At 40.5% G+C, this 144,179-nt stretch overlaps 2 protein-coding genes and 1 long non-coding RNA gene across 3 annotated transcripts; 1 reads left to right on the forward strand and 2 right to left on the reverse strand.

Annotated features, from left to right (window-relative positions):
- Window positions 1–2,664: 2,664 nt before the first annotated feature.
- Window positions 2,665–86,562, forward strand: LOC121896936 (A disintegrin and metalloproteinase with thrombospondin motifs 20). Its single transcript, XM_042411050.1, has 39 exons — window positions 2,665–3,089; window positions 3,285–3,646; window positions 8,104–8,272; window positions 18,443–18,696; window positions 20,502–20,585; window positions 21,609–21,733; window positions 21,843–21,883; window positions 22,224–22,329; window positions 25,903–26,049; window positions 29,252–29,393; window positions 30,023–30,127; window positions 40,526–40,671; window positions 40,911–41,092; window positions 42,151–42,287; window positions 43,260–43,377; window positions 46,767–46,862; window positions 49,298–49,464; window positions 49,616–49,745; window positions 50,538–50,664; window positions 50,758–50,968; window positions 51,355–51,519; window positions 51,915–52,085; window positions 53,023–53,142; window positions 54,390–54,497; window positions 57,114–57,278; window positions 58,223–58,492; window positions 60,683–60,844; window positions 61,129–61,305; window positions 73,171–73,338; window positions 77,372–77,545; window positions 78,446–78,616; window positions 79,721–79,924; window positions 80,107–80,236; window positions 81,916–82,010; window positions 82,110–82,204; window positions 82,405–82,538; window positions 84,192–84,283; window positions 84,619–84,723; window positions 85,458–86,562. Exons 1-39 carry the CDS (start codon window positions 2,999–3,001, stop codon window positions 85,545–85,547), a joined length of 5,736 nt encoding a protein of 1,911 aa, XP_042266984.1. The 5' UTR covers window positions 2,665–2,998; the 3' UTR covers window positions 85,548–86,562.
- Window positions 64,096–71,396, reverse strand: LOC121896937. Its single transcript, XR_006096140.1, has 2 exons — window positions 71,118–71,396; window positions 64,096–70,197 (listed from the first exon to the last, which is right to left on the reverse strand). It is a non-coding gene; the product is annotated as an uncharacterized LOC121896937 (long non-coding RNA).
- An 18,899-nt stretch (window positions 86,563–105,461) lies between the features above and the next one.
- Window positions 105,462–107,483, reverse strand: LOC121897738. Its single transcript, XM_042412440.1, has one exon. It carries the CDS (start codon window positions 107,310–107,312, stop codon window positions 106,293–106,295), a length of 1,020 nt encoding a protein of 339 aa, XP_042268374.1. The 5' UTR covers window positions 107,313–107,483; the 3' UTR covers window positions 105,462–106,292.
- Between the last annotated feature and the right edge of the window lie 36,696 nt (window positions 107,484–144,179).

The following is a 144,179-nucleotide window of genomic DNA, read 5'->3' on the forward strand; positions in this document are numbered from 1 at the left end:
GAAATTCAGATGCAGCTTAGCAAGCCTTGAACGCTGGGCCTTGCGTTGCATTTGAATGGGCTCTATCCATTCTTTTATGACTGCTATCAACTAAGAAAATGGAATGTGTGAATCTTGTTTTTTTTATTAGTATGTTTGAATTGTTTCCACATGTGCTTTTCTTCATTTTATTTATTTTTTATTTCAGTGCAAGTTCAGTTCAAAGGGTTTTTTTTTAAGCAGATATTGATATATTTTGATAGAAAAACCTGCATCTGGATCACCACCTCATCTTTTCATATGAATTCTGATGTGCATTGATTTCTCTCCATAGGAAATAATACATGTGATCAAGTTACCAATGACCAGCATATTTGCAGTGGTGACAGGGCCATATCTGATCATGTTGAAGAAACATAGCATTGTTGTGGCAAACCAGTGTTTGGTCTACCACATCGTGATTTTGGCTGAAATGTGTCCAGTTCTTGTTTTTTTTCTCCTGTGAATCAGAAATGTTTGGAGAGAAACACAGGGGGATGGAGAGAGAGAGAGACTTTTAAAAAGTAATAGCCATGACTTGGAAACTAGATGTTTTGTCAAAGAAAGAGCTCACAGGATCCAGAAGTGTTTCCGGTGAGCCCACCGAGTCTAATTACTCACAATGCTGTGACATTAGTCTTCAAAGGACATGAAAAACAAGACTCCTTTCACACGTCCATCAACTTTGTGTTGGACTTTACGTGCCCAAATGATTAACGAGAAGCTGACCACATCATGGCCAAGAAAGTCTACTTCCTCCAATAGATGACAGTGAAGAATGGCTCATAATGCCCTCTGTGCTAATTATTTTGTGCTTTGATTGCCTAATATTTTCCCACGAGTTATATTACATACCACTGTGGATACACTAATAGTAACCAAAATGATGCATGAAATGTATAATATAGTCCACATAAACCTAAACATTAAGATGGAGTTAGAAATCTAATGATCTCATGAGCATCAGTGTGGATTACACAAACACTATTAAATTTAGGCCTACAGCCACATACTGGTGAGGTGTAACTAATCTTAAAACTGTTACTTTGATATAGATACCACTGGAGATCAGAGTATTTGAGTTATATCAGCTACACACTGAGTTCCCAGTTTAGGTACACTCTACGTAAGTACATGCAGTGAAGTCCAACACATCAACCCTCAAATAAACCTTTATGGTGCTCATTATATTAGGTGTTTATTCAACTCCTCTTGCTTCTTATTACCACATAACCAAACAGAAAGAACAATAACTTGACCCATATTACAATCTGAAAGGTGTTTGTAATATTTACTCACCCATATTGTGAACAGTTTGTTTCCTATTCTAATATTTTGCTCTGCCCATGGACGCAATGACCATCCCCTTGAATCAACACCTTTCTTTTGAGTTTGAATAATGGTAAATTATTCAAATATGATATAATATAATAATAAGATAATATGATAAAGTGTCATTATTAAAACAAAAAAAAAGTCTATTATATCCTGACTGATTCTGGATGTCTGAGGTTGATATCGATATCCATATTTGAGTTTAAAAAACAAGATCATTACACATCAGCAGATTTCTTTTTCTGTCTTTTTTTTAATATAAACAACATCCTCAAACATTTCCTTCCTTAAAATTTTCAATACTCTCTGGTGGACACACTACATAATGGTGATAGTGAGTGTGTTTACATGCATATTAGTGACCAGGTTACAATCAGCTTTCTCCAATGAGCTGATTTCTTGATTATCATATAAATGAGAGGTAACAGTAATTGAGTTAGGGGATTAGAGAGAACTCATTTCCTCAGGTACATTTCTCTTAGAGAATACCTATTTCTTGGCCATGTGTGCAAGTAACTGGGTTTCTAAATTCCATCTAAAGTCGATGTGCATGAGAAAAGCTTGTAGACATGGAAAGCGCAGAGGAGTGTTCTGGATGAAAGGAGAGATGTGCCCCCATATTTAAAATAACTCAAAGTTCAACTACAACTGAAACTAATGCAAAGCAGCCTGTAGAAGTCTAAACAAGTCAGTTTCCACTGCTGAACATCTGACTATTTGTTAAATTTAGACAGTGGTAATCAGCATGTACCACATTCCCTGATCACCGATTATTAATCTGGTTTCTCTGAGTAATCTGATTACTTAATTGCATGTAACACAATCACTGTTTATAGTTTTAGCTCTGCAATTTCTTAGTTATCAGCCACACGTACACTGATACTAATGTTATCAGTGATAATCTAATATTGGCCATTATTATCAGCTCGACCAATTTATCGATCAAGATCTATTCTCAGTATACATCACTCTCTATAAGAATATCCTGATACTGTAAAATGAAGTAAGCCAACTCTGGGTGGTATGGCAGCTTTAATAGTGTCATTCACCTTTTGCATTGGCTCTTTCTTTTCTTTCTTTCTTTCTTTTATTTATTTTTAGAAATCATTGCTGAGGACAAGGCTAAAACCCTGATCTCAAGATGATTGTCCTGTTTTGGTGGATTTTTATATATTGACTGGTATTCCAGCTTCCTTCCAGGGTTTTTCTACTGCAGCGCACAAGACTGCCCCATGTGTGGTGGTCGAGGCGCACTCACCATTGGCTCGGGAGCCTATAGGGGCGTAGCTTCGCAGTTGGTGAGTGCTTAGGGTGCACGGGGTGTTCTAGGGATGGCTAAGGGAAAGCGTACTTGGCACTGATCCCTCCTTTCAGTAAAGACTGTAGTTCACATCAGGCAGCAATTTTTGCAAGGGGGATGAATGTGTCATAAATAGTTCGCGTTTATAGATGGTAGTGGATGCATGTTTAGCAATGCGATGAGGCCAGTGCACTTTGCAAGACTTGCGCTGCAGAGAGCCTCCGCAGATCCCACGACCTGTTGCTGACAAGCCGGGGAAAAGGAGAGGGAGAGGGGGAGCCGCTCGGGAGAGACAGAGGGTACTGCCTTGGAGACGACAGTCCGGGTTTCTTCGCGGAGGAAATCATGCAGTTTGCAATCTGGCTGGTTGGACTAATGTGTCATCTGTCAGCACTTGTCCGGGACACTTTGCAATACCGATTGCATCCGAAACAAGGTAGCGTTTTGTTTTGATTTATGAGTACGGTTAAATGATACTGTTGAAGGTGTTTTAACAGTAGTCTGTGGTGTTTGAGAATGATGCCTGGTGTACAGTAGGGCTGCGTGTCTGCAGCTGCAGCTTATTACACTGCTGTTAATGCCGCTATTCTGTCTCTGGATCACAACTTTCTCCGACTTTTTTTTTTTGCAGAACGCTTCATCAAGCAGCTGTCATCGTATGAAATCATCACCCCGCTCCGTGTGAATGACTTCGGAGAATCATTCCCCCATAAATTGCACTACAGAAGGAGACGGAGAAGTTTAAATGATGACCTGTCGGGCTTACGGGTTCACTACAGGATTGATGCGTTTGGGGAACGCTTTCATCTCAATCTGACCGCAGACTCCGGCTTCATCGCCCCCTCTTACACAGTGACACACTTGGGAGCGGAACAGAGCAACGCCACGGACTCCCACTTCCATGACCCGAGCGATATGCGCCACTGCTTTTTCCGTGGACACGTCAACGCCAAGAGCGAGTACCCCGCCGTCTTCAGTCTGTGCACTGGCCTAGTAAGTATTGACTTTTAACTTTCCCTTTAAAGTTTTTTTAGACGTTTTAATCAAGCAATTCTGACAGGCCTTTCTCTCATTTCAACGGATTTCATCCATGCATGTACCCTGTAACCCGCAGTTTAAGTCAAGTGTGTAGGACTGTAACAAGAGCAAGTGTTGCTAGACTAATGTCACAAGGAGAGGAGAGCATGCAGCCCTGCATCTCAGTCCCTGTTGGGGTGATGCTGCAGTTGCTCAGTGTAGTCTGGGTATGGGGGTGGTGTAGTGGGGCTGATGTTACAGTAAGCATCCACTCTGCTGAAGTGCTCTTGCCCTGATCAGCTCCAGGTTTGCTGCTCTGTAGCTGCTGTCTGACATCTGAGGAGAGAGCATATGGAAAGACAAATGTTCCCTACATGGATCAATAAAGTATCTGTATGGGATGAAATATGTAGTGTCATACATGTGCTTTTCATTTCTTAACCTTTTTTGCTGCTGCAAGAAACCTCTAAATCTTTACAAAACAATAAAGTTTAACAACAGCAGAAGTGCCAAAACAAGTCAATGAACTGATTTGTGAATCAAGAGACACTTTTAAATAATTTATAAAATACCAAACATTCGCTGGTTTCAGCCTCTCATAATTGACAACCTGCTGCTTTGTCTGTTTTATATTATTGTAAATTGATTACATTTGTGCTTGGAACTAGTGGTCAGACAAAACAGGCTACTCTAAGACATTATGTTGGGTTTTGGGAACTTGTGATGGGTGTTTTTTCATAGTTTTTCACTTTTCATAGACTAAAAGTAATCAGATCAATCATTCATGACAGTGATCATTAGTCAAAGCCCCAAACAACAGATACTATCATTTAGTGGAAAGCAGTTGTTAGTTTTTTGATGGCCCTTTATCCTATCTTTTGGATCTTACAGGCTGTAATAGGGATTGTTGGGTAATAATGAGTTTACTGCCCCATTATTACGTATGGGGATCCTGATGCCCAAGTCATTTAGTTTGCTGACTCTTGTGTGAGAGAATCTGATAAGTGCTGAAGGGGATGACTTCATGGGTCACATAAGGTTACTGGTCCAGGGGCAGGGGGTTGACCTCAGTCGCGCCAGCCGGATTCTGGTGTGGACTGTGGTGGGGGTGTTTGGCTGGCCACAGCAACACAGACAGGCTTGTAGGACCACAGGCTTGGATTCTCCCTCCCCGTCATAACCCCTATCAGTGACATAATACTTATTTTAGATAGGTGCACTGTGTGCCGTACCAGGATAGCATGTTACAGAATAGGTATCAGCTGCACTTTGAGGCTTTTCTAAACAGTACATTCACAATGCATGTAGATATTGTTCTCCAGCTGAAACCTGGCACAATGATTAGAAATCATTGTTTTATCAATTAGTGGAGACTGACTCCTATTTAGTGTCGCTTTGGAGAAAAGAGACAGCCAAATAAAGAGTTTTTTCATGTTTGTATAGCAATTTAAGACACGAGGTATGCTGGAATTATCAGGGTAATAAGCCTTTAATTGCCCCTCTGCCCAACTTTGATGTATGACTCGCTTATCCAAACATGTTTGCATCCTTTTTCAAGAATCTTTGTTGGTTATCCGCATCATCACTCATTGAGAATGACAGGACAATAGAGACAGCACCAGAGGCTATTGGGTCATAAATGTGTCCGTATCTGATCACTGGGGCTTAATGGCCAGGCACATTTTGTTGGGATGAGGTCATTAAGGAATAATTAAGCCCTAAAACAAAGCGGTCATTCTAGAAAAAGCAGGTTCCCCTTTCGTCCAAAGTTGCTCAAAGCCATCCCCAGGGGGGAAGGAGGGGGGGTATTGGGGTTGAGGAGCTTTTGGCCTTTTCAAAGTGAGCTGTGACGAGCAGAAAAGAGGAGAAATGCTCTGAAGAGGAGACAACTGCCAATGAATGTTGTGAGGAACTTAAGGATTGATCACACCGTGGGAATGTTAGTTCCTGGAGGAGCTCTCTGTCTCAGTTCACTCACAGAATAGAAGTGTGTGGTGAGTCAGCCTGTTCTGAGAAATGATCTTTAGTCCAGCACCAAGTGATGTACCTCTGTGTAAAGATCAGGCTCATGACACTTTTATATCCTATTTAACTTTAGAGATTGTCTGCAACTGTACACCACTTCTGGATGACTCAGCACCCAAAAGAATTGAAAGTGTCTTTGTGGGATTTAAGGAAACAGATGTGTGCCAACAGTCATTCCTTCCATGTAATGAGTGTGACCTTGCTTCAAATAGGAGTCCCTCAGCTGTAAGGTCCAGTTCAGCACCCACTACTGAACAGCAACCATTGTGTCTGTCCAAACTTTTGCCCGATTTGCTGCTGAGCTAATGCTGGGAAACCCTGAAACTCTGCCCCCTACATTGACAAAAAACAGAGCATTTGTCTGTTCAGACTTTGGTTAACACCACACGAGAACTTAAGAAAGGCTCAACCGTAATCATCTAATTAAAGTTAACTCACCACGGATAGTGATTTACAAGATATGGATAAACATTCACCAGTTGCATAAATCTGCATAAATCATTTATTATTCTTAGATCACTACAACAGTAGTTGTAGTAAGGTTGCAACATTCTTATATTTAGAAATATTTGTGCAGGAATAATTAAATAAAAGTTTGAATTCTTACAACTGAATGTTTATAGCCAACTTTTAGGCTAATATGGACGAAAATTCCTCAAAGTTCTGCAAAAACAGGAAATTTGACTGGGCGAACTCCATCTGCTGATGAAGTTCATATGATATGATTGAAAGCTCCAGAGTAGTTAATAAAATAACCTTGTGGTGTTATTTCCAAGGAAACAGAATGTTGTCTTTACATAGAAGAACATAGATAGATGATTTTAGCTGCCAAGTTATTGTCAGTGATTGATTATTAAGGCACACAAGTAAATGCCCTTTAAATTTGGATGATGTTATTTATGCATCTAACATAGTGTTGAGAAACCCACAATCAAATTGGGAATGTCATCACATTTTGACTTGCTAAATTAATTTGTGGTCTCAGTTGGCCATAGGAGTGAATGTGAGTGTATATCAGTCAGACTTATAAGAGAATCTGTAAAGGCTCTTTCCCTTTTAGGATGGGCTCCTGAACAGGAAAATAAAGTAGTGAATGAATGAATGACTTTTATTTCGACTGCAGAGATAGTTTAGTGAGCCCTTTCATGTCCGTTTCAACTACTCCCGTAAAGCATTTGTTACAACATGCTTTGTCTTGGAACTGACAGTCTGCTACTTGGGCGGGGGAAGTACAACATTGTCCCTGCACCTACTGTAATGCGGCATTTGTCTTTGGTCGAAGATCATTCTCGATAGATTTGTACAAACCCTCTCAGCACTTGCTGCCATGCCACACAATTCCACTCTGGGTTCTGTCAATACTTTGGTCCATTCTTGCATAGCAGCAACAATTTCATTCATTCCCACTGGCTTGTCAGGTGTGAGGAGATGATAATACTCCAGGACAGCATTGTGTGCAACATTAAGACTCTGAGTGCTTATTTCCAGTGCTGAGGTTGTTTCTATTTTGTGTCATGTTTTCACAAGCTAGTCATTACACTACAGCGCTGAACACATGTTGCACTCAAGGCCTGTAGCACTTTTGAGGATGTATGGCGAATATGTGCAATCCTGCTAATCCTTCACCCTTTGAAAGACGCAGAGGAAAGGTAAACATAGAATTTGTACACGTTTTCCATATCCGATTCGTATGTTTTCCATTGACAAATGTCCATCACTTGTGTGGATGGTTATGGAATAATGCTGCCTTAAAGATAACATTCCAGTGTCCAATATCCTGTTTAAGTGTGCGCATGAAATTACCATACAAACACCATTGTGCCTCATGGCTGTGTGAGCTAAGAAGCTTTGTGAGGGACTGAGCTGCCAAATCAATATTAGCATTCCTCTGTCAGCAGCTCTGTCCATGTATAATGATGTCACTCCTCCCTGTGTCATGTTGTGAGGGGAAATGCATTTTCATAGTCAGAACAATCACACTAACTTAACAGCCTGCACATTAAGATGTGAAATGGTTCACTGAATCTTGATGACTTACAGTACATGTGCATTGATTAATGTATAGAAGGATAAAAAATGTCTTATGATTTGTTGTTCCTGATTCCCATGGTTACACTATCAACAATGACTGACAGCGTGCTGTAGGGATATTCTCTGACCTTTACAAGTCAGCATGTTCTTTCCATGTGCACCTGTCAAAAAAACAGAGCTTGTTCAAAAGCATGGAAATAATGAGCACAGTGGTGCCCAAGGGCAACACAGGATGACTGCAATTAGACCTCAACTACTTAAATGAAACTATGCCATAACCTGTAAACTAAACCTACACACATACTGTACAGTATGCACACATGTAAGTGCATGCTTCATACCAAAACCATCTATGACATCTCTTTTTTCTGCTCTAGATTGGAACTTTTACAACACAACGTGGCGAATACTTCTTGGAGCCTCTTTTGAATTCTGCGGGGGAGGAATATGATGACAAGCACAACAAACCTCACCTTATCTATCGGCATGAGAGGAAGAAGAACATCTCTAGTACCGACAGCAACACAGAACCCTGTGCTGCCTCAGGTAACAGACTACAGACTGCCTAACTATACTGCCTGTAACCACCGTCTGTCTGACTTTCTCCCGCAAACACTTACCTCCTGATGACCTGCATTCAATCTCTGAGCCACGGCAATAAAAACTGCCCTAAAATGTAAATTATACTCAATCACAATCTTTGGCTTGCAGATTACTCAAAAGATCTCAGCCTTGATTAAGGGGTGTTACTGAAAACTCCTTGACTTAATTAAGCAAAAACGCGCTCCAGTAATGCCTGGTGTTTTCACTCACATTCTGTTGAAGCATTCAATCCCATGTCTGTGGCGGAAACTCAAAGGGAAGGAATAATTACTTTTTAGTTTGCAGTTGTGATGAAAAGAACTGGAGAGGTTTTCTGCTTGGGAGGCTGCTTCGAAGTTCCCCCAAATTCATTTGAATTTTTATGGTTGAGGCCTTTAGGTGGTGTAGAGGCCCTCAAGATAAAGCGGGGTGACCAAGTGGAGTTCACCGTGATAGAGGGCCTTAGAGTCATCCTCGCAGGGATCTCTGTGGGCGGCCTTTGTTGTGCGATGCAATAAATCTTTTATGTGCAGACCGCTTGATTTGCTTGTTGTCTGAACCCACCCATTGTCGCTTGGTGGTGGCCATTGTGTGCGGTGGCGGTTTAAAGAACTGGGACTGACCTGATGGGCCAGGCCAATACCTCCTTAATATGCTTTGTCCTTTCACTCACTCAGCCTGTGTGTGGTAAACAGAGACTGAGAAATTTGGAGGGTCTCTCAGCCCCCACTCTGGGGCATTTTTAAATATACTCTCCTTGAAGAACTGTGAGTGAAAGCTTGGTGAATGACTTCTGACCACTCACTCCCAAGCAACATCCATTATCCATTCAGTTACTGTTTGTCTCTTAGCCACTTATCCCTTAATATCTACTAAACCCTGAGATACATCCTGACTTTTCATCTCATCACCTCATCTACAATATACTCCATGTAGAACATGATATTTAGTTTACAGCAGGAGATAGTAGGGAAGTAGATATGTATATGGATGAGACACCTGCAGAGCTCCATCAAAGGTTCAGCAGGTAAACAATGAGCAGGAGGATTAAAAGAACCAGTGGGGCTGGGTTAGGACTGTGAGGTGTCCCAAGCTGCGACTCCTCAGCCTTATCAGATAGGCCCCTCTCCAGATGTGGTGATAAATGGGCTCTTTGAAGGCCACACTGAGCCAAGACTAACAGGCCTCCTGTCTTTTTATGGGAAGGAGTGCAGTACACGCAGCTACTAGCAGGTTAGATATAAACACTGACTTGGCGCGTGTCGCTCTGCTTGCAAAACACTTGTAGTTGTTTTTCCTGGTCTTTGATTTGGACGTTTGCATCTGTTTGCTCATGACTGAAAACCTTGGACATTTTAATTGGATGAAATCTCAAAGATTAGGATAAGCAGCAGTGTTTTAGACTGTACCCTTAAAACTAAAATATGTACCTTTATGTATGTTACAGTAAAAGTGTGATAAAGCATCTAGTGTATAATTTGCACCCAAAGCTGAACATTTTTTCAGTAGCATATTATGTCTGTAACCCAGTAAATGCACTGTTTTTACAGATGAATATATGTATACTGATCTGTCAGTGAATTACTGTACTGTAATATTGTAATTTCATACAATTTCTGATTTATCTCATCATATAAATGATAGACCAAAGAACCAGTGGTGTTAGAGGGGGGCAGATTCCTTTCCCAGTATCTCCTCTTTTTGAGGACCTATAAAAGCACCCTTTGTCAGGGTCAGACCCTCACTCTTTTTCTCTTTCTTTCTTTCTTTCTTCACTTTATGTTTCTGTGAAGAGGACTCTTGTCTTAAATCAAATTGGGAGCTGGAGTTTGAATGCTGAAGGGTTTGGCAGGTTTGGGACTTTGAAGAGGTCTGGGGGTTAAGAGGGCTCCTGGGTCTGAAACATGCCAACTATCTCAGTTAGTCCATACAGATAAAAATGCAAGATGGCTAACAATTCCTCCAATCCGCTTGCCAGGCAGCCTGTCCCTCTGTAAAGGTATTGTTTCGTTAGGCCCATCTCCTCACTGTGATTATTCATCTTCATATACCTTTCTCTTTGCTGTATCCTAAAGGAAACATATTTTTGAATAAGACAAAGATGAAACAAGTTGCGTTTTATCAAGCCGACCTCCAGGGCACAAAATGTTTATCAGCAGAAAGATACGTCTGGTGAGATAAGCTTTTCCCTCAGATATGATGTCTCATAGTACTGCCTTCAGTGTGTTACAGACAGCGCCAGAACAACTGGGACTTCTGTATCTTAAGAGTGTAAGAATTTCCAAAGTTTGCATAGTCTCTACACACCTTTGTAAAAATGTGTTGAAAGGAAAGGAAGGCTACGTTTCCACATAGAGGAAGTTAACAAAGAATAAGTTTTGTTTTCAGCTCTGGGCTTGTCATCTCCGACACGTATGATTACTTGACTTTTTTGTACATATGCGGTCACTATCTATGAAGTGTCAAAAACAGAGGTGCAATGATAAGGGCTTTTAAAGTGTTACCTTGATGGAAAATGAAGGTTTGTTATTTCAGCAGTCATGACATTTCCATATGCCTGTCTTCAGCTGCTTTTCTTCTCTGTGTGTGTTCATGCGCTGTTGAGAAAGCATCACAGCATCATTCTATGTGCTGTTGAATGAATGTGAGTTGTGATATATTTTAAATGCAGAGTTTCCAAAGAATAACTACACCGGAAACCACAACAGCGTAACACTGCAGATCAGAAATGTAAAAGTAAATCAAGGTCTCATTGACTGACATTGTACCAACTGTACCAGTTTTCTGTCTGTATCAGCCAACCTGGGTGGCTTCCTTGCTGTTTAGAATACCTCCAGAGTATATAGCTGTTGAGTGGGTGATTAATGTTTTACAGTCACAGAGTGCTTTGTTGTGCCTGGTTCTGGCTTTTAAAAGCCTCTGGAGTAGAAGCTTACTAGGCTCAAATCACAACACAGCTCCGACCTTTAATGACATATTCTACGGGGTATGTGTCTCTGAGCTTGCATGTGAATCCCTGTGCCGTCCTTCGATGGAGATAGCCACAAGGATGAGGGTGGCTACAGATAGGGGCAGATTCTTCTCTCGTTCTCTTCTCTTTGCTCTCTAAAATCCATGTGAAGACAAGCAGGAGACAGAGGGAAGGGAAGTTGTACAGTATCTCTTTCTCACAGTTGTTGACTGCAAGTCTAAAGCTCTGCAGTGACATATATTGTATGAATTAGACACAGTGAATTGAATATGGACAGCTTGACAGCAAACATTACCAGCTGAAAACCCAAACACCAGTGTTCCAGTGTTGGCTCCGGGGTGCTTCATCCGATTTCTTGGTTTGATGGCTAACTGAGTGCAGCTGGGACAGCAAAGTGACTGGCTTTGATGCGGCAATACTTGGCACACATGGCATCTGTGCACCCTGACCCCCAACATAATCAGTGTATAGGATTCCCCCCTTGGTGCCCACTGTGTATACATGGTAGTTCAAATGCTAGCATCAGGTTTTTGGTCAATGGGTTCATTTACATGGAAAAATGCCCTCCCCCGCCTGGGGTTTGAACTAGCCGACTTGAATCGCTGCCCGCTCTCCCTTTGCGCTTTCATGTATGTGAATGGAAGCACTTGTTGATTGTGACCTCACTTCCCTCTTTGTTTGGAGTCACTCACTGGACGGGTGGATGTGACCTTGAGTTTTTTCCCCTCCTAGAGGTGCGTGGTTATTGGGCTTTCTGGCTTGTTTGCTGGGCCTCAGTCGTAACTATGTATGCATTAAGCTCTTTGTTTTCCTCTTACGCCGGCTCTTGACAGGGGTCAGGAAAGGTGGCTAGTCAGGGTGTGATGGACGGATGCTGAACACTCAGACAACCTCTCTCACCTTTAGGGTCCGGCTTTAGGTGGTGTGGAGCTTCTGAATATCGGATGGCTCCAAAAGGCTTAGGCGTGCTTTGTGCCCTCATGCCCCCTAGACGGACTGAACCTCCCCCATCCCAGGAAGCACCTATTGTTGCTGGGCAAAAACGTTTGTTTTGGGGCTTTTGTGTGCGTGTGTAGATGTGGTTTGCTTGTGAGTGTGTGTTTGTGAGAGCACAGGAATCTGTTAGGAGTGCATGTCATCTCCCTGGCCTGTCAGTGGACCAAGTATCCCGCGGAATATGGGGAATTGCTGACCGAGCAGTGCGAAGGAATGGAGAAAGGAGCTTCTTTCTCAGTCCTGGCCTGCGCTGCATGTGCCTGTCGGTCTTGCGCCAGAACTTGGCAGAGGCCCCAGCCTTTTCCCAAGCTCCCACTGAATGTCTTTCTTCTTTTACACCTGCTTCTCTAAAGTAGCTTTTCTCACCCATTGCCTTGCTATTAGCCTAGAAAAGAATCAGAATTTCTGACTTTTGAATATCCATTACAGTGGACACATTTGCCATGAAATAGCAGGTTTGACAGATAAGTTTATTTTGCCGTCATGCAGTGACTTCAAGTCTTCAGCCAAGGTGTTAGGTTCTTCCTCCGACATAACGCTCTGGTTCGTCATTGTCTCATTTTATAATGCTGTATGACAGATAGTGCAAGCAGCTAATAATATGGTCCATTACACTCATTGTCATCTGATTTTAAGATAACAGATACTCTGGACAGGTCCAAACAGGGCTGGGTAGCTATAGACAGTCTATAACTTTAATAGCTGCCATGTGTCTGCCTGCCCTGAGGCCTCAGCCCTATTGAACTCAGTGTGTTGTGTTGTCTCGGGAGTTCCCGTGACAGATTCCAGCTGGGGCTATTTTCTGCCACTGTCTACTGTCTGGGCATTCTTAGCAGATGGGGGCTGATTGGAATGGTTAGAGCAACTTGAGTGACAGTGACTGACTGTATGGTGGCATGGATGACAGTCAGAGGTTAGGGGGGGTGACAGGTGAGCAACAGTTTCCCACTGAGGTGGACTGGGGAGAGGCAGTGCTGAGAGCTGGCCAGTGAAACATCAATGTCATCGCCTGCGGCTCTGGTTGTTTATCATCTGAGAGGCCAGACATCACTCAGAACTGTGGACTTGCTTTGTTTATGTCAAGGCAAAATTATTCATTTCAGGATTTTAAATATGTTTAAAGATATGGGAGATGTAATCACTTCATCCATACTGACTGTATTGGAGAAGCATAATTTATTAATCCTTTAATTTAAAATAGTTTGTTATATTGAACTGTAGTCATAATAATTTTTTCCCTTTTGCTTATCTGGGATCATGACAACATTGCCATAAAAGTCAATTTGTCTGACTTCTTTTGGTTATGTCACTGTGTTCTCAGATCTCAGCAGTTAAATTGGTGGGTGCAATGTTATTCCTAACAACAGGAATGACGAATAGCCTTGTTAATCTGTTTATTACTGGGAAATGTCAAAAACTAGTGAAATGATTTAAATGAAACTTGATGAAAAGTGGGGCCATGAACCAAAAAGGTACTAATTAGTAGTGACTGGCACAGACCAAGAAATGTTTTAATTTTTCCATTACATCCTACAAATTTCATCCCATCCTCACGGAATTTAGTACATGAAATATTTAGATGTGCTTGTTTTTTGATTATCCATACCAATAATTGGTGACATTAACTGTCTTTGACATAAACTGCCATAAGTCTTAAGTGTGTAGATACAACCAAACTTCAGTGGCCCTTTCACCTTTCAAAACTCTGCCATCCTGTAAAATCCAGTAACATTTTGTCCTTGTACAGTAGATATTCTCCATCCTCCAATCATGGTTGCCATCAGCCAGTTAAAATGATTGTCTAATATTATATGTGATTTGATGCAGATCCAGATTCAGGTGCAGATTTTTTAAACATTTTCTATTATTAAAACACAGATTAAGTTTGTGCACCTTGGGTTAGGTTGGTGGGAGTATACACTCTCGATGTGAGGATAGCATGGGTTAGGTTAGTATGTTTGGATGAATTTCTTAAATCTTTATGTCAGAGGACTCTCAGCTTGAATCTGAGAAAGGAAACGCTCTTGGGCCCCTGCCCATCATTAGGAGTCCAGATCCATAAGTATTAAGTATTTTGTCTCCTCAGAGGAGGTCTGCTACTCCAAACACATTCTTCAACAGACCACCATGCTGTTTTTAGCATGTCTCTGGACTGAAAATAACAACTGAACTCAGAGCACTGTAAGTGTACAAAGCCCAAAGTCTTCCAATGAGGTCAAAAGTCATGCCACTTCACTTTTAAAAGCCTTCTTCAGCAGCAACAATTGGCTGTCTCAGCTTCTCTTTGTCTTAATTGTGCCTCGGCCTGCAGGAGTTTCACCTTTTTTTCTCCCTCTTGAGTTCTACTGTTAGTTTTTTTTGAGGTTTTTATATCATTCTGTAGCTTCCCAGTGGTGTCCCATACGTATTAAAAACCGAACATTCAAATTTTGGTCAAAGTACGTATGTTTTACCATCAAAATGCTAGTTTCCCAAGCCCTTCTAAATACATTTCCCATGTGACCTGATGTAGGTTTCTGTATAATTTTTATGATGATGTTGCTACATATACACCCCCTAGTCTGCTCCGCTGTTGGAACAGCCCTAGCAACCTGATCAGCATTTACCATGGGCTCAAAAGAATATGGTTGAATAATAAAGCCCCCTGGCTCTGACTGTTGGTTTGGCGATGGAGGGGGAGAGTGGTCTTCCGCCTCCAAGTTCAAATCTTCCAAGCTAACACTTTAATCACTCTCCATGCTTACACTGTCAGCGAACAAGAAGTGGTCTGGGAGGGGCAGCGGCACTCTAACCTGCATCACTGCTTTTTGCTAATGGCTGAGTGGACGTTTCCAATTTGAACAACCCGGAAAAGAACACAGATGGCGTCACCCTTTAAACTGCAGTAACCAGAGTGTCTCATATACAACTAAGGCACCACCTATACTCAATGTAAGGTATGCTGTCTATTTAATTGGCACCTGGGGAATAGAGCGCTTCAACTCTCAGTGGGCCATTGTCAAAGAATGTTAATTAGTTCAACAATAAAATGTGTGTTCCCCATTGATGGGCTCTTGGCACTGATACTTTTGACTGAACTGAAGGAGAGTCAAAGAGCAACTCTTTGATCTAGAGTGAAATTGAATCTCAATGAGATCATTTTGGAAAGGCTGGATGTACATGGGTGTGCTCAATCAGAAAGTGCATAACCTTAAAGATTATATACAAGCATCAAAATGCTTCCATACGTTTGTTTAGGAATGAATGTAAATAAATGCTTAAGTGTAAGCATATGTACTGTATGTATTCAAAGCAAACTTTTTGGTTCCATACAAATCTTGAAATATGTATGAAACTGTTATAATGTGTGTGGAATATTTGTGCGTAATTGAACACGTGATAGAGTGAATAGATAAACATAGTTTGTAGTATTGGTTGTGTTTGATTATCTTTTGGCACAACGATGAAAAGATTTTTTGCACGTTTACAAGTCAAGTAGGCGTTAGAGCATGAAAGTGTGGGTCTGTTTTAGCTATGTGCATACTGGAGCCAACCAAATTACAACATTTATAAATGCTACACTCGTGCTGTGCAGGGCTCCTTTCATTATTCTCTATTATGAGAACTGCTGGAGATCGGTTTTATAGGCTCATGCTTGTGAAATCTTTGCTAGTGTAAAACAGAAATGGAATATATCACATTTTGATATTTGATCATGAATTTGGACAGAGATGCAGATGTGTAGGCGATGTAGCTGATTTGGTGCCCAGTGCCCAGTGGGTGATGTCATGTCTCTGTATGTCCGGTGAGTCAGGGCAGTCACCCCTGTCTTCTCATGGTGTAAGTAGCAGCTCACTACCTAGTGAGAGGGGGATTTGAACCTAAGGCGATTTGGAAAAGGTTGTGTGTGGCTAATCTGCACTGATTCAAAGGCTATTATAACAGAGACCATATTTTCACCTCCTCCTCTTCTCTTTTTTCATCTCACACTCGCTTGTTCTGAGACTTAACACAAATTTCTATAGATGTAGATACTCCTCTTTGCGTTGTTAATCCCTTTGATGTCAGACTGTCTGCAGTGATGAGTCTGTTTAAGGGATTTAGTGAAGGGTTTGGCCTCAGAGAGATTTTTTCCTGGAAAATACAAAGCTCTGTTCTGGCCCAGCTGCCCGGGCGGTGTGCAAGGGCACAGGCGGGCTTGGCGCTGACTTGGATGCTGGCGCTGGCATGGGGCTGGGCCTCACGGCGGCAAGAGCTGTGTGCCATTGTGCCAGGGAGTCACGCTCCACCTCGCGTGCCCGCTGGGGGCATCGCTTGAATAATCTCGGAGCGCTCAACAAGTTTAGTGGGTTTTTTTTTTTGCTTTTCTCTGACCTAACAGTTACACACAATCTCTCTCTGTCTGACTGTCTGGAAAGATTGAGTGTTGAGAAGACAATGGAGCACTTCACTATAATTGGGTTATCCAAAGTTGAGGAGGTTGTTTAGGATGACGGACTCCAAACTATGCTTGGCTCGTAAACAATGAAAATCATATAATGTTCACTGAATGTTATTTCATGTTTAGTTTATATTGCTTATTAAATTCTTTAATGTGTGCACGTGTCCTTAAAAGCTGCAGAAAACACTGCAGAAGGTTGATATAACTTGAGTTGGCATAAAAGAGGCATTTTGATAATAGAAATGATCTGTAACAGAAGTATTGAGACTGTACAGACTAAAAATATAAATTTTTACATGAATTGAGGATGTAAAAGATTTGCTTCTATTTTTAATTTTTGTGAACACTAGATCAAAATGCTTTTGAGTAATAATAGAATCTGCAATTGTCAAAGAAATCTCAGATTGTGTCTTTACAGCTTCTGTGTCAGATTGTATACATGCTTTGGTGGCTTGTGGCTGATCAAATCCATCTTCCCCCAGCTGAGAGATGGCAGAAACTACTGCAAGCAATCTTTCTTACTCAACATCACATGTGGTTATGCATCACTGCAGATCTGGACAACATAATGACCTGCATGCAGATACTTAGTCCTCAAGTAGGCTGTTTCAACACAAAAACCATCCGATGCTAATAAATTCTCCATCTTGACTGCAACATTTCGACAGACTATGCAGAGTATTTTCGATGTGTTCTTTATTAACTATTGATGATGCTGAAGGAGATGTTTCTCAACAAAGATCCACCAGTTAGTTTTGTGTATGGGGTGGTTTGCTGGTTAGTAACCACCATACTCTGCAACTGTCTCCTAAACAAAATCACCCTTTTATGTGGAGCTTTCCTGTGTGCTCCCTCCCTGGTTCCCCTGGTCTACCTGTGGATTTCCTAAACTCTGTTAGGCTACACTCTTAGGAAACATCTATGTGGACAGACATTATATGTACGTGTAGCTATAATGTCCGACCTTAACCTTTGTAGATTTCTCTTTTCCCTTTTCCCCAATGAAACAAGCCTCACACTTTCCTAGTCTCTCCCTATGTCTCCCTCTTTTAACTTTACTCTATCATGGTAAAGGAATCTATGGCTCATAGTCAGCTCAACACGTGCAGTTCAGCTGAGGGAATTCCAGTTGAGTATGTGCAGCATACTGTATGGCTGTCGTCCTAGTTCTTTTTTCCCCTGTCTAAAGCAGTTGTTGAAGGTGTTCACTTCTAGCCTATAAATGGGATCATTTCAATCTGGCATTAAATTTATTTGATTTGTTGCCTTTTGACAGGATTGTCCACATTTTATATAATTTTCAGATAATATACTAGCCAGGGTCACAGAGGTGGGATAATTTTAAGGAATTTTATATCCCCTTGTGGAGTACACATTGAGGCTAGTCCCTCTGTGAGTCTGTAAAATGTCGTCATGAGATTTTCTCTGTTTGTATGGCTTGCACTTAAGCATAGGGAGTGCAGATTGCCTTCTCTTAGTCTCAAAGCTCACCACTGACCTTCTGTTTCTTGGTACAACTGTTTTCCTGAACACTGGAATGACACAATAATTTATGGTTTTTTGCCATAGAAGTCCAGCTTGCTTCTGTTATGTCACTGGAATTCAGCTAAGCTAAAACCCTTGGCTCTTAACTGTTGATGTACCATGCTCTCTGATGGAATGCCTATGTAACATGAAGTGTAATGTAATGTAAATATCTATTCCTCTCCATATAATCACTTCTCATCACTTTCCTGTCTTAAAACAGAGGACTCCAAGAGGCCCGTCTCTTTTGAGAGCAGAGGGAATATGGGAGAAGAACTGGACACTCTCAGAGCCACAATAGACGATCAACATATTTATGACAACAACTCTACCGGCGCACACCCCAAATCCCAGCGCAGACGAAAGCGTTTCCTCTCCTACCCTCGCTACGTTGAGCTAATGGTGACAGCCGATGCCAAAATGGTGCGCCACCATGGACGCAACCTAGAGCACTACATCCTAACAATCATGTCAGTAGTAAGTAAAATAATGTTTCTAAAAATTACATTTTGTTTTAGTGTGGAAGATAAGTTTTGTGCAGTATTACTAGACGATTTGATGTGTGTTTGCAGTCGCTCTAGGTGGATATATACAAATGTATGCACACACACCTCCGTGTGATTCTTATACATGCACGTGCATACAGTTCATTGGTGCTTATTTTAAAGGATTGATTCACCCTCAGATTTTACTGTTCAACATTTTGGTTGTAAACCCCTTGTGAGCCTCTGCTGCATCAACCAAAGTGGCCCAAATTGGTAAAATCCTGACTCAGCACCTTGACCTCTTTCTGAGTTCCATATCTGACTGGGCTGGTAATCAAGCCAAGTAACACTGTGATTGACTGTCTGTGCATACGTTATAGTAAGAATGTAAGTCTCTGCTCTGTGTCAAAGCAGGATAGGTTATCAATTGAACTGAACTGTGTGTACCTTACACTGTCTCTCACCAGTATGACAGACTTAATGTTCACAACACTCCTTAACTTATAAAGAAGTAATGATTGTCAGTGGAGTGTTATCCTTAAAGAAGGATGATAGGGTACAGTGAATGTTATAAAGTCTGTCTGTAGACCAATGGTGCAGATACACATTTTTCCCCTTTTTACCTCTTTCACAGCCTCTGAGTTACTTTAGCCATGATTTAACCAAACTAGCAGACATATTATAGAGCCATTTTAAGCAGAACAGAGAAATCCACCAAGTCTGATACATACCATGGTGCTGATCCAATGAGATTTTTAGGTCTTTTCCATGCTGATGAAGTGCCTGTTAGGATTTTAGAAATACTGAGGTCATGAGGTTCCATTTACCTGATCGGGGACTGCAGATGGAAAGTAGCTAACTAAATCTGGTACAAAGCATCTCTTTTCTTCATACTGTATGTTTGAGATTTATGCTGTTGGTGCATGGTCCCTGCGAAATACATTTGATAAAATTTAAATTGAAATAATTCCAAATTCTCCCAGAAGAACACCACCCACCTAAAAAATTTGAAACTCACTAAAATCTTATGAGTATTTAAAAAAAACCAAGTTAAACTCCTCTTTATGTCATTAAACCCCAGAGATTCCCTGATTTATTACTACTATAGCTACAATGGTAGCTACAGCCCTGTTGACATTGTTGTCATCTTTGGATCATGCACTGATCATACAATAATATGAACTGGGGCGAGAGCACACACAGCAAGGTTCTGTGTCACAGTTGGACTAAGAGCATGCAAAGACCAACTCCCTTTGCCCACTCTGAACAGGCCTGGGCCATTTGCCTCCCCCCAGGCTAAGACAAGCTAAATGTTTATAGTGGACTAATGAGTTCCTGTCAGGAGGCTGCTCACGGCCTCAGGAGACCGCTGGCCGACCGTGACAGGGGTGCAGGAGAAAAGCAAGAGAGGGGAAAGCTACAGGGGGAATGTTTTGCTGTCTTCACAGAGGGGCTCTGAGGTCCAGCTTTGCTGACGTTTCACATTTGTTGCTGGGTCCAGGTTTTAGTTTATTTTTTCTTTGCTAAGGTCCATGCGGGAAATGTAATTGGTTTTAATACCCTGTTGATTAAACTTACCCTGAAGGAGACATTTTTTCTTTCTTTTGCCTTCACTGAACTGTTGCTATTTTGATTAAACCTCATGGAGATTAACCAAAAAAAGCAACAGCTGTATTTTCTCAGTCCAAGTATTGAGTTAAGTACAGTATACTAGCTTTTATACCATCCCTATCTGTGCTCTGGTTCAGGTTAGTGGAGGTTTGCATTTTTTGTCTGTGTGTTTTGTCTTTGTTACAGGTAGCAGCAGTGTACAGAGACCCCAGCGTAGGAAACCTCATCAACATCGTGATTGTCAAGCTAGTCGTCATCCACAATGAACAGGTGAGTGCGTGGTCTTGAATGCTACCTGTATCCAGGTCTCCAATACGGCTGACGTCAGTGCAGGTGTCCCTAGCCTGGCCTTTTCTCTGTGAGGCCTGTTTGAAAGGACACTGCCTGCCTTGTCAGTCTCAAGTCTCAGGAGAGGTCTCGACAGAAAACAAATGATGCTATAGTGAGGCCGCTAGCCACCTGCACAGGAGATGATGCTGAAGAGTCTCACTGTAGTTTGTTTGGTCACTGTAATTGATTCTTAAATAGTTAAATTAATTTCAGGAATATGCCAAACTGGGCATCAATCACATACTGCATTATGACAATGTTTTACTCACCACCTTGGTTATAGTGTGTTGATTTCTTGGTCAACAGACCATGTGTACTAATGCAAGGATGCCTATTTAGTTCAAAGTAATGTGAGGTTGTGGCTTGCTTTGTATTTAGCATCTGTGTATGCCAGACAAGTAGTAGTGTTTGAGAAGATGGTTTGTTTCCAAATGACTAAAATAAAATAACAAGGTACCCACCGTTCAGTTTTTATTGACTACCACCATAAGATAAAGAGGGACACAATTGTGGCTTATTGCGCTACAAATTGACCCACATATCAAGGATAACTGTCTGGCAGACTGTATTGTATTTAGCCAACATTTCAAAATTACTAACTACCTCACATCAAAAATACTAAAACACCTCCACTTGAAATCTACAGCTGTTCCTAGAGGCAGTGTAAGCGGGATATTTTCTGTGTTTACTTACGGTCTAACTGAAAGACAAGTGTTTGACGTGATTTTTGTTACTAGACTGAAGTTGTTTGGAAAGCTATAGGAGGCTTCTGATCTTCGCCCCAATCTACTGTATGTCATTTTTTTCCAACAACCACTTAGAGAATAAGATAGTTTGACAAATGCGAGATACTCCTTTAAAATGAGACTTAATGACCTACTCTCTACCATTACTACTTTCAACATTTCTATGTGTGCACACAGTTTCTTTGTCACATTTCCACTGGTATTTCACCCATAACAGGAAGGGCCCACAGTGAGTTTCAATGCTGCCACTACTCTCCACAACTTCTGCGTCTGGCAGCAGAGTCAAAATGTCCAGGATGATAGCCATCCCTCTCACCATGACACTGCACTCCTCATCACCAGGTACATACTCACCTCCTATCCTCATTTGAAAGTAAAACTAAGAGTTTCTCAAGCTAATTCCTCTCTACATAGAATGGTAACAGCATGGTATGTATTTTCTTTTTTTCAGGGAAGACATCTGCCGTGCGAAAGATAAATGCGACACATTAGGTAAACTTTTGCCTTTCTCTTTGCAAAAATATCTCCAACCCCAAGTCCTTTTCAATTAACTTTCCACTCCGTTAACCACAGCTCATAAACTGTGCAGTAATGAGTTTATGGCAAGCTGTCAGCTAATAATATTATAGTGACAGAACAGAGTGGTAGAAAGAGGAGGAGGGAGGATGGAGGGAGTTGGTGGCGGGGCTAATCTCTCTTACAGAACAGAAGTTTTGATGGTTTAATCGCCTTTAACACTCAAGCAGCATGCTTTTTTTTCAAATAACTTTGTGTCTGTATGTGTTTATGTGCATCTATGTGTTTGTCTCTGTTTGTGTACGTGACCCTGCAGGACTTGCAGAGCTGGGGACAATGTGTGACCAGTATCGGAGCTGCTCCATCAGTGAAGAAAATGGAATTAGTGCCTCTTTCACCATCGCTCATGAGCTGGGCCATGTGTAAGTTGCAGCACAGAACCTGTAGCAAACCCCTCCCCCACTCCTACCTCAACACACACACACACACACACACACACATCCCATCTCACCCCCCATAGCCAGTCCTGACCAACAAAAGCCCTCTTATCAAGAGACGTAGGGCGCAGCAGACACAGGTGCAAAACATAATAAAGTGAAAACTTGACCTTTAATAACATGCCAGTCTATAATGCCTCACTATACAGCTCAAGAAGTTAACCCTCTGTTCTCTAAATACAGTAAATACATCCAAAGATTTCTTTAAAGTGGCACAGTGAACTTTATCAGACAGTACAAGGTTAAATATTCTGTTTAGTATTCGGGAGCTGACTTGTTCCCGGCCCTCCTTCCCATATCACCCCCCCAAAGACTGATAAAACAACCTGAAGATGTCATAGTGCCGTCATTTTAACTTGGCTATTAGTGAGTAAAACACTGTTATCATAACACGCTTGTCTGCCGTAGAATGTTTTCACAACAAGCAAATATTGCCACATGTGTGAAGTGGAAAAAAGGCTTGTATGTATAATCTGTATCCAAATGGCCAAGTCAAAACACATGACTGTATCTTTCACATGAATCACTGTTATTACAAACATCCATCTGGGGCAAAATTACGGTAAATCACTCATTACCGCCTCTTTCTTGCAATTCAGTTCAGTTCATTTAAATTTGGTGAAAATTTGGAAGCACGTTTTATTTCTTCATCTTCTTTTCCATCTCAGTAAGATAGGAATGGTTTTTGAGGATGACAAAGCATCCCTCTTTTTGTGTCTGTTCTTTCTTGCTGCCCACCTCCTCTGCAGAGTAAAAATTTGAAAGTGAGTGAGGGTTTTCTTTCCGGTCTCCATGTCCGTGTGTGTAGGATAGTAAAAAGGATCTGTGTCAGAGAGAGGCCATGAACCATTTGGTAAGAATGAAAGATATTCTTCTTCCTCCTCATTGCCGCTCACACATTCTTCCAGAGAAGAGATTGTACCACAGCAGCCAGATGGACGAGTCTACAACCCCCCCCCCCCCACCTCCCCCCTTCTCTTCCCCGTACATCTCGTGTGGATCTGTTTATGCTAAAGTTCAAGCAGCTGGAGGGCCAGTTGGCTCTGCCTCTTGGTTAATCGCAGCGTTCACAGGCGTGAGTGTTTAGCACTCTGGGAAAGCCAGTGTCAGGTAGTGGGAGCCACTCAAGAGCATTGCAGATTAAAGAAAGATTTAGACTAATGGATAGGAGGCCTTTCTCAGATGACCGCAAGGACGTGTGATTGCTAATAGCCATCATGGGGATTTTCGGGCAAGGCTGCGTCACTTGATAGCCGTTTAAAGGTGACACATTTAAGGATTAATCAAGTTTGTCATTAGACGATACCAAGTCCTCAAATGTCTGAGATCACAAATAATTGGTCTATTAAAGTCTATAGCTGCAAACAGACTTTCTTTTTCAATGTCAAGGCTACACCACAAAACTTCACTGGCATTATCCTGATCACGCCTAACCTTAGCAAGCTGGCTAAGAAGATAAAATTACTCCACTGACAGTGCAGGAATCAATTTTCCAAGCTCTGTTTGTCTAGAAGTGCTGACAAAGGCTGTTTCTGCAGACTGCACTGCTGGCTGTGACTCTAATTCAAGTACAGCCGGTCTGTACAAAGTCCCAACCAAGTTGTCATTGCTCCAGTAGTACACCCTACTTATTTATGAGAATTTCAGCGCAGAAAATCATTTTGTCTTGGCAGCGTGGTATTAAGGGTGTAATGCACAAAGAGCAAAGCGGTTTAATCTGTTAAGAACTCAAACTAAAAGTGAGTGGACTTTAAAATTATGACATTCTGGTTGCTAATAACTCAGTGTTGGGATTGGTACTCTCCTGCTGGAATTGACTCTTGTATTGATCTGTCCCCTGAGGTTTCTGAACAGAGAGCCACAAAACTGCCTGATTTATAACCTAATTACAATAAAAGGCTCTAATCTTGGAACTTCAAGCCAGTATTCTCATTTGTGCTGTTTAAATATGAGTCAAATAAACACACACAAATCCCTAGATCATGATAATAACAAAGTCTAGTTAGTCGCAGCAACATATCCACTTGTTATATTTTATAAATACTTTTGTGATGTGAACTTTCCTCTCACTGTCTGTATCATTCCGATGCACCTGTGCACAAGCATATAGAGAGAAAGAACAGTTGCAAATACTATTTGAGCCAGATTCAGTGTTGTCAGTATCAGCCAAAAGCTCAGTTTGTGTGTGCAGAGCTCATTACTGTGCCAGAGGCTTAATTATTCCCTGGGTGTTTGTCTTCAGGCCCTCGGCCCCTGTAGGGTGGGCCTCATGCCAGCCATGCTAGGTCTTGTTTGTATGGTGGTATGGATTGACCCTCAGCCGCAGCCCAGAGCCCAGCACTGACCCACATCCTGTTGTAAACATCTGAGACATCATACAGCTGTGTGGGTTCCTGTGTGTATATATACGTGTGCATGCATGTGTTCATGCACTGTGCATATTTATGGGTATATGCCAAAACCGCAGCACAAAACAGGACATCCGTATTGGACTGCACTATTCTGGACATGATCAAGAAAACTTGCTTTATGAGCTTGCCAACCGCAGACAAGCTGGATGAATTCATTAATTTGCAGATGCCATGCTGCGTACTTCACTTTATACATCTGTTCTTCTGTGAAGACTCTTGTCTTGTTTGGTATGACTGCTGGAACAATTAGTCAATAAACTAATTAGAGGATCAACAGAAAATTAGTTACCAGCTATTTTGAGAATTGTTTAAGCCTTTAAGTAATTTATTAAGCAAAAATACCAACTTCCAACTTCTCAATTGTGAATATTTGTTCTCTGTTTTATATTTGTGTAAATTGAATATCTTTGGATTTTGTATTGTTGGTCAGACAATACAACAACACTATTTTATTACATAAAAAACTTGACTGATGAATCAATAATGAAAATAACCATTAGTTGCAGCTCTAATAACTACTCTGGTGAAACTATGACAATACCTGTTTACACTGGAGCAACATACACTTGTATGCTGATGTGCGTGGTATTACCTCCCCTACCTTTCCCTCAGCATTAAGCCCCTTGAGAATGTGAGATGGTGACCCTTCCCCTTTGAGGGGTGAGCTGGAGGTGATTCTCACTAGCATGTTGGCCGTGATGGTAGAGAGGACAGGTTAATAGATAGAGTAAGAGAGAGTAAAAGTAGGTAATGTACATGTTTTATTGAAGCCTTTTGGGGATTCTACAGTATAAACATTTGGGAGATAGCACAAATAGGAAGGTGTATGCATTTGGGAATGGAAATGAGAAACAGACAACTGTAGAGAAAGGTGAAAGTGGGTGGCATTACTCACACATCTGTCTGTTGCTGTGTGTGGCGGCCAACAGGGATGGTGCAGATTGATCCCCTGTTCAAAATGACTGAATGTAAATCTTGTGTCACTTATCCTCCTAAGCCATTAAGCAACTGATAATCACTTTGTGTGTGTTCCCTTATATCCCTTTTTCCATCTCTAACTCCCTTTCTTTTTCCCTCTCTCCACCAGGTTCAATATGCCTCACGATGACAACCCCAAATGTCGGGAGGCAGGCATGAAGCACCAGTATCATGTCATGGCTCCTACCCTCAACTATGATACCAATCCCTGGTCGTGGTCCAAGTGCAGCCGCAAGTACATCACAGAGTTTCTAGAGTAGGTACACCAGCTGTCTTTTTTGATAGTAGGGATGTAGGGATAGTAGGGGATGAAGGGAGTAGGGATGATGCCCTTTTCCCATGGAAGAGAAAGTAATGCTTCTCTATTTCCTTTCCAAACTGATATTATCACATCCACATTTTAAATGTGCTTTAACTTTTAGTTGTTGTGACGTGGCCAGCTAAATAAACAGCTTCCACGTCTCTTGCAGTGCTTTGTAGACAGGTCATTGCAATGTAAACTGTGTGGAGTTGTTATTGCCTGGTGTTGAAAGAGTATTTCCTGTTTGAATCCGGGGGTCTTCCTCGGCTGACCTGAGCGATGGATCTTCTGCAGCCCCTCCACGGTCTCTCCACTCAGTCAGAGCCCTGCTCTCAAGATCCTTGGCAAACAGTAATCTAGTCACTATTCCACTTTCCACACCAAAACCTGTAGCACAGGGCAACGGTTCATTCAGCAACTCCTAACGCGCACCATGGTCACCGATCTTGGTGAAGGACTTCCCTTCAAGATGGGAAATGTCAGTTATAATTGGATCTTCCCTGGACGTGACCCTTTAATCTTTGCCTCCTTTCCTCTGTTAATTGTGGAGGCCTAAACAAAGGACAGCCTTGTTGACCAGATGCATCTCGAGAACGCAGTATTAGTCGATTCCTCATATGCAGTTTTAAGGTTGTGTGTCCCGTAGTTTCCAGCCAGTGCTGACCTCAACACTGAGTGGTCGGAACATTCAGATGAGATGAGGAGAACCTTTATGAATCTCCTCATTATTTGGACTGGTCCTTGTCAGCTGTGTTGGGTTTCTGTGCGTGACTGGTTGCCACACAAAAACCAGTATGAGTATGATATGCATGTCAAATGCATTTAAACATTTAACACATAAACTTAACATTTGTTAAACATATGGGATAAATAACAAACACTACAAGTATGGAGAGAGTAAAGCAGCACTTCAGGTTTAGTGTGGGAGCCACAGTGGTGGGAAAGGTCCTTGAGGGGTGTAGTCCAAGTGCTTTTGAAGTCCGTCTCCAGCCAACAATGAGGAGCATTGATTCCTGCGAGCACTTCTACACTGGCACTCCTGCCCAGTGGGCTGACCTGGTCAAGTACGTCAGTGTTTTGACTGCCCATTCTCCCTGAAGAGCAAATTCAATCTGCACCACTCTCCTACCAGTTTAAAAAACGAAAGGCCGCGCCACCTCTCCAACATCCCTTTTCAAAAGGCAAAGGATTCCCCTCCTTCTCCCCCTTATCTCACTGTTGCTGTAATAATGTGCACTGAACTCCCCCACCTGAGAGCTGATGAAAAGCGTCCTGCTGTTGTGCAGTGTTATTATGTGTCAACCGCTATATAAAGAAACCATTCATTCCATCCCTGGCACTGTGCCGCTTGATTTAAGCCACAAAATCCAAATATAAAAGTAAAATGCAAATCTTTGACTGTTGCCACCCACTAATTGTTGTGTTCGCTGGGTGTTGAAACCACATAATCATTAGCAGTGGGCGAGCCCTATCATTTTCTATTAAACACTTCAAAAATTATGCTTACCACACTAACAGCAGCTACCTTTAAAAAAAACCCATGTCGAATCCTTTTTTTAATCTGTTTTTCTTTTCTTGAACAAATCAAGATGGCTCTTTATATGTGGCTCCAAATTCAACTAAACCTCTGTCCTAATTTTGTTTTATATCCCCATGTACAATAAGCGGTACATGCTGTCAGAGACAAACCTCTGAGCATTGCTACAGTTTACTTGGCGCTATTTGATCCAACACTGTGCAGTGATGCTCTGTGTCATTCAATCCTCTGCTAAAACCATCAATGTGACATATGAGTACCTTCTTGTGCTATCTGCTGAGGGATACCCAGTATGGTGTACATGGAAACTATTATTGTTTAGTCTCTTATGACATGCACACAACAGCCAAATATAAGTCATCTTATAAATAAACTCACTTTCATGTTTTCCAATGGCTGCCAGCTGTGGAATCTCTTCTGGTGCCAGAGAGAAATTGCCTCGCCGTCTCGAATTCACACAGCCGATACTCTTTAAAAAAGTTTCATTTAAAAAGTGACCACATTGACCCCTTCTCCCTCTGTCTGTCTGTCTGTCTTGGTCTTAATAATCATTCCATTAGGTTCCAGGACTCTGACTAGACAGATGACCAACTGCTGAAAGACACTGTAATATGGGACTGTCTGTATGATTCCTTGACAGGCACTGCTGGTTTATTCCTCTTACGTACTGTAGTCATTCCCCTACAAGCCAACACTGTTCACTGCAGTTTTTTACATTATGGGTGGAAATGAAAGGGGACAGAAACAAAGTGACGGTAATCCTGTGTAATTATTGGCCTGTCACATCAGCTGGTGCTTTGTGGAGCAGGTGTTTTAGCAGCTCAATCCAGGATGAAATTTGTCAGAGCGGTGCAGACATGTTGTGTAATTACACTTCTATACATGTCTCATGAGCCAGTTTCCTTTTTCAAAAGTAAACAACAAAAGAAGAGATCCTTTGAGCCTCAAGTCACTCTGCTAACATGTTTGACTAGGACCTTTTCACAACCGTGAAGGCTGATGATTTTATATGCAGGCTGCTGGTGCATACATTCAGTCCAGCTGTGTTTGTGGTCTCTTACTGTGTTGAGGTGTAGGGTGTGGCTGATATACATCACAATCTTTCATTATACTGCAATGCAAGGGACTTATGTAACTTTATCAAGGTGCTTTATGATTCCAAATTCCCTTGTTTGCTTCCAGCACAGAGAAATACGCCTTGGATAAAAATGTGGTCAGCGCGCAGATCCTTTTCAGTCTGTATCAAAATGCTGTTTTATTCAGTCTGTGGCGCCTGACTCCAGTTTCATAGTGACAGCATTTACTAACAGGCTATTGAGGGGAAGTGGTATCAGTCTCTCTGTTAGGTAACTTTACAGACCACCCACAGGGAAAACACATCTGAGAATGGTCACAGACAATGACACAGAGATGTTTATTTTGCTCTTATGAAAGAGATGTTACATGTTGAGTCTTTGTGGGGTCAGAAAATACTGGATTATCTTGAAAGTTTTCATACCAAGAAAGTTTGCCTTGTGCATGTGTGTGTGTGGACATGTGCATTTGTCTGTTTGTGCACACTTGTATGGTTTTATAATTTCCTTTTCATTTACTGTACACCAACTACTCTCTTTGACATAGCACCGGCTACGGAGAGTGCCTTCTTGATGAGCCTATAGGCAGGACGTATGAGCTGCCTACCCTACTCCCTGGTCAAATCTACAATGCCAACAGACAATGTGAACTGATGTTTGGACCTGGTTCCCAAATTTGCCCTTACATGGTAAGTTGGCTTGCATGCAAAGCAAGCAAAACCACACTGAAAAAGTAAAAAATAATTAGGTCTTCAGGTGGAAGTAGATCTGAGATGGTTATTTTCTACCTAGAGGTACAGGAAACCTTTTTTACATATGTACCCTCAAAATCTGAGCAGATGAGTTATCCATACAATATAAGCCAACAGATGTGAAACTGTATTCATTTTTGTGTGTGTACTTTTTATGGCACTTTATTATAATGTACAACGGAATCAATTCAACTGTTCTTCCCATACGTAATGTATAACATGCCTTTCAAGGATACAAAGGGACAGATTAACTAAGCCTATTGTTGAATGCATAGCGGCTAATTAGAACATGATGCTGGCACATTTAAATTGCATCTCACAGATGTCTGGAAAGCAATGAACCAAAAAAGAGAATGTCAGTTCCCAGCTACTAAGACTGAGATCTGAGAACTGCAATCACATACTCCTCCTCCCACAAGAATGAAGGGAAATATAGGAGGGAAACAGCAGTCACAGGTGAACTGTGTTGGAAACCTGTAGAATGTGCACTCATTATGGACAAACTATTTTTTTTTTTATTCTGCCACAATGATTAATTGCTAGTGCTCACTTTTTTTTTTACGCAGAAACAATGCAAACGGCTGTGGTGTACAAGTGCAGAGGGGGACCATAAAGGATGTCGCACGCAACACATGCCACTGGCTGATGGGACTGACTGTGGTCATGGAATGGTAAGTTTGAAAATGTATGCAATGGTCTTATCAACGTGTTGATCTGTGTTGCTCGATGAAACTTTCTTTCAGATGTTTCACTTGGTAGAGGGATGCTTATTGGGTGGAAGTTGATGTTCAAGGTTGATGTAGTTCCCAGTTGATACTATAATGATAATGAGGTGACATTTTTATGAATTTTTTGAATTCACTTTGATTGCATAGTGAAAAGTGCCACACAAACAAAGTGTGTCCTAACTGTATACTGTACAATGGAATTCCTAAACTCTGAGCTATATGGTGAAGTGTCTTCTTTACTTCTTGCATGTTGGGATGTAATGCATCTGTATCTCACATATTCAACATCTTATCCTCTTTCCATGGGGGAATGTGCCATTGAGTTGTTGCATTAAATTATCCTGATGCAAAAAAAACCCCACACCTCTGGTATCTGAAGCAGGGTAAGAACAATACGATCATTTACAGCTACCATGAAACCAGTTTGGGCTAGCTTTAACCCAAATGTGGGTTAGATTTAAATATTTGTTTTGAATTGCCATGTTGCAACACTGAATGTATTTCCTCTGTTTACTAGTCAGCAGTGTTGTTAAAGCTGGTCTCATTGCACCTTAGACAAAATACATTACTGATACAAGCCAAACCTCCCATGCAGTGCCACTTTGAATTCTGATTTCCTTCTAGTTCACTTTCTCCACCAAGAAAAAGGAATAATTTATCATGCATTACTCTCCTGCCTGCTTTCTGGTTGTAGAAGCCCATGTAAATGTGGTCAGGTGATGGCCCTAGTTAGAAACTTGAAGCTTTACCCTCAGTGTTGTTACGGGGCCCCAACCCCCATTAGCCTTCATGTTCTCCTCGCTCTGGGATGCTATGCTAATTAGGGCTGAGACGGCGGGTCAGTCACTGAGGATACATGGAAAGAAGGGCTGCAGGGGAGGGGGGCAGAGAGAGACAGAGAGAAAGAGGAAAGAAAAGAGAGACAGAGGGGGTGAAAAAGAAGGAGAGAGAGTCTTGAGAGGGAAAGGTGAAGACGTGGGTCCTTTGAAAGAGGATGCCGCCCGCCGTTCACAGTTGAGTCACCTTGTTGTGAACCCATGACCCTAAAACCTCTTTAAAAGGCGGGTGAGTGGGTCAGTGGTCAGGCCGTAACAGAGCCCAGGCTGAGGCCAGCCAGCGCTCTCACAAAAGATCTCACATCAGTGATTCTGCAGAGCAGGAGGCGGGAGGAGAAGAGGGAGGAGGAGAGCTAGGAGGAGGTACAGGGGGATGAGGATATGGTGGGCTGGTGTTTAGCATTCGGAACATGCATGAGAGAGAGAAGGAGGGTTCTCTTCTTTCCTTAACCTTCTGCCCTCCAGGAGTCTTTTGCAGTGTGGGCCCATGTAAGTCTTATATCCCTTATATCCTTTCATCTGGCTCCATCTCCCACCTCACCATGTTAGGTCCTGGATAAGGGCTGTCTAGCGAGAAGAGGTTAACAGGGTATAGCTAACATCTTAATCCAACTACAACAACCCCGACTAAACAGTAATGGTCCTGGGATCGCAGCTCCCATACTGGTGTCAGCCTTTATGTGGGAGTAACACTTCAGGATACATGGTGTTAGTTTAATTAAACCAAGTGGTTTGCTTTAATAAACTACACGCCCTTAAACCAACTTGAGCTGACTTAGCTAGATTACAATGGATGTTTGGGCTTGAAACCCCATAAACATTGATTTGGTGATTTGCAGATCAATAACACTAGGACATCTGGGTTCAAACCAGGTTCAATTAGTTTGAAAAGTGAACATTTTTTGGATGTGTAAGTTAAAGGAAAACCATTGTTTCAACTGCATTACAGTGTGTAGGGGGAGGACCTGATTCACACTGACGTATAGTAATTTAAATGCTGTTTATGTGTAACCTAAAAGTCTAAAAAAAATTACTTTTCAACCACATTTAGCCCCATTTTAAAGGACCAGTGTGTAGGTGTTAGTGGTGTCTAGCGGTGAGGTTGCAGATTGCAACAACTGATAACCCTTCCCCTCATCCTCCCCTTCCAAGCATGTAGGAGAACCTACAGTGGCTGCAAAACTCACAAAAAAACACGAAAATCTCCTCTCTAGAGCCAGTGTTTTGTTTGTCCATTCTGGGCTACTGTAGAAACATGGTGGTGCAATATGGTGGGCTCCATGTAATGGGACCCGCTCCCTATGTAGATATGAAGGGCTCATTCTAAGGTAACAAAAACACAACGATACTTATTTTCAGGTGATTATACACTAATTAAAACATACTTATGATATTATATTGCATTTCTGCTGAGTCCGTTCTGCTAGATGCCATCAAAGTCTACACACTGGACTTTTAACCTACCCACCTAGACATCTTTTGATCCCAAGATCACATAATTAATCACTCCCTCCGCATTTTCTAAACAAGAGTCTGCGAACAAATGTGGTGGCTGTTGAACTAAATGCCAGCATAACCATGCAAATGCATTCACAGTGACAATGCTAACATGCTGATGTTTAGCAGGTATAATGTTTACCATCTTAGTTATGTGTGTTAGCATGCTAATATTTTCTAAATAGCACTAAATTCAAAGTGAAGCTGAGGATGATGAGAATGCCATTAGTTCTGCAGGTATTTGGACATAAACTAAAGTACTGGACAAATAACAATTGACTTGGTAATGGCACTAGATGAAAGGTTAGTGGATTGCCAAAGTGATTACAATTTTATATTTATAATATATACAATATTATATATATATATACAATATTAATGTCTGGGCTAAATTTCATGGCAATCCACCTTATAAATGTTGAGACATTTCACTCAAAATCACAAATGTCAACCTGATGGTGGCATTAGAAGAAAAGTTGAAGAATAACCAAAGTCAGTAGCATTCATTCTCTGGGGACCATGAATGTCTGTACAAAATGTTATGGTAATCTATCCAATAGTTAATGAGATATTTCAGAATTTGACTGGTCAACAGGTCAGTTGACATAGAGCCCCACTGTTATTGTGGATAAAGTCATATCTGATCTTTAAATGGTGGATGTTTACTGTATTTTTTTGTTCATTACTTTGTGTGTGTGAGTGGTGGCACCACCTTTGTTTGCAGTGCCGAGGGCCCAGTCTCATCTTCATGCAGGGGGCTGTTTGAAGTAGCATGAGTTGAAAGCGAGGGGGTCCCTGCACCAACACTCACCTGCCCATACAAGAGTGCTTTTATGTGGTATTTCTGTGTGGTGTGTTTGTGTGCGCGAGTATGTTTGTGTTCATCAGTATGCTAGCCTCAAAAGTCTGATAATCCGCAAAAGCAGATAATTCTTCTTGATGATCTTGTATCTTTTTGTATTAGTCTTTCTTCGTATCTCTTTCATCCTATAGCTACTTGTCCTACTTATTTTTCCTTCTGCCCTGTATCTTTCTTCTTCTCTTTTCCGAGATATGCTCAGTGTACTTAAAATATTATACCTTCTCATCTCTTATCCTGCCCCCTCTTTATAACCAATTCTATCCTTTCTCTTTCTTCCTACAACTAGTCATGAGGTTCAGGTCTAAGGTTTACAGGGTCTTGGGTCGGGCTTTTGGCTCAGAGGTGTCTACAGGGCATTGAAGGGGAGTGTGTGGAGGTGGGGTGGGGGGTTGTCAGATCTGGAGGATTACAGCTATGGCCTCTATGGGGGAAAACTAGCAGCATGTATTGTCTTAGCAACCACAGCTCCCCTTTAAAGATCCCTTTCTTAGCCTATCATTAGACCAAAGCCTACCGTGTCATTCCAAATTATTACATGGGAAATGTCATCTCTCGTAAAAAAGACATTTTCTCAAAGGCTAGCTGTCACCTCTTGTGTGGGGAGATTTTTTTGTTCTGTCGGGTTACGAAACAAAGTTGTGAGCGCATCGGGTAATTGAGGTCAGTGCCCAAAAAGTAGGAGAGAGGCACGTCCCCAAAATGAAGAGTGAAAAAAAGTTTGTTTGTATACAGCTTAGTTGAAATAGGGCAACGGGCACTGTAGGGTTCATGGGTAGTTTTCTCCCCCTCTGTTCCCCTTCTTTTCTGACTCTCTGCTTCTCCTCCCTCCCTCGCTCCCTCTCTGTTGCTCAACAGGCCCTCTCACAGGGCGCCGGAGTGAGTAATGCGGTCACATGACCCCTTGGCGGCGCGTCTGTCATCTGGCTCAGTGGGCCGTGCACTAACGAGGGCATCCCATCACTTGTTGTCTATAAATACCGCCACCACCCTCCCACCCTCCCTCCATCCTCTCTTCTCCTTCTCTTTCTCTCTCCCCCCTTTTCGGTCCCTCTCACTCTTCAAAAGGATCCTGCCTGTGTGCCTGTGTGTGTGCGTTTTGATTTTTTGTGCAAGTACATGCATGGTTTCACTTGTGTGTGTTGCGTTTATATGCTTGCAGAATTATCTACATTTAATATAAGTGTGAGCACACGGTCTGCACACACGTCTGCATGAGTGTGTGTAGATTAGGGGCCAGCCAGCATGGTCAATAAGGGCCTGTCAAGCCAAAGCTGGGGAACGCTTGGCCCTGTATCCACATCCCCGCCCTTTGAAGGTCCTTGTGCTGCTTCTCACCACGTTGTCGCTCAGTGGGTGGCAGAGGAAGAAAGTGGCAACTGAGCTTAAATAAACTGTGATGTTTTGTTGTCAAAGTTCTCATTGTTCTCAGTTTTGTGCAGTTCATTGAATAGCTTAAGTGTGGTCTTGACTGAAAGCACCCTTGAAAGATGTTTTTTGCAATTTGTTGCAAAATGAAATACAAAACATTCAAGTGTTTTTGATTTCATTCATTATCATGACTCCTTACTAAGCTTTTCTTTAGGTGTGTAAAAAGCAAAAAGCTTTCCCAGATACTCTTAACAGGGGCTTAATTGAGTGGTTAGTGTAAGTGAATAAACGGGAAGTTGTTTTTGATTTCCAGAACATTCCTCGGGAAAAGAATGACAACCTGCTTTGGTTTCAGCCAATTAGAGTGAGATAGTGAGGTCTTGAAAAGTGAAGCCAGGGCAGAATGGAGTCTGTTGGCGGAGGCGGTGAGTGTTGGCTGGAGCCTCCTGGCAGCCTGACAGACTTGTCGTACGATGCTGGGACGGGGTGTGTGTTTGTGTGTATGTGTGTGTTTGTGTGTCTGTGCGTGTGCCTGTACTGTAACTTGGGATTGTGAGACTGGTATCAGTGTCACTCTCAGCTAATCTCTGGATATTTGCAGGATGTTGCCACTTTGATTTGCCATCATCACAGACATATCTGTGGATTTGGGCTAACAAGAGGATTGTTGTTTTAGCATTCACGTACTTTGCTGATGGAATTACTGTGTCCGGTAGGCAGTGAGTGGAGCTTTCATTACTGGCTCTCTAGATTGTTGGAGAGGGGCAGATGATGTATTTGGTTAGGTGTTGAATTATGACAAAAATGTATGTCCTAACACTCAGTTATCAAAATCAAATTATTGTTTAAAAAGTGTATTCATTGTAAAGAGGTAGATGATGTAAATAAATACAAAATGACAGAAACTTTTCGGGAACCTGGAAACACAACATCCAACATATACAGTGATGACACAAATGACAAATGTAAGCCTGTATGTGTAAGCCCAAAATTTCCACCAACTTTTGAGAAATATAGCTGTGTCTTTAGCTTGTCATATGTTCAAATTTCTTCTCCAGCTAGTTGCTAACTTTTGTTTGTCTCCCGCTTATGTAGCATACAGTAAGTTCACCAGAGCTTATTGGTGAAAACAGCTACCAGCTGCTGCTGAAAACCAGTTTGATGTGAGCAGAATTTGCTGGCAAGCTGCTATTATCTAAATATTTCTATTATAAATGGATAATTTGATCACATGACTACCACAGAGAATTATTACCTGACTCTACAGTTAGCCTCAGCTCTGCGGAGTGTTTTAGCCTCTTTTACTTAACTCGTTTGGGTTTTACAGCCAAAAACGTATCTGTTTTGGTTCACTCTCACCACCTCCATGAGCATTTTTGTTCAGCTAAATAGTCAGATATTTCCCTCAGGAGTTGGTGACAACAAAAACAGAGCTAAAGGGAGAGTGATATTAGACTTACATTCATCACAGGGATAGAAATATCTCCAAATGAATGCTAATGTTGCTTTGTGTTTACTCAATTTGTAAATATGCAACTGTTTGCTATCACATGTCAACTTTATATGGTGACACTAGTTTATCAATGTTTTGTTTCCAAAAACAAAAATCTTCAGAGTACAAAGAAAATTATCTGTAGGTTTATCTCTTCGAGGGTCCCCTTTGACATACACATAATCATTTCATCCATTGATAATAATAAAAATATTGAATAGCTCAGCTATCTGCAGAGTTGTACAGAGATGATGATAAGTGAGAAAGACCTGGTAAAAGTGTCTCTGAAGCTCAGGTGAATGGAACAGCTGACAGGGCCAAACTAGTCATTGACTCTAATGACAACCTTTACATTTCTTGGAAAGATGTAGGGGGAGGAGAGAGCACAGAGGGTGGAAAAAAAAGATAGGAAACAAAGTAAGGAGATTCAGTGAGTAAGGAGAGGTTGGTTGGGGTCATGGTTGCATCATGTTGTCTCTTTTGCTCACCTTCCTCTCCCTCCCATCATTTCTCTTCCTCTTGTCTTAACACCCTTTTAACACAGGAGAAAGAGGAAATATGGAACTAACAGGGAAAAAAATGCATGTCATAGCTGAAAAATGAGTCAGTGTAAATCCAGTCTATAATAACAGCTGTCATTTGACTTATTTCCTTTCTTCTGCTTTCCCAAAGAGATCTTAACAGAGAATTCTTTACTTCTGTATGGCTTCATGGGCCCTTTATTGTGTCTCACCTCCAGGTCAAATTATTTGACGTGTGATAGTGACTGATGCCTTATTGAAAATCAACAATGGTGGTCCATCTTGTGCCATTTTGGCTCCAGATGTTTTCAGATTTTTTTAGGATTGAAGTCTGTTTTAATTGTGTATTGTAGAAAAGACAGGGGTTTCGCTGCAGGGCGTTAGAGACAAAGACACAAACCCCCAACAGGCTAAGGCCAAAGTGAACTCCGAACCCAGAGCCATGAGAAAGACACCGCAACATGAAAGGTGATGCCTTTTGGAAATGGCTGTGTTAAAATGAAAGAGCGGAGGGCTTTTTAAATCAGTCCTCTGCCTTCTCATTCCTGCAGTGATGTATGGCTTGGGTTCAGAAATGAGGTGCTCTCTGCAACAGTTTCCTGGCAATTACAGGGCGCTAACTTCCAAACCAGCCAGCTGAAGAGCTCAGAGCAGATGCTGCTGTCCTTAGATACTGTTCCCACTGGCGGGGTTAGCATGCTGGTAACTATTCTCTTGGCTGTATGGCTGAGTTGGTTCAACTTCATTTAGCAGGGTGTGTTTGTTGGTGTGTCATTGCAGAGCAAAGAGGTGAAAGTACTGCATATGTTTGCCTGCGTGCATTATATCTATGTACAGTATGTGGAAAATGCATGCATGTGATATATGTGTATGCACATATGCGCATGTCTTGGTATGAGTTGGTGAGTCAGCGTGTGTCTTTGTAAAATTCCTAATTTGAAACACATGCTAGTCACAGCTGGACAAGTTTCTCTCACAAGACCTTCAAATGTCTCAACACATTCCCAATTGAGGGCAAATTTTGACAATCTTTCTAGGAAAGGGTCCTTAATGCTTGTTTGAGATTTGCCAAGACTGCCTTTCACCTCAGCGTTTTCCAAGGGTGTGTTTGTGCACTTCGGAAAGAGAGGCTAATTGGAATTGAGCGTGGCACCCAGATGCCTTCAGACTCTGAGCAATCACTCTCACACTTAACACACATTCACACATGTGCACACACCCCCCCAAACACACAAACACACACACACACACACACACACACACACACACACACAGTCATGTGCATGCTCACATTGCAAACACACACACACACACACACACACACACATACATCACACAGATGTTTTTTTCCTTCCACTCCTCTCGTTCCTTCTTTCTTCTTTTCACCCACATCACCTTTTCAAGCCAAACAAAACGGTTGTAAACACAGGGTGCCAGCGGGGGGAGTGGAATGCCTCAGAGGCTTACACAGGCTTTGGTCCTCTCTGACAGACAGTCCGCCTTGTGTTTGACAGTTCCTTGGGTCCCGCCGCCGGGTTGCACTGTGGTGGTCCCAGCGTGGCCCTTGCAATTTCCCATAGGGGGATAAGGGGGATGGGTGGCTATGGAAAGGAGGTATAGAAGGGATGCTCAGGTTGGGGTTGACAGTCCCTAAGCTGAGGTGGAGGAAGGGGATATGAGAGCTGTAAAGAGAGGGAAACTCTTTGTTGTGACACTGGAAAACTCTGGATTTACTTCTCAAAATGTGTATCTTCGACAATTCCATGAACTCCAGGTCTTCAGCTCAGTTTTTTCTTGAGGAGATTGCTTAATCTGTAAGGACCAGCACCTGTTTGTCTTTTCATGGTGTGAAAACCATTTTCACTTGTGGATGTTTTATCGCATTCCCTTTTGTGCTTTTCATTTGAATTGTTCTCTGAATCCATTGTTAGTGCTCCAACAAAATTATCAATAGCTTCAGTTTGCATTTACAGTGGACTCAGAAGAAAGGCCCAGGCTATTACTCAGACCATGTATGGATTATAGAAATGTTTGTGTAGTCCATACCCTACGGCTGTTAACACCTGTCTGTCATTGTGCACCTACTTTACACTCCATCATTAGGCCCACAAGTGTGTAAAACACACATGCAAACTAAGCCTGGATAGTAGAGCCAGCAGTGCCAGATTCTGTATATGGCTACATGTGTTTCTGTGTATGTGTGTATGACTTTGCAGTTTTGCAGGTGTTCACTGAAGGTAATGACTGCAAGTTTTGAATTTATGTTGCCAGATTAGCTGTTGTCCAGGAGACAACTTTGATTGATATCCTCCCTGGTTTATTAGTGTAATTATGAAAATTCACTGAAGCAAATCTCACATGGTTCTGAACAGACGGTCTCAGTTTTTATCTGAAATCAGGGATTGAATGTCTTGTAGTGGAATGGGCGTGCAGCCAGTTGAAATGATAATGGTTGCATTTCTCATCTGGAAGGAGCTGGCAATGAAAGTAACAACTTGCACTAGCAGAGCAAACTCTGAAACACAGTGCAAATGAATACACTGCGGTGTCCACAAAGAACATCCTCTTGTTCAGATTACAGGTCTTAAGCGGTGTACCTACAGCTTTAAAACATAGGTGAACAGGACACGTAGCTGAACAGGAGAAGAGAGCTGCTGAAGTCAAGCCAGTAATGAACTTTGTTCCTCTTGTTATCACAACTCTAGAGTTTCCTTATCACGGTGCCACTGCTCCCCATGCCTGTGTGCCCGGACGGCGGGCTACGTACATAGACAGACGCCGTCTTGTCCTGCATTCTTTCAGTGAACAGGACCCTCCGATATCTAACACAGTGAGAGGGGGATTTAGTTACACACAAAGGGAAATGGGCCTGCCGTGCTTTGCTTATGAAAGCAGTGTTAGCACTTCTTGGCAAAGGTTGGTTAGTGGGTACGCACTGTTTCATAGCAGGCGCCTTATTTTCTGTCACATTGGGTCTACTGTATTAAAGATTTTTATTATGTAATTTTGTATTTACAATCCAAGCTACTCCACTGTCTATGGCATAGCTAATCGTTTTTGTTTTCAAATGTTTTCTTATTGTAACCAAACTGATTTCACGTTGAAGGTCTAACAACATTTTCTATAGATGGGTCACATCAGGCTTACGACACTGTGCAAAGAAAGAGGCTGTGTCCTATGTATCTCGTTGTTTGCATCAAATTGTCTCTACAACTCACCATAGATTTCCATATTGTTTATGAAAAGCGTTTTTCTCATCATCACATGAATGATTTGGAGTCCCAGCCTTCAGTCTGTGACTGAAAGTTGGGACATGTGAGAAGAGCCGAGCAGGAACCGGAGTCAGACTGGCCATCAGGAACACCGGGAGGTGGGCTGGTCGCTATGTGGGCCGCTTGAGCACTATGTGGGCCGCTTTAGCAGCCCGTTATACAAAAACAAGAGCAAAAGAGATGCATCGTTGGCCCAGTAGCAGCTGCAGCACCCCTATCTATCACTCCCTCACTCCTCCATCTCTCTTTGGACAGCTGGAGGAGTTGGATGCATTCCCCAAGGCTAATCACTGAATTAGGATTTCTTTTAAAATATAGCTTGATGTGTAAACAGAGGATTATGAAGGCAAAGAGGAACACCACTCCCAGCTGAGCATGCACTAAATCTGCACCAGAGCTGTGTTTGTCTTCAGGAATGATGAGATGCAGTCATGGCCAACATGATGCCACAGTCATAACAGGATCTCTGTGTGTTTGTGTGTGTTCACATCAGTATTGCAGACACGGGATGTGTGTAAACAAGGAGTTGGATCTGCAGCCAGTCCATGGGGAGTGGGGTCCCTGGGGGCCCTATAGTATTTGCTCCAGGTCCTGTGGTGGAGGAACTCGGAGCACCGTAAGAGACTGCAACAAGCCTGAGTAAGAAAGAATCAGACACTTAAAACAATTAACGCTGTTATACAATTAATATATGAGTGAGACTGTAAACCACTAAGAACAGTAATAAAAAAGAATAAGTGTTGTAAACAAGCTAAAGCGAGTAACAAGATTAAGTGAGCCTGAATTTAAATGGCATACTACACCAGTCAAACATGAACAAACGCGAGCAAATGCTTTAGATTGAAATTAACTGTAGTGTCTGTCTTCTTTTCCTCTAGGCCTAGGAATGGCGGTAAGTTCTGTGTAGGACGCAGGATGAAGTTCCGCTCTTGCAACACTGAGCCATGTCCACGAGGACGGAAAGATTTCCGCGAAGAGCAGTGCTCTCAGTTTGACGGCAAGCACTTCAACATCAACGGTCTACCTCCCACCGTCCGCTGGATCCCTAAGTACAGTGGTAGTGAGTACACCAATGTAATCCTACAGCGTGTAATTTGAATGTCTTGTTGTAAAATGAGCCGAAACATCAAAGATGGCTACTATTTACATCCAACTATACAGTGTAGTTTGAAGCCAATGATACAGAGTGTTTAACTTAAACACTGCAAATGGCCATGCAACCATTTTGAAATACGTTTTTGTCTGTACCCAGTTGTCACTATTCGTGTGCTTACTTGGGTTTGTGTAAACTTGTGGTACTATATTACAGTAAATCCACATTGTGTGTAGGAGGGATGTGGAGCCCAAGACATTCAAACTTTTGATAGATCTATATAGTTTAGTTCTAGCTTAGTTAATTTATTTGCCCAAATAACAAGAAACACACACACACACACACACACACACACACAAAAACATAACCCATTAAAAGAGTAAAAAAGGGCATCCCACCAAAAAGGAAGATAAATGCTTGTTGAAGAATGGGTGGATGTGTGAGGTAGTGTAAGGCGTACACGCCTCTGTGTGTGTGTCTCTTCTTTTTCATACTTTGCATGCCCATGATAAGAGATGCCCTGAGGTAAACCTGTAGCTGACACTAAACAACAGCAACATTAAAGCAGCTTGCAGCCCTTCCATATGATCTTCCTGGCAGCTCTCCCTGCTGTAGCAGTATCTCATTCCTTTGCCGAGATGGCTTGCTCAGCTACATGAGATTTCCATCTGGCAAAGACCACCATGTCTAAGTTACTGCAAGTGATTCATTCATTTAATTGATGCTATACAAGCAAACAGACCAAGCCATGGAGCCAGTATGCTGTCAGATACAAAGTGATTTTTTCAAACAAGGGGTAAGATTTTGGCAAATCTAGCAGAAGTCTGTTGAGCTTTGCAAAAAATGTAAATAGGTTTAAGATAAGAAATGTGAGCTGTTATGTTTTGTTTTATTTCATCAGCATGGCAAGTCATCTTAAAGCATTTCATCCTGTTATTGTTCAGGATTTTTGTTTTATTAAATCTCATTAACTCAGTGAGCAATGGCACAACTTTTCCCATAATTTGTATTCTTTCTCCATCCAGTACTAATGAAGGATCGGTGTAAACTCTTCTGCCGGGTTGCTGGGACTACGGCGTACTATCAGCTGAAGGACCGCGTCATTGATGGCACGCCATGTGGGCCAGACACTTACGACATCTGTGTTCAAGGCCTCTGCAGGGTATATCTGTCTGTGTCTTCTTCTGTTATAAACATGTACAAACACACACATACGATGCACAAGTTTCATCATCAATGTCAGCTTTCAGCCGTAGCTCCCTCTTACGATATCATGATAACCAAAAGAGTTATTACAGAAAAGGCTTTTATCCAGTTTCAAGCTTTCCGTTTTATATGTTTATGTGTGTTAAAGTGACATTTTGGTTGATGCTAAAATACAAACTGAACTCTCTCAACCTGCTCTAGCTTTCACTTGATTCATGTGTTGAAATTACTGGAAAGGATGCATTTGAGTTTTCAGTGAGAGGATGTGGGTCACAATCAGAAACACCTGCATTTTCCAAGTCCAGTTGCACAAGTCCAGGGGAAACACTGCTGACAAATGTGCAGTTAAAAGGATTCAAACAGACCCAGTTGAACAGACCCCTCCTGTAGGGGTGGGGGCTGTTCTAAAGGGGTTCTGACCAGCAACAGGCTACCTACCTCCTACAGGCCTGCTTTAGGTGGTGGTCTAAAGCAGAAAGGAAGGGAGAATAAATAAAAATAAATAAATACATAAAATTCTGCCCTGACCCAGCTGTCCTGACCTGACCCACCCCAGATCCACCCTGGTGCCTCTTTGTCCTTAGAGCCCCTTTCACACAGAAAACCCACTCACCCACACAAATACACACACACACACAAACACCCACCTACACACATGCGTACTACAATGAGAGAATCTAAGCCAAACATTATACTTTTTTTTGTTTGTTTGTTATATCGTTGTTCATGTTTTTTTTCCTCTTTTGTTTCGGTTTGTTTGAGTCTAGTTCTCCCTCTTGTTTTGTGCTGTGTCATATGGTCACATGTATTGCACTATGAACAAAAAAACCCCAAAAAACATTCAATCTAATCATTTTAAGAACAGCATGTCACAATACATGAGTCTAAATCACTCATATCTATTTTCTCTTCACCTATGCCTTTTCAGCAAGCAGGCTGTGATCACGTACTTAACTCAAAGGCCAGGAACGACAAGTGCGGAGTGTGTGGCGGGGACAACTCATCATGTAAAACCCTGGCAGGGACCTTCAACGATGCTCAATATGGTACGTCCTGCTCCTCAGATTACACGGAAGAAACACTAATAGCCGACTGTTCATAAAAAGGTGCTGCTACTAAACATACTGTATGTCAGCAGCTTCAGCAGATGAGCTGTGATATATCTGATACACAATAAACATAGATTTCACTTCCACATGGCTACAGCACTCACGTGCTGTATTCTCATATTAAACACTGATGTCATGTCTGGTTATGTTTAAACATAGTAAGCTTGATTTTCAGCAACAATACGTGCCTCAGCCAAATTAGGGGAGTGCAGAACACCAATCTTCTCTTTAAGCAGTCTCCACTCTGTCAGGTCTTTCGATAGCAAACACAAACCTGACATCACCCCTTTAAACTGTCCTGCTTAATGTGGTGCCTCAACGATGGCCAACTGCTGATCGCATCCAATCCTTTTTAAGTCTGGGCAGCAAAACAGCAGAAGTATTAGTATAAAAGCCCTGGGTGTGGCCTCCATCATGTTTACTCCGCATTAGTTTGGCGCTGAGCTTTTGCGTCTCTATCCATCTGCTTTCTTTCTTCACTCTGTTGTTTAGTGGGGGTATGGGGTTTGAGGACTGTATTGAACCAAACCAGGCATTGACCTCAGCCCTGGAAATCTTAAGAGAGAGAACATGAGTGGGAGTGCAGCCCAGGCAGGATATCCCTCTGCTCCTGGGTCTGGGCCTGCCTTTCTCTCTTTCACCCTTTGTCCTTTTCTGTTTGATGTCTCTTTGTTTGTTAGTGTCTACCTTTGTCTGTCCTTCACTTTCTCCATCTCAATCTTAGTTTTTATCTTGTTCTTTCCTTTCGCTACTGCACCAGACTAGACAAGCTGAATTTGCAGACAAAACCAGAGCGGACCACTGAAATGATACAGCATTCGAACATTTTTCTTCAGGGGTGTTCATATGTGTTAATGGAGTTTTTCTGAGATGTCTTACAATTTTTATTCTTCTTGGATTTGAACACTATCCAAGTCTTTAGCTGGTCCAGCCTTCAGTACAGCCAGGTCAGGTCTAATGATGAAGTCAGAGTACATGCTATCAGCGCGATAATGGCCAACAGACTTGGATAGTCAGGAATGAAAATCAGCATTAGCCACAACAATTGATTGTTTTATCCCAAGTAGTGTGTCTTAGTGGAACACTAACGATATAACATCTGGGAAGCCATGAATGACGGGAAGCTGTGATTGGTTGGTGTCCAATGTGTAGTCTGCTATGTCTCTCTGACACAGTTTAAATCAGACATACTGTAGTGCTTACTTCAAAAAAACAAAAACATTGTGTACTGGTTTTAATTCAAGTCTGACTCTAGTCCACAGTTCAAGTCTCTCTAGATAAAACCGGCCAGTTAACTACCCAAGTAATTTGGAAATGTTTACCATGACTTCAGTCCTCTGACAGTTCGCATCACGGTAAGCTTGTGACACAAATTTTCCTCAGCAGGCTATTAATACTACATCATCTTCTCTCTTCCTAGTGGCAGGGAGATGCATGTTTGAGGTAAACCCCAGCATTCTCTAAGTGCGGCATGGTTGTGTTTTTCCCCCCGGGTGGTGTGTTTACTGTTCATTCTCGGGTCACTCTGTGGTGGCGGAGGATTGTGTGTGGTCAGTTGTTAAGCTGGGGGATCTCAGAGGCCTCTGATGGCTTGTGGATACCATGTTTCCTCAGAAGGGGACTGTGTTGGCGGTTTCTAAAGTTCATACGCCCCTATTTTTTTTATGTGCTTATCCTGTCCCCGGTGGTTAGAGAGGGAATTTGACATGGCACTTAACCAGTAACAGTTAACACCAAGGGCATTTTTTTTTTTACTGTAGTTAATAGGTCTGGGTTTTATAGTGAAGGTTTATTTAAAGTAGTTTCTTTTTACAGTTGTGTTTAGGAATGACAAGTAATTATCAGGTACTGTGTGGCCTCAGTGGGAAGGGTTTTCAGTTATGTTTGACATGGCTTGTGATAACACTGGATGTGTGTGTGTGTGTGTGTGTGTGTGTGTGTGTGTGTGTGTGTGTGTGTGTGTGTGTGTGTGTGTGTGTGTGTGAGAAAGATGGCTGATGAGAGGAAGATATGCAAACCAAGTGCTGCCCCCGAGTGGCTCAGGGTGTGAGGCTAGCCATCGTATCACACCAACTCACACCTCCTCTCTCTCATTTCATTGATTTTTTTCTGTCATTCTGAAGGCAGGACTTTGTAGTTGGAAGGCTGACCACACGGTTATCGGATGAAATCCTCAAGCTGAACTAACATGAAAGAAATTAGTGAATGTTAATAATTTGCTACGTAGCACCCACCATTATCATACCCTCAATCAAGCCTTTGAACACCCTGTGGTTTTACCAGACTGACCTAGTAGTCCAAACAGCTGCTCATCATACAGTAAGGTATACCCTTTTCCACCCTACATACCTCAAAGTGTTGCTGTAAACAGGAATATGCTGTTAATCATCTGATCTTCCCTATTTTACCTGTAGAAAAAAATAGATTTATTACGTATTACGTTTACTTTGATGTGCAGAATCTGTAGCAACTACTCTCATAAGTAGAGCTAGCTATCGTTTGAATTTTTTTGATACTAATGTTGACATGATAACTGTATTTTGGTTAAAAAAAAAAAAACAATAGATAAACCACAGTCTACCAATAAATACAATATATCCTATAATTGGCAAAGTGATTATTTAAATCCAAAATTGGGCAATCAGAGAATAAGTAACATATTCAAATCTGAGCAAGCATTCAATATCAACTAGTTTTTGATACTTGCTGCTACGGACACATTTCAATTGGTAACAAAAAAGTATTAAGGTTTAATACCAAGCACTTCTCACAAGACCGTACAGATTCTTGCTTTAATCTGTCGTCTCTCCTCTAATTGACACAATCTTCTTTATATCTTGCTCATTTTGTACTTTGACCCCTGTTCAATTTCTGTCCTGACATTTTTTGTTGTCACCTCTTGGCTTTCACATGTTTCCCTGCTGCTTACTTTTGCTCTCTTTCTCTGTCATGCTCACTCGTTTTCTATGTTAGTTTATCATAGGACAACAGGCCCGGTGTAGTAATTACAGGCCAAAGGTAGGTCCAGGGAATAATTACATATCATTTCACGGTTGGGCCTCTGAGACTAAAACAAGGTCTCCTGCAGGTTATTTGAGAGGACTAGACCTTTTTTGTATTTTTCCAAGTGTGACATTTAAATCCCCAGTGGTTGGAACCGGACTTCCCTGACTGGAGTTTGGTGTAGCATAGTGAAGCTATTATGGAAATCAAGGTGGGACCGCTCACTGCTGTTATTGTGGCTACTTTGTCTCTTTTGAGGGTATAACTATTCATGCTTTTTGTCTCATTCTATTACTCTGCCTGTCTCTTTTTTCTTTCTTCAGGTTACAACATAGTGGTCCGGATCCCAGCAGGAGCCACCAACATTGATATCAAACAAGTCAGCTACTCTGGAAAGCCAGAGGATGACAACTACCTCGGTGAGTATACTCTGTGTGTATGTATCAGTGCAAGGATGTTGTTTTAAGCAACACAGTATCAAGTTGCAAATTTTCTTGGGAGAATCAATCCAAAATGGAAGCAGTCCAACCTAATAAGTTGTATATATTGCACTCCTTTAGTTCTCATCACATAGGTCAATGCCATTACCCCCTCACACGACCATAAACCACCCAGACTTGGTGACCCAGAGCTGTAAAGGCAGGCTTTTAGTGATGGAAGGTAAAGAGACATGGGCCAAACTGTTGTCAAACCGTATTCATAAAGGAAAGGAAGCTGTCATTTGTACTGAGTGTGTATGGAGGAAACATTATGGGGCGTTGGTCCATCTGGTCATGGCAAAGAGGGTTGGTTGGGAAAGCAAATGGAGTGTCAGCCCCTGAGAAAGATAAATGAGGCAGCAATAGGTGCTAATTAGAGGCATGTGGAGCCCAGGCTGCATGAAAGTGGATATAGGGGTGTAGGGTTAGATAGACCCACCGGGCTCAGGGTGTGTGTGTGTATGATTGCATGAGAGAGAGAGTCAGACAGAGAGAGAGAAAAAACTGGGGGCTCTGCCTATTTTGTCAGGGTGGATGCCCATTTTCAGATGGTTCAAGTCAGATTCAAGATGTTCTCAAGTCAAATTGTCAGAAAACACATCTGGAAGGCTCTCACTGTCATGCTGCTGTGAAAAGCTTGACTCACTATTGCGGTGCACTGCAACCGCACTTTGAGTGTGCACCGTCCGCATTAAACATGGTTAATATTTGCAACGCCCTGCCAATTTTGTCATTCTGGCTTCTACAGTATGTAGAACATTTTTTTAAGAAGGGCACCACACCCAGTCAAGTCAGAGACTCTGCAAACATAATTCAATGCAAGTATTTAATGATAAAGCCAAGGGCAATTGTTTGACAAAGGGGAATCCCTGAGCTTATAATCACATCAAGTCATGCAAGTACACACAGGAAATGCAGTTCACAATTGCAGTTAAACTCCACAAGTACAATATATTGCAAAAAGTGAGGCTGAATCAATGCAGAAAGCAAAAATAATGTAATAATATTTTAAATAATATTTTTGACCAAATACCTCAACATTGATATTGCAACAATATCGTAGGGGTGACTGTTAGTGCTTTCACAAAATATTTACACAATGAAATTTTTCATAAATAAGTCATCATCATCAGTAATGTGTATATAATAACTAAGTGGGCAAAGGCAAATAATCCTTTAAAACCAGGAAAAGACAACACTTATGCCATATCACGATATTGCGATATCCAAAATCTAAGACGATATCTAGTCTCATATCACGATACCAATATAATATCGATATATTGCCCAGCCCTATTACCAACATTAGAACACTAAATGAGGAAATTTTTTTTGGAAGAATGACGTTACTCCCTCCAGCAGAGACTTGTAGTGGCCCAACATCTTATTTTGATACTTCATGGTGTTTCTTTTCCCCTTTAATCTAACACCCATCTAAATCAAAATATATACTTTTTTAAACAGCTTTTGTACATCATGTTAATTGAACTTCCAGTGTCTCTGTTCAGGCATCAAGGTGTAAATTTTTCTGTGAAATACGCTTCAGAAGAAGCATCTCCTGGTCAGCACCAGGCATGAGAGAAGAGAGGGACTTTAAGATGTTCATATATGTTTAAGTTCAGCACTCTGTGTGTATACCCTTGTGTACATTTGCTAATGCATTTTTTTCCATTGCTGCAAAGTGTCACTGATGACAACCGGAGTCTGTAGATCATTGTCAAAATCCTGCAGACCCCCACAGTCGTCTTAAGGCTAAAGCTGACTAGCTGGGGTTCAACAACGTGCAGACTATAATGTAAACAAAGCTGCGTCTAGAGACTTAATCACATACATTGTTTCGGCATGCACTCTCAGATTGTAATTAACTGCATGTTTCTTGGAACCATAGTTTTTGAGGTAGAGAAAGAGGTGGTCGGTGTTCATTTTGCGTTCATGTGCTTAGTTGCCAAGTGTGAGCGTCTAACCATGTGTTCCTGTGTGTGCTATTTGTGTCTGTATGTTTATGTACTTGTTTGTATTTGCAGTCAACGGAGACCCTTTGTTTGCATTGCAATGTCAGTCACTAAGGAGAGTCACGCAGTCTAACTCCAAATGACTGCAATTTAGTGCCACTAGTGTTTCAGCATACCTCCCCTGCAACAATGGCTTTGCAGAACAATAGGTTGGCAACTCAAAGACTGTTTACTTAACATATTGCCTGAAATGACAAATGCCACATTTCGAAAACATTCCCAAAACCTCAATTCCGCAAGACACAAACTCATTCTAGGAACAAAACGTTCCTTCATTTATGCTGAATTCTTTCATGTTTCAAGTTCTGTTGTTTAGTTTTGTGGTCAATTTTGTTGTTTTTATCTGCCTGTTTCTTATCCCAGCATTATCTGATAGCCAGTCAAACTTCCTCCTCAATGGGAACTTTGTGGTGGCCATGTTCAAAAGGGAAATCACCTTCAAGGGAACTGTCATAGAGTACAGCGGCTCGGACACTAAAGTGGAACGCATCAACTGCACTGACCGTATCGAGGAGGAGCTCATTTTGCAGGTTATTAGGGGAAAGCTTTCTTCTTGTCTTTCTGTTGTCTTTTCTGTTGTCTTTCCTTCTCGTCTACCAACATATTGAGCGTGATTTCTGTCTACAAGGGTGATATCTCTGTGTGGAAAACCATTGTTAACTCCCATCATTGTTTCCAAAGGTCTTGTGTGTGGGAAACCTCTACAACCCAGATGTCCGTTACTCTTTCAACATACCCATCGAGGAACACAGGGAACAGTTTGTGTGGGATCCCTCAGGCTCCTGGCTTGAGTGCGACCGCATCTGTCAGGGTAAGATCTGCAGCCAAAGCGGCCAAATCTCCACACATGAAGAATATGGTCAATTTTCTTTGGTTTCAGTGAATCTTAAAAAGCTTTGCAATTGCACAAAATATCTGGGAGCTATTGTGCAGTTGTGATACAAGCATAAACACACTTTTTCAGGGTAATTGTTAGTTCGTAAATTGCAATATTCGTCATTGTGAAGAAAAGTTTATTGCTGCAGAGTCATGTGGCCTAACTGACTGTTGAATTTCACTGCCACTCTTAATGTAGAGCATAAAAATTCACCACTAATAATCTGTAAAAGTGTTAAGTTTATAGAAAGCAGCTCTTATTACAGAGAGTCTTATTACATGGGCATGGAGCTCAGTGTCGGTGTACATTAGGATCAGCATTTCTCTTGCATCACTTACACACACCTCTGGATTTAAAATCTTATTCACTCATCCCCTCCTTCCATAAATCCCCCTCCTGGCAACCCCAGTGTGACCCCGGCCAATCACATCGTCCAACACCTTCTCCTAAGCTTGGCCCTTAACCCAACTAAGCCCCTCAGATTTCCCTTTTAGAAGCAAGCTAGTCAGGCTCCCTGTGGGTCAGAGTGCACCCGGTAAAGAGATGTATTCATGGGGTCTGAGACTGACATGGACCCCTAAGGCTGTATGATGAAGGACAAGATGTCAGAGAGCTGGTCAGACTAGTTAAAGGTGAAGAAATATGATATTTTGTCAAGCGAACACTCTGCCAGATGTTGTCTGATTTAAAACTTGCTTATTTTCGCACGTGTCTGTCTCTGTATAGGTGTGCGGAGACGAAAGGCAGTGTGTGTGCGTAAGAGCGATCACCTTGAGGTATCGGACCAACGCTGTGAACACTTACCTCGTCCTGTTGCTGTTACTGAGCCCTGCAACAATGACTGTGAAGTCAGGTGCGCATTTAATGCACAAAGAAAGACACATAGAGCTGCAAAAACAAATTCCTACAGAACACAAACATTTTTTCTACATCTCCTCTCACACAGGTGGCATGTCGCTGGAAAGAGTGAATGTTCAGCTAAATGTGGCCCAGGTTACCGCAGTCTGGATGTCCAGTGTATGAAGTACAACCTGATGAAGAGACAGAGTGAGAGGGTGGAGGCCAGCACCTGCGGAGACGTCGCCAAACCTCAAACTAGAGAGCCCTGCCATGGGGACTGTCTGCTCAAGAGTTGGCAGTACAGCGCCTGGTCACAGGTATGGGGAATTATGTTACACAGTATGTTATGAGCAAACAAACTGAATACAGTTTGAAAGGAAACAAAAACAAGAGCCTTACCTATTTAAGGGACATTTTCTGGGCCTACACAGTGCTCAAATATAATCTTTGAATTTAATCAGTGCCACTTTTGGTATACTGATATTCCTTAGAAATAAATCTGAAATAATCTGACATTTCTGTCCAAAAAAAATGTATTAAAAGTACAACATCAATACAGCTTTTGGGTTAAATCTGTGCAATTTTTTTGCTTTGCTGCAGAAAAGTGTAATATGTTTTGTATGTAATAATGTAATGTATCTTTAAATATATGGATGAACATGATTGTGTGGGCTCAAAATGGTTCATATGTTCTTGTAAACAGTGCTCTAAGACATGTGGACGTGGAAGCCGTAGCCGAGAGTCTTATTGTATGAACAATCTGGGCCGGCGGCTGGTGGACAGGGACTGCAACGAATACCAGAGGGTGGTCACCGAAATCTGCAACGACCAGCCATGTCCAAAGTGGACTTTCAGCGAGTGGAGTGAGGTGGGAACCTGTCACAGGCACACAGCCACACTTAAAGTTCCAGCAAGGATAGGATAGCACAGCAAATCTCTCCAAGCTTCAGAAAAACCAAAACAAAACTGGCCCTTAGCAGAGTATAATTCTAATATTAACATTGACATTTATTGACACTGTGTCAGAAAGGTGTTGATGTTTCTTTATTGTCATTTTACAGGCTATAGTTATATTGCTGTTGAATTATATTGCTTAATATTGAAAGATGAGAAGAGAAGAAATGTGCATGGTACTATTTTGTAAGGAGATATGATGTGATTTTAGATGTCTGCCATCTCACATCGATTTCTTTTTCTCTCCCGCTTCCACCATTATCACACACCCTACCATTCCCACCTTCACCACCCACCTGCTCCTCTCAGTGCCTGGTGACTTGTGGGAAAGGGATGAGGCACAGGCAAGTGTCTTGCAGCATGGGAGCCGGCGAAGAAAAGCTGAGCGAGCACCTCTGCGACCTGTCCAGCAAACCCCCCGCCGTAGGGAACTGCGAGCTGCCTGAGTGTGCATCCTGGCAAGTTGGCGTCTGGGGAGCGGTGAGTCCTGCAGACACACACACACACACAAGACATAGACACACTGGGTGAGGTGACTTGATGCTGTGTTTGACTGAGGAAATGGGTTTCATGTGTGGCTTGCCGTCTAGGAGTTTGACTCCTATCGGTTACTCTGTGTATATGTGTGCGCATGTGTGTGTGGTCACAGAGATCACGGAGAGAGAATGTGGTGTGTAGGCGTGATAGTGTATATTTCAAGTGTGTGTGTGAGTGTGTAACCTGATATACCAGCGCGTTATGGAGGAGTGTGCTCTGACTCCAGCTGCCATTTCCTCTATGGTGCTTTCACTTTGCCCTCATATCCTGTCAGACTAAACCTGACCCACAGTGCACTGCACACACACATTCACACACAAACACACACACACTTTCCTATACATCCAAATTTCTTTGTTTCCATAGATTTGGCACTGTTAGGGTAAAGCACAAACTGAATGAAACATGTATGAATGAATGTCTTTGGCCATTCATAGTCTAGTTTATACATCTAATGCCCTCCCGCATGTGTTTGTATGAAGTCAGATAGTTGTATTTACAGAGCTGGAATATATCGGCTTGTTAATGCCTGTGTAATTATAATTTGCTGCTCAAATAAACCTATCCTATTGCACTTCCTCTGCTCTCATGTTGTACCTAAACGTGGTCGGATCACCTTGTATGTGAGTTTAGAATTGGGTAAAGGGTCGAGTTGAGAGTTTGGGTGTGTATGTGAATGCATGTGTCCGTGTGTGTGTGTGTGCATGTCAGGGTCTTAACCAAGCTCTGCTGAGCTGGACCTTGACTGAGGCCCTGTCTAAGATATCAACCTTGACATACTTAGATAGAGTTTGAGATAGCTTGCGGTTGACTGGGCTTCTCTCCTCTTGTGTTTGTGTGTGTATGTGTGTGTATGCATGTGTGTGATTTTGTCATTCAGTGTGCAGTGACCTGTGGCCATGGCTACCAGATGAGAGCTGTGAGGTGTGTGTCGGGAGACTACGGTGACACAGTAGATGACAGAGAGTGCAACGCTGCGGCGAGGCCCAGAGACAGTCAGGTAAAAAGAACAACACTCTCCACACTGCTCAAATAACCAAAAGGTCAACTCTTTAGGTTCACCCTTATTTGTCCCAGAGTCAGTGGTTTTCTCTTGGGGTAAAGAAATAAAAGGCACATCATGAAAGACCAACAGCAATAATGGTAGTGTATTAGTTTAAAGTTTTTCCAATAAATTTGAAAGTTTAGAATAAACAGGGTCCTCTTGTTGAGAGGGCCCTGTTTATTGTAAACTTCTTGAAAGTTCAGAATATACTTTCACTAACAGAGCTGCTAATTATTACTGCAGTTAGGTAAGCCAGACTAAGGTTAATATTCAGTCAAGAAATTTAGGCTACCTGGGTTATTATAACTTTTATATATAACTTAAATGATAGTCCCGCTATTAGCTAACTTAAAGCAATATTAAGTGATTTTTTTGGCGATGTGGGGAAAGTGGAACAAACTAACACTGACATCACCTTATAAAGTTGATGTGGCTAATGTGTTTGCAAACAATTGTCTACACATTTGGTAGACACAGAACTGCATTAGCATTCATTTGAAATCGTGCTTCTGGCCATGACTCCAAATTAATGCTAATACAAGTCCTGTAAGTCAGATATTCACTCTCATTCTCTTTTATTGAACCCGTCCAGCTCCTGAGAGAAATTTCTGCTACTTAAGCTGATAAATGCTCCATTATGTTCACCAGTTAGTTGCTAACGTTGTTTGGTGCTAGGCAGGTTGTTTACAGTGGATATAGCAAAGCATTTCCACTGAAAACATACCAAAACATGAGCTGAAAGACACTATAACTCTCCATAGCACCAGCTTAATTTTTGCTGTGAGATTTGAGCTGTGAAACATCTACAGAGGACCAAGTGAGCCAACAGCTGCAGCCAGACCAGTCAGCAAACTTGGTGGTTTAGATGATGAGGAAGACAAGCAGAGCTGAATCATTGCCACTCAACTCCTGATTCTTGTGAGCAACAAAAACTAGGCACTGTAGATCCAAAACCAAACATTATTCACCGAGTACATGACCCAATATTTAAACTCAGAGCCACTTACATTGTTATTACAGTGGATAATTCTGGTGAACTTTGACGACGTTTCCTACCAGACCAGCCTGTGACACATTCATTCAATGATGTTGATGTTTTAGCTCATGACAACTGTTGTCTACCATACTTGTGAATATTTATTTTACTCCCATCAATGTATGACTCATGTATGACTACAGTGTTTGCATGTTTGTGTTTGCAGGACTGCGAAATGCCAGCGTGTCCGTGGGCCTCTCCTGCACAAAGCACACCTCGTCCTGACAAGTCCACTCAGCTCCTGACTCAGTGGAGATATGGCTCCTGGACTGCGGTAAGGAAACAAAAAGCTATCAGAGCACATTACAGTCAGGCGTTTACCTTATACAGTCCAAATAAATATACAAAAGCAATGCAGTTTTTGTTAAATGGTAAACAAGTTCTTGCACTGTTTGGTTCATCTTTGTGGATGTGTAGGTTGAGAGAAAATAATCTGCTGACAAAGAAATATGAGAATATTGATGAAACAGTTTGTATATACTGTATACTGTATACTATATGTGTGTGTGTTTCTTTGTGTTTAATAGCAGAGAACCACACTCTAGTAATGATGGGTCTGCTGCATATATGTTTACAAATAATAGGTTGACATATAGAATTTTACTGTATATCCCAGCATTCCTTCAGATAGTACATACTGTACAGGACCATAATCCTCTTTGGCATTGTCTGTTTTACCCCCTGCTGCATCTACACACTCTCTCACACACACACACACCCACATATACAGACACACACACAGGCTTCACTGTCTGGGCAGAGAGGCCCCTCTGTCTGTCTGATGCTTTGCATTGTTACTCGTCACAAATGAAAACCAGATTTCATCTAAACACGAGTCTACGGTTTCTAAGATTGAACCCCGTCTGTCAATCTGAGAGTCAGTGTGAGCTCACATGTCAAAGAGGCCAGCGCCAGTGTGGTCTTACAGACACACACACACAATACACATATACACATGCATACATTCTCCCAAGCAGCGGAACTAGAGTGTCATAGATATGAGTAGGATATTAATGTGCCTATTTGAGCTGGAGCCATTTGATTGCATTAGGTATTCATCCACTCAGAAACGTTAACTATGATGTCCTGTTGAGATGGCATGGTTTCACCTATAGGTGAAAGATGATCAGGGAGTTATTTGAGGACACCAGCGACGGTAGAGAAATTCCTTAACACATATATTTATGACACCAGGTAAAGAATCCACAGTATATAATTTACATGAAAAGTTAAAGGTATACTATGCAAGATTTGTTAGTTTGGTGCATTCAAAGTTGGCCCTTCCTCCCTAACTCGACCAGGGCGAGCTGAGAGCAGAGAGAGAGAGAGAAAGAGAGAGAGAGAGAGAGAGAGAGAGAGCAGTAGTGTTTGAGCGAGCTAGAGAGTGAATTAAGAGAGCGAGCAGCACTGGCGAGAACAAAGACATGAATCAGATAAATAAAACCTTTTTTTTCTGATTGTTTCATGGCAGTTACATTCTAAAGCACAAATAAACACACCCTCGCCTCCGCACAGCCCTGCAGGACGGTGCTGCATTGCCGAATTTTTTGTGAATGCAGAGCCCCGCCCTTGGTCAAACAGACACACAGACCTGCAGCTCTTTATAGATCCATGACACAGAAACAGAGAGCGGAGCGGAGCAGAGGAGAGAGACGGAGACAGCAATGTAACCTGGTCGCTACGCTACAAGTCCCGACCTTACACCCTGAATGCTTTTATTGGCTGGGGACTACACACCCACTGCCAAAAGCTTGACACCCAGAAGGGAAGATCCTGCATAGTATACCTTTAAGACAGTTACTGTGAAACAAGTTTAATAATCTAATGCAATGGTGCTTGACACAATTGTTTATCCTGGATATGAAAAATGTATTACTTACTGATTCAGTCATCTTAAACCAAGATATTACTGTATGGTGGGAAATCTTCTAACCCACAGGAAGTGATTGAAAATTTTTACTTCACAAGAACTGATGAATCAAAGCATTGGAAACTCATGTTTTTGGACCATGCTAAAAATGTGTTTTACGTTTTGCATTCCTATTGTATCCTTTCATATGAAACAAGTGGTAAGGTTGGTAACTTCAAATTGAACATAATTGCAGCTTACCGATGACTCACTTGATATTATACAGTGTCTGCGTAATTACATGTCTACTAGAGGTACTATAGATACATGATATATACAGTATATAGTGTTCTCTCATTACCATTTGGGGCTAACAGTTTGCAGAAATTGTATGCACAGCTTTCTTGGCACAGAAAACCAGCCAATTTTTTAAAACATTCATTCAAATAACATAACATACTTAACATAGTTTTGAATAGAATTGGTTATAGTGGTTAAACTGGTTATGATTTTAAAGTGATGACATTTTTTTCAGAAGTCTGCTACAGAAAATTACACTTAAGACCATTATTTAAACATGTTTAAATACAATATTTTATCAAAGGCCCTACATCCGTGATTGGTGTTGATAGTACTCTCTGAATCCCCGTCTATTTGGATTTCTGTTGTTTGAGTTTTATAGCAGTTTGTTATAAGATGTCTAATTTCTAAATAAGGTCACCTTCATTTAATGTACAAGTCCAGTTTTGGTAAAGGGAAGGTTTATCTTCAGTACTAACAAAGCTACATGTTTGGCTTTAATGAGGTCAGAAAAAAAAAATGAGGAAAAAAATAATTGATTTTGCAATTACAGTACTGCTATTAGTTTTACACGCACAGTGGTGAGTCTGTGGGACTCCAAAAAATAAGGAAATAAGTCCAATTTCAACAAAACACAAGAGTTAATGGCATAACATTAAAAACCACATGATATAAACAATTTTAAATTCCATATGAGACAAATATTTATCTCAGCTCTGCTTGTATCTACATGCCCTTCAGTGCTCGGTGTCCTGTGGCAAGGGGAAGCGAGCACGTTATGTCAGCTGCAGAGATGCCCAGGGAGGAGTGGCCGACGAATCATACTGCGCCCACCTGCCCCGGCCCCCGGAGTCCTCCGCCTGCTTCAGCCCCTGTGGTCAATGGCGTGCCGGGGAGTGGTCTCCTGTAAGCAAAACATCTGACACTGTGTCCAATCAATACAGATGTTTTCCAGGAAAGAGACTTGCAGTAATCACTCGGCTCACTTTTCCAACAATGTTAAAATCACCCTGAAACAAAATGGGCATTTGGTACTGCTGTGATTTTGGAGTTAAGTTGTTTTTGTTTTTTTTTTGTGAATGTCAGCCAAAACTCTTCATGATCTTACTAAAAGACCAAGTGGAGTTATTTAACTGACAGTTCAGGAACCAGGGATGATTTACAGTACTATTTTCATGATCTTTTTAACCACATGTTCATGTGAAATGAAGTCCTTTTTAAGTATAAAAGCTCCAATGTAATTTTTCTCTGAGGACAAAGTCTTAAGTTCATTTAGGGCCAGTCAGCTTAAGCTGATATCTGTTCCCTTTGTACTCACAGTTACAGACTCAAGGGCTTCACATCACAGAGCTTCACATCATGAAGCAATACAATGAAAACAACACCCCCCAAATTTAGACCTTTAAAAATCACATTAGGGAAATTAATGGAAGAAACGTTGGGAAAGGAAGGAAGGGAGTCACAGTGAAAACAGATGGTCAGGTGAGGTCAGCCAGGCATGCAAACTGAAAAAGGGTCAAGATAAAAGATCAGGATAGTGTAAAATAGAATCAATAAGTTTTGCAGCCAGTGTACCATATTTCTGCAATACACTGGTCAATTCATCTCATCATTTCACATTAGTAAAGTTAGTTAGTAACCATTAGTAAATGGTCCTCAAAGCAATGCAGACTAGTCTATACTTTTATTAGAGTTTTGTGCTATGATAGAGATCAAACACTCTTAAGTGAATTATGAGAATTATAGGAAATAAATGAATTGAAATGAATATGAATAACATTTTTTGCTTTTGAAATTGATAGTCTGCCTCTACTCCCTTTTTAACCCAATGATTGGTTCTCTCTCCCCAGTGTTCAGTGACATGTGGTGTTGGAAGAACCACCAGACAAGTAGTCTGCTCTAACTACCACCAGCCAGTGGACCAGTCTTTCTGTGACGCAGATGAGAGACCTGCAACAGAACAGGAGTGTACTGCTGTACCCTGCTCCTCTGTTTACCACCGTCAGCGCATCAACGACCAGCCCTATGGATATCCTCAGGACCCAGGACACCATCCTGGGCACAACAGCTGGAATGTGCCCTCAGCAGACAACCAGTGGAGGACCGGACCCTGGGGTGCAGTACGTACAGCATGTGATTTTCACAATGCAGTATTTTGTCCAGTGTCAGAGTGATGTTAGAAATTCCATTCAGGATTTGCATCAGTCATCTTTCATTTACAGGAATAAATTTAATCCATTTAATCTGTGACCGATGGGATTAAATGAGTTAACGATGTCAGTTTGCAAAACCAGTGAAGGTCTTCTCATGGAGGCTTATTTACATTTTCTTTATGGTAACAAAATTTAAACTTTCATAAGATACTTCATAAGTATATGCACTCTACAGTCCTTAGCACTGTATGCCTTACAACCTGTGCCATAAGAAAGGGACAGGTTGTAAGGCAAACAGCGCTAAGGACTGCAGAGTGTATATATGTGCGTGAACATAGACATTCAGTACTCTATAGCTGCATAACCAAGAAAAGATCTAGTTTCCCTCAGGGTAGAGCCTTGATTCTAAAGCTGAAATCAACTGAGCACGAAGAAACCCAAATGGTTTGAGGCCATTCAGGCGCTTCATGCTCTTGGCTTTGAATCAGGTTGGCACAAATGCAAGAACAATGCTATTTTCGTCAAGCACAAGTTAATCTCTTTGTGTTGAACTCTGTCTAGTAGTTTAACCTCTGCATAGAATCAGCTTATGCTAAAGTAGGTGGATTGGTGCTGTGATGGCTGTTTTCTATATGTGGTTCTGTTGTGTTTCCCGACCAACCTTATCACAAACACAAGTGAAAAGAGCTTTTTTTGGGGGGAAGGGGCACAACAGACCTTAACAGCATTTTACAGTTGGTACATGAGTTAGAAAAACGTGTGATTCTTACCAGTACTGTCATCCACAACCACTCGTAGGATGCCTGAGGGTCTTCCTTTTCAGTTGATTAAGTCCCTAAAGTCCCTATAGCCTCTATATGTGCTCTCTCATCCTGAGTTTGTACTTGTGTTTGCCTTTGTGTTTTGTGTTTGTGCTTTCACTTGTGCGTATGCCCAGTTTCATTAAAATGGAGACCAATGTGTTGTGTTAAAGAGGGAATCTGCTCCCTGCTAACAGACAATTGAGTCCATTTTGAATGAAATGCCTTTTTTTTTACCTAATAAGCAGAAATAAGTGAACAGCTGGCTGTTACTTCAACAATAGAGGAGGAGTTTCCCAAAAGCATCTTCAGGCTAAGATGACCTAAGTCCCATTATAAGTTTATGCCTAAGATGCCTTTGGAAAAATGCCTAAGTTATAAAAACTCTATTTTTATGTTAGTAGCTTGGAGATAAATGTTTTAAGGTTTTTTACATCATCTGAAAGCCTCAAGAAGAACATTGCTCTATTCGTTTTATCCCCCCAGCAGAGGCATTCATCTCAGTACACTGTTAAGTCTCATATAATGAACTTGACTGAAGGCACTGCTGTTCAGGCTCACTTTGTGCTGTCCTCCCTCACATATATTGTAGAGCACTGAATGTACTCCCTCCCGTTGACAGTGAAGATGTGTTATTTTAATTGGATGCAGAGTGTACCTACCGCTCTGTTGAAGGCTGTGTTGTTCAGAGTTTGAAGTTGTCCTTTGTGGTCTGATGTTTTCCTTCTTAGGAAGATAATTTTGTGCAGTGCAGTTAAGGTTGGGCTTGGTTAAAGTCAGGTATGTTAATATAGTATAGTTGTGTATTGTTTACTTCTACATTCATTACCTTGGAAACACAACTATCTGTGGTAAAACGGTGAAAAAAATGTCCTACAGACTTTTCTCCAGAAGCTTTCAACAAGATCCCATGGACTTCCTCTGCAAATGGAACTTCCTCAGATGTCATCATGTCTCACGTGATGATACTTGGTCATATTTAACGGGTAGATTATTGTGTCTGTCTTTACCTGACACTAGCCTAAAAATTGAACATAGAAGTCTATTGTATATAGTCGAAAACTCCAAGAAAAGTTTATAAGTGAAGCTTGAGTTAATAATTTTTTATAATATAAAACAAAAAACATCTGTACATCCATACCACCTATCCCAATCATCAACTATGATATAAACTTATTTATACTAGGTTGTTTCACCTGAAATAGAATTGCATCTGTTATATGTTTTTCAAAAGCATCATTTAAATAAATTGATTTTCTGTTCAATTCCAACAAATAAAAATCATAACCAGTGAGTTATGCATGTTTGTGTGTGCATGTGTTGTAGTCCTCACTGACAAACTGTGTGTGCTCTCCAGTGTTCCAGTACCTGTGCAGGGGGCTTCCAGAGGCGAGTGGTAGTCTGTCAGGATGCTGACGGCCGCAGCAACAGCTACTGCGACGAGAGGGTCAAACCTGCCGAGTCTAAGAGCTGTGACTCTGGGCCCTGCCCTCTGTGGAACTACGGTGTCTGGGGAGAGGTGAGGTCAAATTAAAGCTTAGGAACACAGTTTTCATCATTATTTTACGCTTTATCATTGTTAACCTTGGTATATTTCCCACACTCCTCTTGTATTTCATCCTTATCATCTTTTATGTCTTCTCTGTCTGTATGTCTGTCTGTCTTATCACATACTTACACAAACAAGCATTGGTGTAAAAGAACTAGTATTTGGGCCTCAAGGTCAAAGGACTTTGGTCTTGTAATGCAGTCCTGAAGCATTTTAAAAGTATCCTGAAAATCTTTTTTGTTTGTTTGCCTCAGTGCACTCAGACCTGCGGTGGAGGAAGGAGGACTCGCCTGGTGGTGTGTCAAAGGCCCAACGGCCAGAGGCTCAGCGACTACAACTGTGACATCCTGGACAAGCCGCCGGACATGGAGCAGTGTAACCTGCAGCCCTGCCCAGGCTCTGCCTCCTGGCACCGCCGACCATGGAAGCCGGTACGATAGTACTACCTTGTTCTCCTCCAACACTTATCTTCCTCACTGAGGGTGCATCACTGTGAGTAGACATGGTGTGTGCTAAAATTACTTCAGACCTGTGTGCTGAGTGTGTTTTTAACCTAAAAATGTGGGAGATTCAACTGAGCGTTGGGTATCTCGCGCTGCTGTTGGTTATCCAGCTCCAGCCCACCCAGATGGGGCCTGCAGTGGCACGGTGCTGATTAGAATCAAGAAAAAAGGAAAAAAATACACAAAAACACAATGCTGCTCCACTTAGGGGATCATTAAAACCACATGGATCCCATTTTGAGCATAGGCTCCCAATTAAAACCTATAAATCAGGACAGAGTTGTCCAACAATGCCATATATCTGTAGAGGCATAACACTAGACAATATTTATTTCATATATGAGGCGTGAAGTAAATGTTCTATGTTGTTATTGCTGTCTTCACCCTGTATCCGAAGTACACAAGTGTATATTTGTGTATAAGAGTTAATATTATGACCTTTATTGAACAGCAACAAATGACTGTTACTGTATTTTGTATATGTATCTTTGTACAGTGTGATTTTATTTTTCAAGTAGCTAGTTTAAGTTACTGAATATTATATTTAATATTTTTGCTGGTGCTCTTGGTCAGACCTCTCGCATCTCTCTATGAGTAAATACAGTTTGTACAGAGGAAAATATTTTCAAATCATGTTTCATTGGTATTTTTTGATAATGTGTGTTTTTTTTGTTTTTTTTTACTTACGTTGATATGCAACTCAGAATGGCTTCATGTCTATTAGGTTAAAATATTTTAAATCATCTACATCACAGTCATGTCACAGGAGACACTTGTTCTACAAAAGATAAAAACCAATCTCAAAAACGATACTCAAAAACTACATTTAAAGTAAGTGGCTGAAAACGCGGAGTGACTGAAAAATAAACATTGTAGGAAAGCATATATTTTGAAATATTAATGGTTATTATTATCAATTTTCAGTAAAATATATTGTCTGGCTTATATATACAAATAGGAAAATGGGCATAAATGCTGAGAAAATTACACTGTAATTACCATTAGAGCATGTTACTCCCCCTGCTTGTAACTTTGTTGTGGAGATATGTCACAAAAACAATGGCTTTTAAAAATGGATCAACTTCTGTGTGGATCAAAACATTTGTTTAGACGTAATCCTAACTTCATATCTGTGAAGTCCATCTGAAATTTAATCCAGTTGCTCTGCAAACAGCCACATGAACAGAAACGGCAACTTTAACATTCAACTCATAGTGACATTGTGATATTTTACCTGTGATTATAATAAGGTGCTATAGAATTTTACATTATATAACGTTGCGTTGTCGGTATTGTGAGTTTTCCACGCTAATTTTATTTATTCTGTTAATGGTAGGCAGCATCAGTGCAGTTTACGGAACATAAAACTGTCAACGCAGTGAATCGAGGTTATCATTGAGTCGTTGTTTTTGAGCTTTCATCACCGTCTATAAAACAAACTAAAGCACACAGATACCTCCTCTTTATGAAATTATGGTCATTTGTTGCTGTGTCACTCTTTATTCCTTTGGCCAGTTTTTGTATTTCTGAAGGATTTTTTTTTTTTTTTCCAAATGAAATTTATTTATTTGTTTACAATAGATTTTAAATTGTTGCAGCTTTAATGTTTTGTTCCCGTTTAGATTGATGTAACACTTTACTTGAATTATTTGTCATTATCAACACATGTCACCTGAACAATCTCTTCTTCAAATTAGTCACATGTACATTTTCAGAATCTAGGTCAACATCTGTACTTAAAACATGCTTCTGTGCACACTATCAGGTAAAAACTATTAGGTCCTGGCAGTGAAGAGCATAACAGTATAATATACTAAAGCTGCAGCTCTATGGTGAATCAGCCAGTAGAAAGGGTAAAGAGCATATTTTAGCTCAACAATATTCCACTCTCTTATTGCATTTATCTAGTATAGCATTAAGTTCAAGTCAGATTTTTTGTGTGCGGTGACATCTTATCCAGATGAACTTCAAGCGTCCTTCAACATCCACAATACTTTTGCCATATACAGTCTGTGTTGGGCTCTAACACTCAGGCAAGCAGACACTCTCCAGTGATCGTGCAGCTTTGCAGATTCAGGCTCCTGCAAACAATTTGTGACCAGTTGTAAAATGTGACATGTAAGCACTCTGACTTAGATTTTGAATAAGGCAACATGAAATTATTGTGACACATATTTCATGTGAAGTGTTGCAGTTCGGGTCTGTATTTATGTCCTCCCCAGTGAGGATGTCTACAGTCTCCTTCTATTTTCCTTTGCTTCTCTCGCTGTGTGTGTCATTCTCAACCAAGACTTCCACTGCAACCGAAACTCTTCAGCCATGGCAGTTTCCCTCCCACTACTTCATTTGTTTTAACCCTGTGGTGCGCAGCTGCCAAACTCCAGAGGGCAACTTTGCCATATTTTGCATATTTTGGTTCGTTGTTCTTTTTGCTATTTATTTCATTCACATGCAAAAATACATAAAACATGTTGAATTGGCTTTTTTTCCCACTGTAAAGTTTATTAAAGAAACATAACTGTGAAATTTGTGTTGTTTCTCGATGCAATATTTTACTGGCAAACAAAATACAAGTCTGTACCTTTAACAACTTTAGTAATTGCTTTGTACTCTAAAAGAAAGGCACAATTCATGTTCAGGGTTTTAAGGACATACATAATTGTACATAATTGTACATATCCTACAATTAAAACAAAATAAGACACAGGACACTGCAAAATACTTAAAATATATAGTTTATTTCTTTAGACACAATAGTTATTATCTCATATACAGTAGCTTGATATCACACTAACGTGCACTGGTAAACCATGTGCATGTTTATGCACTGCAATATATAATGCATAGACGAAGTACTGTAAACAGCTTATAGAAAAGACTTGACTTGTAGGTCATTATGGGATATTTTGGTATTTGACCCTCAATTGACTTCATCCCATTTGGAAGTCTTTTTCAGTAATCCTTGTAATAATTCAGTCTTTGAGGGAATACTGGAAATCTTTTTATAATAGTATCTGTAGTACTTAACATACCTCTGCATAATTTGGTATAAAAACACTGCAGGCCTTTTTCTTTTATGAGTTTTAGCATTTCATTTTGTAATCTCCCCAAGAAAACTTACATGGTCCAAATCAAACTTTGATGGTGGGTGGCACATCTGTTTACCATTGTATTAATGGAGCTCTCTGTAATGCATTTGGCAGGAGACCGGCAGAGTATTACTTTTACTACAACAATAATTGGTATTAATTCATGCTGGCAAGGGTCGTTTAGCTGAGGAGATCCAAAAGCGAGCCGAGCAAAGCCAGTATTTACAGAATACTGCTGATTGAATTACATATGCGATATTGTCCTGGAGGGACTCATTCTTTTAGGAAAAACACATTAAAATATCTTTTTAGAAACACCTGCGTTAGAAGTAATATCAGGTGGTATCATAAAATAATATCTGTAGACCTTACCACGTGCCTCAGACACGTGCCTGTAGTTTGTATTTGTCTATAACCTTTTATTTACCAACGGCAGTGAAAAATGTACCTAATATAGCTCTATATAGTCATAACCTGCAGCGTCAAGTGTTTAGTTTATTAAACTTAATTATGAGGCCAAGTTCTGTGATTAAAAAATACCTTGTTCCATGTAATCTCAATAAATATGAGTAGAAATTACAAAGAACCTTCATACCATTTTTAAGTTTATCAATAAGAAGACAAGATTTTAGGAACTCTGTTAGAGGACAGAGGGGAATAGCATGGCCTGGTGGGGTTCTTGTATTACATAACACTGTCAAAATATTTCTCATGGCTTTAGAGGGTGTCTTACCTTATGTAATGGCCTCTTCATGTAGGTAGTATTCCCCAAATATATTTCCACACTAAATAGAAACATCGATCAAATCGTGTGCAGCGGTAACTCATGAATTAAATCTATAATTGTATCCTTAAAATTAAAATGTCCTGCATCACTGTATGATGTTTAATTCCCTCTTGGAAAAATATTTTGACACAAATACCATTATCCTACCAGCTTGACGATATTCACAAATATGTGTTGCTTTCTAATGAACATTTGATCAAGGAGAGGATTTTTATGTTTGCCATTATTTATATAAGGACAATGATGTTGTTTTTCCCCCAAATTTACCAATTAAATCTTTGCTTCACTTTGATAATATCCTCTGCAAAATCTGCTTGTTTTTCCTCTGAGAATCTTCATTTTTAATTATGCAGCTTCAGAAACTAAATGATCATCATGATCATCAAAACACATTTGTCATGTATTCAAAAGAAACGACACAAAACAATTACCACATTTATTGCACAAAATTAGAATAGCAGACACATAGTAAAACATAAACTATCAGGAATGTAAATATCATTAACTAATGATAATTACTTTAAAAGCAATGTCGATGTCAAATGTGTGCAATAAGCAACAGTAAGGCTGTGTGTGATGAATTGGCAACCGAGGCACCATTTTGGTAATTTATGCCTGTTTGTTGCTAACAAAAACATACCGTTTCCTGCCCAGAGTGGGTTTCCCATGGAGGGGGCTTGCAGTTGAGTGTCTGTGAACTAATCATGCTGGTTCAAATGAAATCCACATGCACAACATTGACATACTTGACTTTGGCCTGAGGGCAGTGGGCAAGAACATTCTCCAAACCTGTCACCCCTGGGGTCAGATGGTCGTGACATCATTGGGTTTGCGTTTCCTGATCCTGCCCATACGCCAGTCGAGTGTGAGCAATCGAATCGGTGGCGGCTGGAAGGTCCCACTGTGGTCCTTGTGAGCATGGTTCTTGTCATGGCTTTAATTTAAATCTGCGTGGGGAGATAATGTTTCATTTCGGCCTTAAAGAGAAAGCAAAATAGTTCAGTTGATGATTTGCTGGTCAAAAGTCAAGCACTGTTGCCCACAGATTTTGGCAAACTATTAGGACGTGGTGGGCAGAAAACCAGACGCTGCGAGATGTTATTCATAATATTCAGATCACAGTGTGGCTTTCACATCAGCAATGAAAGCCTCTTTTAGTTCAAGCAGTTGGAAAGCATGAAGAAAAGAACATGCTACACAGTATAGTGAGCAGTTAAAACGTGATATTAATGCTGTCTCTGTTGGATCAAAGCCCCATCTAAAGTAATAGGAGTTACCACATTGAGTTTGTGTAGGCCATTGGAAGATATTAAGAGAGGAGTCCATCTAGTCATTGTATATGTTGTTTTGTGGGTGATCCACGCTAAGAACAGATGCACTAGACCAAATGAGAGGAGACAGGGCGTGAAGGTCTGGAAGCATTTAGGTTGGTCTACCCCAGGCTCATCGAATATTAGGGAACATGGCCTCACTTTGACACAGGTTGAGAGCGTCTGTTTTTCCTCAACCTGCTGGTGGAGTATTCTAAAGTGGTTTTAGGCCTGTAGGAGACGCTTCTCAGACTCCACTTAAACGTATATTCTTCTCGCACGAGGCTACCACCTCAGACTTGATGGGGCCTGGTCTTGTTTGGGCCTGTCGATGCTATCGAGTTGATGGAGTGAAAAGGAGTTCGTGGGACTCGCCATCTCTGTCAAAGAGCTTTTTCCCTCTTATGGGAGAAACCGTGATAGATTATGTGTCCCACAAGATTTTTCTTAACTACTTCAGGTAACAGGGGGCTAATAGTCCTTTATTTTAGCTCTGCCTTACATGCAAACATTAAGTTGCTGGTGTTTTAGCTTCTCTGGAATTTATTCACGCTGTACTTTTTGCATCTGCTATACTTATAGACGTGAGTTAGCTACTGTCAGGTCAGCTTTTACTGGTTCTTGGTCAATATTAGCACGACCACTGGTCTACAGATGGTGAGGACATTCCAGTATGTAAGTCAGTCGTTGAAGTTGCAGTATTTTTCAGTCTTTTCATTTATTACCAAAAGACACAAACATTCAAAGGAAAAATGCACCCTTTAGTTTTTGTGCACTGTATTTTTAATGATTTGTGATGTTCAATGTGCACTAGAAGGTGTTTTGTGAAGAAGTTTAGTTTAAAATATATACATTTTTCCAATATATATATAAAAAATTTTTTTTGGATGCACTTACTGTTGTTTCAGCAGTTGTTTAAGTGACAAGACTGTCAAGGAGGCACAGTATTTTACATCACTGACCACTTCATTATGCATTTGGGTCTACTTCCCTTCCCTTGAGTGTTCTACAAGGAGATCCTCCTTGTTGAGTCAAAGGGGTTGAAACTAAAACCTAATGTTTATTATGGATGTCGTAGACTGTTGAAAATCAAAATACTTTGTCGCTGTGCTGTAAATGTATTGACCAAACAGGGTACATCAGGGATTGGATTGATGTTTGTATTTATCTACTTATTTCCTCATTGAGACAGTGTTCGAGTGAGTTTTTCATTTTGTCAAGACTTCCATCTGTGGACTTGGCTGAGACCAGGCACAGGGTTTGCAGAGCTTCTTAAAGGGACAGTGTGAGGGAAGGAGTTGTGTGTAAAACAGAGTAACATTTTGGTAAACACTTCAATTTGCATTTAAATACCAAAAAAGTTAAATGTCAGCTCCATAATACTACCCTAAAAGGAATGTTATAAATACTGTGTGTGCTTTGGGATATGCATGGTAATGAGACACACACACACACTCACACAGCAGTTGTAGAGCTTTAATTTACACCATTAAAAACAGTGTAAAACTATAATATTTTCCTTATTCTTCTTGTATCACTTGCTTTGTTCTTTTTTTTTGTAAATATAAATGGAAGGGCAAGATCTTTCACTTCACTGAACTTTTCCATACTTATCCATGTCTGCAAGCTGTGGCAAGCTGGTTGCTATGACAGATTAGAAAAGCAGCTGGGTAACATTTAGCAGGAAGAGGGAGTTAGACTTGGATGTCCTGTGTCAAAGGTGACTACTACTTTATGACTTTATGGCTGGCCTGCTGTTTGCATTTTTCAAGAATTTGCTGTATTCAGTCTTTTCTTTAGTGATTCTTCTTTTTTTTCCCCCCCATCTGCAGCATAGCACTCATCTGAGCAGTGCTGGATGTTTCAGTAAAACATGGTAATGGAAAAAGCTCTCAGTGGAATGTTTAGACAGGCGGAAAAACTCTGCTGTTTTGTCATTTGGTTTTGACTTATGGTTGCTTGGTATATCTTCTCTGAGTGGTGTTGACTTAAAAAGGAAACTGTGTTGAAGAAACTGTATATGCCTACTCAACCGGTTGTTTATTTAACTCTTTTGAGATGGCAAAGTCATACTTTGGCATGGAGCACAGAATATTCTGTTTAGTTTTAGCTGACTATTCGTTTCCAATCAGAAGCATGCTGTAGCTCCTGCAGCTGACAGTCTGTCAGGAACTACACTGACAGAGGCAGGAAATAATTTCCACATCATACAATCAACTGCATCCTGGGATGAATAATATGGCAAAAATCAACTTGTCACATCTGTAATTCAAAAGTAGTTGCTGTACCTTTTACTGTAAAACATAATATGCATATATTCTGCATTTGCATATGTTTGCATATACTTGTTTTTTTTTGCATTAATCTTATAATTGCAATGGTTCGACATGTCTTGTAGGATTGATTATAGGCAAAGTTAGACTGAAATGAGTTGGACATACAAATGTTAGGATTTCACACCGCTCCTCTGCTTGGTTTCAAACAAGTCTGGGTGGCTATTTTGGCCTGATGGATAAAAGATCTATGACTCTTGACATTCCTCTGCCCCATGACGCCGCTCTTACCAGCTGTTACCATGTTGACAACATGTGTTGTTTTGACTTCTGTCTTTGAAACCTCCCTGCAAAACAAGACCATGAACAGAGAAGCAGCCTGAATGTTCTGTGACCCTTTATCTTCCTCCCTTTTGTCTCCTTCTTTTCTTTGATCTACAGTTTAATCTATGAACCAGAGAACACACTGACACTGGTATAGATATAACACAAGGCGTGAAACTATCTTAAAGTGCTTTCAGTTCCCAACTATCACTTAATTTGGTTTATAGATTATATTTTGCATCATAAATTTAGATTTTGCATGGGCATGGCTGCCCATAGAGCAGATAGCATTGTTTGAAGATACTGTATCTCACAACCTTGACAACATGCAGCCCAGGGTATAATTCTAGACTCCCTTTACACAGTCTAAACTTGCAAGTTTGTTCTTGCTCGGGGTCAACACTGAGCTCCTTTGAAGAGTGGGGGTAACTACAGTTAGCATATGCTTGGTATTACCATCCTCTTGCATTGCAAGCGTGCTGCAATGTGATCGGAATTCGACCTTGGCGTTCACATTTTAAGATATGGTCTCACTTATAACCCTCACATATAGCATACATACAAAAACTTTCATTTAAAACAACAATGTTAAATACATGATAGTTTATCTTCATCACCGATCTGCCAAAATCTGACATTGTGTCTTTTTATTTGTCAGATCCAGCATAAACCAGGGTTTACAAAACACTGAAGTCTGCTTTATCACCAAAAAAACAACTTTTATAGCATGATTATAGTTCTCACAGTAATAAATGTCTTCATACATGCTTGAGGCCATTGTGATCAGCGAACAAATAAATGCACATTTGAACGCAAAGCAGAGCCAAAGTGGTTTGTCGGTTTTGTGGAATTTACATTCTCTCTATGAGGTGCTGTACAGTCTTAGCTGCTTTGATTGACATATTGGCTGAGTGACAGATATTTCAACTCTAGACAAGTCTCTCTTGGATACCTAACAGTTTCCATGTGTCCTATTGGCTTACCTGTTTGCAGTCAAGTAGTGGGTGGGGTCATCTTGAGGTTGCCGCCTGCCAGTCCTAGACAAAGACATTGGTGCTCAAAAAAAAAAGAGTATCTAATATCAATCTTATTATCCTGTTAGAAATTATCCGTAAGAATAATATTTTATTCATTTGATCAAAATCAGACATCTCTGCTTAAAACTTCCCAGGCTGTTTTATGGTTTTATAGCATACAGAAAAGGCATGAATTAACTGGATCTGGTTTAGGCACTCAATTATGTGATTTGTTCCAGAACTGTGAAACTCTATCAAATCAAGAATGCCGCCCTGGGGCCATTTAGCAGAATAATTAGGAGCTGCCTGTTCATTATGTGTGGTTTTAAATATCAATTATGTCTTTTTCTGCAGAACTTTTGCTCTTCTTGGCGAAACTTGTCTTCACAAAAGCTGTTTCACTTGGCTGATTTTCAACTTTGCGCCACACTTAAACCGTTTGAGTCATTCCATTTTATAGTAATCCACATTATGCCTAGATGAGCCTCATCGGATTATACTAGATTTAACCCACCTAATCATGTGAAATTAATTGCTGGTACAACGTGGGAAGGCAAATCTGTCTCAGGACTGTTTCATTTCCCATGTGACCCCTTTTGATTTATGCGTTGTTGTTTTTTTCTTTCTCATGTTAAAGTGACTTGGAGACTTTTAACGTATATTAAAAACATAATTACACCTCAGCAGCATATTAGACTAACACCAGCACACCAACAAAACCTCTTTAAATTTGACATAACATAACATATGTATATGTAAATATATGAAAATGCTCAGTAGTGTGCCAGTTTCCAAAGAAAAAGCAAATAACCACATTAAAATTGGACATTCTCCAAATGCAGGCATTACTATTTTTTTAAGTAGGAGAGAAGAGAGCAGCTAGACAGTGAGTTGTCAGACTTGTAGCAGCTGGAAGTAAGCGATAAGTGGAATAGCCTTACCTGAGTGGGTGCTGGTGAGTGAGGCAACCCAGCTGTCGATCGGTGAAGCAGAGGTCCCTGAGTCCTTGCCCTCTTCTTGCTCTCAGAGGTGAAGCTGTCCTCTGGTCCCACGCACTGTGCCAGCTCTCTGTGCTCTGCGTTACCAGCCCTGATTAACTAATGGCTGACAGATGAGGTTGGCAGGGTAGAGGGAGGAGCACATCGCCATATAATGTCTTTTCTCCCTCCGTTAAAATGCAGATACAGTTCAGCTGGGGCAGCATAGCCCGTATGGCTGCGTTTTCCTTTCTTCCTCCCTTTTTTTTTCCTCTTTTTTTCCCTCCTTCTTTTACAGCAGTAAGGAGGGGCTAGCCCCCCTCATCACCCCCCTCAACATGTTTGCCTGTCTCTGCTCTTGTCTGAGGTAGAGGGAGTTCTGTTATCATTTTTGAGTGAGTGTGCAGCGGGTATGTGAATCTGCCATGCTCAGGACCAGTCACTCAGCTCTGGCCCAGCTTTGATGTTCATCGTCAGCTGAGCCAGCCCTGTGTTTAAAATGCCTCGGTAATTACAATGTGTATCATGCATGTGTGTGCAGTGTCAACCACTGCCCGCACCACACTTTAGAAGAAAAGGCTGGAGGTGGCTTTGTTTGAGGGGTTGAAATGGATACATGGAGGATTGTGCAACTCAAACCTTGATCGGTAGAATTATTGAACTGGGGGAAAAGTCTTTCAGCTCAGAAAAGAAGCTCAAGACATAACTGCAAATGTAGGTTCTTTCATTCCACGGTCATCTGTAGTATGATCAGTACCATGAGCACTCAGGGGAAAAAATCGTGTGTTTGGTGTTATGCAACATTCTGAGATCATAATTAGGGGACAATGCAATATTATGTTTATTATCTGGACTGGAAAATATGCTAAGACAAAATGTAACTCTCCTTGTCTTGTGTATTCGATTCCAGCACCCCATTTTAGAGTGGCTTTGTATAGGGGCGCTCACTCGTCAAGCAGAAATAGCGGGCACCCTAATTGCTGTCTGGTCCAATGGGGACCGAATACTCTAGAATATTTTCATCTACCATCTCAGGCAAAGGCCTTTGTCAGGGCTTTCATCAGGGTGTCTGGTTTTTATTCATTGTTTTTTTTTTTTCCTCCTTCGTTGTCGTCTCGCTAGCTTTCCTGAAGAATTTCTAAGTTCCTTATTGATACCAGATGATTGTCTCACCGTGCGCATGCATCTGTGTTTCACTCTGTATCAGCAGCTCTACAGCAGCTCTAGAAGTAATTCCACTGTTTACAGGTTAAATAGTTGGCTGCATTCCATCAGCGTGTGAGTGTTTGACAAAGGGTTTTGGTGAAATCCATTTAGGTTGTTTAGCTGAAATTTGTTTGCAGTTTGTTCACTTGGCCATGAAATGCAACAAGGAAGCTGTTGGTTGTACTGAATGCACTTGTGTCGAGGTCTAAATCCTGTATATGTAATACTGAGAGAAATATGTTTACATCCATGGCTTTAGGTTATTCTCTTTATGTGTACTTTCTCTTTTTTAATGTTTAGTCAAAAAAGCAAGCTGGTGTATGGTATCTGGATGGTAGCGGTATCTAGCAATGATTTCTGCTTCCTCCCCAATGCAGTGGAGGTGAATGAAATTTTGTTGCATTGAAAAATTATTTAAACAAATTCAGCAGCAACATGTCTTTTGAGAAACAGCGTCCTTGTTACCCTGAATAATCTAATACTTCACTATCAACAGTTTTCAGTGGAACTGCTTAATTGTACATCAAATATGTTTTTTCTGGCACCAATTCACTTAATGTGATTGAGGACCTCCAAACAAGGCTGCAGTTTAAAATTCATTATAGAATAATACAACTTAAAAGTGTATTATTTGACTGTTTTGATACCTTTGTAATAACTTAGTGTAACTGCACAGCGCTCACTGAAGCACCATGTCCTCATTTAGTAGAGATATAGAGATATGAAGTTCTACAAGACTTTGCTAATATGCCCTCTTTTCTCTTGTTCTCTACTCAACACCCACCTCCCTTCTCTCCCCTTCACCCTCCAGTGTTCAGTGAGTTGTGGTCGGGGGACCAAGCGGCGAGAGATTGCCTGTGTTTATCAGAACCAAACCAAAATAGAAGAGGAGCACTGCAGTCATCTTCCTCGGCCACGGACACAGAAGGCTTGCCGGGCCCGGGGATGCCCCAGTTGGAAGGCCAACAGATGGAGGGAGGTATGTGTGCTCTTCTCACTGTCTCCTCTGGCTCTCACAAAGTGGCCTGGGCCTCTCAGGGACCACGGAAACTGTAACTGCTGCTAGCAGTTGAAACACAAACACAGCAGAAAGATTCCCAGAGGTTGCAGATGGAGGACATGTACACACAGAGCACCTGTCCAATCACCACTTCGTTTATTCTTGTTCAAGAGCAATGTGTCATTTCCTCAAGTGTGTACTAGACACCACAGGCTGGATATTCAAAACTGTTTATGTAGCAGTTTTAAATATTCAGAGAAAATGCTGAAATACTTACTAGTAATGTAGTGTAATCTTCAGCTTTACATATCGACCACACACTGACAAGCGACAAGTGTTTCAAAAACAATTTCCTCACCAGTGTTGCATGACACAAAAAAGCTTGTTCATCCAAATAACATCCCATACACTAAATCTTCTAAAGAGTTTGTTTGTAGCTCAAATTCATTATGAGCTAACTTCATGAAACACAGTAAACACGGAGATCCAGAGTTGCAGCTGATGCGGATGTCAAGCTTGACCTCCCATACAGATGAAAGCATGGTGTCAAGAATGACACAGGTCCTGAAGCACGACAGTTTTCTGTACAGTACCATTGTAGACTGGTGCAACCAGACACTCCCAGGGCAAAGGCCGTACATAGAGGAGTCACTAGGGGGGGTGAGGTCACAGTCACTGCGGAGCCGACCACACAGCTATGCTATCTAAGCATATAGCTGCGACACAGGTTTGGCTCAAAGTCATGTTGAGCTGCTACAGTGAGGAAAATGTTCAAACTCAAAGTTATAGAGCAAACTGAAAAGAGGAATGCTTTGCCACGTTCTTTATCTTAGAGGAACGAGCTCACTGTATGTTCAGAAACACAGAATACACATATAGAAATTAAAATTTATTGCATCTCAAGGTGGGTGCCATCTATAAATTCAGTTTTTTCTCACACCTTTTAGTTGAACAATGTTTCCTGATTTATTCCAAAATAATGTCAAAAAGATCTCTCCATCTCCTGTATGATCTCTCTCCCTCTTGCCAAGTAACTGCAAAATCTCAAAAGGTCCACGAAGACCCACGTCTGCCTCCCTCCACAAGACTCCTGCCACTCCCCACTCTTTGAGGGTGTTCTCCTCCCCTCTCTCACTCTCTCTCTCTCTCTCCCTGATGTCTGGAAGCAATCATCTTCCTCCACATACCACCAGCAACCATGAAATCCTCAACTAGAGCATAAAGACATGTTTTATATCTTAATATCCATGCATGTGACAACTTTGAAACCTCAGCACCCACTATTTGAGTTATTCCACAGCTACCCAGCCCTCTCAGTCACCTCTGATGGGGGGGGTGTAATGTTAGTTGAGCGGAGGGGGTGTGGGCTGTCCTTTTAAACCAAGGACATAAGAATCATTCTCCTCTTTTCACTGGCTGCTTGTTATACCGATCACACATATTTACATTGTAATATTGTAAATTGCAGTAAGAGAGTCGGTACACCCAAATTGCAAAAAACATATTTTCTCACATATGTCTTAGCTAGAGAGTCTTGGTTTTATTTTCCCTGTTTTTTCAGATGTGAATCTCTGAAATATCTGCCTTTACCCTAATACAATAGAGGTAAATGCAATTCTATTTGGCATTGAAAAACTACATCAAAACAGCAACATCTCTGTAGAAAAACAATGTCCCTGTTACTTTGGATAATCCACAAAACATGCTGTCAACAGGAACTGATTTCTACTGAAATCTATTTAAACCCTTACAGGTACACTGTTTCTGGAAAAACATGTTGCTGAATGTTTTTAAATGTACTTTTTCAGTTCTGTTTGCAGCATGAATAAAAATATAGTGTATATATAAAGGTATCTTTATGTCTGGATACCACTAGAGGTAACTGAGGAAATATGTTTTATGATTTGGGTTAACTAGTCCTTTAAAGTCTGGAGCTGCTCACTCAACACTATTATGAAATCACAAAATAGTATCATTTTTCATCTATAGTTTCATGATGTCCCCACCATCTCTGATAAAGGAGCTGTAGGTCTGCAGAAATACAGAATCAGGTTTCTTCAGCCGTAGCAGTTAACATTGCCTATAATCACTTAAACAGCAGGTTCCATTTTCAGGCTTTGTAAGACTTTAAAACATTTTTTTTGATTTGAAGGTCAGATTTCCTATGTTGCTTTTTGTTCTCTTTCCAAAACTCAAGACCTTGACCCTTCACATTCAACCACACAGTCTGCAATGATAACACGCGATTGCATTGAGAAATGAGTAACGCAAATACATCTGGAAGTTTTAGGAAATTTGATACTTGCTGTAGAATGCGTAGATTTTCTGACTATGTGAAATTGCTGAGGCCTGGCACTGTTCTTTGAGGTCTGTAGGAGAGTTAGACAGAAATCAGCCTGATCAGCTCAAGCCTTACAAAGCACTTTCTCAGTATGCAGGTATGCTTCTCAAAGCAGATCAAAGAGATTTTTGAGATAGACCTTTGTGTGACCCCAGCTATACGGCTCACAGAGAAGCGACAAACTGGCTTTAGATTTATCTATGTAAGTACATTGTTCAGGAGCATTAAAGCAGCAGCAGTGACATTGCAAACCAAACAAACACTTTAAAATAATGTCAAGTTAAAGTCGGACTGTGTAACCTTTCCAAGAAGAAATAAAACAATCCTCTCTCAAATGACAACTTGAGTTCATAAGTAAATAAAACACACCCTTAATTAATTTAATGCACACACTACTTAGTCCAGTATGACCAGTAGCTCAAAGCAAACTTAAGGTAGATTTTGCTGTTTAACTGACATTACATTTAAGTAATTTTTCTGACTTTATGACACTTCTTCTTGTGCTACTGTTACACTATGTTTTAGCATGTCACAGATGAACATTTCAGTGGCTTTATTCATTCCTCAGTGGATGCATTTAGAGAGCTGGATACTGGATATATTGAGGTGTTGACCTTGCACTCTTTTGAAAGTTGCTCACCTAGCACAAATGCCAAAAAAAGTTCTCTTTTGGTTTGCTTCCTCATTGTGTGTATGTGTAATGCGTTGTTCCCCGAGCCCACTGGCCTGTGCTATAGACTTCAAATTGAAATGACACCACACATATAAAAGTGGCTTTCTAGCTTTTGAGAAAGTTAAACAAATATTAAACCTCCATTGTTTAAACTTTCATAATAGAACAAGTCATATTTGAACTTGTTTACAGTTAGGGATGTCCTGTCAACAAATTTACAGACATGTCTTTCATAATGGTGGTCTTTAAGGAAAATGGTTTTGGACCACAGAGGATTTTTCTTGCTGTAGTATGACAGCTGGCCACTGGGACAAATTAGCAGCAAGGAATACACCCATGCACTCCACATGCTCTGAGTCAGGTCCCCTAATGATGATGTCTTTAAGGTAACTAACTCAAGAGAATCTTAGGAAATGAAGGGAACTGAAAGGGCCATTATCCTGTAATTGCCACTTTGTGGCCGCTGTGGCTGAAGGTAATAAAAAGTTACGTAGTCTCACTGAAAAGGGGAACCCCAGTGATTTAGTACTGAACTTCTACAAAATTCCATGAATTTGGAGGACTCACAAGAGATATCCTGACTTTTAGTCCCTAGTATGCCTCACGCTCCAAAAACACTGGATTCTGCATTTCCCATAATGCAATACAGTTATGTCTTTCATTATACCCTCCTGCTTCCGAAAAGCCCATTCGTTTAAACCCCACACCTTGAATTGCAGACTTTGTGTGAAAAATTTGAAGTCTCCAAGCCCAAATTTTGGAAAGCCCTCTTCAGATCCCCACAAGACATTATACAACACTCTCACAAGCTAAGTAGTGCTCCTCCTGACAAGTAAATGGAGCTTCAAGTGTAAAATCAGCGGAGTGCCCCTTTAATGTCAGCTCTGAGAGAACTGCCATTAATATAAGTAGCAAACTTCTCAGAATTCTGAGAGACACATATTAAACTCCTGTTTGTCTTTTTCTCAATCAGATGTGTGCTCTGTCTTTTTTACTAGTGTTCTGTCACCTGTGGAGTCGGAGTTCAGAACCGAGACGTCTACTGCAGGCTAAAAGGCACCGGAAAGGTTAGAGAGGATCTATGTGACGCTCACACACGTCCTGCTGTCGTCCGGCCATGCCAAACTGCAGAATGCACCCATTACACTTGGGTTGCTGGTGAATGGGAGGAAGTAAGTAGAAACTCTCATTCTTTCTTTCTTTCTCTTCCTACCTACAACACCCACCCACTCAGCTCTCCCAGTGTGAGACAGATGTACAGATGTTAAACCATCTTAGTAAGGATTTTATTGGCTGAGATCTCCACTCTCTTTCTTTGCATCATTAAATGGACAACCTGCAGGTACTCTTGCGCTCTTCTGTCAGTCATGTGGGCTTTGATGATAACCATCAGTCAGTAAATCATATCAAGTCTCGAAGCACTGATGGCCATCATCCCTTTTGTCCTCCTGAATATCACTGTTCTGTGTCACGCTAGCAGGCTGTTTTTTTTACTTGGCTCATCTTTCTTTAATGTCCCGTGCTTTGTCCTTGAAAGCGAGGCATGAAAGAGGGGCACCATGCAGGGACCTTGCACTGTATCCTCCTGCTGCAGGAATGCTTTCAGTGTTCAGATTCCTGTCTATGTTGCCTCGAGAACTTACACCCTCCTTTCTTTCACAGTTTGGCTCTGAAATCTTTTCCCTTCTCATGAGATTGCCATGAAATTCACAAACAGCAGATTTTTTTCATGATTCTGGTCCATATCATTAGTTAAAATGCTCATATAAAGCATCACTAGTCCAGAGGGAAAGCAGCTTAACTTTCATCTTTTATGGTAACATTGTCAAGTAGAGCACATGTTGGGGATCGTATCATTGAAAGCTAGTGCAGTCATTGTCACACAACACTCTACTTGTGCAAGCCTCTTCAAAAAAAAAAGGAGTGTCCGTTTGTGACCATCTGGAGAGCTAAAGAGGTAGCAAGCAGGGGGCTGAGAAGTCAGTAATTTTGCAGAAAGTACAACACTGCCCCCCCTCTGCCAGCTCGTCTTCACTCTTACTGACTTCTCCCTGTGTTTGATTTCCTTCCAGTGTAATGCAACCTGTGGAGAAGGTATAAGAAGCAGGAAGGTGGGGTGTATGGGCCCAGGGATGACACCTGCCCAGGATGATTATTGTGAACCGTCATCCCAGCCTCCGTCACACCAGCTGTGCAAAGGAGCTCCCTGCCACTACATGTGGATCACAGGGGAATGGTCACAGGTAAGAATAAAATAACAAAGATTGAGCTTTGTTCTACTGCAAATGCAGCTAATGATTATTGTCATTATTTTTAGCCTCACTAGTTTGTTCTATGGATGGAAATCGCGGTCTGCCAGTCTGTTGGCTCACCACTTTGGTCCAGACTGAAATAACTATTGGATGGATTACCATGAATGTTTGTAAACTTTCATGGTTCCTAGACAATGTTTCCTGATGACTTTGTTGATCCCCTGACTTTCCTCTAGCGCCACTATGAGGTTGACCTTTGTGGTTTGTTTTGAGAACCATTGGATGAATTATCATGAAATTTGGTACAGATATTCATGCTACCCTAAGGTTGAATTATAATCACTTTTGTGTTCCCTTAACTTTACATCTAATGTCAACATCAGGTCAAAATTCTAATAAGCAAATGTTAGCATGCTAGTGAATATGGTAAACTATATATGGTATGTGAATTGTGTTATGTTAGCATGCTAGTGTTAGCATTTAACTCTATTCATCACTGTGATTAATTACAGCCTCACAGAGCCACTAGCATGGCTGTGGACTCTTAGTCTTGTTTTGATTAATTGTTTAGTCTATAAAATGTCAAAAAATAGTGATGAAAGAGTAAAAAATGCTTACAATTTCTCAGAGCCCAAGGTAACATCTTCAAATTGCTTGCTTTATCTGATCTGACAGTTTGAATCCCAAAAGTATTCAATTTAAAGGATATAAAACAGAGAAAATTAGCTGATTCTCACACTTGAGAACAAGCAAATGCATTATCCAGCTTTTTTGCTCGATAAAATCATATCCATTCACAATCAAAATAGTTGTTACTTAACTGTCTGTTGATCATCTAATTGGTTAACTAACTAAAGGTTTCAGTACTACATTCTACAATCAATGTTTAAATAGAAATAATCCTAAATTAATAAAGAGAAATAGACCTATGCAGTCCACGAAAAGCTTATCAATCAGATGATAGATTCTCATTAATAAGTACCACTGAAGGCCACATCGAGCAATCAACCTCTGTATTTAATATTACTGCTGCACTATACAAACACATGCCAGTGTTATTAACTGTCAGTGTGTGTGTATTTGTGTGTGGCTCAGTGCTCTGCCAGCTGTGGTGTGGGCTACCAGCAGCGTATTGTCTCCTGCTCCATGATGCCCTCCTCTCAGGCTCCACGCCTGTATGCTGCCCAGTCCTCCTCTGCCAGCACCCACTGTCCAGAGCCCCACCCTCCTGGCACCCGGCCGTGCCTCCTCAGGGACTGCCCACACACATCCTACTGGAAAGTTGGCCCATGGAGCAAGGTGAAACAGAAATCACTTGTTAGGCAGTGAGAAATCCTCTCTAGCTGATTGCCATTTTCACAACAACACTTGACTTTAGCATTTTAAATCTCATTGGCAGATTTTGGTTGCAGCTTATTTCTGAAACTGTTTTGTTACTGTGTGTGTGTGAATGTTTTTCTGTGTATTTTTGTTTATACCAGTGCTCGCAGACCTGTGGGGCAGGAGTGATGGGGCGCAGAGTGGAGTGTGTGACCTCCAAAGGCCATCTGTCCAAACACTGCCGTCCTTCAGAAAGACCGGAATCTCAAGCTGCATGTCAAGAGAGAGAATGTGAGTTGAACTCCTTTCTTTTCTCCTTTCTTCTCCATGGAGTGCTTACTGCCAACCAGGAATGTGTAGAGTAATGGTATTAAATCGACTGTGCTGTGTATGGCGACCAGCGTATCTGATTGTGTTTATAGAAACTCAACGTTTTGCTTTGTTTTAACACATTACGCAGAACAGCAACCTCCACTTAAAGCCTCTTGGAGTGATTACTTTGTGGAACAATAAATAGACAGTCAGCAGTTTTCTACAAACTGTGATGTGGACAGTCTGTCAAAACGCCTCAGGGGTGTGTGCTGTGGCCGAAGCTGCCTTCATTGTGAACTTGCAAGCACTGTAAAAGCCGTCTGCAAGCAGGTTCGCTCACCTCATTTCAGATGTTTCGACGCATTGGGCTGTTGATTCCCGGCTTCTGCCAAGTCAGGCCCTGTTGAAATTAAAATGATATGCTTGGGTGACGGCCAGTTCTGCAGTAAAGTATTAATACTAATTAGCTAATCAGTGTGATATGGCCTCTACAACACTCTGGGAAAACAGAGGAGGCACCACAAATAATGAGACATTTGCATCAGCTCTCATTTAGGAAGATATTAACCAGGTTACAATCTTTTCTCATAGTTGTGTTTATAGTTTATTTAAAGGTCCCGTATTTTACAGTTTTCCTGAGTTTTATTTGAAGATATCCATAAGACGGTATGTTTGTGGTTTTAAGTACCAAAAACCATCTCAATATAGTTTTACATCTCCTCTCTCTGGAGCTCTACTAAGAACAGGCTGTTTTGTGTCTGCTCAATGCCCCTCTGTTCTGACTGGCTTTTCTGAGTGCCACACACCCAGGCCAACCAAAGGTAATGTATTAAAGCCTACTGTAGCTACTGTAGGTAAAAGGTCACCGGTAAATTGCGATGGCCACCGCTGAGGATAATGTTATCCAACCTTTGGAAGGCTGTGCAATGACAAATTTGTTTGCTGACATCTAACAACTGTGCAGCGTTTCCTCCGCTGTCTGTCTCTCCTCTGCCCTGCTCCGTGTGTTTATAGAAGGGCTAAGCCCCGCCCTTGTGTGAAACACAGAGAGCAGAGGAGAGGAGAGAAACTAGTGCAACCATAATTGACAGCAAAACTCAGTAGAGACTCTCACACTGAGCTGAAATGAAACAATTTTTGTTTTTTGAATGTATAGTTGTTACATCACAACCTTATGGAAGTCCAAACGACTCGTTTAAAGGCACATTTTCTGAATAAGGGCTGTGTGCATTTCTCTGTGGACTGAGCATTTTGATACTTTCACAGTATTTTATATAGCACCTATACCTGCTTTATAATCAAAAATGGAATGGAAATCTCCCTTTCTACAATATGGGACCTTTGAAAGAAACAAAATTAACAATTAAATACTTATACAAGAGGAGGCTGAAGAGGCGGAGGGAGTTATATATCTGAGAGCAGGCAGCAGTATAGCAGTGAGCATGAATATGCATACAATTGGAGGATGTATGGGACATGTAACTACAAAATTACTTCCGTGCCTGCCTGAACTCCCACATGGCTCCATTAGTTTTCGCTCTTTATGGCATTTGTTGATGACAGATTTATGGCAGTGGCAAACCTCAATGTCAAAGATTTTGTTTCTTGTTTCTTTACTGTTGCACTAAAACAACCTCCCTTCATATTTCTTCTCCTAGGCCAGTTGTTCACTTCCTGCCGTGAGGTCCAGATGAGAAAGGGTGTGAGGATAGATGGGGAATACTATCTCAAAGTCAAGACCCGGATCCTACAGGTGTGTCTGTTCTGTCAGAGTTGCTCCGGCACACTTCATGACTCAACCTGCAGCTTCCCAACAGGATCTCATCTGTTGTCTCAATGTGTTTGGCTTTAGATTTACTGTGCCGAGATGCAGACTGATTTCCCCAAGGAGTATGTGACCTTGCGCAGCGGTCAGACAGACAACTACTCCGAGGTGTATGGGCACAGGTGTGTATAATCCAGTGGTGATGGATAGCCACTTGAGCTGTGACTCAGTGGAGCTTTGGATACGATTGTGTAATGTGTAAAGAATTATTGTACTTCCTGTAACACCAGGTGCATAGAGTAAAATTTAGTGTTTTAGGGCAGTTCAGATTCATGTGTTTTGTCCTAAATAAATCTTAACATTAATTGTCCTTACACCAAAGGTTGCTGAACCCCTTTGAATGCCCATATAATGGCAGCCGAAGACAGGACTGCGACTGCAGGAATGACTACTCAGCAGCAGGATACACACTCTTCCACAAAGTTCGCCTGGACCTGAGCTCCCTGAGGATAATGAGTGCGTAATTACTGTGTGATAGCCTTACAATGTTGTAATGAGACCACACATCAGTGTTGTTTTAAACCCCAAACGCCTCGTCCCATAGCGCTTAATAATGCCTCATTCTAAAGCCTGGGCTGTCCAAATGCACTATGTGCTGCCTTTTTCCACACTCCCTCCTCTGAAATCATAATAATGACCTTTCAGCGCGCCATGTTCACATCACAAGGCGACTTGGAGAAACTGGGCCTCTCAGCAACACGTGAGCATGAGAATAAAGGAATGCACGTGTGCACGTACAGACATGCGTGCCTGCTCTCAAGCACAGACAGACAATATGTAATTCTGCCGAGCATATCAAGAAGACTGAAGACACAAGCGCGCAGTGCAAGCACACACGCCTGTGCATGCGATCACATCAGTGTCAAACACTTACTCATAATAGCATGTGAGTGATCGCACACTCAGAGACAGACACGCACACTTTTACACACACATCTTCAGGCCATACTCCTGTACTCATTATTACAGTCAGCTCCACCTTCCCTGTTGTGACCAAGTATGCCTTTGATTAGAGTATGTGGATTAGTCTATTGTGTACACACAATGTGTGTGTCTGTGTATGTGTGTGTGTGAGTGTGTGTGTGTGTGTGTGTGTGTGTGTGTGTGCGCGCGCTTAGAGGGGAAGTTGGATTAGAACCTACATAGTCATCTTCCCATCCTCTTCATCTGGTCTGGGTCCTGACAGCACATGTTCCCACCCTTCGTCTGCATGGTACTCATTTGGCTTTCAGGCGGCTTGAAGAGAGCTGAGGGGGGATAATGAGTTCAAGATGAAGGAAAGATTATGAAGAGGCACTGCTTTTGTGTGCCTTGCGCATCCTGTGAACTTTATCATCATTTCATACAGACAACATGAAGGGAGGGCAGAGAAAGGTACTGGTCGTGTTATCATTTGTGATGTGGAGGAAAGGAAAATGGCAAAAACTAAACAGCAGACACAGGGAAACAGGGTTCAGATTTATTTACTGAATTCAAAATGTAAATCAGAGATTTTATATGCATAACCAGTTAACTCCTAGACAGGATACACTACAGGATATATAAGTAGCTGTATTCATAAAAGTGGTTTCTTTCTGCCTCCAGTTACACCTCAGGGAAATACCCAGGTTCACCAGCTCTGAGGTTTATAAATCTCTTATAAAATATTTTATCATCTCTTTAACTTTTTTGTGAGAGCAATGCACACAACATTCAGGTAGTCATTAAATAAACAGCTAAATAGCATAGTAACTTTAAATTTTAGTTATTTGGGTTTTAATTCTTAAAAATGACTGCTTGTTATTTGAAACTTTTGTTACTTAAAATTGTTGGATACTGAACATAAATAGAGTTGTTAAGGGACTTAAAAGATTTCAGATTTTCTAAGTAGATTTGTTACTGGATGCAGATTTGAATCCCAACCCCAACTGAGAGACGCTTTTACAAACAAGACACCATCTGGCAGTGTCACAGTGAAGTGACATTGACCCTGCAATGAAATTTAACTGCATAAACTGTACTTAGTGATGTTCTGTGTGGTTATTTACCTTACAGCAGCTGTCTTCACTCTGTGTTTACTTCTGCTGTTGCACATTGTGACTCTAGATTTGTATCTTTGCTGTTTAACAGTCACAGACCTCCACTTTTCCCATACTCTTCTTGGTCGACCTGTGCCCTTTGCTACAGCGGGAGATTGTTATAGTGCAGCCAAGTGTCCACAGGTTGGTGAAATACTGTTCATCGTTGCCTCATAGCGGTGTAGCAATGTGTGTTTCATGTGTGTTCTTTGTGGCATATGTTTGTTAGTGGCCTGAAGGTCAAAGAAGTGAGATTTGCTCATATAATTTCCTGGGCCTGATGCAAATATGCCATTGAGCAAGGCTACTACTCAATTACTCTGTTAGAGATGCTCATCAGCACAATGTATTGTACCTGTAGTTTGTGTTTAAGCCTCAAATCCTCTGTAGCTATTTCCAAAAACCATTGCTAGTTCTTGCTCGACATTCCTGGTTAAATAACTGCTCAGAAATAACTCAAGTCTGATGTGTGTTCGCAGGGTCAGTTCAGCATTAATCTGATTGGCACTGGCCTCAAAGTGGCTGAGGCCACCAAATGGACATCTCAGGGCAACTATGTTTCCGTCAAAGTCCACAGATCTGAGGTAAGAAGCGGTAGATTTATATGTTTGTCTTTTGCATTGGATGACACTATGTGGCTCTTAAAGGACAAGATGTGTTATTCTATTCTATACAAGCCCATTTTTCCTACTAAGGATGTAAATCTTTAAAAACATCTAAAATATATATTTTTTTTATGTTTAAAAAGGTTAAGTAACTTCCTAAACAGCTGGGTACTGCAAGTATTAATCAAACAGGAGTAAACAGTGCATTTGTCGGGGACTATTATCAGCCACCAACTTATACAAATTAAGTGCACTTGTGAGTATTTGTTTCACCAGGACGATTTATGTAGCATTGACTCAAAATAAACTACAGTCCCCATGTTTATCGTAACAAAGGAACATGTCACTGAGTGCAACAATGTGACTCATTTATGAAGACAACAATGGAACTCTTTGACTCTTTGAGGAAAAAGCTATATCAAGCTACACAGTCAAAACTTGCGAGTATGATCAATTCATTCTTGGTTTTGGTCTTTTCATGGATAATAAAAAAAATATTGAATATTATCAGTGTTTTCCTTTTGTTATACATTTTCTTATGAATGTAGTTTTACTGGGGTGTAATTGTGCTTCGTGTTGGGTCTTGTCAACTGAATTGCCCTGTTGTATTTCTGTCTGATTCACTGAAGAGGAATCCCCAGTGACATTTATGAAGCTCTGTAAAAAGTTGCCCTTTGCCCACTCTTTCCTCTCTCATTTTTCCCGGTCCGTAGGATGGAACAAGAATCTACGGTCGCTGTGGTGGTTTCTGTGGGAAGTGCATTCCCCAGGCTCACAACGGCCTACTCCTTCAAGTCCAGTGAGGGCAATGCAGAGACCAAACCCCTAAATCAACCAGAAGACAGTAGCCCAGGAACATGCAATAATAGTGATTTGTTGGACCCCATAGTCATCTATACGTGTGGTGGAAAAACATCTAAATGTAATGATCCTACAATAACATCACCAGTTCAGTTCCAAATGGCAGCTAAAACAGACAAGACACTACGGACTGTGCAGTACTACAGGGTCACTGTCAGGTCCTTCAACCAAACTGATAACTCTAAACAGTGTTGCAATGCAATCAAACGCATTGTAATCTAAAAGGTTATTTTTCCTCAGACACAGTTATGCATTTTTAGTATCATACAAAGGGATACAACACTTCAAAACACTGGGAAAGCAACTGCACATACAGGAGAACAACTTAACAGACCTTCTCCCATGACATGAGGTATTCTCATCTTAAAGTAGCAAGTTTTTATTACAGTGTTCTGTCAAATGAAGTGCGTTCTGTTGATAAGAATAATTTCCAGAATTTTATCATGAGGTGCCTGGAATTAATCTTGTTGTATGTTACCTTATTCGTATTATATACATATATTTTTAAAGGTACACTGTAAGCATTTAGTTGCAACTTATCCTACTGACTTTGATGGAACAGTATACAAGTAAACATATGTATTAATAATCATTGCAAGACATATGAATAGTATGCAAGGGATGGTTGTGCAATTGTCTTATGTCTGCCGTTAAGCTGATACAGAAAATGAATAATACAAGAACAAATTGTATCTGTGGTAAACATGAAGCCACAGCTGCCAGCTGGTTAGCTTAGCTTAGCACAAAGGCTGGAAATAGGGGGATAACAGCTAGACTAGCTCTGTCTTATGTAACAAATTCCACCTACTGGCACCTCTAACACCGGGTGCAGTAAATTCCTGGAGCTGGCACCCGGATATAAACTGGAATGGCACTTTTCTTTGGACTGAGCCAGGCTAGCTGTTCCCCCTGTTTTCAGTCTTTATGCTAAGCTAAGCTAATTGGCTGCTGGCGAAAGCATCATATTTACCATACAGATATGTTGGTGGTATCAATCTTCTAACTCTTGGCAAGAAAGCAAATAACCATATTACCCAAAACATCAAACAAATTCTTTAAGGCTCAAGACTTACATAAAGAGTAAGCTTGCAACTAACTACTGATATCCCTCCAAACCTGCCTTAAGTCAAAGGTCAAACTTTGATACATTAGGAGTCTTTAGAACAACTACAGATGATTTTAGTTTCCATTATTATGTATTTCTAGAGTCTGTTTGCTGCATCTGTTGTCAGGTATTTGACAAAACTACTGAAAACTGCATAGAAAGTCCATTGACTGACACACGCCTGTCACATAGAGACAGATAAACACTAGTGCTGTGAGGAAAAAGATTAAATATTTCAATATTTTCTACTGTTTAACTATATAAATTTAATTTGGCTTTTTATTTTTAGACATTTTTTTTGTGTCTGTGTTTTTCTTTAATTTCATCACACAGACAAGTTCTCATCTGTTACACCATGACACAGTATCAGGTGTGATGTCTCTCCTCACACCCTTCAGTGGGCCTACTGTAGGTACCTGCAACACCTACCTCTCACAAACCATACTCTACTGAGATATGTGTTGTAATATATTTATGTTTGACCATATTTATTCTGTAATGACTTGTAGATATGTTCCATGTTTTAAGGTACAATGACTACTACCAACAGTGAAGCCATTGTCTGTTTATTTTTTTTGTCCTTTGTCTGCTTTGCTAAAAAAAAAAAAGGTATTAGCCTACTACTATTTGTAGTGTATAACCACTAACTTTAAATGAGGATCTTTTGAATGGTGCTTTTGAACTACTAGAATTACCTCTAATCTTGAGAAGGAAAACACTGGCTTTGGGAATGATACTTGCTGTGGCAGAGCTTCAGTTCTCTAACTGTCAGGGTTTGGCGTAGAAGTCTCTTCAGCAGATGTAGGATCTGCCTATAAAGCATGTCACAGTCCTCTTATTAATGTAGCTGAAAATCTAGCTGCAAGGTTGCCAGATACAGCAGATAAACCACTGCATGAGGAAATCTGCCCTTGAGTAGTACTTCACTCATCATGACTGACTTTCACCATGACCACTACTACAACTCTGTATATTATGCAACCTAACATGCTGGTACTTTGATGTTAAGCTTTAACCAAAGTTAGAAGATAGATGCAGATTCGACTTTTTTTTTCTTCTCAGACAATGCAGCTTCTTTTGATTTAAAGAATGGCTGAAAAATAAATAAAAAAATAAGTCAATGAGCAGCTAGAAAACCTTTGGCTATCAATTGATGGTCAATTGTGCTATGAGGTCTGTATCAGAAATTTAAAGAATACTTGATGCACTATGTGCCATAAATTTTGTAGAAATGTAATCCTGTTTTTTTTTTGTTTTGTTTTGTTTTTTTTGTAATAACCGTTAAGAATTGTAACTTATGATATATGTGTATTTTTAATATTCATACTTGAATTGTAAACAGTGTGCTAAATATTGAATGGGCATTGGTACTGAATAGAGAAACAGTGTGCTTGTTTGCCATGCTTTATCCAAAGATGTTTTTAAGAATCATATGTACCTACAGTATGTATGTAGCCTGTATAAAAGAAATGAATGATTGATTCTGGTGCTATGGTTACTAATTATATCAATACTGTATGTCTTGCTACTACTAACGCTGTTAAAAAATGAGTAATAATTAAAAAAAAGCTTTTTAGCTGACTCACAAGTTGATTTATGTTTATTTTATCTGCACAACACATTTAAAGATCCCATCAAGACATGTTCTAAGATGTACGTAAAATAAATAATACTAAATAATAATTTGTCTCATATAGTTTTTCCACACAAAAATCTACTCCACCTTTATTAAAAATTCCACAATCTATCAATATTTTTCATTTCAAAAGTTTAACTGCTGAGCACAAGATGTCTCCTAATTCACTGAAAAGTCCATTCTCTGTATATGTATAAGTGCACTGGAGGTTTCAAGTTTGTGTCACACTTGAAAACTGAATACTGGACCAAGACTGGGTCCAAGCTAGTTTTGATGTCACAAATCCTTCTCATAGGTACCCGCCTTAAATTCAGATTTTTAGTGAGTTCAGAGAAACTTTCCCACGTAATCAAATGAACATGAAAACAACCTTCTAGTGTCAAACTCTGCACATACATCATGTTGCAGAGTGACGCTCAAACATCCAACTGAGGGAACAATAACCAAAACAAATTTTTGACTTTAATAAAGACATATATTTAAAAACATTTTTAATATTAACACTTTCCACACCAGAATTTTACAACATTTAAGACATTGTTCAAATGTTCAGTTCAATTACCCAGTAAAAAAATTCTTCTCCCTCTCTCTCTTCACAGTAAAGTCCATTCTCAGTGTATGTGCAGCGGAGATTTCAAGTTTCCACATCACACTTGTGTAAGATTCACATTCGACCAGGATTGCCTTCCAAACTAGTTTTAATATCACAAAATCATGCTCATATGTGCATCTCAAATTTAAGGTGAAAACAGATGAATGTCAAAACCGCCTTCTGTTGTCAAATTCTGTACATACAGTACATCACTCTGCACAATGAAGGTCAAACATCCAAGTGAAGTACAGTACAATAAACAAAATACATTTTTGAGTGTAGAAGGACTTAAAATATTAGACGGGGAAGAATAAAAATTGTGTTAAAACTACATTTTGTGAGTAAAAATTCAAGTCTTTCCTCTCCACCACAGAGAGACCAATTGGTTAATAAAAAAGGACAGCAGGTCAGTGCTGGCTGGGTGTTTATGTTTGCCAGATTGTGGGTCAATGTGGTTTCACTCAGTGCTGCAGGTTGCATTTCCACAACATGACCTTCTGGAATTCAGTTCCACTTAAGAGACACATAAACAGAGCAAATATCTTTTTAATACATTTCTCACCGAAGTACACTTACTCTTGAGTTCTGGAAACAGATGACGCTGTCAACTGCCTGATGGATCATCAAGTTGCTATGTCAAATCAAAGAATGAGGTAAGTTCCCATTAAGCTTTGAAAGTTTCACAAAGAGATGGAAAGAAGCTTTTTGAGGAATTATGTCACCAAAGTGACTCAGTAATAAAGGTGCAGGTACCTCAGCAAAAGGCAAACTGTTTATATACAAGCCACTTTTATAGGGCTCATTGCACAGAGATAGCTTTGTACATTAAATGAAAACAGATACTGTGGTCCCTCAAGAACTGCTTTGATTTCTTGCCAAAAGCCTGCCTTGGTTCCTAAAATCTAATCTGAGGATTTGGAAGAGACCTGAGGCACGGCAACAGCTCCCCTAAAAAGTAGTTTTCCTGTGAAACCAAGCTGTGCCGAGGTCTTTCCAAACTCTCAGGTTATATGGACAAGCTAGGAAAAAGTTTCCCTGGCGTGTTTGCTGTGAGCATAAACCAGACATCTTTAATGACTGAGCTGAAAAACACAAACCTGCACTGAGAATCCTCATAAAAGAGACTAATGATTGATGTTTACCATGTACCACAGTCTGCTTTGAGGTAACAGCACAGACATTCCAGTGCAATCTGCAGCTGCAAAATGCTCCAAAGACCATGTATCCAGAAACCACTACTCAACAGGTTTGCACTGACACACTGGAGTTGATCTGATATATTTGCAATTTTTAATGCATATGATTCTGTGCTTACATATTATGAAATTGTAAAGTTTTATGACAGTTTTCAAAAATGTAATTGGACTATATCCCAGATATTTTACTGTGTTGTTGACAGGTTTTGTCATAAGCATTTGTTATTCAATTCCTGCAATAAAATAACAAAATAAAAAAAATAATAAATGAAAATAAAAATAATTTCTGCCACATAAAATGTTGTTATAGAAGGATACTGATAAATGTGTTTCATGCATAACCGACCATTACATGACAGCAATATTTCTTGGTGAATTACATACTAAAAGGTAAGTGTCCACCTAGTGACCCAAAGAAACATGTATTTTCTTAAAATGAGCAAACATTGACCCCTAGTGTATCAAACAAGCTCTTACATCCACTGTCCCTGGTGGGCATATGTGACGGAAACACAAGAGCCATGATAAATAAATAAATATGTCCATAATCATGTTAATTTATGTAAAAGTGACATGCAAATGTGATAATAGTTAATAGTTAATATTTACAGGTAGATTATACTTGGAACATATAAGTGTGAATTGTTTATTTTATGCATCCATATCCATACAGACAGTCCAGGAGTATTTTTATGGTTTGTACAGAGGTCTTCTGCCTTAACTTCCTCCAAGCTGGCTGACATTGGACGGTTTAAACAGTATGATGACTGTCAGCACAAAAGTGCACCTACGGTACTGGGTTTTGTACCTCGGTGTGATAAAATAGAGGTGAAAGTTATTCATTAGCTGCATCAGCTCATAATAAAGAGGATGCTGTTTATGATGGAGTTCCTGCTGCCAACAGAATATCTAGGATCAGTGCATTTTCACCAGTTTGTTAACTGCACCCGACCTATGTGTGGTATAATCACAAATTCCTTGCTTGAAAGACAATGTGCTAATGATTTCATTTAACGTTTTACTGTTACATATATTTTACAATTGTTGAATGTTTAGTTTAGTGTAGAGCAGTGTGGTCAACTCTATAAATACAATGCACCTCTATTGTTGACCAGTAGATGGTGGTAAAGCATTGTACAACCATTGGCATATTTCTATGTGATTTCTAGAGGCTGAAGTATCAAATGATCAGGTTTTTTGTCTTTTGTTATTCCGACAAATATAGTGTATTAGTATATATGTGGTGTGTGTGTGTGTGTGTGTGTGTGTGTGTGTGTGTGTGTGTGTGTGTATACAGTATATTGTGTGTCATATATTTTGTGATTTGTGAAGTGATTTGATAATTGAATATGGGTGATATGTGTTGGATTTTATCCTCTGTCTGCAGTTGTAGACATTTTATATACTCTAACGTTTTCTGTATTTTCTCTAAAGTACATGTTTGTACTATGCTAAACTACAGTGAAAAGAGACATCCAGCTTCCATGTTCAGCTGTCCTCTAAATGATTATCAGAGTGAAAGTTGTTGCAGTAAAAGAAGGTTGTTTAAGCAAGATTAAAGCCTTGTATACCTCACACATACACACATAATCCCCTCTCACCCTGCACTCTCTCATACACACACATCCTATAATGGAACAGTTGGCCTTGAACAGTATCAATTTCATCTTTTGATGCACCATGTCTGCTTCAGAAATCCATGAAAGCCACACACGATTACACAGTTATCTCTGCTGCCAACTGGGCTATCAGTAGTTTGGGGGGTGGAAGCTGTTGGCACTTTGCCTCACAGGCATTTTAGACTGTCCTGTCAGTCTGACTGCCAGCTTTTTGAAGGAAATCATGTCAGCTTTGACTTTAACTGGCTGAGACTGAATGAGGTCATTTTTAGGTATTGTGTTACATGTCTAGAGTGTCCATTTTGTAACAGCTGCATGCGATGTGTGGGGGACTGCAGCCTCGGTCCAAAGCTGACCACCTATTCACTACACATGACTGGGTGGTATGCTGTCAGAGACGGGCATGGTCCAACTGGACGAGGTATGATGGGGGCGGGGGGTTGGTGTTGGACCCCTGGGGTCCGCAAGTATGTGCCAATAGCCCATAGGCACATGTGGTGTGGTGAAAAATGGACTTGCATTGTTTGATCCGTGAATGTGAGACTGTGGCGTGAATGACACATTACAGCTAACAGACGGCATAACACAGTCACTGAAGGATTTCCATATCTTCTCAGGGATCTTTTTTAAGACTCCATCCAATAAGGCAGGATATTTTTTGGCAGGTCATATTTTGTAGCCATTATTGATGTTATAGTACTCTATTTGTTACACAACCAAAGCTGTAATTCTCACAGTGAACACAGCAAAATGGCAATAAAAGTCTGCTGACAGTCATTTAGGAAATGCACACAATTATGACCAGTGGCAGTGTTTTCGTTTCAGAAAATACTTTCCTATTGTAAAACTTTAGGCTGTTAAGCAGCCTGGAAAATATTGCCCCATGTCAGCATAGTTAGAATGAATGAGGCAAAGGCCAGACACGGCTATAGACGTGAGCTGTGCCGGCCTTTTGTGTGTGAGACTAGCAGGCAAGACACTCGATGACAGCAGAGGGGGGGAAAAAAGCTAATTATTTTTAACAGCTTAACACTCCAATCAAATGAGTTTTCTGGAGATTTTTACACACTGTTGTGGCTCACGTCACCAGGGTGTATTAAACCTCTTAACAGAATGTTGCTTTTGTTCTCCTGCATTTCACACTAACAAGAGGCCTGTGAGGTATACACAGTGCAACCCAGTTAGTCACGCACAACCCTGTCATGTGATGACACAGACGACTACACCATACAAGCAACTGAAAACCTCCAAAAAAGAAAATAAATAAATAAATAAATCCCACATTTTATTTCTTGTGGCTTCAACATTTTGGGGTTTCATACTATATACAGAAAATAAGCGACATGCTGTATGTGTTCAGTGGAAAAGTTTGCAAAGCTTATGAAAAAGATGTTAGCGGTCATGAGGGAATTCTTGTCAAGGTAGCTCAGAATAGATTATGTCCATTTTTCCATGCTCAATTGTTTTCCTGCTGTAGAGGACCAGACTTTTTTTTTTTTTTAACTGGAGGAGGATGCATCAAACTGCAAAACATTGAAATGCAGCCAAGGAGCTCTTCCTAAAACACTGAGAAGTCATATCTTATAAAACCCAAATTGTTGAAAGTAGAATTGACAGAGTGACTAAATAGAATAAAGCATTAAACCGGCAACGTCAGTGATTTAAGGCAGAAGGCAAACATTAATGTCAATTCAATATATTTTCCTCTTGAATATGTTTGAAGGATGTTCACAGAAAAAATGAACCCAGTGCCTTTGCATTATATGAGCTTATGAGGGCACTGTTGTCCTCTTATTTTTGCACTAATTTATGCAATTATAATATTCAATATTATTATGAATATTATTATTATTCATTCTAAAATGGTAGATTAAATAAAGAGATATTCTGGACATCCATAACAGCAACAGAGTGAGCAAAGAGTCTATCAGTATGATCTAACAGTGGTAGGTAAGAGCATTTGGAAGTGATTTATGCTCTGTTTTGCACTGATCCATAACCCTGCATTTGACAGGGTTAACTCACATCAATCACTTCTTTGAAGGTCCTCCACTTTTTTTCAGCGCTTGACTAAATAATAGGTTCTGGTTTCTTGTACCCAAGAGACATTTAGACTAGCCCTCCTCTGTCAAAGGAAGATACAATCTCTGGACAAGAGAAAAATGGGAAATTCCTAGACACTTAAAACATTTGGTTGCACACTCTCTATGACACTCAATTACAAAAACATTTCAGTTATGATTTTTTTTTCTGCATGAGAGTGTGATCATGTTTTACCCACAAGAAAGTCCTGTTATCATCGAGCTAGTCATCCTTCAAAAGGCCCTCAAACCCCAACAATGTCCTTCCCCCAAAACATCTCCACCCCTCTGACTACCTGCTCTAATTAAGAAAGCCAGTCTAAGTGGCCCTCTCTTCCTGTCTGGACTACAGACAGTGTGTATGTGTATGTGTGTGTGTGTGTGTGTGTGTGTGTGTGTGTGTGTGTGTGTGGTATCTCTTTGTATTAGTGTATTTGTTTAATTGCACACACACACACACACACACACACAACTAGTCTATTAGTGTGAGGCAAGAGAGGCACTCATTCCAGGCTGTCTCATACTAGTGCCACTCAAACCCAGACAAAGGCACTTCAATGAGCCAGTACAATAGCCAATGACAAGCTTTTATCACACCATTGACTCTTTTTTTGTGACCAGATTTTTATTGGGTTTCCTTTTTTTCCCCCCCTTTGCTTTCATTATGGAGGAGATATTATATATCGAAATCAAGTAACTGAAATATTGCATTGACATTGTGTAATACATCTACATCTATACACTAAGGTAATCACATATGCATTATAAATGTACACACATTTACATTCACATAGTGAGATGAATGATGAATGTGTACCCAGGAGCAACAAAGATAAGCACAATGGTGTGCTATGCGATAACCAACTGTCAAATAAAATGTGATCGCAATATATTGTAAATAATTTTCAAACCTCTATTTAGTCCTCCTATGAACCTGATTATAACTTAACCTGCTCATCCGTCTTTTTGACCCCTCCCCACCCTTCAACTGAGCTGAGCTCTAAATTCTTTTAAACAATACAGTTATAATTAGATCTTATATGGTCATTATTTCCCCTTTCTCCCTTTTTTTTAAAAAAAAAAAATTGTTTTCTATATTTAAAAAAAAAACGGAAGGGGTAGGACCCCTCTGTATTTGTGCTGGTTTATTGTTATTGTTATTATTATTAGTTTTTTTCTACGCGGCTCAAATTGCTATGAGCTGGAGTGAGCTAAAACCATGAAACTTGGCACCATAACTGGACATGATGTGCATGTGCTTCCCAAGAAATATGAGACCAATTAGCCAGATGGTGTCGCTGTAATTAAAGTCCAAAAATTCAATTTTGGAAAGACCCCGCCCCTCACACCGTAAGTCCTATTGACTTGAAATTTCACACAAGTCCAGCTGAATGTGCTCTACAAAAAGCCTCTTGGACCATAAAGGTCTGCTATGATGGATTTTTTGCACAATACATATTTTGAAAAAAAAAACAGTAATGTGATATCTACTTTTTGGATTTTGACTCAATCAACACCAAGTTTGGCTCAGTTGAAAAACATGGCTGCCATCAACTAAAATATCTTCAAAGGGCAGGGCTTTGAGAATATTGGCCACAACTCATTAACCACTTGTCCAACCATGATAAATCTTGGTACATAACTTCAGCCCATGAGTGGGAATAGCTCCAACAAAGCATTTTGAGCCCAACCCATAGGGAGCACCATAATTGCCACAAACGTGTATCTGCAAATCTGGTGGAGAGAATTTCACCAAAATTGGTGTGCATGCTCTGGGGGCAAGTATTAACCAAAATCTGAAGCACCATATTGATCGGTGCAAGTGGGTGTTGCCTATCTCATATTTGCTCATAACTCAAGATGCCTTGGAACAGTCCTGATTAAACTCACTGGAGACATCCTGCGATATCTCTTGAACAAACACACATATTCCATACCAAATCCGATGAAGGGGGGACGAATGGCGGAACTTTGAATGCACAATTATTGAAATGCTGCAGGCTTTCTGATGATGAAACAAGTGTGACTGGTCTCTCTCCTTCCTTAAACAAAATTAAACTAGCCTAAGTGACTTTGCTCACCTTTGTGATGATTTGGTGCAACAATTTCTACATTTCAGTAACGGTTGAAAACTTCTCTCATTCCAACAGCTGCCTCTGTGTGGTCTCTGCAAGTATGTCCAGTATCATCTTATGTTGCAGCTGACAGTGTAACATCACCTGTAGACTGCCTCCTATCACGGAGCGCTTTGCTTTAGAAATATGCTTTTTAGTATCTAACCTCAACTGAAAGCATTCCTTCTTTATTTCTGTCACAGTGAAGAGCTGTTCTGATGACATATTAGCTGGATTCACATTCTCTAATTGTTTTGGGTCTCCTTGGGTCACTCTTAAATTTGTTATGTGCTTGTTTACAGATTTCTGAAAGCAGGACTTGAAGTTGTGTAGTGTATTTATTCTTTGGGAACTTTTTTGAGAATGAAACTCGCTCACAAACGGAGTGAAACATGAAGTCTTATGTGGCAATTTTAGGGGTGTGGATTATACTAACGATCACATCTCACGAATGCACACCTCCTCATGAACAGGTGGCAGTCATCAGGCTGAAATGAGCAATTTACGACAAGTTTAGGCAGCTAAGAGAGTTTGTTGAATCCCATGTAGTATTGTCTCATTTTCCTCTTATTGCTTTGTGCAAGAACAAATATAAGAGTAAAATAACAAAACATTCATGCATGAGGCCCATTACAAATGCATTCCAAATCCAAAAAAATGCTGCAAATTGTAAAACACATGCAAATGTGAAAATACAAACATGAAGAGAAATTACCCCTAAAATTAAAATGTGCAACAATACCAAACCAAAACCAAACCACTAACCCAAATGCAAACACAAGGAGAAGTGCAATGAATACCAAAACACAAGCATAAATTAAAACACAAACATTAAGAGAAATGCAGCATACCCCACTAAATCCCACTAAAACACATTTTAAGGTGAAAACACAAACATTGTGAAAGATTTACATGCATAGCAACAGTAGCTAAGGGCGGGGGGAAGCTTAGCAAATGGTCAGTTGATACCAGTTGATAATAAATGTCTGGACGCTTGTTTGAGTTGCAGGTGGGTAGAGGTTTGTCATAAATGACATAAAATGAAATGTACAGCAAGGCCCAGCATGTACTTCTTGTACACACTATAGTTCCTAGTTGCTCCTATGTGTGAGTGGCTGGCATGTGAGGACTGCAATTTTTAAAATGATTAACATTGTTGCCTTAAAAAGCTAATGTTCTTGTCTGAGAAACAGAACAAGACTCTTGAGGTCAGAGTCTGTCTGCTGTGAGAAATGGTGTGCTCTATTTGATTTGCCTTGGAGTAAATCAAACCAAAGTAACCAACATGCATTCTCAACTTTCATGTCAGAATACTGCTGATCAATCTTTCTGCCAGCACTCTTAAAATGAACCATATAGCCCCTTTCCTGTACTGGAGTTCATTGTTTTCAAAAGAACCTCGAATTCGAACCTCATGCCTTTACCCCAAGCCACTGTTCCCATTTTACACATTAACATCCCTGAAAGTGTTGAATAAAATACAACGTGTCCTGTAAGATACATTCACTAGCTTTTCACATGCCATGATGGCAGCAGGATTTTTGACTCTGTTTTAGCACTCCATATGGTACTGCAGCTCAGCAACGTACACTTCCCAGCTGCTTGTGACACATTTATTGGCATAGGTGCAGCATCAGTAGCCACTTTGACCAGACTGTCTGTCAGTTGCCATAAGGACAAGATCTGACTCAGATTAATTGGCCCAGAAGACTTGTTAGACACATGATTAGATGTATTCTAATTAGACATGCTTGGTACAGTAGTTTCTTTATAACAGTCAATTATAATATAGCATATAATATAGACTGTTAGAGTCAAATAATCTTTTGTTATACTGTTTTTATTGCTTTGTCCTCTATGACCAGTCCTGACTACTAAAAATACACTAACGGTGCCTTGTTATAAATGGCTCATACTTTGTTCCTATTATTCCTGTTTTAGGTCTAAACAAAAATGGCATGTGTCTCATACAATAGTGATTTAATCTTTTACTTCTCATTTAGAGATACTGTAATGTCTATTGTTGGCCTTGCTTAACTTTAATTTGTGTATTTAATTTTTTTCTGAGCAATTCACTCAAGCGGTTTGTCTCCATGGCAGTAATAAATAACCTGCGAACACGCATTTTTTCCCAAAAGCTCTTATCTGTTTTGGTGATAAAGTACTTTTCAAGGCAATTTTCCAGTATAAGGCCAATGCAAAAAGCAGACCATATTTCAAAGACGTTTGAAGAAAGCGAGGCCACACAGACAGGCCATTGGTGGTGTGTTGATGCTTTCCCAGATAGACACGGCATAGCCAAAGCAAAACTTTGTGTTGTTAGCTCTCCGTCGCACCTTTACACCTCTCTCATCTTGAACTATTGTTGCATGGCCCTTCACTGACATGCCGTTATCCCTGCATGAATCCACACACACAATAAGGTTTAAGGGATCCTTTTCTCTGAGAGGAGATAGGCCTGCAGACCAAGACAAAGGCTTCAAACTATCCAAATTATCTCTTCTGGGTGTTCCTCAAAGGGTATTACAGCTATCTGGGGGAATCATCTTAAATGTGTTTGCCCTACATGTCAAAGCAAAAAGTCTTATTGTGCAAAATCATAAGCAGCAGGGTGCTGATTTTTTTTTCTTCTTTTTTTGCCAGGTTGTAATTTAATGTTGGAACACACGCACTACATCTCCAAGAATGTTACAGAAATGTTTGATCTTTGTATGAACGTTGAGTCTGTACACACAAGATGCTTATTAGAGCAGGAGGTGGAATTTTTCTTCCATCTGATTTATATCAGGTGCAAGACCATGGATGGGTAATTTGGCTGATAGAGGCATTTTTATTACAGAGCTATGGTTGTAGTGGAAATGATAGGCCTGCTTTACAGCATTTGTGGACTGGAGTTTACCCCTTTTTTTGTCTACAGCTGATTCCCCTGGAATGTCTGTTTAGACTCATTGCCTGTATGGGAGATTCACCTGGAATTTGTAGCAGCACCCAAAATGGGGACAAGTTCTGAGATACACCTGGTGAGAAATAACAAACAGACCAAACAAAATTAACCATCCTGTAAGGGGTCCTTTAACCACTGTAAACATATCTCACATGATCTAAACACAGTCACATTAAGTGAAGCAATAGAGATTTGGAGAAGTAAAACTCTGAAAGTAAGTAAAAGTACAGACTTAAAAAACAGATGTGATTTTGATAGGACTTAAATGTGTTTATCTAACTGGTCCAGTGTTGACTGTATCTGGGAATCTGGGTAAACAGCCTGATTTCTGCAACAATGGTCGCATAAACCTATTTAAGAAATATATTTACAATAATAGCAACAGACAGCTAAAGTGTATTGCCGTTGCTTGCTCATTATACCAAAATGAATATAATTAGAAGAGACATAGACAGGAATTTTTATAGTTTACTGTAAGGTGATGTCAATTACAACATTATACACTTAAAAATGAGTGGGAAAATGACACTACCAGGATTTAAGGTGGCTTAAGGCAATTTAAATTAAACAGGTTGGTGTTTGCACAAACAGCTCCATGGATATCTTCACATTTTTTCCAGACAGTGCACACAAGCTTTCTAACTAGTCAGTAAGCAGTTTATTTTTTCCCTCTTGCCACCAAAAATATAGTGTCATGTTCTACACTTCTCATCTGTGGTGATTCACATGTGTAAAAAAGAACTTGGGTGTGTCGTCCCAAAAATGCATTGTAAAGTGGGAAGCCAGTGAGGGATCAAGTCATTGTAACTCCTGAAGTTACAATGTTTTGAAGAAAGAAAAGAAGACCACACTCGTATCAGACGAGGCACGCAGCTTTCTACACACTTTCCAGGCCAACAGTGAAATTAGCAGTGGTGTTACTCAGTATTCCAGATGAACCCATACGATATCTTCAAATAATAATATTATAAGTATTGTATAAATGTTATTTTATTTACTTAAAGCGGATATTACATATCATACACATATCCAGATCTATATTTTAGTCTGTATTCTACTGGAATATCTTTGCATGAATTACGGTTTTAAAAAACTCCTTATTTGTCTTATACTGGTCCTTTGTGAAGCCCCGAAGTTCAGCCTCTGTTTGGAAAAGGCCATTTTAGCTCCTATCTCTTTAAGGCCTCCCTCCCGATAAGACCACTCTGCTCTGATTGGCCAGTTTCTGGAAGTTCCAAAAGCTACATAAACAAACAGTAGCTGTCGGATTTCAATTATTTTTTGTGTTATATGTCAGTGGACAGTGCAAACAACCTTAGCAGTAACCTTAGCAACAAAGACTACAGGCCACTTGTGGGCATGCATGAACAATCTGATGTCATGACGAGGAGGGAGTAGAGGTAACATTGCAAATGACGTGTTCAGAGCAGGTTGAAACCTAGGCTTTTGACTTACAGGGAACATTTTTACATATGTTCACCTCAAGTTTTGGACCTTTGACCATGTTTAACATAGACGTCTGACATCATAATAGTATAAAAATAAAAGAAAATCACAAAAAGGCACAATAACTATTGAATATACAATACACATTACAGTAGTTCTTTGCTGCACTGACCTATTTATACTGAGAGCAGTGATGTTCTGTATCATGTCTGTAGACCTTGGTGCTGTCACATTCCTTCACTAGCTACAAATGGCAGCAGTGCTCCTGTCTAGGTCTGAGTCTGACAAAGGGCTGTTGTTTTCCCAGCCTTTTCTCTTTTCACACGCCAGCCCCTTTGGCTCAGAGCAGCTGCTGAGGCATTAGAATTAAATTATGGGAATATTTGTTCTACTTGCTGTCGATATGGTCTGAACATTGATTCTGTCCATCTCTTCTTCCTGTATGACCTCTGAGTCTCCTTTTCTTGGAACATGATATGGTATCAAAGTGATTTATACATGCATTCCTAACTACTGCCACAGATGCCAAATTTGAGACTCAACCAGCAATTTCTCATTAGGCTTCTGCAGAGTTGGTTCTAAGGTGATAATCGTGAATTTGCCTTTCAAAAAGCAGAAGCCATCACAAAGAGGCGTACCCAAATATGCATGTTTGGATTTCTGCTCCATGACGTCTAAGTAAACCTATGAACTCAATTTTAATGAACAGTTGCCTTAGAAAGGCAGGTGTTAGATGGACTTAGCAACGAAACACAAAAATTCATCCAAAAATGTATCAAACCTTCAAAAGTAATCAGTCTCTTTTATTTTTCTCCCAAAGATTTGTTAGAAAACATGCACATTTGCAACTTTGAGTCACCCATGAAGAAATTTATGAAATTGTTAGCCTACAGATCAGAGACATGTTGGAAGCCTATTTGTCACAGTTTCTCATGGAATCAGCCTCTGCAGGAGTCTCTTCCACCATGTCAAAGTAGACAACGATAGAGAATTTGGCAGGGGTGCAAGGAACAGACTGAGAAACGGCTCTGCTAGGGAAATCCGGTCAAAAAAATCCTTTTATAAACAGGGATTCAACAAGCCATCCCTGTGTAACCATGACAAAGAAGCACACACTACAGGCAAACTTTCCTAGGACAGGATGTGTTGTCATACAAGCTTTTGGTTTATACTTTATTTCATCCAAAATGTCAGGTGACCTCCTTTCCAGAAGAATCTAAGCCTGTGCAAAATTTATATGAACAACATGTTATACTTTTCAGGTTCTTTAAGGACTCATACCAAAGGTTCCCCCTAGTCAGAGGGTCCCTGCTATAATCTCCCGTGATTCCAAATGCCCGCTGATAAAGACACTGGAAAATCCCTTCTGCATCTGTCCTCAAATTTCAGCTCACTATAGCTCTGACTTGTGTGCCTAGCTGTAATGTTGTTTATGCATATGATTCTTTTAAATAACAGTATCAAGTGAATCTAAACATATCATGTAAATAAATCTCTTCAATCTCAGGGGGTGGTCTCACCAACTGTTTCAAGTTCACCGGTTCAAACTGAATGGGCCTACTTCAACCTAGTTCTTACATAAGATTAGTTGTTACTACATCCATTCACTACTACATACATTTACACCCATTAACTTCCAGGAGGGTGAGGGGGTACCTGCTTCTCTCCCAGAGGAACTGAACTCCCCCTACGCTCACTTTGAGAACCACATCATGCCGGAGGTTGTGCTAGAGCAGGACAACAGCCCGCTTCAAATATCTTGGGCGGATGTGTATAAATCCTATAAAAAGGTAAACACACGCAAAGCTCCTGGTCTGGCAGATGTCTTCACAAATATCTTTATCCATTCCCTACTCCAGTTTGTGGTTCCTACATGTTTCAAGAGGATACTCTATCATCCCAGTCCCGAAGAAATCAAACATGAGTTGCCTAAACAACTATTGCCCAGTAACACTTACCTCCATTGCCATGAAGTGCTTTGAACGGATAATCAAAGCTCACATTACATCCTCCCTGCCCACCACACTAGACCCACTCCAGTTCACCTATAGGCCAAACAGATCCAGAGACGACATGATTGCATTCACACTGCACACTGCCCTCTTCCACCTGGACCAAAAAAACACTTAGGTGCAGATGCTGTTCATTGACTATAGCTCAGCTTTTAATATCATAGTGCTGTCCAAACTCATCAGGAAGCTCCAAGACCTGCACATCAATTCCTCCCTGTGCAGCTGGATTCTGGACTTCCTGATGGGCAGACCACAGCCCCTAGCCACATCAAGGGAACAGCAGTGGAGAGGGCTGGCTGCTTCAGATTCCTGGGGATTAACATCAGCGAAGATCTAAGCTGGTCACATCACACAGGTGTGGCAGCAAGACAGCGGCTCTTCTTCCTCTGGTGGTTGAGGAGGTTTGGTATGGACACAACACAACACAAGGACTGAGCTGCCAGCCATCCAGGCCCTCTACAACCAGCACTGCAGGAGGAAGGCACAGTGGATCCTCTCAGACCCCAGAAATTCCAACCATAGACTCTTCACTCTCCTGCTGTCTGGCAAGCAGTAGAGGGGCATCCAGACCTGAACTAGCAGGTTCAGAGACAGTCTGTACCTGCAACTCATTAGGCTACTGAACTGCTGACACTTTTTGCTTACACACACACAATACTGTATAGTAACAATGGTGCACAATACCATGATTCCTTACTTCATGCATCTGAAAGGTTGTGAATGACTATTAGTTACATACTGTTTATTGTTTACCATCCATTGTTTACATTGCTTATATACACTGAATCACTTTAATTCATATCTGGACTGTGCTACAGATGTTTTCTAGCCACCAATTTAAACATTATAAAGGTCTTAAGACGTTCCGTAAAGATCCCCTCTAGACATGTATTAAAACATATAAAAATGTTCTAGTTGGAACAGTAATGTCTGTCTAATATGGCTTTTCCACGAATAAAGTATAGCTAAAATCCTTAAAATGGCATCTACTTCTCCCTCATTAAAAATCACAGAAACTATGAATATGTAAAATGTCTCCTACTTCACTGTAAAGTCCATTCTCAGTGTTTGTCCACATTACGCTTGTGTAAGTTGAATATTACACCAGGATTGGCTCCAAAATAGTTGTAATGTCACAAATCATGCTTGCAGGCCCACCCCTTAAAATTGGATTTTCAGTGAGCACAGAGAAACTTTCCACTTTCAACAGATGAACACGAAAACAGCCTTCCAGTGTCAAACACTGCACATAAACCATTCTGCACAGCGAAGCTCAAACATCCAACTGTAAGAGCAAAAAGGAAAACATCTTTTTGAGTTGAGGGGAACTTGAAGTTTCAATGGTGCAGCCTGACTTAGTAAATCACAAGTTTGAAACTATAGTAGTTAGAAGAACAGCGGAACAACTTAACGCACAAGCTTAGTTATGGACAAATAGATGGCGCAATCCAGTTGAGGGGTGCTGCAAAGTGTGACTGAACTTGTCAGGTGAAAAGACAAATTTCCCTTGAAAGACACAATCTTTTAATGAGTCAGATTAGAGTCTATGTTACTATAGATTTAGAAAACCCCTGTGCTCTAAGCACTGCTTCAGTCCCAGACATCCAGTGTCTATGAGATGCTAAATCTTGCTGAGGTCTGGAAAGTACCCTGCCTCCATTAAAAATCAGTGCAGCCTGATTCCTCAGCAAATTTGTGAAATTGATTTGGTGTGTTATAGCCAGCCACAGAGTGTGCAGAGCCAATCCACAAATTGCATGTACTGTGTGTGAAGAAAATAAGTGTGAGGTGTACAGATGGAAGAGAAAAAATAAGTAGGACCAGTGTGTTGACAGATACTGTGAATTTTATTCTTAATGGGACATTTGAAAACGGGATTTAATGCTGTTTTAATACATTGCTATGATGTGTTCAGCAAAACCACAACCTAAGCTTTCTACTTATTTTCCATACTGAATGACTTTTAAAGGCTTTTACTTTCAACAATATGGAAATCAGAGTCATAATATCACTATTTGAGTCTCAAGAGTAATTGGCCACACTGCATTTTCATTAAATTGGGAACTGATTGGAAGATTGTGGCTTTAACTAAATAAAGGTTGTCACCGCTTTGTACACTTTGAGTTTCAGAAAAAGACCTGAGGTCAAGGAGTGCTAAGTTGCCTCAAGAATGCTAATAGGTCATAATCATCTCTGTGTTTTCAGTCAAATCTGATGAAAAAGGCCACAGCGCTGGCTGACCTCTGATTTTCTGATTTGGTTTGTACTTTCCCCAGACTTGGCAGCCCGTGACAACGAGAGAACTGTAATAAGAATGATCTGACATGAGTATAAATACTTTCCATGGGTAATTGACCCTTTTCCTGGACACACACACTCCAACATCAAAAGGGTATATCCTCTAGACTCCAAGAGCCACTGATTAAACACATTTCAGAAGTATTTCCCTTCCATTTCCAGGGCAGATCTGGCAAAAGCATATGAGATGTGTTTCATTAAGTTGTATCATGAAATATAGTCCCTTGTGTGTGCGTGTGTGTGTGTGTACTGTATGTGAGAATACAGTATGTCTATGAATCTGCATGTGTGTTGCTCCATTTGTCTGTCTATGTATATCTTGCACTTTTTTAGCTGGTGAGGGGAAGTGACGTGGCGCATTGCCAGCTATGTCTCAGTGTTTCTCAAGAAAGACAAATGGCATTGTTCCAGGAGCAGATACCGGCTTTACTGCCAAATCCCTGCCGGCTGGACTGAAATTTCAGCCATGTAAAGAGAGCAGGAGTGGAGCAGGGCCTGACAAAAGATGACATTGGCTTGTAAGTTTTAGGCGATGACGCTCAGGGGGATTCTATTATGTGGCTGTCACACAGCATTAGGCGAGACAGCAAACACTTTCATGTGTGGATTACCATTTACCCATTGGAGATAATAGATATTTGCCTTTGCTAATCCATTCCTCTATTGATTTTTTTTCCCCTTTAATAACTTCTTGCAAGCAAGCAAATTTTAATAAGTGCAAGAATGCTGACATGTAAGAAGCAGGAACAAAGGACTGTGTTTGACAAAAATAAGCAGCTTATTATAGCTTTCCATAAAAATATGAGATATATATGATTTGTGACAACTTTATTTATTTCAAACAACATATACGTAGACATACAGTGTGATTATAATGCAGAAAATCTAATTTTTTTTTAGTACATGCAAACTGAGTTAGTCTTGAATTCAGGAAAATCTACATAATAATCTAGGAATTAGATCAGATCTATGTTGTGATACAGTATTTCTCATACCATAACAATCATTATTACATATTCAAAAAACCTAAAGTTGTCATACCTATTTTACACATTTTTGGTCTAAGAAAATGCTTTATTGCAATACATTCTTCCAGGTACATTTGCTTTACTGTTAAAGAATTCATAATAAAACAGATAAGATCATCAACAACATAAAAAACAGAAGAGCACCTCAATAATGCAACTCATCTAGCATGGTTTCTGTATCATAATGTGTAGCAGGGATCAGATAACCAAACTTTTATAAAACAGAACTTTAACTTTACACATGAAATTACATTTAAAGTTGATAGGAAAATACAGATGATGCTGCCCCAAATCCTCCCTCCCTGGCCCACAGCACATTATGATTAAACCCAATAATCCTTGACACAGATAGCTCCATTGTCAATATACTGTACATATAAATGCTATTGATGAAGTGAAAAAAACAATGTGGAAGGTTAATAATTCAGAGAAAAATAAGGCTTTTTTTTGTACAATTTTCTCCATTTTGTTTCAGTTGTATGGCCACTAAGCTAAAAACAAAGCCATGTCATAGTTCCTGAAACATTTGCTTTTTGGGAAACAAGGTTTTAACTTTAACGAAATTAGCAAATTTCAGTGAGAACTCAGCAGGTCAGACCTCAAGCTGAACCCAGATTCAGACGTTTGGTGTCTGGGGGCCCTTCGTCCTCGGCTTTGGCACTGGTGATGGTTGTTGATCTTCAGCAGCTGTGGATAGCTTTGGAGGCCTGTTTTCAGTCTGAACTTCAGGCTGAGCAACAATCTGGTAAGAGGTTCTGGGCGAAGGCTTGGGGCTCGGGGGAGTCGAAGAATCCTCAGTCGGGTGCATAGTCTCGTACTCTGGGCAGATGGAGTCAGGTTCCTGCTTGTTTAGCGAAAGCATCCTGATCTCCCCTTTATCCCTGAGTCTCATTTTCTTTTTGTTGCATCTGTGGCAGCAACATAATATGATGATGATGATGAGCAAAAGCAGAATAAGACTTGATCCTCCTGCTAGCACTGCTACAACTGTTTTGCGTGTGAAACAAAGTGAAATTGGAGGTGATGGTGATGGACTTTTACAGGTTGGACGAACAGAGTTACTCATCTCCTTGCTGACTTTGTTTGCCACACTACATGTAAAGCTCCTATCCCCTTTCAAATGTGCCAGTGATATGCTCAGTGTTTGTTTTGTTTCACTCGATAAGATCTTTTCATCAAGGGTCCATGAGAACGACAAACCCTGAGGTTTTGCTACATGGCAATTTAGATTAACAGCACTAGACTTGAAATCACAGACATAACTGAGTTGAGGTTTTGATACCTTGTCCATCATGCAGAGACGGCCAGTCCATGCATTCGTCCATGTACTATTTGGATGGAGCACATTTGCTTCGTAAATCCCTGCACTTGAGAATTTTAGGTTGTTCAGAAAAAGAGATCCGGTCACAGAGATGTCACCTGGCTTCCCAACAGACACTTTGTTTTGCTGTTTGTAGAAAATGATTGTACTATTATGGGTCCATCTCAGCCCGTCTGTTTTTGCTAGTCCCCCGTTGTCCAACATCAGACTTTGCCCAACTGCACCATAAAGGTCACAGATGTCCTTGTTAGCTGCCGAGAGTTTGATGAATCCTGATAGAATGATGACTCCAAGTGTGACAGCAAAACACGCCATGATTTTTGAAATGATGTCCTCTTTGGGTAGTCCTTGAATTTTATCCAAAAATTGCTTGAGTGTTGAATTATTTTTCTTATTTTTTCATATCATCTGAATACGTGCAGTTAAATAGATTCTTAGTCCACGACTTTCAAGCCCTGGTCCAGAAGCACTCCTGTCAAGATGACTTTGAACCAATAATACACGTGACATAAGTGACAAATTTAAAACCTCTCAAGAGAAGTGAATCTACAGAAAGGAGGAAACTCTATTTGTCAAGAGTCTACTTTCAGTTCTCTAAAGAATAAATAAACCTCTGTCAAAATCATGTGGCAACTCAGTGAATAAGTCAAGGTTACATATTTAAAAATATATGACTTATATACACAATTCATTGCAACAATTCCAAGCATGACCTGGTATGGAGCCAGAACAGCGACAGTAAGATTTTGGCATCGAAAATAAAATTTGGCATTGAAAACAAAGCCTGAACTGAAAAAGGACACATTGGCATAGACCTGATGGTAAAAAAAAATGTGGTTGAAACATAGCTGAGCAAACTACTACAATCTTGTGAAACTTATTCTTCTATTGGATGGCCCCACAATGTGTCATAAATAACTCTGGTTGAGATAAATAATACTTCAGTGTGACATGTAGCTTATATTCACTCTTTGGCTTGTTAATCTTAGAGTTGTTGAAAAAAGTTTTATAATGAGGTCAGTTAGGGTTAGGCTAAAGACAGAGTAAAGGTGTGGTGTTACATAGTCAGTCATAATCATTGCAATGCAATACCAAGTAAGAATTTCAAACCAAAATGTAGAAAGAAATAAAATTATATAAATATTCAGCCAAAAAGAAAAAGAAGAGAAAAGGGGAAGATAAAGCGTTAGATAAGGTAGGGTTCGGCTGAAGTCAAGGTAGAAATTTTTGATAACTCTCCCTGCTTTGTCCATTGACTGTGCAAGGCATTTCCTGGCATATGTCACTCAAACTACGCGTGTCAGTCAAACTCTTAAACCCCTGGCAGACCCATCCAACACAGTGGCTGATCTCAATGTGTTGAGTGGACTTTCTAGCACAGCTGCTGAGGGTCTCAAACTCAAGCCCATTCCCTTAAATAGTAGCTGATACTTAAACTTGTAGTATTTATTAATACTAGTGTATTATTATAAAGGGTATGTTAAAGGATAGGTTCACAATTGTCAGGTGTCCAAATGAACAGTGACGGATTTCAGGATACCCACCAGATTTTACTAATTTGGATAGGTGAAGTCTCATAACAGCTTCAGATAAACAGAATACATATGGGAGTACTGTGGATTTTGTCCTGCATCCACTACATTGAAAGTGCAGTGGGAAAGGATCTCTTCATGGCCAGTATGAACAAGAAGAATGATTACAGAGAGCAAAACCTCTTTCAGAGTTTATTTGGGCACCTGACCTAACTTGAAAAAATTGTGAACCTATCCTTTCATATAATTAATACTTATAGCTTTCTAAGGTACAGATTTCTTTGTAATATGAAGCTGTAGTAGTCCCAATGAAAATTACTTCCAGCAAACAAGCTCAACCTAAGTGTGCTAAGCTGGTGGCTGGTGAAGAAAATCCAGCATCGAGCAAGCGAAAGACACATTTTTTTCAGGAATATTGTATATTGTGTATAATGTTGTTTATCTATCAAGTGGCCAGTTGGTTGTACATGCTGCTCTGTGTCTGTTGGCTATTTAAGAATGCAACTGTTAGCTAATATGTCAGCACAACAACTTGATAAGCCTATATCTATATCTATATATACCTAAACATCACCTAATACAGCTTGAAATGTTAAACAACTTATGCTTTAATGTGTCATTTATGCATTAATTTAGTCTGTGCTTATTTTAAAACCTATGTGAAACTGCTGAGGTGAACACCTTCCTCATACTTACATACTGAGTGAATATGGATTTGGAAGACACCACCATGTGTTCTGCAAACAGCACACAGCCAACAATGCACAGTATATTAAGTTGCTGAAATAATATTAAAGGAGTTTCAAGATTTATTGTCAGTCGGATATTTCCCTGCTGGCTTTTGTATTATTTGCCATGGTTATTGGTTTTTGCCTGTCAAAGAATACAAATGACTTTGATTTGTCTGCTCTCAATTGGTTTAGTCATGGCTGCCTTTTCGGATAAAGCAACTGAATAATGAGAGGCCACAGCCTCATGTAAATATCTGCTGCAAAATGTTTTGTTTTACCGTGTAGCTAAACAATAAAGTGGCTATGCCGTCAATTAAAAATTAAATGATTTCAATACATTTTCTCTTGGGAGAAGAGCTGTTGTGCAGAAAGTCACAGATAAATACAACTTTTCTTTTAACAGACAATAACTGAGGCTCCAGCCAAACCCAGTAATAGTAGGCTCACTGGTTCTAATCCATCGAAGTCTCCAAGTTACACATAACTTAGCTTATTTGCTCAGGTTTTGTATTTGGTGAATCTCAAATTGAGTTGGTATTTTTTCATGTCATTTATAAACAATTTGCCATTTAAATGTACCCCAATCATCATAATCAAGTGAGCTTTCTGTAAATCCCCTGAAGCATTTCCAGAAAACCAGAGTCATCAGTTAACATCTAGAAATACCCTCATCATTCCATAATTCATGGCATCTACAACGCTCCAAAGTACTACTAGAACTGCATTGGCTCGAACCTCACTAGAATGAGTTCATTTTGCACTCCACAACTATAATTTCATACAATTAGCAGTGATTCACAATCTTTCTGTAACTCTCTGCACCTTCAAAGATACTCACAGCAAGAACACCTGTTTCTTTTAGTTTCACCGTCATTACACTTTTTCCTACCCTGAGGGAAGAGATTGATGTAAAATGTTAGCTAGTTGGAGGGGGCGTATTGAGAGCTGAATGCAATGAATTCCTAGTTACAAATGTTGTAAAGATTATATCTTCAAGAATTTTCCCTGCCAGCTCACAAATAGGAACATGTGTGTACTGTGCTTGCATGTGTGTGTGTGTGTGTGTGTGTGTGTGTGTGTGTGTGTGTGTGTGTGTGTGTGTGTGTGTGTGTGTGTGTGTGTGTGTGTGTGTGTGTTGAGCTGAAAGCAGCAGGTTCATAGAAACTGGTAAAAAAAAAAAAATGACATATGGTATGCTTGTGTTTTATATCATAGCTGACATGAGCCAAAGAAGGTGCCTATTCCCATCTCTCCACCTTTTTGATCAATGTCAGCAATACTGTACCTGGCAACAAAAACGTGCACAGAAACGCAATGAAAATTGTCAGCTGGAAGAGTTTCATGACCCAGCTTTTTACATTCCGCATTTCAGCACCCACTGCAATTAGGTTGCCAGGAAAAGATCAGTGCATTGAAAAAAAAGGTGTTATAGGTGTTATATAATGATCTGTTGGATCCCATTAATTGTATACATGCAATTCTGAAAAACACCTCTCCCTATTAAATCACTTCCCATTAAGGAAAACTATTCTGCAGGAGACAAAAATGTTCATGAACATGTGCAATGACATTTCAAACTCTTGTCTGCGGTTGTAGGAGCCCAAAATGTCTCTAAGTATTATTTTATTTTTTGCTAGGTGTTTCAGTGTATTGAATTTGACATGATCTTTAATTTAAGGGTATTAAACCATGTAGAATTTTTTTTAAACATACAACCCCCCTCCTCCCACCCCACCCCCCCCCCCCCTCCTTTAAAGGTAAAAAGACCTGCACAGTTCATTCAATATCAATAGCCGTTATATATGAACTCCTGAAAATCAGGTGAGAATCAGGTCCTGACATTTTCCGGAGTTGCCCTTTCAGACCCTGGGTGGAGCGAGCAGAAGTCAGGACATCACCCAAAATATGCAAGGTCACGTAGCTGGTTCGAGTCTCTTGCCATTCTTTGAATTAGTCTGACGATTTTGACGTCAGCCCTTACCAACAGAAGTTAGTAAATGACCCTTCTTCTTCACCCTCTGACGTTTGTATTCTTCCCGTTTTGTGCCAGTCTCATGACAGAATTGTCATCAACATGCTTGCTGTGAATTCTCCAGGAAATTACTTGCTGTATTCATACATGGGCTCAATCAGACATTACATGGACTTTGTACTTGGGAGCTGGCTCACATACACTACAGCTCCTCAGGGTAATGTTGGGATAATTTCAGGGTTGCAGTGAATGAGTGAAAGGGGACAATGTGAACACCCACACCCTAAAAGCTAAAAGTCAACACTTTAACCTCACAGAAATGTTTCATTTCAATGTGCTGGAGCAGAGCCAAACAATGAAAAATATATCACTGTCCTAATATTTACAACCTGCATAGTAAGAAGATAAATCCTGGACATATTATTTGAGGATGCACATGGCGCTGCTCCATGAAAGCTAAATCAACTACTCTGTGCATTCTGTTACACTACAAATGTTTTTCTCATTCACAATCTAATTAAACTAAAAGATAATCAACAACAAGGGATATAATGACCATGATTATTTTTCTTGACAGGAAAATAATGATACTTCATTTGTGACATGATTTGCTCAATGGTACCTTCTTATTATACAACATATCAAAGCACTTTGTGAGTGTGCCATGCTTGTGATCATCTCCATCTGTTAGAAGTAAACAACTGTCCTGCTTCTGTTCACTTCTGCTTGTCATTCGGTGTGTTTCCTGTTCTTATATCATCTGCGGAAGGATTTCTTCATACTAGACTGGTGTCAGAGATGGAGAAGAGGAACTGAGTTGCAGTGTCTGATGCCATAGTGCCATAAGGAGTCAAAGTGTGGCAAGTGGCAAGGTTTTCCAAGTTCAGTATACTGGAAGAAAATATTGTCGGTGTACTTGGAAGCTTTTAAGGAAACCAAAGTTCAAGTATATCCAATTATTATTGTCCAGAGAATTCTAAATGAGTTTACTATAGCTTACGGTGACAGCAATCATTGCCAAAGACAAATTGCTCCTCTTCAGTGACTCGGATTTTATGCAAACAGCACCCTCTCTGTCGGATATCAAATCAAACTCAACCGTTTTATCACCCTTTTGATTCCCTTCTGTAATATGCCCTCTTAATTGGCTACAAAGTAAGGTCTGAATAGACTGGGCATGGGTTAATTGGCCTCAGTTCCTGGTCCCTCAAGCCTTCAGGCAGGGAGCCCGTCTGCCTAGCTGATGTTTAATTCAGGGGCCCAGATGGAGGCGTAACAGCCTGGCTGTCAGATGCTTGAGTCGCACTTTCACCAGACGTGGCTGTGGCTCTGGATGGCCTCGGGGGATGAGGGGGTCTGGGTGGCACCTCCTGCTCTCAAAAGTCAATGTAATCTGGGCAGCAGTCATTGCAATAGAATTGCCCTAAACAAAGGATTTGCATGTGCAGGCTACAGTAAGTCAATCCACACAGAGCTTTCATGTAGAGTGCAACTTTAGGGAGATTTGTGCTGCTGACTTGGAAACCCTCTTGACAGTGCTGACATTTGAGATAACAGAGAGCCCAACAGGAGTCCAAAATGGAAGTTATTAGGCATGTTAAACCATTCAATTTTATATAACCCTTCTCTGCAGAAATATAGACCTCCACACAAGAGGTTTGCATCCAGTTGTGACACAGGAGTTGGTGGTATAATATCTCTTAAATAAACAGTATCAACTTTTGTAATAATAATAATAATAATAATCTAATATGTTTGGCTAGTGCTAGCATGTTAACAGCACGCAAGCTAACAAGTTAGCTCACCAGCCTCAGTAGCATGCCAACTAGCTATGCAAGTACAGTAGTTTGTGTAACCAAACTTATCAGACATGAAAATTAATTTTGCTGTGCCACTTTATGGGCACTAGCTAGCTGCATAGTCAAGACCTCTCTATTTTATCTATACACTCTGTAAATTAAGGAGGCCCTCTCTCAGACTACCAATTTACAACTTCAAACACATTGGTATACTTGATTCCAACTTTCTGAATATATGTGCACCTCTGCTAGTCCTGCTTTGACCAAATGAGCAAGTGTTACTATATGAGATCTTTTCTAAATGAATGATTAATTGAGAGGCTACAGGTCACAAAGTTAATAGACACATGTATGTGCATTAACATTTGCAACATAATTAACCTTATTCACCATTCAACACCAAAAGCAATCTCATCAGCCAGCAGTGCATACACACACATAATAATCATATTAGCCCTTTCATTAACATAATAGTGAGTAATCCCTCACAAAGCTCTTGTGTTTGGAATATGTGAGAAGCTGAATGCTTTAAATCCTGGTCACAACAACAATTCATTCAAGTTGTTTAGACAGTCATGTGGTTATCATACAGTATCTGTGCCAACAGAAATAATGTTTGTTCCTGGTAAATGCAACCTCTAAAGTTGGATCCTTGCTCACCCCGTGTCATTCAGGCCTGTAGCACTGTCAGCTAAATCCAACGGGAAATTGTGCATCCCACGAAAATATTTGGGTAGCATCCATCCACTTTGGGAAGCATCCAGGAAAATTTCCTCCTTTAAAAAAAGATTTTCTGTCCATATGTTAGGACTGCAGTCTCTGTAGAGTATTTGGCGTCAGCATCATTTAAGAAACATCTTTATTTGGGTGTTGTGTCTGTCAGCATGCTTAGTGTTGGTCTGATTTATCCCAGTTTAAGAGGGAATCTTTGACTTTGAAATTGTGGTTTTTCCAATGAAATATGTGAATCTCTGTTTCATCTGTAGGTGTTTTAAAGTTACATGGGAAATGCTCAGAGTCTGGTTCAGTCTTATTGGTTTTAGGAAGTGTATGAGCATTTTGAGTGCTGTTGTGTTTCATTGACACTATGAGTGTTTGTCATTATGGCTGATTTAAAACAAGCACTCCATGTCCCCCACACAGGCAACAGAAGAACAAGGAAACAATTTGTCACATTTTTAACTCAAGAGAGGAATCTTTTCATCATATTTATGTACAGTTATATCCTGCATAGCTCAGTACTTCCCCCATTCTCCCTTGCTGACACAGAGGCATGTTTGAATGGTGCTGGACTGGTAATCTGGCATATTGGGCATTTTCCTGGTGGGCTGATGCACCTTGGGGCCATTATAATTTTAATTTTTAATTTTAATTTTTTTTTTATTGCTAACGACCGGCCCATAAAGCAGGGGCAGCAGCCCATTGGTTCATTTTCTATCATGACACCAGGCTGGCCCAATTACATTTCTTACTGTGGAGCCCCCACCAACACCCTTCTCGCCACCGCTGCCACCCCAAAGCAGTCAACCTGGGGGAAAGACTGCTGTATACTTGTATAGGCTACTGAAATTTTATTAAATAATTTGAAATTATACTTCATCTTCTAGCAGAGCTTTTCTTTTGACAATAACTTCTACTTGAGTATGGATATTGTGTACTCCACAGCCACTTCTGATCACCAGGGAGTCAGTCAAGAGTGAGTGAGTACACTTGTCCACAGCACTTACTACTCAGCTTTGTAGTAGTTTGGAGGAATAGTACAGTACAAATATTTAAGGGGACAACAAGGATGGTGTATGAGCGATTGTGGGGGGCCAGTCTGGGCCAAAAATGCCACGGCCGATTTTTTGTCCCACTACAGCCCTGTGTTTGAATACTTCAGCACAGAACTGGACTGATCACAGTCACTGCAAGTTAAAGTCACTCCCACTACTTTCCCAAAATGGCTGTAGAGACAAAAGCCAGACCTTTTCTTTTGACAGAGTTCAAGAGATCACAGTTTATATTTCCTCTTGCATTACATGGGTCTCTAAATTGTCTGGTTTTGGTGGTGGTGGTAGGGGGGGATTCTGTGCTTCAAACACAATATGGGCTGGGTCTTATCATTGTTGACTGCTCTGGTGCCGCCATCAAGGAGGAAGCTGCTTATATCATCTTTGTTTTGCTCGGACCCAGCTGTTTTTGTTCACCGCGTTGACCAGCTATCTGCTGATGCAGAGGATCTTTGATGTGCGCAGGGAGGCACTGCATAGAGGGGAATCACTCCAGCACGGATGACCCCAAAACCTACCTCCCATCAGTCTGTTGGAGTTCAAGTTTAAACAACTGGGATGGATTGTTTTTGTTCCTCTTTCCCCTTTTTATGGATGCAGGGCATCTGTTCTCTGTTGTCTCCCCACACTAGCCAATGAAAACTGAGAAGAATATTTAAATTAGATATTTAGTGGCTGACCATAAACTCTGGACATGAACAACTCACAGCATTAAGTTAATGCACTTGTGTGCAATAAAGTCCAATCAGAAAAGCTACATTCCCTGCAAGTGTAAGTTTATATGTAAGATCTTTTGGTCCATCAAAGCCAATTCTAGAAATTCCATTAAGGTTGTTAAGAGTTTGCCAGACAGCTGGACAGAATGAACAAACACTTGTTCTCTGAGATTTCACAACAGATTTAGTCATTCGTACTTGCCTGAAGGTTATCCTGTGGTCTTCACTTTGCTTTTATGACTAATGAACAGTTAATCTTCCACTGATGAAACATCCCACTTGTTCCAGGTCCTTTTTTTTTGTTTTCTGTGTGTTAACAATTCTGCCAAACCTGAATGTTATAATAAACACCATTCTGCTGTTACTTTGGCTTTTGCTTCTTTCATGTACTCTTTTGCATTGCTGTGCACTTAGAGTGTAAAATTAAAATCCATTTTATGTACCTTGCTTCCCCTTTATTCTTCTCGAAAGATTTTCTCCTTTTTCTCTCTGCTTTGTTTATCACTTCTTCACTTCACTTCACTCCACTTCACTTCACTTCATATTACCCATCATAACTTTCAACACAACTGGTCACTGCACATTACCCATCCAGATATTTAAATTCCATAATTACCTGCATGCAGATTAATGCAGTCAAGCTGTTCAACTATTTTTTCAAAAGCAAGTGCACTATCAGTGATGTAGTGAAAGATGGATGTTCGGGTTGAAGGGTGTGGGAGTAAATCAGGAAGCATGTGATTAAATGCTTGAATGTATGTTTAAGTGACTGTTGAACAAGCTAAAATATAGTGTGAGTCAGCCTGGTCAAAATAGACACAGTACCAGGCTGTAAATCCCTGCACAGCTGGAGGTGAGACATAGCAGCCTAAGTGCAATGAAAAATGGATTATTTCATCGTGTTGACAACCCATAAGAACACATTGTCAGTTTTATTTATTGTTAAGGTCTACTGCACTCAAGATCTGGGACTACTGCTTTGTCAGACGGTCTGTGTAACAATTACCTGAGGAATCCCACCAAAATTTAGCTGCAGTACTTTAGACACTTTGTTTAAGTTTGGTATAATAGTATAATTGTTGATATTTCTCTAAACAGTGGAATGTTGGGTCTTGGTTCTCTTTAAAATGGAAAGATAATTAAAAATCAAAGTGACTGAGGCATGCTCAAGATATACAGTACCGCAGCAAAATCCTGTTATTCCAGGTAGAATAAAGGGATTTTGTATCCTTTCAGGTTCCTTTCATCTCTCTAACTTTCACTTTCATTTTTTGCAGAGCTAAGCCAAATAGTGCACTGTTTAATTAGTAAAAACTGGTATAATGAGTCACACCTGGTGGCAGATTTCAAGCACCTTAATTGGGAGTGGAGTTTAAAGTAGGGTTGTGTTTGGTGGCACCTGTTCTTTTCTTCGGGAGATCAAAGAAGACATTAGTCTCACTTTTGAAATTTTGAGATATTAGCATTTAAAATTTGTTGAGCATAATGATGGTGATAGACCTGCTATGAACCTGAGTCAAAAATATTGGGTTCCAACAATGGCTGTGGCAAAAATCACTGCCTTGTTCACTCTTTCACTTTTCCCTTCATAATAAACACTCAGTGACTCAGACTCAGTGATATTTCTGACACTTATCATTAATCATCATAACTTTGTGATAGCACTGACACTGACTATAAACTGTGGGGCATTGCATTCTCGGACTGATAACATAAATTAAAGTACATGCAATGGATTGGCATGAATGTGGATTATTTTTGTTCCATTGTTACAATTTCTGTTTGCCCTATATAGGCTTAGATCCTACATTTCATCAAATTAAGACACTAAAACAAAAAGCACAGTAGAAATAGTGCACTATACAGCATAGTCTCATGGCACAGGGACTACCGCAGAAATAATTTGTTGCTCCAGCTAGGGGAATTTATTAATACTCAGGCTTGCAGCTATAAAAGCTACTCACAGGCTGCAATATATACTGAGCGCCATTGGAGACTATTATTCATAATTGTATCAACAAAGGGAGTCTCTCACTACTCAGCAGTATAGCAATGTTCTTGCCCTTTTTCAGAGTCTGCCTCTGACAGGCTCATTTTAGATAAACACCCGCATTCTTGGCATTTGGCGACCAATCAATCGGACAATGACAAACACATGACCGTGACAATAGTAGAGCCTGTCCTCCCAAGAAAAACCACCCTATAGGTCGCCAAAAACAACCTATAGTTACATTTGACTGTCAGACGTCATCTAGCAACTGTAGTAATTATGACCCAGAGAAGTGACACTGTTCAGATGAAGTCTATATAATGTGACTTGCTTATTAGGAGGAGGCTGGTTGGTTGGATGACTAGATAGTTAGTTAGATGGCAAAAAGTGGACTTAGCTGCAGGAAACAACAAACACTATAGTGTGTCCTAATGTATGCAACAGCATTTCCCAGCTTTTGAGTACTTTCTCAATCACGTGCTGTCTTTTAATAGAACTTTAGGAGTATAAATTTGTAGTTGATTTTACAACAATAAGAGTCTGAGTCTGTGTGAACATAACAGAAAGATGTTCCTTAAAAAAGATCCTTATTTCCAAAAAGTGAAAATATTTATTGAAGCTTTAGATATGCACAAAAAAGACAGAGGTAAAAGTGGCTGTAATGACAGATTCTTACGCAAAGGCTGCAGTGCTCTGAATACAGGCTTCATGATTCTGCAGGTCTGGCAATGCCCCTTGCTACATCTGTACATGTTGGCCATTCATCATCTTCATTCCTCTCTGCTACTTCCGCCTGGATTAGATTAGCTCACATGAAGACAGGATGCCATATTCTCTACGCTCTTTGAATTGCTTAAATCCTTTTGATGTGGGTTCAAATGTGAGAAAAGATCAAGAGATCAAAAACCTAGTCACATCCAAGAGATAAAGCCGTCGGTCATGTCTGTCAGTTGACTCAGACCTGTCAACTCTTCTGTTCTTCCTGGGTTTCTCCTGTATTTTCCCCTCTCCTGCTGTGCTCCTGTTTCGTAATTTTCCCTGTAAATCTCCCCTATTTCCCTCTTTTTATTTTTACAGTCATACACAGGGCTGTAGTGGAGACTGAATGCACATAAATGCCTTTTACCTACCTCTCAAATTTATGCAGACTTTCCATCACTTTACAGCTGTTAGTGGCTCAGACTGGCTTCCTACCACAGTTTCTGTTGTAGCTTCCCAAGCAACCCTCTGTGCTGAAGTTAGCAGGTAAACTGGAGACACTTTCATGGGACAAACAAATGAATCAGAGTTCAGAGGATGATATATCAACCAATCAAGTCTATTTGTCACATGTAATTATATAAGATACAGTCAAAGTGAAATATAATCCTTAATATAATCCCTATTTAAATAAAATAGGAATAGTAATAAATATACTGTATGTGTATGATTGGAGGGGGGCACTCTTAGGCAGTGACCTCATTTAGGATCCTTGTGGCCTGAGGGTAGAAGCTCTTCCCGAGCCTCTCAGTGCTGCACTGGTGTATTTGTTACCTTCTCCCCAACTGCAGCAGGGAGAAAAGGCCATTATCTGGGTGGCTGGGATCCTTGATGATTCTCCTAGCCTTATTCTTGCATCACCTGGTGTAAATATTGGTCCTGTTCGGTGTTGTTTCTGTACCAGGCAGTGATGTTTTCCGTCAGCATGTTCTCGATGGTGCAGGAGTAGAAATTCCTCAGTATTTGGGGGGATACCCAGAATTTCCTCAGGCATCTGAGGTGAAACAGTCTCTGCCTTGCCTTTCTCACCACTGAGTCAGTATGCAGCGCCTAGATTAGGCCCTTGATAATGTGGACATCAAGGTACTTGAAGCTGTTCACTCTCTCCACCGAGGACCCACTGTTATTAAGAGGGGCGTGGTTTCATCCCTGATCCTTCCCAAAGTCCACTGTCAGCTCTTTAGTCTTGCCAATGTTCAGGAGTACATTGTTGTCCTGACACCAGTGGGTCAGGTCCTTTGTTAGCTGTGATCAGGTACACTACAGTTGTGTCATCAGCAAACTTGATGATGGTGTTGGAGTTGAAAGTGGCTACACAGTCGTATGTGTACATGGAGTACAATAGGGGGCTCAAAACACAGCCCTGAGGTGCTTCGGTGTGAAGGATGAGGGTAAGAGGTGTGTCTGCCTACCCTCACCACCTGGTCTCCCCATCAGAAAGATCCACATGCACAATGAGGTCCTTGAGCTTTGTGACGAGCCTGGAGGGAACTATGGTGTTAAACACTGAACTGTAGTCAATGAACAGTAATCTCACATAGCTCCTAGCTTCTTGTCCAGGTGAGATAGGGTGGTGTGGAAGACGTGTGCTATGTGTGTCATTTGTCCACAATTCCTGTAATTAACACCATACAAGTTAAAGTTCTCCTTCACGCTCTGTCAATTTTTTAAAAGGAAGCCTTTTACATTTTCAGAGTTAGTGAAGGAATCAGAAAAGAGGAGACAGAAGTGGGGAAGAATAGCAGGATGTAATAGTGTTAAAAGAAAAAAAAAGAGAAAGCAAAGAAGACGCAGCTGACTCAAGATTGCAATAAAAGTTTAAGGAGGAAAGAGAAACACAGAAGCAGGTGTTAGGTGATGGAGTGACATGAACAAATTCAAAGCAGGAAAACTGTAAGGAACTTACACCTGTATCTAGATGAATTACTGCTCTGGTAAATACCCTTGAAGGCACAATCTGTTTGAAAAATGTCAAAATGCAAATCCAAATGTACACTAAAGGTTATCCCCACTAACAAAAGTCAAAGCACAAGATTGAAACCTGCTATAAAAAGATTTACAGATCTTTTAATACCGACACCAGCTCTACACAACAACTTGATTAACGTGTTTTCTTAAGCTGTTAAAATGTTGTTGACCTCAGTAACTGTACCTTAATTAAATAGGTGAAATGCCAAAAAAAATCTCTGGTTTAAATATATAAATACTTAGGAAACTATTTTCCCATTCCTGACAAAAGGCATGTTAGGAAACAACAAAGCGTTTTGCAAGTTGTGTAGGGTGGACTGGTAGTGTGTTGGTCATGGTGGGGAAAATGATGTTAGCCAGCATGCTAAGTCTGTTAAACATAAGCGCGCCCAAGAAGCCACAAAGAACACATCAACCATAGTTTCAATTACAGCAGGGTATGCAGTAAAGACACCTGGTGATTAGATCTCTGGGGCCGAAAAAGGAAACTATTTTCATAATGTAAAAATTATGGTCAGGTGGGGTCCCAAAAAATCTCCCTTATTCTCAAAGCCCAGTGTTGACAGGTATGGTTGACTAGATCTGACAGCGCAATAGAAAGGGTATGCTCTTGGTTTGGTGATAAGGTTGCAGGGATTTGGCAAGTGAACCAAGACAGTTTGGCTCGAGCGACACTTGGGTGCGGTCTGAACTGATCAAATCCGCACAAACAGCTATTTGCATACAAGAAATTCTTCAGCCAAGGGGATAAGCCAAAAGGAAACAAGTTATTTTGGAAGTGATTGTTCTCTTCCCAGTTCTTTTGAAGTGTTTGGCCAGTGTCTGCTTGTGTCTTCAATGAGCGGATGACAAGGATGGAGCCTTTTCAGAGATTAGCCAGTATCAGATTCAACAACATCCAACCCTCTCAATCTTCCTGCTGAAAGACATCCAGGCTTTTGTGGTTTTGTTTTGGCAAACTGATGGTACAAGAGGGGAAAAACACAATGGATGTATGAAGGTTATATCTAACTTTTTTTTTTACAGTATTTTTCTTCATTTTTCTTTCCCTTTTTGAAATATTACTGGTGAAATGAGACAATTCCCTTGGATGGGATAACAACAACACGATAACAACATGTGATAACAGCTCCAGAAAATTAAAATTACTTTTCATATTTGGCTGCATGAAAATTGTGAAGTACTCCAAGAATTCTGAACCTAAAAATGTAATTAAATGCTATGGTTGAGTTTGTTTAACACTGGGAGCAAAAGAAAATCCTATTCCCTCACATACCCTTGCCAAAGTATACACACAAACTTCACAAAAATGTATCTTGTCTCAGATGTTTTTATATTTTCTGGCTTTTAAAAACAGCTATATCTCATTAAATTTTTATCACCAAACCCACAAAGAAAGAGGCCTTCAAATGGCTTCCTGTAGAGTGTGTCTTATCTTTGCTGACCAGAGATTTATTTAGCAGAGATCAAATGATTTTTTTAAAAAGATATGGTGACCAGTAAGAAGAGGTCATCCTCTTTGTTCAACCATGACACTTTCATGTAGGTTAAAGAGCTTAAAGCATCCTGGTATGGTGCCCTACTCGTGACAGCAGAGACTTGACTGTCTGTGGACATAAAGAGAGACACAAAGGGGGGTTTAATTTAATGCAGGAAGGAGGCCATTTTCTCAGTTCCTTGTAATCCTCATGCTCCTTGCCCATGGGTTGTAATCGGGTTGCAGCATCAACTTCGCCAAGCATTCCTTGAATACTGAAGCTTCTGTGTTTTAGTTGTGGGTAAAGTTAAGACAGAGGAAGAGCCATTTGGCTGCCTAAATGGCTTGAAAGAGGATAGTCTGTTGGTCCTTGGCCCAACAGAAACAAAACAGTAGGATTTCCAAGTTGCCTCTTACAACATGCACAGACTGCTTGTATGATGTGATGCACAAGCATAAGGAATCAATGGGGAACTGGTACATGGACTTGAATGCACAGAATTATCCATATTTCCTCCTTGCTCAATAAAGATCAGCTAGTCATTATAGTCTTTCTGCAAATATATTTCATCCCAAAACTTTCAGAATGTAAGTAAAATGTACAGTATGTATTTCTTAAAAACATACATGTTACAACTCCATCACAGCCCCCTCTTCATCTTTTCAGGAGTTGAATTTTCACACTAGCAAATAAACTCAGCTTGATAGGTCAAACTGATGTTAAAATATGTGCTTTTTTTGAGACTGCAGTCTGCAATCTTTGTGGAGCATGCAAAATCAAAACATTGAAAGAAACCAGACTATACATGACAAGAGTAACTTGATAGACAGATGAGTACCCAGTTTTGATGAATGAGTTATGCCTCCTCCAATTAAAGATCAATAGAACTCAAACAATGTCTACATGGCTCTTACAATAATTCAAGTATGGCCTACTTTCACTATAATCTAATTATGAAAGTGTATGTAAATGCACATAAAAATGAACTTTTGCTGTACCACTACAACAGTCTTCAAGTCCAATGCAAAAGAGCTGCAGCCACAACCCCCTCGTCTCCATGACAGACACTTGACTCCCCCTTGTACTCTTCACACACACCCCAACGAACAGATACAAAAACTGGGCCCATGTCAGCGCCAATAAAGGACCATCACTCAGCTGATCCAAGGCCATTTTAAAGAGGACATAACATGCACATTTCCAGGCATATATTTATATTCTGGGGTTCTACTGGAATATCTTTGCATGATTTATAGTTCAAAAAAATCCTTGTTTATCTTATACTTACCCTTTACACAGCCCCTCAGTTCAGTCTCTGTCTGAAACAGGCCGTTTTAGCTCCTGTCTCTTTAAGGCCATCCTCCTGATGAGCCCAATTGGTTAGGTCCTGGAAGCTGCCCACCAGAGACAATGTAAACAGTAGTAATCGGATTTTGCTTCTTTTTCTTGTTCTTTACTCTAAATATAGACTTCTCAAATACATACATACATACATGTTTGAATCCGATCCCAAATATGAGACTGGATAACGTGAACAACCTATTTAATAACCTTAGCAACAACCTTAGCAACAAAGACTACAGAACAGACGGCCGTTTGTGGGCATAGGCAAAAGATCTGACGTCAGTTTGATGGAGAAGTAGAGGTAACTTTGCAAATGGAGCGTTCAGAGAAGGCTGAAGCCCTGGGTTTTAATTGAAGGTGGCATTTTTACATATGTCCACCTCAAGTTTTGGGACTGTGACCATGTTTAACATCCACATTATAACAGTATGTAAATGAGAGGAAATCACAAAAATCATGTTATGTCCCCTTTAAAAGATTAGATCACGGAAAAGATGACATATCATCATGATTAGAGGACTAATAAGCGTTAATCTATCAAATTTCTTTTGTACAATAAACTTTAAGATATGAAGAGTAGTTAGTGATCTTACAAAAATCTACTTCATGATCAGGACATATTTTGAATTTTTGAATTCTGAATTGATACCAAGACATCTTGTAAGCCATTTTTCCCACCGAGTCTAATCAGGTAAAAAGGAAAACTGGAGAGAAATCATCATCTTTGACCATCATACTCTAAAAGAGACAGATGGACACAAAACAATACATTTTCACTGACAGAGGAGTGCAAAAGTGAACACCAAACATATTCCCCAACATACTTCAGCCCGCTGTAGAGCCAGAGGGAGCAAAAGTAAATGGGAGAATTTTAGTGGGTTGTACCTACAAATCACAGAGATAGTGGGCGCAATTGTAAATCTTGTGGATGGAGAGTTGAAAAATGTGACTCCATCTGCCCTGCAGTGGAATGCAGCGTTGTCTACGATAAGAGTGAGGTCTCACTGTAAAGCCTGAACATGCCATGGGGGCAGAGGCCTTGGAACCATTGCTGATCTAATGATATGCTACACTTTTACTTTGCACGTCTGCCAAAAGAGAGAGTGCTGGAGAGGAACGAAAAGTATGAGAGAGAGAAATCCCCTATTTAGAAAAGCATTATTTGCAAACATCACTGCAACAACAAACTGAGAAATGTTCATCCTAGAATAAAACATTTGTGTGCAGCAGAATTATTTTTTCTTTAGCTGCAGATATGTCCCAAAAGATCCTCGGTAGTTTTTGGTTTCAGGTCAGCACTGCTATGAAATTCAAATAAAATTTTGAATAGAAACTTCACCTGCCATTTATAATCAGAAATAATGAATTACAAAAAATGAGTGAAATCCCTCTCTAATCTGGAATAATATCATATGGGCCAACAATGTGTGTCATATGACCTATCTCGGTGTCAACCATGGTCTGCCAAGTATAGCTTACCGACCACAGGTAACATAGAGTTCAAGGATAATCTGGGGATAGCAGAGGTTTTATAAACTCCCAGCATGCTGTGTTTGTGATAACATTCCCAAAAGCCTTGACAAAATATCGCCTACGGTTCCAAAATCAGCCTGGAGCGATTGAAAGTAAATTGGTGTTTTTCTTTGGACAGTGCCAAAGACTACAGCTCTCAGGATACTCAAAATGCAATCAAATTTGGCATGTTTGTAAAGGCTTGTAAAGTGATGTTGAATACTTCCCTGCAAGCAAATGCCTCTGTACTCATTACGACTTAAGGTCTTTTCATGTGGTGGTGTCTACGGCAGATGATGGAGCTTTTGAGATGCTGAATTGGGACATGACAGATACAGTATAGAGAAATCATAGGACATTGTTGACCAAATGCAGGAGAGATATATTGGAGGGCAGTGTATGTGGCTGTGTGAAATATCTAAAGTTCTGCTGACTAGCCTCTGATACTCAAAGCTTAACACTTACTTCTATTATTTGACCCTACTTACTCAAATTAAGTTTATTTTCTGTCTATAGGTTTAACAGCTGTTGTATGAAAGCATGTGTTTGATGTACTGCAACCTTGTTTCTACGTCTACACTTATAAATATAAAAGTGCATCTGTTAATGTTATAGTGTTTTCTAGCTGAGTTGCACCAAGACAAGAACTTCTTTAAGCGCCTCTTTAGTCTTTTGTATTTTCTGCATGAAAGAAGTCATGTCACTGCAATTCTGTGCAAGAACCTTGCTTAAACATCTTTACACTACAGTAACACAAACTCTGTTAAATGTTGCTGCACTTTTATTTGCTGGGTAAACCTTACATATACTGTGTGTTGATTGTCTTAGCCACTTACAGACTTAAAAGTTTTTTTGTTTGTTTTGTGGGGGTTTTTTCTGAGCTATGTGTCATTTCAGTGTAGTATTGAGAAATTAAACCTGAAAAGCGTGATGACTATTAATTTTTAGCAGAAGATGTGAATGTGATAGCATACTGTAAAAGACGACATTCACCTGCTGGACAGGCTAATTTTATTTAATTAGGGCCCGAGTACCGAGTGGTGGGAAGAGTCCACATCATCAGATCTTTCACAAAGTTCACATCTGAAGACAGGCTAATACTGAATCATAGTCATAGCACTACCTACTGGCAACAGGAAGTTATAGGACCCATACTTACTAACTTACCAACTACTCCTAGCAGGTTAACCAGATCCACCTTAAATTTGGTCCACTAAGTTGTAAGACCCTGATGATGCTAAATAGTAAAGCTTTTGAGTTTTCATCAAAAGTTGTTGCCATAATGACACATTATTCAGGAAGCTGTGTGGGTCTTAGGGTGTGGCAAGGGGGCTCTATAGTGCCCCCTAATATTTTAAATGGAGGAGTCCTCGAGGTAATATTTCACCTAGATGTACAAAATTCGGGACGCAAATGTAACATTTCCAGGCCTTAAAAAAGCCTCTGGAGCCACAAACTAAGACCAACAGGAATCAGCCATTTTGAATTTACTCCTCATAGAGAATTAACCAGAGCGACTTCAAATTTGGTCTGTGTTATCTAAAGACCTTTGCGATGCGAAGTTATCAAAATCTTGAGTTTTCATGGAACACCCTTGACGTGGCATGGCATCCTGGCCATGAAACAGGAAGTTGTTGTAACTCCATTGGCCTTTGTCCAGTCTGCCCCAAATTTCACATGCATGATAGGAGTCCAGGTCTGAACACATCTACATGTCAATAGTATCTCTTATTGACAAAGGTAATCATGGCGTTGCACTCATGTTGTACACATCAAAATCTTTTCCCAGACATGACAACTACTGCAAATTGTTTACTCATACAGTTTGTGATGAACCACTGTTAGAAGGAACTTTTCTTTATTTACCTCTAATTTTGTCAAACTGTCAGCCTTTGTGGGTTCTGTGGCAGACCAGGGTAAAAATAGAGCTATTATTTATATATTTCCTGCCACTCATCTCAGTCTTTGTGAGTTAAACCAAAACACTGTAAATCTGTTGCCAGACGATTTGTTTCCTGTTGATATGCACAATATAAGCGCTTAGGATGGGATCGATGGTGCTCAGCCAGCTGAAAGCAATAACTTTGAGAGTGAATGCAAAACATTGTAGGGACCGAATAATTATGTGGCAAAGTCAGACCCAAAGGGTTTGTTGTTTATTGTGTCAACGCTGCTTATTCACTGACAAACACTGCTGAGTTGGAATTTTGTTGGCCGACTCAAAGATTTATGAGTACAGATCTAACACAAGCATATTTAACAGAAGAAGCATGCTCTGTAAGCTGGTTGATTAGCAAGCAAAATTGGCAGGATGTCTTGAACTCAACACAGCTGGTGGCAGTTTAGGACCCAGTCCACTCTACTCTGTACAAACTAATCTTGAAGCTCAAAACATTAAAACAGATAGCAGAGTTTTTCCACAATATCACTGTCCTGACCCTCTGAATTAAGACTGAGAGTCAGTGTAACAGTGACCTGACCCTCACCACTCTAATAAAAGCCAAATGTTATCAGGCTTTCAACAGAAGCTTGGCCCTGCGATCCTTTCCTCTTCCCTGTTTACAGGTACAATGACCCTGCTCTGACCTTACAGACATTTGGTGAGTAACCCTAGTTTACCTCAGGACCAGGGTCAAGAGGGCATAGAGGTCAGCCTGTTGATTTCATGCTCCAATTTAGACTGTCACACACAGATTACAACTGGAGACAGCTAGAGAGTAAACCTAAAGCAAAGTTGTCTTTGATTTTTTTTTCTTTTAACAAGGCTTCTACATTTCAGAGAATTGCCTGTGACCCTTAGCAAAGTCATTACGCGTGCATGTAACTGTAGCTTACAACTAAGCAAAACAATTAGGTCATCAAAGATGCTCGGGCAAGGTACCACTGGAGAGAAGCTAATGTGGAACGCCTCTACTTAGCTGTAACATTTATCTGTTACACTGTTTGCTTTACTCTGCACACATGTCTTAAGTATTTTAAAGTGTTTTGATCTGTGTTTAGCCATTAATGAGAATGTGTAAGGTCCAAAAAACACTTTCTTTGTAAACTTCTACATCAACACTGAATTTACTGCCTGTTTAATAGTGTTTATGATGAAATACATGTGGTCAGATCATTCAGGAATGAAGGGAGGGTAAATACTAGGTATATATTTTACACGCAGAATATACATTTCGGAGAGATTCAAGGACTGGAACATTCCTTGAGATCGAGCTGCAAGAGATGGCACAAAGCAGAGCACTAGGTAATCTTTGTGTTTAGGATAAACCAAACAGTTATTTTATCTTCATGTCAAAAAGTTAATGTTTTTACTGTAATTCCAATATCTGTACCTGTGCTTTTTTTATATTTCAGAATATACTGTATCACTTCAAGGATTACTTTTTGATGTTAATGTATACACTTACAAGGTCCCTCCTTTCGTAACACAAGGGTTATGCACTGAAGTAGGAAAATGGATTTGCATGCCATCTAATCAACAGAGCCTAGTATCCCAAGGAATTCCTTCTATATAAGACTATCCTGCACCTTATGATTTAGGTTGGATTGCATTGCAACATTCAGAGCCAATGCAGGAAGTAGCTAGACGGTGTTGGATGGGCTTTTAGCAGGTCTGACAGTCAGGAGGTCAGAGTTTGCACACAGACCAGCAATTAACATTCATGTTTTCATTAACCGTAACCATAAACTTTCCCTAACCTGAACCACTGTATGTTGGCATTGGATGTAAAAAAGAAAAAGAAAAAAAACGCAGTCTGGGGTTTTAAAAATTCACCCAATGTCAATGTTCGAGTGTTCGATAGGGTTGTTCATGTGGCACTGGCATACATCATTTGGGATTCATTTTAAAAGGGGAACAACTAGGAAGTTATTCCTCTTTACATGAGCAGGAATATACATTTAATTAATCAATGAGATCAGTCTACACAATTAAATCATGTTTTAAAGGGATGACCATCAATATCACGCTTACAGTAACACTGTAGTAAGATAAAAACACACGTCACTAACTCGGACCAATTTTAGGTCAGTTGACTATCTCCTGGGTAAATCAATACAACCGACAAAAAAAAAATCACCCTGAGAGAAAATAATCATAGAGAAAAGCACAGCAGAAAGATAGCATCGCATTTGATTCAGATCTGAGCCGCTCTCCACGGGCCTAACCACCCAGAGGCTTGCAGCCTCCCACTTTGGCCCACCCTGGACACTTCCTGTTGGGCCACTCCTCTCTTCTTTAGTTGTGGGGAATGCTGGATCTCAGTGGAGTCTGGCAGAGCTGTACTCAGGCAGCCCGTTGCTTGGCGTGATTGTGGCAGAGGTTGGAGGAGGTGGGTTTGATGTTATCAAAGGTCTTGGTTGGTCAGGGCTGGAGAGGGGGGGTTGTCTGGAACGTGGGCAGCACCCCTTTGTCTAATGACTCTCTGTCGGCTGGTAATTGTTGCCTTGGCTTATGCTCAAGCCTTTGTGCGTTCTAGGAGCCAGCAGTCATGATCAAAGTTGTTCTTAACCTAGCAATACCTTAATCCCCTCAGTAATAAACAAGGCTCGGTGACAGAGGCCGCTCTGGTTTCACTGTGGATTAAAGCAGCCCTCCAAAGCTCCAGCTTCTTTATTGATATCCTGTGTTGTGCCTTTAGCCAGACAGAACACTGGAACTGAAGATTAACTTGCTCAGCCCAATCAGCAATCAAGTCCCACCTGGATGTGAGCCATTTTGGCACTGTCAGTTCGCCACTCATGTCCTAATTACCAGTGATGGATACTGTGGTCAGTGGAGGGACTTCCCAAATTTACACAGAATTCCTCTCATTGACAAGATGAATGGAGCTATTCTCTTGTATATCACCTGAGACATAGTAGGACTCCTCTTAACTTAGTGGGATTACAGACAGATCAAGGCAATCTCATAAGAACTTCAACAAGCCACTTAGCCATTCCATAGATTCCTCCAGACCCCAGTACTAAACTCTGCACCATGGAGGATCGAGCCCTCTGCTCTGCTGCACCACACTTGTGGAACAGCCTTCCTAACCATCTGAGGGCAGCACAGACTCAAGTCTCTTTTAAAAAAAGGCCTAAAATCCTTTCTAATCAGGAAGGCTTTTTCATCTTAACTCTTTTTACTATTTTCTTAATGTTGTGTGTTCTATGTTATTAATATGTTTTATTATTATTAATGTTATTAGCACTTTCACTATGCATGAGAAGTGTGGTAGAAATTAAATGTATGGTTAACATCATTATTATTTATATGAAGATTGTTTCCATCAACTGGCACTGACTTTTTTAGTCTTTGACAGTCAGGATGGATCATAAATCTTACGACTGAGTAATCACGCAGACAACGCACTGAACCACTGGTTAGTAACAACTGGAGTTCTGTGGTCAAATCCCACAAGTCCCACCAGTTATTTCATGTTCTTGTACTTAAACAAACATGTCTTGTACATGCTTATACTGTTTACATGCAATCTAATCTGTGCTGGAAAGGCAAAAAAAAGAAAAAAAAAGTGCAGAGTTTACGTGAGATCCTGGATGTAGAAGCATGGGTAACATGGACTGTAGAAAATCGGAAGATCAGCGGTTCGAATCCCTCAGGTGACACACAAGTAACGCCATTGTCAGTCAAATATCAAACATGTTTAAAAAGGTCTTTATGAGAACGACTGGATCTGAAGACTCAAGATTAACATCTTTACACATCACACACTATGATTTTATCTCCCGACTGTCAACACTAACAAATGCAGACTGGCACCGTCCCGTTCCGACTCTGTCCAATCAGTCATCCGAATCATATTCATAATCGGCTCAAGTCGTCATGTGCATCCCTGACAGTAGCCGTTGCTTAAACACTTCTTTTCTACCAGCTTATAGTCCAATGGTGTGGGGGAAAAAAATGCACACTGTTTAGATTCTCGTGATAAAGAGACATAACCTTCAAATGCTTCAGCAGAGCTGTTTATTGGAAAACAGAGGCGAACTGGTAGCACTTGGCAGATGTAAATGTTTGTAATTGCATGAATGAGGAATATAGTAGTGCTGATAGGCAACATTCACTTTTACCCAAACACTTTCTTTTTATGAATAAAGTTTGAAACCATTTCCTTCCTGAATTCCATTATGTGATTCTATGAAAATACCCAACAATCACAAATCTTTCAGTGTCCTTCAGCACGGTCCTGTTTTCAGTAGGAGTTCAATAGATTCTCCTTTCACCAGTGTAAACATGTTATTGTGGGGACAGTGCTTCAGCAAACACATGCTCACTCACTGGCGATCCGACGTGATTGACAGCGATGGTGTGAGCACAGGCGCCAATTTACGACTCTGAATGTCACACAAATATGCCACAATATCCTGAGTGTCGCCACAGTGTTTCTCTATGGGATATGTGGTCTGTCTATGTCCCATAAACCAAATTTGGCTATTGTAAACATGATTTTTGATATCTCCCATGATACCTATCAAACATTTTCAAAAAGATATTTTTAAACGAGGAGCATGTGAACAGCAGTGTCAGCAATAATAGATAGATGGAGAGATAGATACAGAAAGATGATATGAAAAATAATACACCGTATGTATAGATAGAGACATACTGTAGACAGTGTATGTCTCCATACCAGCCACAGCACTGGACACCTGTTTCCACTTACACAACATACCAGTATCCACTTGCTTAAACCAATAAACAGTTTGAGTGAATTATTGTACTGTAAAAAGTAAAAGTACGAGCAGTCAGCACGCAATTTTCCTTTTTAGTGTTTGAGAATGTTAATAATTTTCCACTTCTGTGATTAAAGCTTTTGAGTCAAGACCTTCAGATGTTAAGAACTGTGTGACAGTTGTGGACACATGAATAACACAGTGAAGAGAAACAAGTGGGTTCATCTCCTGCAAAATTGTTGCCTTCTCTTCCTATTTCTGCTTTTGGTCAAATCAGAAACTGTTGTCAGGGTTTAAAGGGAAACTTCAGTATTTTTCAACCTGGACCATTCTTTCCCATCTTTTTGTGTTTAAGTGACAAATGGGGACAACAGTTTTTGAAATTGGTTCAGTATTGAGCGAGAGCGCTTCAGCCGGCAGCCACGAAACAGTCTGCAATGTCCGATGGGGAACTAGCGCCCGATCAATGTACATCCACTAAAAGTGCTTGTTTTTGCCACTGACAGGCTCAGATTTTTATTATAAGTGACTGACAACATTATGGAAAGGACCATACAGAGAAATAAAATGTTTTTCTTTACATTTTGCTTGATCCAGTTTGTTTATTATTGTGTCTAACCAAGTCTCGCTCAAAAAATCTCATAGGAGTTGAGGTGTTGTCAAAATCAGTTGAATATTCAGCCATGACTTTGACATTCTTTTGGATAAAGCTAAGCTACACTTTCTTTACTACAACACAACAAACTCCTCCCAGCACTCTCTCGTGAGATTTCAGAGCGAGACTTCTCCTTGAGCGAGACTTGGTTAGACACAATAACAAACAGACCGGATCAAGGTCCTTTCCATTATGTTGTCAGACACTTATAGTAACAATCTAAGCCTGTCAGTGGCTAAAACAAGCACTTTTAGTGGATGTACATTGACAGGGTGCTATTGCGCCATCGGATTACATTGCACCTTGTTTCGCAGCTGCCAACTGAAGCTGATACTGGACCAGTTTCAAAAACTGTTGTCCCCATTAGTCACTTAGACACGAAGAGATGGGAAAAGGGTTGAAACGTTGAAAAATACCGAAGTTTCCCTTTAACAAAATAATTAAGAACAGTAGAACTTCTATGAATTTTAGGATTAAAATATACAAAGAAAACACATCATATTAACATCATTCACATCAGAAAATTTGGATGATTTAAAAAATACAACACTGTCCAGTCTACTCTAAATGCTTTGTTGTGCCATGAGTGTCTTCTTTCATCTTGCTTGCCTCAGAGCATGGTCAGTCCATATAGAGCCTGCAGTTCTTTGTGAGTTTGGTCCCGCCTCACGAGCCCGCTGTCACAACCATCATCACTCCAGAACAAAAGCCATAAACAGCAAGCTCTGTGGTATATTTCTGTGTTTGAGTTCTCATGATTTATTATCCAGCTGCCCTCAAATATGTTCCAACTTGGCAGCGACTTCTGCTGAGGATTAGCAGCAGCCGTGGCTAACAGGCAATTGAATATTTATATACTGCTGAGCAGCAGCAAACAAATCCCCTTTTGAGGGTCAGCAGTATGAGCTGTGAAATTGCTCTATTTATGCGCTTGTTTACATAACTCTTACAATATTTTCATGGCAAATGAATGCAAATTCTATCTCAATCATGACCTAGCTCAGGGGTTAAATGGTGACAAAATGCATACACAGAAAGTGCCAAGGGACAAGTCAAACAATCTATTCTTTCTACATAAAGAGCTTTGAAATAAGGGTGGTCACCCTCTGGCCATAATGACCTCTTGTGCCGGCTGCAGCCAATAAGGGCAGCAAGGGCAGCATGGTGTTTGCAAACAGCAGACAGACTGAGCAGCAACAGAGCAGGGATCCTCCTCTGGTCCCTAACCTGAAGGTGTGCGTATTAACTTTGTCTGGCTAATCCTTATGCCATAGAGAATAGAGGAGGATTAAGACTTTAACCCCATTCTGGAGCAGAGAGGGCCCTTGGCCAGCATCTCTCTGCTGGAGCTCCTCACGGACTCATTGTCCCATCACGAAGGCCAGCTGTCAGTGTCCTTGGGATGACGAGATGAATGAGGAGCCCTTGAGCTGTGCGTCTGCTCCCTCTGTTTACTGAGGGGCCTCTTGCTGCGTAAATCATGACTTCAGGGCAGAACAGGGCTTTATGCTGGAAAAAAAAATGAAATTACTTTCTCATCTATGAATGAGTCTAAAACTTACAATGCAGGATAATGCATTGTGTTTTATTGTCCATTTATTTGTATCCCCATTAGCTGCAACAGCATATTTGTTTAGGGAGAAACACAATGGAGATTAAATTCCATTGTAATCAATATAATAAGGGAAGGTTTTTTTATGAATGTATCTGCAAAGTCACAATATTTATATTTAACTTATTTAATGTGTTAGACATTCAGTGGAAATGACTTTCATTTGTTTTCCCCACGTTAGCTGCTCCAGCAATACAATGACGACTCAAACAGCAGAAACTAAAACTATTCATGTTTTTATGGTTATTTTTAGGCACTTGGTTAAAGTTAGTGAAAGATTATGGTTTTGGTTGAATATTGAAAATGTCAAAACTAATTTGAAGCATGAGACAGGATGTGTTTACATTTTACCAAAATCATAATTTCTCCCTTCCCTTAACCAAAGTACTTTTGTTGCCTAAACTAACCACACACAGGACTCCATTACCACAGCAATTTGAATAGAACGAGGAGATTAGTATCCATCATTTGACTGAAAAAATGTACATTTTTGTCTTTATTTTCCTCTTTCATGGTTATGAATAGCACATTTTATTCCAGAAGATTCAGCTACAATGTTAGTATTGTTATTGTCATATGAAGTGGCCAAAAGAGCGCTGTAGCTGTTACTAGGAAAGTATTCCCAGGTATGAATATTTGTGACACTGATGAAAAGCAAAACAGGCTTGAAAATTGTGGTAATTCTTGTATAAATAAAAAGTTACAAAAATCTGAAACCATCAAGAATTCTTTACATAGCTTTGTTTTTCAGTATCATTATTACTGGCTCTTTCCTTTAGTTCTATTACTTAAGACGCCTTCCAATGGGAGGGGATGAGGGGCATGGGGGTGGGAGGGTGGGGGTGATATCACTTATATTGAACTGGTCACAGCCAGTAAACATATAAAAAAAGGGGCAGACATTGTTTCATTTTAAGCCAAACGGTGGGAAACACTGTTTTATACTATCCAGGTATTGTTGTATCTGCATGGAAATCATTTTAGGGCCTCATTAATGATAGTATACTAAAATTTGCACAACACAAAATACAGCTGAAGCTGATGGGAATGTCATTAAGGCTATTTGGTCTTAAGCCAAAGCACTGAACAAATTGTAATTTTGACCTGATGATGGGTGGATGTTAAGGGATCACCAAAGTTATTACAATTCATCCTGAGGGGGACGTGAATGTCTATACCAAGTTACATGGCAATCCATCAAATAGTGGTGGAAACATTTAACACTGTTCCAAAGATGTCAACCTACTGGTGGCACCAGATGAAAAGTCAGAGGATCACTCATTAGAGATGAGGCATTAGGATAAGTTCCCTGGGGACCATGAATGTCTGCACAAAATTTCATGGCAATCCATCAAGCAGTTGTTGAGACATTTCACTCAAAACCATAACATCACATTGGCAGTAGAAGACAAGTCATGGATCACCAAAGTCCAACTGACCAACAGACCAATAAAACAAAATGGCCATTCATAAAGCCATGCTGCTTGTGTGGATAAAATGAAAGAAAGAGGCAGAAGGAGACAGGACAAACTCACATGACTATGAGCTGACTGCTGTCTGCTGGTACGCCTACGCTGTTTATGAGGGACTGGGAGGGGAATGTTCAACAGTGTGTCCTCTCATTTCGGACTGTAGGTGGTCTGGTCCTCACACCTGCCTCTGGATCCTGGGCCTGCCAGCCGCACAGCTGCACCACAGCACTGTCGCTCACTTAACACCATGTCTTAACAGAGTTTCTGCATCACAGGTATTCACTCCCTTGGGCTTACATGATGTGGAACCTCCACTGAGTGATCAGTGATCAAAACACACTCACTGATAAGGGTGCTGGGTCAACAAGCTGAATCGTTCCACTGGGCTGCTCTAACTCAGGACCAATCAGTGAACCAACCAAGCTAATGTGTAATGTTTCGCTTCACTGCTGTGCAATTGGTGGTCTTCTTCTCCTTTACCTCCTACATGTCTTGCTTGACTTTTCTTGCTGCTCTACATCTATTGTGCCACCTGAAACCCCGCATGAGCCTGCATGATCAGACGTCTCACTGTCACTCTCTCAGGTTCAACATACGGCCAAGAAATGCCACCAACAGAGAAATTTGAGGACTTCTCAGAAAAAACAGATGTCCTGAGAAATCCCTCATGTAGGCTTCCACAGCCACCCTGCAATCATCCAAGGCCGTCAAAGATCCCATTGATGGTGTAAGCTTGAGATAACAGTAAACTGTCTGAGATAGTGGTTGTCGGTAAAGGGAGTGTCCATTTCATGTTGTTGACTCAGCTCTTGCTAAGCAGGATGAGTGACAGAGGAAGGGAGGAAGAAGAGTCCAAGACCAGCTGTTTTCCTGATGGTTACCGCAAAGGGTTGGATGATCCTTACCCATCCTGACCTGGAAGTCAGCTCTGCTGTCAACAGCTCTTGGGAACGAACATGTTCATCCCTTTAATCTTGGAAGTCTCTGTGAGATTGGCAGCACTTTCCCATTCAAGCATCTTTCAGGCTTCAATGAATCAGCAACTGTTGCCTGTGGGGGAAAGTAAGCTGATCTTGCATGTTACAAAATCATCTGGGTGGAGATTTAAATTTCTATTGTGACTGAACTTTCTTTTTATATTAACAGTGAAATAATTGACTCAACATGACAAAAAATGGTTTTTGCCCAGATGCAGTCACCCCTCCACACAATTTAACTTAACCTCCTGGAAAGCGCCTTAAGAAATGTGAGTGATATCTTCAGGATGGTTAACCATGATAGCTCCCCCTCCCCCAGACTGCCTACCCACTGTTTCCAGTGCAAGTGCTCTCCATTTGTCTCTGTGGATCAAATGTCCCAGCGACTGCTCTGTTGATCAGCAAGCCTCCTTATAAGGTCTGAGCAGAGAGAGCAAAGCCTTGTGAGAGCCCTACCAGCCCTTTCCCTTTATTTACACAGACTCTGGGTGCACACAAGCATGGAAAATCCACCCTATCTGACTTTCTGCACAAGCTCCAGGAATATCTTTATTGTTGAACATAACCAATAGCTGCAAATTGTGTCCTCGTTTATGCACCAGAAGATGGATACAATTTACACTTTTATGTTAAACCATTAAACACGCCGTATGAAGTCAATGTTTTCATTGCCGTTGCATTAAAAAGGGGCTGTAAACGTGTGTGTGTGGTTCAGTATTTCAACTACATATAAAATGTCTGACATGCTGCCAAACACCACTGAAAGTTTTCATCTATGAAACTTAAATGACTGATTTCATTTCATATCCCTTAAATTTATAGATTACACTCACGGAGGCCATTACAGCGCAGATCAAAATTCATTTTGTGACTAATGTAGAAACGACAGTGTCCCTCATAGCATGTGAAACAGGAATTTCCTGCGCTGGAGGGCTGTTAACCTGAATCTTAGGGTTAATCTGTCTGGAAAAGGTAATATGATTTTTTTTTTTCCTGCTTAGATTTGGACATGTGACTGGTTGAGTAAACATGTATTCAGAGAGGGCCTTGTGTGAACAGTACCTGCATTCAGACCAGCGGTCTCCCGGAGTCCCTTTAAACCACTTTCTTCAACACGTGGTAACTTGGCTTTGTACTTATTTTGAGGGATTGTAGAAGGTTTTAAATACACTTTTTTTTTTACATGCAAAACATGCAAGGAGTTAAATTTGAATTACTTTGTTTTCCACCACAGCTGCTATTGATTTTTTTTACCCCCCCCCCTTTTTTTTCTTCCTCGTTCTTTTTTATCAGCCAGGCATTTTTCCAGATCCTCTTCAGATAGTTAACATGCTTAAAGGCTCACACATGCTTAGTTTATTAGTAAACCGCTAATGGAACTTAAGGTAACGGGATTGTGGGGCTTTGCCGTAGTAGCAGCTCATTTGCTATGACTTCACATTTTAATTATCACAAGCTCCAGTCTAGCCCCAGCCAATTAAAAATGATGTATGGTTTTATGTTAAGACGAGTGCTGGCTCTCAGGAAACGCACATCCATCAAGCTAACAACACGTTCATTTACTATTTAGGCTGAGAATCGGACCGACCTGATTGGCTGATATAGCTGCTGCACTGAGACAACTGAAATCTGAAGGAAAACTGTGTGCGAGAGGGATGTTGTTGTTATTGTAATGGGGTCTCAAGTTCCACTTAATTGAAAGGATCTTATTTTGCCACCACTTTTTAAATTTTTTTTCATATTTCCCTCATGTTCTTCATGCTTTCATTCAGCCTTTGCAACATTTTGTGTTGCAGTCATTACTGTCACTGACATTAGATTTGTAAATTAAACAAAATCAGACTGATTTTTTTTTCTTGTAAATCCCTTCATTGCAGGAAAACAAATTCCTATGTGTATTTTAATTTGGCCTCCCAGACTCTTCCAGCATTGTCTCCAAAAGTTAATTCAGCCTTTGTTTCAATCCGCCATCATGAATCACCTGCTCAAGGGGAGTCCCAATCTTACACACACAGACATGTAGAAGCAGCACCATACATGTAGCTAGAGGCAAGGAAGTGTGTGTGTGTCTGTGTGTGTGTGTGTGTGTGTGTGTGTGTATGAGAAAGTCTTAAAAAATCTGACAGATGCCCAACGTGCATGGCAATACTGTACTTAATTACAGTTATGCTACTAAAGCAAATTTGAATTTGAATCGACAGAGAGAGACTGTTTCTCAGTACTCCATATTGTAAGCTTTTCAAATTTAATGAACATCAGAACAGGATCGACATCTTAACCAAACCAGTGAAGCCAGACAAACGTATTCCTGTCCCAAAGGTGAATTATCATGACTGAGATATTTGTCTGCATTGTGGAGACTTGGCTTGGCCACTGAGCTAAAGGTCTCAGACATGCAGTTATACAAATAATGAGGGAGTGGAGCCGGACAGAGGACAATCAGACCTGTGTGTGTGTGTGTGTGTGTGTGTGTGTGTGTGTGTGTGTGTGTGTGTGTGTGTGTGTGTGTGTGTGTGTGTGTGTGTAAGTATGTGGACAAATGGGCAGAAACGGTGCGTCAACCCAACGTCAAGGCTGGCACGCAGTAACAACCACTGCAACTGACAGCAGCCTTCAGCAGTCAACACACAGAAATGAATGCATGCGAGGAGGCACAGAATCTCCAACGCTTTGCTGCAATGATTTGATTCTGCATGCATTTCTTAAAACATTGTGGATAGTCAACAGGAGTAGCAAAACTGAACACATCCATTAAAACATCTACACACTGTTTTCATTAGACAGAATCCCTCTTCTTTGACTTTTTTGAAAGTGGGTTTACAAGCCCCTCGTGTATGCACTTTGATTTGTTATTGTAGGGTAAACCTGTTAAAAAATACATGCATGTTTCTTTGTATGTCTGTTAGCTAGTAAAATGAGCCAGCCAGCCAGTTAGTCAGTCAGGCAGCGAGCAAGGTCCTGGGGCAGTCTGGGTAATTACTGGCGAGTCATCAAGGCCAAATGGAATGTTTACTCTACCCTAGGGTCAGCAGGCGTTATGAGAGCGCTCTTCAAAAAGCCTTGACAAGATTTGCAATGGGCCACTTTGTTGTTGCTGTCCCTCTTTAGAAGATAATTAGCTCTTCAGCACAGATCGGTTTAAAAGCTTTGCTGTACTGTATGTGCACCTATAATCAGCTGAAGCTCTGGGATTAATGCTGTTGTGTTGATAATTTGTTGTGTAATGAATGTTTTCTTGCTTTGCTGTGACTCAGTGATTTAGTTCTTCCGAGCTTCCTGTCATTGCTGTTATATATCCTTTGTGTTGTAGTTTTAGAATAATAGGCTGTAAATTATGTTCCAGGGGCAGGACACAGGTAAACACTTAGGCCATAAACAGCTTTGTTTGACAATCCCGCCCATGCTCTATGTAAACCTCACAAATCAACTTGCAGAGTATGATCTTTCAGCATAACTGTCAGCCACTGAGGCTGTGGCCTGGCCCTGGGCTCTTGACCCTTGACCTCTAGGCACAGAGTTCACTGAGTGGTGAACCTAGTGGCTCTGAGGGCAGACCTTCCATGACTGGTTGGGAACCATGCAGGCAGACGCCTCAAGGGCCAAGGGGACACATCAGCTTCTGAGTCAGACTTCAAGTCTTTCACATGTTCGGCACTGCTGAGACTGGAATACTTGAATATGAGGTCGACCTCTCCTGTTCTGTCTGCACAGGGAGTGTTGCTCGCTGAAAAGCCAGCCAATTCTAGCATTATGATTTTTATCTGAGCCCTAATACAACTCCCCATCGCGGCTCAAGTCTGTGCTATAGATGTTATCCTTTCAAGAGTAGATACTTATTGACAAAGCTGTAGAGGGTTCATACTTTATGGGAGAATATTTTGTAGCTGAAGCACAACTCCCTTTCACTGACTTATGTACTGTGTTCATCCAACTTACAACCATATAAAACTTGCACAATTTGTTTTTAATTAAACTCAGGTCAGTAAATAGCTTGTTCCACAAGAGCCCAGGACTTGTTCGGAAAGTGTCAGAATGATCTTGTTTCCTCGGCTGAGTTGCTGTTCTTGGCAGTAAACATCTCATCACTTCCAAGCCAAAGTCTGAGCGGTTGTAATCACCCCCCCCCCTCATCATTCTGAGCTGGCGCTTTTGCCTTCAGCTTGTTTTCAACAAATTGTCCAACTGATGGAGCCAAGTGATTGTTCGAAATGTATTCTTGTTAAAGGCAGAAGTAGCTCGTCTTTCACTGCTCGATACTGATGTTTTTCTTGTGGTTGGGCTCAAACTTGAACACAGTTGTTGGATGTGTTGCTGAGCTTGGTGCATTAACATGGTGTGTGGGAGAAGTTTCTTTTTACCTTTTTCACAAGTTATATTTTGCACTTTGTATCTTCTATGATGTAATGATGTGAGTCACTGTTGCCTCTACAAACAGTCAAATTAAATACATAAGGGTTAAGTTACCCCCACGATAAGGAAAGATAGGATCTGTTTCCGCTGGGCAAGGTATAGGGGAAGTATGATGGTACAGTAGCAACCAGTTCGGGGGATTTCATGTGAAAGCCCCTCTTGTTGGCTTTCCTGCTGCCCAAAATCCATGCGACAGAGATCTCTGTTAGGATAGCTGCGCTGCTTCCCACCACAACAAAGCACCCCGGGGCCTCCTGCTTAAAGGCCAATACTCCAGCAAAAACTATGCCAGCACATATCCGCTGGAAACTGAGTTGTGAATCATATCAAGATCCCGTAAGAAGAGATTGTATTTAGTTCTCCAAATGCTCTGTGGAAGAGTGACCAGGCTCAGATGTGGGGAGCAAAATGAAAAGCAGAGACAGGATTAAACACAAGCATAAGTAACTTTAGGGTCTGGCGGAGTCATGGCCTCCGGTAACCTGTTGCTGGTACAGTGGAGGCTTGTTCAGCTCATCCACAAATCACACCATCAGTGAGAGGAAACGGAACAAGGAGCGTTGTTTTGAAAGCCTGCCCCGGTCGGGGCTGTCTGTGTGGTGCTAGAATCTCAGCCTCCTGTCAGTACAGCACATCTCTCTGGTATGAGGTCATCTCTGTGATCCAGGGTGCCATAGGGGCAACCCCCCCTCACACCATGCATGCTCCATCTGGCACTGAGATATGCAGAGGCATTCACCCTTTTATCTTACCAGTAATCGCACAAATCACTATGTAAATATGTTTGTATAACACAAACACATGTCAACACAGTCCTGACAAGTTTATGACTTTCCTTGTATATGTGCTGAGAGATAATAATTAATTATATCCTTTTAAAATAAAGCAGTTTATCTGTAGAGGGGTTTATTTTTGAAGGCTTTTGGGGGACTTTCTTTTCTTCTAAATACAGAGGGGACTAATTGTTATGCAGATTTTGTGCAGATTAAATATTAATGGACCATTCAGAAACTTGGCCATTTTTAGCGTGCGTGTGTTTTGTTTTGCTGTATTGTCTGAATGCAATTCACCCACCTCGCATATCCAGTCTGTGCCAAGAAATGTAAATGGTGATAAAAAGTGTAACAGACAAGACAGTAAATTCATAACAGAAATTTTCCATAAGAAATATAGCCTAATTAAATCCAAATTTAGGATCAGATATCACAAATTACAACAAACTGACAAGTATAGACAGTTAATAAATGGTGACACGGTTTGCTAAGGGCAAGAGGTGTTCAGCCAAGTCTGATTCCGGTAACAGGGCTGTGAGATGACACATCACGTTCAGCTCAACCTTCCTCAGAACTGCTGGCCAGACTCAGGATGTGCCAGAGCATGCCAAACTGCTTCCTGCTGGTTGCCCAGTCCCAGAATGTCAGAGAATGTCATCTGGATCAAAGGAAAATAGAGTCATTAGCATCAACATGCAATAACAATGGAATAATAATGAAACCATGATGTGTGTGTTTTGTGAGTGTTTGGTCGTGATGTGGTGGTAAGTGTTCTTGTTAGCTTTACACTGGAAGCAGACGTTTAAATCCTGACCCCGGTGGTCTACTAAGGAGCAGAAAACTTAAAACTGCTTTTTGGAAAACGTGTGTAGCTTTATTTGGGGAAGGATCAAACTGAGGGTGAGTTGCCTAATGAAAAGCTAATAAATGAATGTGTGCTGAGGAAGTCTCGTGTATCTTCCATCCAGTCTGCGCTCTGATCGGGAATGTTGGTTCACTTCCTTACCTTCTGTATCTGACTGTAATTACAGGCCTTGATATTTCCTGCTCCAGTTTACAGTGCTAACAGAGTGATAGGGCCCCTCTGTGAGTGAAAAAGTCTGGTCCATAGAGCTATTTTCAACTGTACACTTGGCCACTACCTACACTAATGTCCAAGATAAATGTAGATTTCTCTGATAAATGAAGGATTAGGAAGTAGGTGTTTAATAAAGCTTCACCTACAGTTTGTTTGCTTGTCCTGTGTGCCAGAACGATTTAGAATTCATCTTATGCAGAAGAAGAAATGGTGCATATTTTTGAGGCTGTGCTGCATAATTGAAAAATATTGGGTATCAAATGAACAGCCACAATCCAGGTGTGTGTGTAAAAGTAAATGCTAGCACTTTTTTTTCAGGAATGCTGAGACTTGAGAAAACATTTTTTGTGCACCTAGCAAAGGTGGGGGAATGAAAACAACATGGAATGAATGCAGGGCCTCAGAGCGCCGTGTCCGGCATGTGCTGACGAGAGCCAGAGACCAGACCTAATCCACACTCCCGGCTTGAACGAACACAAGCACACGCAGAAAGTGCCTGCTCATGCACGTGCACCCCAGAAAACTGCTAATGTTGCTCAAACTAGTCATAAGGCACACAGTGCAAAATGTGACACCAGTTTTTCAAGCTAAGCAATCAACTGCATCCAGCAATGAAATGTAACTAAGTACATGCACCTCATACTACATTTCAGAAATATTGTATTTTTATTTATTTGACAGCTGTAGTTACCAGTTACTTTTCAGATAAAAATTTTATATGTAAAACATGTGATCAGATATGCCTTGTTATAGATTTAACAGTCAATGGAGTTGTTATAATCAGTTAAACTTCTACAACATTCAAATGCTGCTCATGCATTAATTACTCTTATAGAAGATAAATAGAACACTCTGAATGAGAACATTTTGTATAATAAGTACTTTCACTTTTACATTTAGTAAATTTTGCTGCTAATATTTGAATACAAGACTTTAACCGAGTACTTTTTCATTGATACTTTTACTTTCAGGTAAGCCTTTACACCGATGTTAAGCAATGGATTAAAGTCTTTGCAATGTCTTATGAGAAACTAAAAGATGAGTTTAAACATTCCTCCAACAAAGTGAACATCTGCTGATGGTTTAGTGGTTTGGAAAGCATTCCAGCAAGGTGATGCTCGGATGATGACACACGAGGAACTCGAATATCCTTTGTGTCTGTGGGATGAAGTCATGAAATCACTCCCCTTTTTCTTTCTCCTTCGCTTTAAACCTTCTGAGCCCCAGACAAGAGTGTATCTGCCACATGCTACTGTTAAATACCCCAGACTCAAAGCAAATTGACATGTGGTACATAACAATCTCACTCACAAACCAACTTTTCATTTTATGAGACTGCTTGCTCTCTGTGGGCTTTTCAAATTGTTTCTTTTTGATTATAACAGTCTCGCTGTCTGGGATAAGCTACAGTGCTGCAGTGCATGACCGGCCAGGACCCGACGGGACCAGAGACCATAAAGCGTCCTCTTTATTCATCAGAGAAATCTATCCGTGGGTATGAGTGGGAGCTCTGGCTGGACTGCAAGCACACTGGTTGGCCTTAATTCATGGATGCTCCTCCTTTGACCTCTACATAGGCATTTTTTTGCACAGATGAAAAACTATTTGGTATGCAGCTTATGATAACCTGATGAGTTAAAGATATATGGTTCAAATTTCTTCCTAAATGTGGGTAACTGTGGATCTGAAACACAGATTTTTCTGTTTTCTCACTAGGAATATCTTCAGATTCTTGATCAGACATGTTAGAGCCGCTCCCTCGGTTTCTTTTTAGCATAAGGTACTCGGTTATGTACCTCTTCTTCTTCCCACAATGAAGCGGTAACAGTCGTGCCTTCATATAAAAGTAAGCTGACTCCCCCCATTTCAATCACTGAGCAGTTCATTAAAAACCCTCCCTCACATGGATACACAGGGAATTCCTCTCCTCTGAGTTCTGTTGTGACCTAAATAGAAGACC

Source organism: Thunnus maccoyii, chromosome 5 (genome assembly GCF_910596095.1).
Source record: "Thunnus maccoyii chromosome 5, fThuMac1.1, whole genome shotgun sequence".
NCBI classification, from domain to species: domain Eukaryota; kingdom Metazoa; phylum Chordata; class Actinopteri; order Scombriformes; family Scombridae; genus Thunnus; species Thunnus maccoyii.

Excerpts from the sequence above, each read along its gene's own strand:
- LOC121896936 (XM_042411050.1), top strand. The coding sequence starts at position 2,999 with ATGCAGTTTGCAATCTGGCTGGTTGGACTAATGTGTCATCTGTCAGCA. Across the intron at positions 49,465-49,615 it reads AGGAGGAGCTCATTTTGCAG|GTCTTGTGTGTGGGAAACCT; the intron begins GTTATTAGGGGA and ends TTGTTTCCAAAG. Across the intron at positions 50,665-50,757 it reads AACAATGACTGTGAAGTCAG|GTGGCATGTCGCTGGAAAGA; the intron begins GTGCGCATTTAA and ends CCTCTCACACAG.
- LOC121897738 (XM_042412440.1), bottom strand. The coding sequence starts at position 107,312 with ATGGCGTGTTTTGCTGTCACACTTGGAGTCATCATTCTATCAGGATTC.